This window comes from Ylistrum balloti, unplaced genomic scaffold (assembly GCF_031769215.1).
Source record: "Ylistrum balloti isolate Yb309-2 unplaced genomic scaffold, AGI_CSIRO_Ybal_v1 Utg369726, whole genome shotgun sequence".
NCBI classification, from domain to species: domain Eukaryota; kingdom Metazoa; phylum Mollusca; class Bivalvia; order Pectinida; family Pectinidae; genus Ylistrum; species Ylistrum balloti.
In genome coordinates, this window is record NW_026781943.1 from 371,300 (window position 1) to 490,008 (window position 118,709).

General features: G+C 34.8%; 1 protein-coding gene across 1 annotated transcript; it reads left to right on the plus strand.

Moving 5' to 3' along the window:
* The first annotated feature begins 19,745 nt into the window (after nucleotides 1-19,745).
* Nucleotides 19,746-75,818, plus strand: LOC132565600 (nuclear hormone receptor HR96-like). Its single transcript, XM_060230246.1, has 5 exons — nucleotides 19,746-19,799; nucleotides 61,075-61,233; nucleotides 67,955-68,072; nucleotides 74,476-75,129; nucleotides 75,403-75,818. The coding sequence occupies exons 1-5, from the start codon at nucleotides 19,785-19,787 to the stop codon at nucleotides 75,816-75,818; spliced, it is 1,362 nt and encodes a 453-aa protein (XP_060086229.1). The 5' UTR covers nucleotides 19,746-19,784.
* The last annotated feature ends 42,891 nt before the right edge of the window (nucleotides 75,819-118,709 follow it).

The window sequence follows — 118,709 nt, forward strand, 5'->3', positions numbered from 1 at the left end:
CGACAACATAAAATATAGCATCATATGATCTTAAGGGGAGTAAATCAAAGGAAATATTAAATAAAAGCAGTTATTTTGACAGCCACCAAATGTTTTTGTAGCAATCTGATTAAAATGCAGGTGCTGTAATTTTCGCATCGTTAAATGTTTGCAAAAAATTTGACACTTTATGAGAAATTAAATGGAATTTCTAAGCAAAATAAAAGCATGATATTTTTTTTATGAGAATGTATGCAGTTTTCGTTGCTGATTTGATATCTTGTCTTTTCCAGATCGAATTACGCAGTAAAATTATATGAAATATAAAACCGTATACATATGCTGTTTAACGATGAATTTGATGTAATTTTAGCTGGTAATTTTGGACAAGACAACATTTTCGCGATTTTCTTTTAAAACAATGAAATTATATATATATTCTTTTTGTATATACATTAAAAAAACAACTTTTTGAACATTTTCACACATATACATAGAGCATTGAAAAAAATATATACTGCATTCTTAGTATGATTCACACATACAGGTACACCTTCTCTCACACACACGTACATACATATACACACACGTACATACATATACACACACGTACATACATATACACACTCGTTCATACATATACACACACGTACATACATATACACACACGTACATACATATACACACACGTACATACATATTCACACACGCACATACATATACACACACGCACATACATATACACACACGTACATACATATACACACACGTACATACATATACACACACGTACATACATATACACACACGTACATACATATACACCATATACACACACGTACATACATATACACACACGCACATACATATACACACACGCCCATACATATACACACACGCACATACATATACACACACGTACATACATATACACACACGCACATACATATACACACACGTACATACATATACACACATAAAATGAAAAAGAAAGAACGTGATTGAAAGTGTTATTTATCATTCCTATCATGGCTAATTTGCCACCTAAGTTTAATATCATAAATTTCTTTTATATGGAGAATTACGAGGTAAGAATGACCTTGAGATGTGGCAATTACCTTTAAAGAGAGATGTGGAAAGTAATATAAAAAGTTGTTATTAGATACAAATTTGGCAAATTGCCAGGCTTTAATATTATTATCAAATATCAAGTTGAATGAGTAAATTTTTGCTTTTGCAAAAATCGTTTTCAGCTTTTGATAGATACTTCTGAATGTTGTAATGATCTTTCGTGCGTTTAAAAGATTTTCAAACGTTGGTAATAAATTTTGCACTTCCTGACATTTCCACATCAAATGATTTATCACACATATGATTAACTACTATACCAATTTGAATATCTGGGAGTTTGTGGTAAGGTTATGATGAAATATACTGAAGCCATTGAAGTTAATATCTTTCGTAACTACATGTGGAATTTTGTGTATTTTATACCATTCCTCTTCAGCGGAAAACATCTGTTCTTGCCATTTTAATTGACCAGTGACTACAGTATCTGTTTTGTTAAAAATGTTGGGATCATTGATACTGTGAAGGAAAGTCTGTATATACTGAAGTAGGAACGGGAGAATACCCGGAAGTAAATTCTGAGTTAAAGGGTCAGGTAGACATTTGCGAACTGCAGATATTTGTCCTTGGACCCGAAGAATATATGTACGCTGGTTGTATTTTTGAGAAAGTTTTTCAAATGTAAAGAAAGAAATATTGTCTGAATCCTTTAGGAGCAATCCTATGTATTCCTGATCTATTCCATAATTTGTCGAACATGGCATTATCTATGATAGTGATGTCTTTATTATATCAAACGCACTTTGTCAAGAATTATCTGTTAAGGAATTTGTTTGTTTCCCTAGACTTATTTGATTTGTACCAGGCAATGAAAACATCCTTCCATAAATTATTTGTACAAAAGCTACTACATTTTAATGTATATTCACCATCAATATTTAATAAAAGATCAATATCGATATTCTCTTTTAAAATATATTTCCATTTACTTTCAGTGCTGTACAATGTAATTACCCATCCTAATTTAAGAGAGTTTGTGAAAGCATTTGATTTAAAGTTCTAAAACACGAAGTCGATTTTTTTTCTAAATCTACCATCAAAATCATTTCGGGAATATAATTTTATTCGGTTAATTTCACAATATTATAGAGTAAACTTGTATTCTCGTTTATCTCCCGGATAAGAATCCTGTTTGACCGTGATTTATCAGGTTATTCAAAACGCCTTTTTAATATTGGACGCAAGTTTTTTTCATGAAATGCCTAGGTTTGTCACCTTTTGGTATGTATATCATTAACCTGGTCAGAAAAAAGATTAAGAAAAAAATGAGTATTGGTTCAACATGGCAACTGATCAGGACTTGAAGTATGAATTCACTGATATATCTCGTCGTTCATTAATCAGGAATGCATTCATTATACAATTCTACAGAACTAGCAAGAAAAAGGAAAATGGTACACATACAACTATAGAACGTTATCACTGCATGTGGATATGATGTAATCACACAATATTGGTGCCATTACTAGCTGCCAAGTGTACTTGAATGGTTGAAGAGTAAGTAACCAAATAAATATCAAGGGGAGTAACCATCAGGGGGAGTAACTATCGGGGGGAGTAACTATCAAGGGGAGTAACTATCGGGGGAGTAACCATCAAGGGGAGTACCTATCAGAGGGAGTAACTATCAAGGGGGAGTAACTATCAGGGGGAGTAACTATCAAGGGGAGTAACCATCAAGGGGAGTAACTATCAGGGTAGGTAACCATCAGTGGGAGTAACCATCAGTGGGAGTAACTATCGGTGGGAGTAACCATCAAGGGGAGTAACCATCAGTGGGAGTAACCATCAGTGGGAGTAACCATCAGTGGGAGTAACTATCGGTGGGAGTAACTATTGGGGAGAGTAACTTTCAAGGGGAGTAACCATCAAGGGGAGTACTTATCAGGGGAAGTAAACATCAGTGGGAGTAACCATCAGTGGGAGTAAATATCAGGAGGAGTAACTATTACGGGGACTATCTATCAGGAGGAGTAATTATCAGGGAGGGACTATCTATCAGTGGGAGAGGAGTAATTATCAGTGGGGAGAGTAACTATCAGTGGGGAGAGTAAACAATTTTGGGAGTAAACATCAGTGGGAGTAACTATCAGTGGGAGTAACCATCAGTGGGAGTAACTATCAGTGGGAGCAATTCGTGTGAAGTAAAGTATAACCAATATGAAATCATTGGTCATATACACTGATATACACCTGTGTGATTGAAGGGGAAATAATTCAATAAAAGAAGAAAACTCTTTTGGAAAAAGCACATAGGCGGAGTTCTATGAGAAATAGAATTTCTCTCTGCCCTCTCCATAATGCGTGAATAACGAGAGAGATGTTTGTAGAATACATTACTGGTGGGGGCTGCCATACTTGTTTGGAAATTTTTCCCTTCAGATCTAGAATTTCTCAGATTCTTCGGGGCTGTTAACTAGGCCTTGGTAGGTGTCTAGCCGGTGTACCGGTGTGCCGATGTGCCGGTTCCTGTGTCGAAGGATTGACCATGATATCCTTCGCCACCTGCTGATATTCAACAGCCTCAGAGAGGGTAACCTATAACGGATTCTCCATCGATCCACTAAGATCCAACTCATGATCCTTGTCTCTTAAAACTCTTCCCACAGCCTCTTGCTTGCATTCCAAGGTAGGATCGGTATCCAGCCGGATAACCCGCATCCCCAGTCTTCGCGTTGACTCGCTTAGAATGTTGTGCAGGTTTAGTAATGAAGCAGTGCCCACGCATTGCGTCAAATCAAACTCCGGTCGACCGCCTGGATAGTATCTCGCCAATGCCATCAGCCAGCTAAGTTAAGAATGTTCTTCTTTCGAATTCCCGCTGGCTTGGTTCATCTTCTCCCACAACAGCAGAACCTTCCTATAAGGTCCTCGTACTTCTCCTGCTCAATTGCCAGTGCCAGATAGAGTGGTTGGTTTGTTGGAAATAGTGTCCCCGAACTAGAATCCCATCCATTTCCACATCGAAGGTTCTTTACTCAGCCATATCTGAAAAATTCAGAAAAAGGAAACACCCGTTTGGTAAACAACCTAGTCTCACCCTCCACAGCAAGTTCTGCACTAGAACTTAACAATGTCCAATGCCCCAGTACCAATGACATTTACATATAATGCATGGGGCCACTCCGAACAAGTGTCACACTTGATCATAAAACAATCACTTCATGCAACTTGTAATGATGAGGTACCGACTTCTGTTGGTTTCTAAATACATTTCTAAGAAGAGACTTATAAATTTAGACTCATACATCAACTGGTTTATTCGGCATCAAAATTATCATCTGTAAAATGTACATTAAAGTAATGAGCATTTTGACACGATATTTGATTAAAATAGTAAAAAATGCGTTCGTAGATAAAATAAACCTGGGGAATGTCAGTGGAAGGGATATTCTAATGTAACATTTAATTACGAGATAGAAACCATTTTGTATAGAAATCATAAGCCACTGACTGCAGATCGTAATACTAACATCTTTATATACGTCAATAAAATCCAAAAGTGATTTAAATAATGTGCCAGATTTCGATCTTAAATGGGATGCATAATATCTTTCTTGTGTTGAAATATTGGCATCCATCAACGTAATCCTTTTGTATTTTATACCTGTCATAAACTATGATAGGCTTACCTGTCTGACGTTTGAATATTTAAGTTTAAATGTATTCTATTGGCATATCAAGTGTCAAAGGGGTTTGTCAATCATTTTTGACAAGACATCAATAATTTCCTCAAATGAATATATCGAACGAATATCAACAAGAATGATATGGAATACAACTAAATGAATGATGACGTTTTGTTTCTTTTTTGCAACAATTTTGCATTAGTTAATCAAAAAATGTTCCGATGGAATAAGACATCTTTATCACGCGTAATAAAAAGGAGTTGCGAGTTTGTTTTTACTAAAGCATGAAAGTGTCTATTCAATGATTGATTACAATTATAATTGAATAAATTGACATTGAACAAATAGTAATAAATTTAAATTACAGCCTAATACAATTAATGACATGAAAAAGCATGCACTTGTCACCTTTTCTGAAAATGTTCATATCAAAAGTGTTTGTCCTTAAATGATAATGGAGCAGTATTCTAACTCTTGGACGATATCTTTACTATCCAATGTTAGAAAGGACTTTGAAAGAGTGATGTTCAAAGATTTGTATGATTTTTCAACAGCGAATTTCCTTTTTATAAGCATCAATCTGATCACCCTATAGTTCAACAACTTATTTACACTATCTCATCTTTGCATTTGTACTGCACTCAAAGATAATTTCAAAGGGTTTTGATAGAGTTTTGCATCGTGGTTTAATGGTTTAAATTAAATCAGGCGAAATATATTTCTGGTTTGAAATTTATTTTATTCCGGAGACATAACTCTTTTATAAAATATTCCTATTTTAGTGTACATGTAATTGAAGTAGACGTTCCGCAAGGATCAATTCTTGGGCAGCTTTATTTTTAATGTATATTAATGATAATTTACATAACTTTCAATCAGCCTTTCGTCTACTTGCGAATGTTATATCCTTTTTGAAGTCATCGTCGTGAAATTAAAAAAAACTTTGAATAGAGATATAGATAGGTTAAACACACGGACTAAAACTTGGTTGGTTACATTTAAGCCTGATAAGACAGGCGTGTCATTACCAATTCTGTGAATATTAACGAAAGTTTTGAACTAGAATTTAATTAGAAAGTCTTGAATTTAACGAAGTTTATACTTCTGTTATGAGAAAAATAAATGTTGTATGGAGGCTTAAACAGTGGCTCAGTGGTGAGAATTGAGAATCTCTAAAACGCAATCTTATCTATCCTCAACTACGCTTGTAAGTTATGGGATGGGTGTTCCAGACTTGAATCTGCGAAGTTAGAGAAGGCGCAAAGAGAAACTGTCCGCATTCTTGCGGGTCTTCCATTATATGCCCGTATTGAAGGTTTTTGTTATGAATCAGGCCTATGAGCTTTTTGTAACTTTAGAAAACGACGAAATCTTCAACTGTTATATAAAGTGCGTAACAAATTAATTCTTGATGTTTTGTGCCATTTAGCACAATGATATCTGCAGTATTCCACGATCTAGACTCACCCGATTGTTTTTCTACCTTCTACTCTCCAGAAAAGGAATAATGATGTGGATAGTTCTCTACCTCCTCCGTTAAATTTACTTATGTACTACAGAAGTTGCTATCATGGAAGGTTTTCCATTTATCGTCCTTTAAGAGTGAAAAAAAAGTTTTAATGGATATTAATAGAAACAAAGATCGTAATATTTATTACCACTCCGCAACGAAGTTAGCTTCGTTGTCTGTCCGTCCTTCCATCGGTCCGATTGTCTTGAGAAAAAACATATTCACACATCTAAAATGCTTTAGAATGTTTGCCACCATGTGTAGATGTTATTTTTAAACAAATATTTTAGTTGTCATGGTAACCAGGTCACTACACACTTATGGAAAAGTGTTTTTTTTTTCGGACAACTTCTAAACCTGTTAACCGATTTCAAGGAAACTTAACATGAATCTTAAAAATATGTGGAGATGTGCTTGCAGATTTACTATAGAAAAATTTTCGGTTGTCATAGTAACCAAGTTTTTCATTTGATGTCTGAATATTATGTTACTGCAACCTGATCAGGCGGTGTAACTAATCAATGTCTGTAATTTGACACATCAATTGTTTCCAGAACCGTTACGATGGAAACATGATCGAGGCTTCTGATTGGTTAAGATTTAGTCCGATTGCCCTGAAAATTGATGTGTATGGGTTTTGAGGTAATGCCATTACAGTGGCACCATTTTCAAAAACATCCCATATCATTTGCTTGCTATGGTAACCACATAAAATCCGCGATTAGACTGATTTCCAAGCCTCTAATGTTGTAGACCGATTTCGATGGAACTACACAGGGACGTTAGAGACTATGTATAGATGTGCAAATGTGTATGCGCAACTTTTTTACATAAAGTTTGGTTGCCATGGTAACCAGGTCACCATACAGAGGTTTTTTTTTATATAAAGTACCATAACTCTTCGCGCTTTCATTGATTTGATTTAAACTTGATCAAAATGCTATAGCAACACATACAAACTATAGCCTATGATTTGACATATGTAATCTAAGACCGTTATAATTGAGGCACATAAGAGTATTCTGATTCTGATCGAATTTGAGATATCAACTGGTTAAGTTGAGAATTGGTGTACAAAGGTGTAGTGTTATCAGTCTTACAGTGAATTGGATTGATGTTGACCATAAGGTCACTGACTGACTGTCAATCTCAGATACTCTCGGTATTTATATCTGTTACCTTATAGCATGTATTGATTGTCAAAGCCATGCATTGTGGATATTCTAAATGCATTGTAATTAGGTTCGATGCTTTGATGTTGGTATAGGGAGTTTCCGCTTGTACATAAAGTACAGGGTGGAGTTTGTCATCATTCTAAAACGAGCAACACACAACAAGGGCACCGAAGGTGAAACTTGAGGAAACTCGAATGAAACATAGACAAGGATAAAACTGATCAAAGCTCAAATACTCTGACGAGTAATTACCCAAAGAATATTAATTCCAGGATTAACTCAGCAGTATATGCGTAGTGTATTATAAACTTGAAAAATAGCATCCGGTTTACCTACGTTCCAATCACTCTCGGTACTCTCTTCAAGATGACATCAATATGAAATATACTGGAACTCCGGGGGAACTTTCTTCATAGGTTGATGGCCTGCATCTTCGAAATAGCTGAAAATCAAGCCCACTAGATTGAAAACATAGAACATGACACAGTTAAATGAAAAGATACCAACGCTGTTAAATCAAAGACAAAAAAGTTAAGTCATGTCCCGCGAAATCAAAGGTAGGTAATTGTTTTGTAAAAAGAACAATCACTTTTCAAAAGTATGTCAATCAAAGAAGCTGGTGAAAAAAGTAGAAAGCAAACGAAATCTACACAGCACAGACATTTTGTCGGATGATGGACATCTCTATGACATACAAAAAGTTATGTTGTGAATAGCGAGAAACCATGCAAACACGACGTCACACTATCAGTTAATGGTTTCAAGACTAAACAAGACACAGGAGCAAGCGTTGGAAATATCAACCACAAAATGAATAAAGGCACTAAAGAAACCAAAAACAAAAATATTCGTTTATTGATCTTCAACACCAATACCACTCATAGGAACATTTAATGTGACTTACAAAATCCATTTTTCTATGTTGTGAAAGGGAAACATTGAAAGGTGAGATATCCAGCAATGCTAACTTCCCATAGAAGTCAGCCTAAAGATTTCGAGGCCACTCACCGATATATGGCCTTGTGCTGTCAAAGTTGGTTCCCTTAGCTTTACATTTAATCGACGACGCACCTAATTAACTAATTACGTGAATAGTTCCAAAACTAAAAACGCCGATTGTGACAAAACAGATCAAAATAATTAATATTTTAACAAATTAAGAAAATTTGAACCATAAACTAAATACCAAAATATTAAAACAGTATGTATACAGCGGATATAATGGATTTGTTAAGCATTTTATGAGAAAACCGTCAATTTGGTATGATTAAATGATATCTTAATGTCTTCTATATCCAAAGTGTTGAGTTTTGGCTTTGATATATATTATCTAATGACTTGATGAACGATAGTGGACGTAGGTGACCTCCCTGTTACACTTGGAACTTTCATGTAAACATATATCTTTTCTAATATATAACAACCCCAATTATACAAGTAATGCCGACATGTCCTTGAATGACTATATCTATCAATAATAACTGGGACATCAAATACAATATATTATATGACCGCTAGTTATTATCCATATCTAAAACAGTCTATTACTATCCCATATAAACCAATATCGTCAATTACTCCTTGCACATTACTTTCTACTAGGACGTAAATTTTAAAGACAGTACATTTCTCACAATTATGATGTAGATCTGTAGGTGCGGGTTGTAAAGTTGTCTTTAAGAGATACATTAAAACGGAGAAATCTGCCAGAAATATCAGATTTCCCCTGCACAGCTAGTTGTTTTAAAATCAGGTGGCAATAACTCTACTGATGATCAAGTGTTATAAGAACTATTAGGAAGGGAAGCCACAGCCTGAAGTTCACAACGTTGATGTTGATGATGATACGTGGCGAAACATCCCACTATTATCCATAGAGGATCTATTTTATGGCCATCCTTCCAACGCTTTGGTGTCCTTGGTCTTCACATGTTTGTTCACATCATCCCATAGGGAAAGACCTTAACCCTAACATTGAAATCCGCACTGATGAAAGAAAAATGTTGACTTTGCAGCTCAAAGGAAATCATCAATGATCTTCTAGAGATATCACACATACTATCATAGCAAGGATCTTCTATTACTCAGTGTTTCTCCTCTCTGGATGATGCAGATTGTAAAGCCTGGACTGGCTGGCCAAGAACACATTTTCCAAAATTTTTTTCTTAATGTTCATCCTCGATTGACATTGACCATAACGGCGAACTACTGTTTTGGGTAAACATAAAGACGGACATATCATGGAAACAGTGTTCAACTCTCTAGTTAAAACCTGTGAGACATAATCTGACGGCCTAAAAGCTAAAACCTTGATCAATAACTGAATCCAGAAGTGTAGTGGCGTCATATCGTGTGAAAAAGGAGTCAGATCTTACCGGTAGGGACAAATAACTATTTGGCAAGCAAGACGCAACTGCAGATAATTGTATCTCTCCAAAGTTGAACTTTGAATACCTTCGGACAATATCCTGTGGCACATACCAAATAGCATTGGCGACTGTCTACACAAAGTTGAAGTTTTCGTGTTTTAGTGATAACAAAGGGGAGTTTAAAGATATGATGCCAAATGGAATTACTTAGATTTGATAATTCATTCCATTTTTTCTATCCTATTGGTGCTATTTTGTTTTTGTTATTAGAACCTCTTGACTTTCTTAAAAATACTTCCAAGTTTATGGGTACAATAGGGTATGTAATCTTTTCATTAGGAAAAACTACATTAGGATTTGGTTTCTATACTGCAGAAAGAACACTACGCTATTGGTGAAAATTAGTCGCCATTTGATATGCTTCAGTAAATGCATTGAAAGTTTAGAGTATATTAGAATGGTAATATTTTATCAAGTCATCTATAATTATCAATACTTTTTTCATTCCTGTCCTTCATAATCATTAATGATTTTATCATCGTACCATATAGGGGTTTTCAAACAAACTCTGCTCCGTACTGGTTTCATTTACAAGAATTCTTACAAGCTTTGAAAACATCAACCCAGAACCTATTTTTACCTTAACTTTGACATTATATAATATAATGTAATATAATCACAATTAGCCAACAAATCTATGTTTACATATGATTATAAAATTCCTTGTACTTTGTTAAACTCTTCTAATCCAACTTTACTTATGTGAATATATAAAAGCCTCAATATTTATTTATTTATTCATTTTTATTCCACCATCAATTGTAGTCAAGATATTTTACCTAATATATGTCCTCTTTATCTTAATTCCTCTCTCTCTCTCTCTCTCTCTCTCTCTCTCTCTCTCTCTCTCTCTCTCTCTCTCTCTCTCTCTCTCTCTCTCTCTCTCTGTTTGTAATATATCTAACTAAGGGTCTATTTTCTGTTTGTTCTGTCTCTATGTAAAAGTGTGTGATGAGTATGTCTTACTAAATTAATCAAGTTAAGGTTGAAGTTTCATAGATATATAATATATATATATATATATCCCTTTATCTGGATCATATATATATATATATATTCTGCAGGCATATGATAATGATTCTATGTGGATATGATGATGATGATGATGATGATGATGATGATGGTGATGATGATAATGATGATGATGATGATGATGTGTCATGCACATCTCTTATGTGAGGGTGTATGTGAGTTACTGTCCTGTGTTATGTTCATGACTCATAAATCTTGAAAAATAAAAAAATAGATAAATAAAACAAACAAACAAAAAAAATACATATATAGATATATAACCAGTATCTTATCAGAGAACCATGGGGTATGTGCCCACGTAGCCAGAATCCTGTACTAATAAGGATACGTATACATGCATTAAGAAACCAGTAAGCCTTTGCATTCAAAAGTCAAAATGTCAACGACAAACCTCAATTAATGTAGATTTCGCTACAAACTGTCATCTTCAAGGCATTAGGTATGGTCGACTTGGACAATTAGAACTACATTACTGTAAGATGTAGACCAACACTGACATGGCCGATCAGATTCTAAGACGAAGAAGACGTATTGGATTCCTGATTGTGTGGTTTACTGTGTAAACAAACATAAATCTATCATTTAGCATTCTTGTTTGAATATTGATTCAGCAGTTATAAGAATGTTTAAATTTTGTGGTTACCAGGTAACATGACGGCCATTCTGAGAGTTGCAATTCCGCTTTAATGGGTTTTTAATGTAGGTGACAGTCCCTTTGTACTAATTAAACCAAGTGTAAACATCTTATTTCAGTTCACTTTACAACACTTCAATCTAATTCTCCACTTTGCTCATTCTAATTACTTTAAAGAAAACTCTTAATTGCTATATTGGGCAATGTTTCAACAAAATCGAAATATGGAGAAATGTGGAATCAGTATCCTTCCATTTTCAACGGAATCGGAAAGTTTAAGGATATCAAAATAAAATTACACCTCATATTAGAAATCTGAGATCTGACGCCTGGAAGACTTGGATATCATCGAAAGCGTGACTCTACACCTTGGGTATCTCTAATAGTCGTGGCACCAAAGTAAATCAACTCCCTGGGGAAATACGATATTTCATAGATTTGCGTCAAATGAACAATGCTACCCAAAGCCCGGGCGGATTAGGTGCAATAATGTCACGGGATAACAGATCAATACGTTAGCCAGTAAAGCGTTGACAGAGGTCGTACAAAGATACTAACTAATTGAAAGGAAGCACTAGCAATAGTATGGAGTTGTGATCATTTCCTTTTGTATTTGTTCGGATACTCATTCACCCTCGAAACTGATCAACAACTGCTTGAATAAATATTCAACAATTTTAAATACACCCCCATCCACCCCAGCAAGAATTGGACGTTGGTGATTACGCTAGCATTTTTACAATTTTAAAGTCCTTTACAAGCCAGAAAAGAACAAAGATACTGATTACATGTCGAGGCACTTCGTCCAAATGACCAACTTTCAAAACAAGCAGAAAAATATGTCACTTATATTGCTTTGAAATCTGTTTCAAAAGGCACGACACTTGCAGACTTATATGCCGCAGTAAAAGATGATAAAGCCATGCGGAAAGTCATTAAATGTGTCAAACATGAAAAGTAGAACAATATTAACAAGCAAAGAAATAGAAACACTCTCAAGAATAAAACATGAGTTAAGGATAGCATCATTGAATGAAGGTGAAATCTTACTTCGAGACAGAAGGATCGTAATACCTCATCCATTACAACAAAAAGCAATAAATTTAACACACGAGGCACACCAAGGAATAGCTAAAACAAACAACAGAGAAAATCAGATTTGCCGGTATCAATAAAAAATGGAGAAAATGTAAACCCTTTCTAGCGTCGGCAAAGAACCAAACAACGGAATCACTATGTATGCTAAATTCCCAAAGGCATCATGGACACAATTTAGCATGAATGTTTGTGGACCGTTTTCATCAGTATATTATCGAATGGTTCTCATTGATGACTACAGAAGATATCCTGTTGTTGAAACAGTAACTACCACCACTGTCCGTGTTGTTGTACTCTTATTGGCCAAAATATTCGCAGTTTTTGGAGTGATGGTGTACTTTTATCCCACCATTCACAGGCTTGTCACCCGTTTTGCTTGTTCAAGATTTCTCTGTCAACCCTAGGGTATGATTTCTCTGTCAACCCCTAGGGTATGATTTCGCTGTCAACCCCTAGGGTACCAGAACCAGTGAACCAGAACTACTTCTACGCACGTCGTCTGCTACATGTATGTAAACAAATGTACATGTACGAATTTACCAATAGCTAAGGCTCTCTGAGAAAAAAGTATGATGGGAGAAAAATAACCATCCCCTACCTTGAAGGTGTGACAGAGAAATCTCCAACCCGAGCGAGGAGTGATAGCCTTGGGTTAGACAACCAAGAATATCACCTCTCGGGTTGGAGATTTCTCTGTCACACCCTCAAGGAAGGGGAAGATTCCATCAATCAATCAGGAAAAACGTGACAAAAGTACATCTTCTTTCAACCCAAACCCGTACACGATCATAGTAAAGAAATAAGCATGATTACAGCGGGGAGACAAAAAATCACAGAAAAAAGCAGAAACACGTCATTATCCGAGAAGGTGTTAATGCCAAGTGATGCACAGATATTACCTTGCACTACACGTGATGGCAGGTCATCAGTCATGATCAACCAGGGAAGACCAAAAAGATGGAGACTACATAGAAATCCACTATGGATACATGTCTTAGTGAGTCGTGTAAAAGGCTTACTCAGCTCTTGGGTCACTGCTAATTAATGCAACTACTGTTTTGTATAGATCCATTATTTCTTTTTGCAGTATTTACCCAATATTGCAATTATTCTAGTGTAGAATTGTATTCATTCTCATATGTTCCCATATAAAAATGTGACTAAGGAAAAGGTTAAAGGTTAAACTCTGATTCTGTACCAGAACATTTTATACACATTATTCTATAGTCTACCGCTAGTGTGACAGAACTCTGAGCTGTGTAACCCAATGGTCAGAATTTCTCACTGTGCCATATGTAAAAGCATCCCAACGCACGTGAGGACGTTGATTAACTTCTGATTACTGATTAGCCACATCCAAAGAGGAGAGAGATGTATTGTAACCAGACTGACAGGTAATTGGATTGTTGTTGACCATCCCCATAAGTTCACTTGCTGTGTCAACCTCAGACAGTCTCCGTACTTTATGTGATACCTTACAGTCTGTATTAATTGGTTGGCCCTGCAGTCTTGACATTGTAAATGCATTGTAGTTAGAATAGATAATTTGTTGTTGGTATAGGGACTTCCAGCCTAGATGTAGATGAATACACTTGTACATACTGTAGTCTGGATTTTTGGTCATCATTCGAAAAAGATCAAGAAGCAAAAAAACGTTAAGGTGATGACGGATACAATGATACCATTTTCAATTTTTCTTTTCTGTTTTGTTTTTAAGTTTCCCATGGCGACAGTTCTGGTTTATATCTGTGTCAATGACGTTTGCATGAATGATAAATAAACCTGTTTAGTTATCATATTTTGGAACTTTTATTCAAAACTCCATTATATAGGAAATACAATACAAAATGATTATTATTCTGGGAAATGGTGACTTTCTGAGTTATGTAGCGTTTTTCTAGCATCCATTGCAGACCAATTAAAATGACACAATTTTTTATGAAAGCATTTTCTAGATAAATAGAAAATTGAAATTATGCATTGGTACTGTCGAGAGGATGTGCCCTTGAGCAATCTTAGTACACCTGTACTAACAGTGCAAGAACAAAATACCGTCACAGATGTAAAAACAGAAACGTTACATCGTCTTTGAAGAAAAATCTTGTTCTTTAGAAATGAATATCAGTTGAAAAATCTTTGTAGAAAAAAGCCAGGGTTTTTACATAATAAAGAAAGTGGAGCAGAAACTTGTAGCATAACATTATCTGCCCTTGAGTTAGGTAGATCAATGGAAAATTTTCAATAAAAACACATATTTTCGCAGCCTTTAACATTTGTTCGGCAATCTGATAAAATGCAGACACTTTCTCGCATCGTAGAATTTCCACAATAATCTGAACTTTTCATGAGATATCATATAACCATTCTAAGCACGATAAAAACATATACTTTTTTTGAGAATGGGTGCAGTTTTCTCTGCTGATTTGACATCACAGGCGAATGCGCTCCTTTTGAAGATTACAAAGGAGCGTTACCCAACTTTAAAACCATTACAACATGCCATTATTTAACCTCGAGATTCGTTTGATGTACATCAGAAGACCAAACTAGTCTTTAAGTCTTGTCCACAAGATATAGCGCACGGAACCTTCAATTTTGACATGACATGTTCCAGGGGTGCGGAAGTGAGGGCGAAATCTGTTTTGTAGGCTATGCTAATTTTGGGGCGATGTGGTTGGATCGTCCTATTAGGTTTGTTCACACTATCAACCTTTTTAAAAGTCAATTCGCCCATGTAAAATTTCTGCTTATTTATCCTTTATTGAAATATACCCTCAAACACTTTCCATTGGCTGTGACACTAAGAAATCGAGTGTGGTCTCGTAATAAGAACAATGACATACAAAATTGTATGTTATGAATTGAAAATGACACAACGAAATGGGTTTTATTTTATCCTCCATATTACTTACTTTAAATCCTGTCAAGATGTAAGTATTCTGAGTAACGTGATAAAAAGAATCTTAAATTTGTTTTCATTTCACATGAGAATTTATGACACCCGTCTTGGAAAGTATTTCTTTTTTACTCGCCTCGGTTCGCAAAATTTTAAAAGAAAATCTAACACTCTTTTCATGAAATCTATAATTAAATGAAAACTTATCTAAAAACATAAACAAAATCTGAACGGTTTATTCTCACTCATCAATTATGCAAGTTTAAATTAATATATATTATGAATATTGAGCATAAACAATATTCATCACCATATGCACATATAAACAAAATGTTTACCCTGAGTGGTAAAAGAAATTAATATGAAATTATTAACTTTGATCCAAAATCGATAAAGTTGAAAACCGCATCAAAATCGGCCGTGCAAAGTGAACGAGTTTCACCTGTCCTTCCACTGCTAATCAACCAAGTGTGACTTGCGCTGAGATGTACCTTATCGGTTGTGACGTCACAAGTTGAACGACCGATAGCAGCAGACATGCAAGAAATGGGCGAGATCAAGTACAACCTTGTCATTCATCATCAGATTACAGATGAATGTTTTATAGTTTTTTATCAGGAATTGGATCATTCTGATGACAACAAAATGTAGACGGTAAAAAAACATTAAAAAAATTGCCAGAATTTTCAGACATTTATTAACTTAAACATATTTATTTTCAGCCTTAGAACATGGGCTGGGACACACGATATTACAACATTACCCTCTCTCACAATAGAAAATGCACATTTGCAAATGAAACACAAAATTATCATAAAAAAATGCTTCTATCTACAATAGTTATTACTTCTAAAAGCTTAATATGTTACTAGGCATAATGAAGGACAACATCAATCTAAGATGATATATTCCTATCCAAATTGTATCCAAGCTGGCCTCAACATCCGAAGTTGTGAAATTCTATACCGAAATATTCTTTTAATTGTTACAAAGATGAAACTATAAAAAGAAGTGAAATTCAATCATCGTTTACTTAAAACCAAACAGACGACACATGGTAACGATGACTGGTAACACTGTATTTAACACATGTCGTGCCAGAATTTCTGAGTTGTATACCGTGGTACCACAATGGTCCAAAAATACACGCATGTATCCGTGAAAAATATTTACAAAATAACTTCATCGTTGGTGTCCGGTGTTTTTGATTATTGATAATATGTATATATAAATATATATGATAATTGAAGTAATAACGACAGTACAGACAAGTGAATTGTCAAATTTTCGAGGCAGTCGGTTCCTTTATCAAGACACAAATATCACATAAATTACGTCACATACATATAACTTAAAACAAATACAAAGTTATCAAGTTAAATCGAGAGAGGTGGTGTAAACTTTGGTGTCTCAATAATCCCTCCGGCTGATGGACGCCGAAGGCCCCTTTATAAGGGACAACAAACCATGCTAAGTTGCTGCATGAAAGATGGTGATTAAAATATCAAAAACGTTTTATACCAATCTCGGTATATTTTGCAGGTTGACACTGAGCGCACATATAAACATCATAAAGTCAAATTTACGTCATTTTGCCTTATTTATGTAAGGTTGGCAATTAAAATGTATTTTATGTGTAGCACTTAATTATGAGATGTTAATTTAACTCACGGACTTTGATAAAATTGTTCCGTAATTATAGAATTATTCTCGTTATTATAAATGAATCATGAGGTTCAATTTTTTCCTCCAAATACAAGAATAACACTTTCGTTATGATTAAGTATCCTGGTTCGTTAATTAAGTAATCTCGGTCCACTTCCTGATTCTACTTAGGTGTGAAATATATAAAGGTAAAAACATTAAACAAACTTGTGTGACGTGTTCATGGCAACAGGCCAATACGTGTGCCAAGCAAAATGCTATGCGTGAGGAATAGGGATCAATCTGAAGACATATATCAATTAATAAAATGCGTAAAATTCCTAAATTCTTTTAGCGCTTTTAACACGAGTTAATTTCCTAAAATCGCAGGATTGCATGAAGCTTGGAAATAACAAAGTGATCTCCCTATACCCCTAAATGCAACTTTTCAATAAACATCTGCCACAAACACTAAATACTTATTCACATCTCTTTCGACTTTTTATAACTGCATATTGCAATACACGTCACGCTTCTGTGGTTTTTTTTTGTACTTGCAAAATTGTTCCAATTATTATAATAAATCAAGGATTCATCATAATTTCTAGAGACCAAATGGACGATATCAAATATAATATCTACAGTCACGTGATTCATGAATTATGATAACAGATGAATTTCGATAGCATCCGCATGTGTGTTTAGACAAATGTTTACAGAACATAATTTGTCGACTCAAAAGGTGACAATTTCATAATTAAAATTGTTACGAATCCTTCCTACATCAATGCTATCTAAATACAACCTACAGAAGTAAGTATCAACGGAATATATCACATAAATAGCTAAAAAGATCTGATGTCGAACACACGATGGAAGATTCCCGGTATATTTCTTAAGGGCTGCTCTGACAGCGTTAAACTTGTGACGTCACAGATGTGAGCTACCCATATCGAGGCGGTCACCGCTGAGGCAAAGGAGTGTTTTTAAGATACGTCACAATATCGGGGAAGCGGAACTAACAAGGACTTTCGCACTTTGTTGACCCGATTTTATAATATCAGAGACGTATATATCACATACGTCTCTGATAATATGTAGTATTTTTAGCTAAATATTGTAAAACACTTAAGGTACACTTTAACACGATATAGAATTCACATTTATTCAACTTAGTAAGCGGACATTTTGGATTTGACCAGTGTTTCTGTATTCGTCTTCTCCTGCTGCAATCGAATTCATTTTCTATCTATTACTCTAAACCTAGAGATCTTTAATAAACAACTTGACTCATCAATGTCTCACACATGTCCAATACCAGGAAACGTGTTGAATAATATTTACATTGAATGATAAACTTATGAAAAATATTTACTGTTGTGCATGCATTTGGAAGCCACATGTAGAAAGATTTAATTTCATTTCGTGTTGCAAGGCCAGCTTAGGAGCAAAAAAATGAATAAATAAATAAGAAATATGTTCTTTAAGTGGGAAAAAAAATCATTTCGTGACTTAAAAAAGTCTAACTTCCCAGTTCCGACCGCTGGGGCGCACATACCTACATTTTTTATGTAAATGTGTTCTGTCATTTGGCTGGGGAGATGTAATATTTTTGTTTGGAGTTTCGACTTAAATATTGCGTTCATTTGTGACATAAGTGCTGAAACATAATTTTAAGGTCTGATTGTTTATTTAACGGGACTGGTTTCTTTGATGCTGCACTTTGTCGTTTACAAAATCTTATTGAAAGAAAAGAACTTTAAGGAGAGATGTTTTCATTTGATGTCTATCTTGGAGTGGAGTTGCCCACCTAAGTTAAAACGATGAGTTGTTTCGCGCCTGGGGTACCCAGGCCTACTCTGGTGTTACATCTACCAACACCCATCAGTGAGACCGACTGGACCCGCCCTTTGAGTCAGTCTTGTCTTGCTTAAAACCAATTACGTGCATTTTATGATAACGATTCTATCATGCTATATCTGCGTATATTTACACTGTACATTGCACTCTGATAGTGTTTTAAAGTCAAGTTCTTATAAAACTTGTGTAACACATAATCGTCCACTATCAAATTACAGCAGTAAGATTTCTAGTTTATTTAAGCAGATGTGATTCCCTGATAATGCATATTATCTGTTGATATTATTGTTTGTCGTGCGATTAGCCAGGGACTAAAAATGAAAATGATCATTTCATGTAAATGTAAATGTACCTATGTAGATCTATGTCACTCAAATCAGAATCGCCATTGTAATTAATCCGTTAACAGAACTCGTAGTCAGCTTCACGCGCAGCCCACCGTACGAACTACATTGTACACAGATACGACAGTGGATACATGATCAAATTGCGGAAGAAGAAAAAAGATGAAATGATCTACGCAATGCTAAATAGTTTGTTGTTTAACTACTTAACCAATACAGAGGAGAATTCGTCGCCGCCCAGTCGTGAAGAAAGTGACATTTATCCAATACGCACGGACACTGATACAGCCGAATGCACCCAGGTATAAATTATGTAGGTGAAGGTCATTTAAAATAAAATGGCCGACACGTAGGGCCCGTTGAGAAGAACACTGTTTAGCGAAATGTGTTTTGAAGAGGATTAGTATAGCTCAACGACACACTTATATGAAAGGAGGCATGGTAAGATTTTGAATTTATTTTTTTACTGACTACCTGAAAATATGTTCATAAATCGATATACAAATTGTATCGCTTGATATTGACAGTTGTTACGACAACAGATATATCACTATAACAGTGTAGTACCTCCCACAGTAGTTCGTTAAGTAATTTTAGCTTGAGTGCGCTTAAACGCGCACCTGACAGTTCATATAACAATTTGCAACACATATGCAATGTGACATATTCTATTTATGTGTAATTGTTGCCGAATTTGTGTTTTTTTATTCGATGTAAAAATTGATTGATTGTGTACATGTTGTTAAAGAGATAATTTTAGATATCATCATTTTTCAAGACGTATCACATGAACTATTGATTCCAGAAAGAATAAAAGAAAATGTTTCTTAAACCATTCACCATAAAATATTTTTAGTTTAAATTTCAATTGCAAATTTGTGTATTTTATTCTTAATACTCAATTTTACATGGCAAACTAAGAAACCTGCCAATCCAACCTTTAATGCCTATGATAGGCCATATGCGTTTCTTGCAATTATTCGGATACGGAAATTGAAACATGAGCATCTTATATTGAAAAAATGATGATTTTTAAATTATCACTTTTGAGGACTCCTTTTGGATTTTATTTTCAAACTAGCAAGTTGTGGAAAGAGAAATGAAAAATCAACTTTATTTATATAGTTTGTGTCATAAAAAAGAAATTTATCAGGAAATATGGCTTGAGGAAAGAAAGAATCAAACAATAAAAACTTGAATCTGACCCTTTAGAAAAGGTGCACACATATCCACCAATTTTTTACCATGAATGATTTTTTTTTTTATTTTAACAAAATGTCATTCCGTTCAAATGATGATTTTATGTAATACATGTGTACTTCTGGGTCACTGTAAGCTATCTCAGGCGTCTCTGTGATTTAGTGATGTCATTAGAAACAGAGATGCGGTCAAATGTCTGCTACACATGTTGATGATGGTATTTCACTAATTAGTTTTTTTTTAATAAATCTTATAGTATGAACACATTTGAATTCATTTATGTATTTTTTTTGGTGGTGATTTGTCAACACAGGGTAGCAAACAAGAATTGATTCTTAAAGGGTCTGAAACTAATGCACCAATAATATTAAACTGATGGAAACAAAAATTATTAGATATTAAAAAAATACTAATGCACAAAAGCATTATTGCAGTGTTTATAACCAACACAGGGGTCAAGTTTATGAAATAAATACTCTTTTGTTTTTAAATGAAAAATAATTGCACTGTGTTATAATGTTGTTCATAAATGTCACCAGTAAGGTTCAGTGGTCACTTTTGTGTGCATGTATTTCATTAGAAAAAGTATCATTTTTCGTCAGATTGGTAGCTCTGAAAGTAGCAATAAACAACGTGCCCAACCAGTCAAGCATGAAAAACACACAAATAAATCTATGTCATGTTTTACATGTGTTACACTTTCTGATAGGAACAGTGTATTCATTAAAACTCGCATTTATAAAGTAACATGACATAACTAACTAACGGCAGATGTTGCATTGTAATACCACTATAAATTCCTTACTCTAGAGGAAAGAAATAATTGAGATTCTTCCAGAAAAGGAAAACTGTTTAACAAAAATTTTGTTATGATAATTAGTGATAGAAAAAATACAATTTAATCTGAATTTGATTATTTTGCTGTTTCACATAGAGCCCAATCTGTCTTTAAAAATCGAAAAAAAGTCAGTAAATGTGGAGACTGATGTGTTTTCAGCAATCACAAGGGGTTTACAATATGATGGACATCATTAGTGAATAAAAGCTTATTTCTGTGTTGGTGACACTGAGTGTTCAATTTTCAAACAAGCTGATTCATTTTTTCCAAAACAGGACAAAATGTGGTAATTTGATTTTGAATACAGTCAATAAATAAAAATAATAAAAATAATAAAAATATGTCTGTTAAAAATTTGTTTGTGTTAGTAATTATTTGCTGATATTAATCGATATTCATTTCAGTTTAATTGAAGTCAAATGGTTTAATACATAAAAACACTGCATTGCAAATTGGTGCATATTTGATGTATGCACCCAATACTGCTAGATTGTTTTGGGGTCTTTATTAAATATATATGAGTACTGGGGGTACATCATGATATTCATTTTACAGACTACTTCAGCTCACAGTTCAAGACATACAACCTCCTTAAATATCCAAATCATTTACTTTTGGAATGCTTCCTCCATATTTTAGTCCTACAGGTGAGATAATGAAGGTGATTAATTGATTGATTGCCTTTCCTTGTCTGTTATATTGAGAAACTTTGGTCAACATAACTGTTACCACATCGTAAGAAAGGATGCGATTTCTATTTCGGTGCAGCTAATATGGAAATCAAATCGAAAAAACATTCAAGATTATCTCTGCAGCTTATATAGGGTGTGGTTTATAAGCCGGAAAATATGGTAAACAACTTCTGCATGATAATATATGTTTATCCTTTAATCCCCATACCTGGATCAACCTAATTCTCACTTTCAACAGAATGATCAAATGATTCCACATATACTTTACTATCCTCAATTACACCCCTCCCCCTCCCCTATACACACACTTTTTCTTCTTCAATTTAAAAGTGAATAATAGTTTAGGGAAAGCTCATTTATAAAATACATATAGCTTACTATTTTAAATTTGATGATTCAGCAATAATGAAGATTGGACTAATATGTGCAGGTGGGCAGGGGCTTGACAGATAAATAAGATAATGCTTGGTGGTGTGTATGTGTATGCAGAGAAATCATATATGGGCATGTTGGTATATATATGTATTGAAGAAATTGATATTTTTATGCATGCAAGTTTATTTGAGGAATTATATATATAAGCTTGGCAATGCATATTTAAGTGTACTTGAGAAAATTTGTGCTTGGCAGTGTTTAAGTGTGTTTTAGGGATGTGCTTAGTGGTAGTTAGGTAAACTGGAAAAATTATGCTTGGAAGTGTTTAAGTGTATTTTAGGGATGTGCTTGGTGGTAATTAGGTAAACAGGAGAAATTGTGCTTGGAAGTGTTTAAGTGTATTTTGGGGATGTGCTTGGTGGTAATTAGGTAAACAGGAGAAATTGTGCTTGGCAGTGTTTAAGTGTATTTTGGGGATGTGCTTGGTGGTAATTAGGTAAACAGGAGAAATTATGCTTGGCAGTGTTTAAGTGTATTTTGGGGATGTGCTTGGTGGTAATTAGGTAAACAGCAGAAATTGTTCTGGATGGTTTGTATTGATAAGATGTGTAAGTATATAGATGGCTTCTATGATACATAGGTGTACTGGAGAAATCTATTTGATAGCGCGTGGTGATGTGTAAGTGATTTAGAGAAAAAAAAATAACATAATGTGTTTACCTGTCCTTAGGTGTGTAAGAAAAAATGTTTAAGGTATTTTCCCTTTTATACACCACAGCTTTTTTCCTTGGTGGAAATATATGTATGTTTAGGTGTGTAAGAGAAATAAAATATGTAGGTATTATGTACTTAAGTATATGCTCTGTGATGCGTATGTTTATAAAAAAAATCATATATATTATGTGTATGCTTTGTGGTGCGTAGGTTTTTTTTATGCCCCCGCCATTTATGGCCGGGGGCATGTAGCGTTGCCCATGTCCGTCTGTCCCGTCGCGTCGCATCCTGTCCTGTCGTGTCCCGTCCCTAGCGTCGCATCCCAAATTAGTATATACCACCTAACAACTTCGTTCGGAAGGCAATTTTTATGAAACTTCATACAAATATCAAGTATGGAAAGACCTCATGCAGTTTTGAATTTCTCGGCATTCTAAAAAAAGATGGCCACCAGGGGGAGATAACTAAAAAAAGAGGAACATCATCTTATTTCTACATAATTTGGTACTTGTGGGTTTTAAGGCATAAGGAACTAATATACTCCCTCATTTTTTCCAGAGAACAAAATTCCAAATTCATGTACGTTAAATCAACTTGTCAATTTAAGTATGAAACTTAAGTTGTACATAGTTGCATACAAATTAACAAAATCATCTCTTTCGGACCTTTCACTATTATTTCACATGGAGGGGGCAGGGGCATTCATGTCTTACAGATATTTTCTAGTTTTTTATAAATAAAGGGTATAACAACTCAAAGAAATTGTCTATTACAAAATTCAGAACAAAAAACATTTTAATGTCGCAGGTTTTGTGGCGGTAAATCAACATACAATGTATGTTCGCAGTGATCCAATTCACAGTTTAGTCCTTCTGACACATTCAAGCATCATTCCAATTCTTTCATTACTTATTGATTAATATATGGTTGTCCTGTAAGGCTTTTGCCACAGGTTTTTCAAACTTGTTTTTTTTTCCTGTAAATAACAGTACAGGCATTTCCCTATAGACCAGCTAAGGATGGTTGGGTTTACCAGAAAGAATAAGGGACGTGATAAATTAATTAGGTGTACATAGAGTTGGGTAGAACGTAGTCACGCCATCAGGTATAGAACTATTTCAACATAACACATCATTAACTATTTGAGAAATCCTCCACAGAAAAGTACATTACAGGACCTGAACGAGGTGAACACACTGTTAGCTAAAGTGGAGTACTAACATTAGTGAACTTCCAATAATATTAAGGTTGAGTGGATCAGAATCTGATAAAGTACAACAGAGAGGTATTTAGAACTTGATGGATATGGGTACATGAATTTTCATTTCAGTAATAACTACCATAACTTTAGTATGTAACTACAGTACCTGCACCCATCTTTGTAGCCCAACAACAAAGGATGGAAAAATCCTGTCCTCCCTACAATCCTGTGAGCCATTACAACAGACACATAGAGTGATCTCCCTTCCTCTTTCCTTTATAGTGCTAACTGATGGCTGACTTTCTACAGATGATTCAAGTTTTTCCTTTGTTTTTTAGCCACTCAGAGATCTTTTCTGAGACTTCTTTTGTTCATTTGGCATTGTTATTGTCTATCTGCTGTTTGTTTTCAATTATTTTGATTGTTTTATTATTTTGTGCTAATTTTCAGCTGTTTTTTGCTCCACGTGTCTGAGAGGTATGTCGCATAGTCTGCCATTACATTTTCACCATCGGCTCTTTGTTGTCAACCTTTTTTTTCGTCTTTTTGATAATATAGTTTACGGTGTCTTTTTATCATTTTTGTTTGCTTTGTTTGTGATTTTGACTTAGGTTTATCAAAAACTTGATTTTTGTCTTTTTTACATGCTTGTCAACAAATTCCGATCTTTTGTTGGAAGTATGTCTCAGACGGGATTGTGACAGGGTCTGGCCCATAGGTTTTCCCATTTATTTAGGGAACGGGGCCCTCATGATGCTTGCCCCCTTTGTCGCCCTTGTAATAAATCTGCTCTTTGTTATCCTCCCACCCCTCTAGGCGATCTTCTTCTTGCTGTGAGAGAGATTTGTCTTCTTCGTCCAGCAGTTATGGGTCTGAGTTGGTAGCGTTGTTGCCATTTCTGTCTTAGGGGAAGGGATGTCTCTTTATGTGTTCTTTTCGTAATCCGGGGCGGGTCCCTCCTGCGGTAAACCTTCAGGTTTGTATTTGGGCAGGGATTACCAGCTGCTGGTCACAGATCCTTTTTTCTGCCTTGATTAGAGGCTTTGTCTTGGATAGACCCAGGGTATGGCATTTGGTCCAGGAATTTGGCACTTGTGCTGGATTCCCTGACACAGTCTCCTGACAAGTCTTTGGAGGCTGCTTCCTTGAAGTTTGTCACTCTCAAGACAGTTTTGTTTAATGCTCTTGCATCTTGTTGTAGAAGGAGTGAATTTCATACAGTGTCTTCTCTTGCTTGTCTACGCTGGTCCAGGTGTTATTCTGCTGTTCGTTGGTTCTTGTCAGACCCTATTAGGATCCCTGCCTTGATGGGTCCAGAGGAGGGTGATAGATTGCCTTGTTCCTTTTAGAAGTTTTATCTCGATAAGACCAAGGGGGGTAGTGTTCCCAATCTTGTCTGTTTTTGCCCTTTAAACAAAGTTGTCAGGATATTTCATCCCAGTCTGTGTCTAGGTGGGTTTGTCAGATCTTCAAATAAGTGTAATATAATTCTGGTGATCAGGCTTGGCGGGGTTGAAGGTGCAGGGGCACGAGGTTTGGGTCATCTTGGGCGCCCCTCGATGGGTCATGCTTCCAGGATGTCATGTCCGCTGCCTTGTGGTGCAGTTACAGATTTCTATCTGAGGTCCTCATCTTTTCAATCTGATGTTTTTTACTCCCTTGGACCTCTTGTGGTGGCTCAGTCTGGCTATGTCTCCTTAGTAATTAGGGTATCTTTTTATCTTTTCACAATTAGGTGCCATTTTGGGGCACATACTCCTTTACAACTCCTGGGTTATGCTGTTCTGTCATGGGCTGCCTGGCATCGAAGTCTCTGCTATGGGAAGACTAATTTTCATACTAAAATTATGTTAATTATAGCTGAAATGAAATTGAAATTTTTTTTAAGTGAAACCAATTTTCATGATATAATACTTACCATAACTTTATGGAATCCACCCTTTCCTCCCCTTTCCTATCTGCATGGTTGCCCGTTTTTGGCTCCATAAAGCTATAGTTATTAGGATTTTAGAAAAATGTTGATTGTGGATCAGAACTGCTGAAACTTGATTAGAAATTATACTTTTAGTAATTTCATTATCTAATGATGAAATATGTGAAAATAAATGATTAGTTGATTATTTCAGTTTCCAAATAATATATCAGTAATTTTCGAAAGATTTTCTGGTGAGTCAAGAGCACCATTTCCAGTTAGAAAGAGATGTAGTTGTTTTTCAAAATTTGATTGAATCCCTGCATGAGTTGACAGGACTCAAATGTCTGATGTATCTGTATACTTAATTTTATTTACAGATATTAAAACGATGTTCATTACAGGAACTGTTCTAGGAAACATTGTAGTCACATGTTGAATTATTTTTATTGACCAGAATTAAAAAAAGAGACTGTGACACAAGCCCTTTATAGTCTGTGAATTTTTATCATAATATGTTGACTTGCTGTTGAGAAAGTGTGCATTGACCTTTAACCAGGTCAGGTCAGGATGGGTTTTTTTGCCTGTATATTATGTAAATGCTAGGTGTATAGATAAAAACATCTACTGGTAGCATAACTTGCATGCAATATATATATATATATACACACACAGTCTAACCTACTGTTCTGCTCTACTTGCGACATGTGTCCTATGACTCGCCTGTACATCTTCATCTGACACCTGGCCTGTATTATCTAGCAGATAGTTAGCCGTGTTTCAGAAAATCGTCCCAGTTATATTCATACTCCCACTGATCAGAATATTTTTCAAAGGATCCTACATCTTTGAGTATGGATCAAATGTAATCATGGCTAAACTGCCAAGTTATTTTCCTGTAATTAAAAGAGGTGTGATAAAAATCTTTCTTAAAACCTCACTGTCAGATGCATTTTTTAAAATTAGGTTATGGTAAGCTAGGTTTAATAAAGTACTCGCGTACATCATACTGTGGAAATTTAAATCCACCTCAATCTAAATTAGAAACATTTAAATGTACATACTGTTATTGAATGATTTAATTATCATCAAATTCAAACATATTCAAACATGAAAAAACTTAACTGTTTGGTTTTAATTGATCCATGCCTTGTTGGTTAAGGTGTCTGACCATCTTGATTATTTGCCCTCTACCTCTGGGTCATGGGTTCGACGCCTTTGTGGTAGTGATTTTCCCCAGAAACAGTGGCTTTCCACCACCTAAAACAGTTCAACCTTCAGAAACCTTGCCTTTTAGTAGGATGTAAAGCACACAATAAATCTTGATATAATCCAGTTAATTAAAACTTTATTTTCAAGATCTAACATGAGTTTTCTTCCACAGGAGGTTTATCTTTATGGCTTGAATCCTACAAATTTTCATTTTAAATAGCCACTACTGGTGAGGTAAAATGAAAAAAAATATAAATGATGAGCTTCATATATCATTAAATTGGAAAGACATGTGAGATTCTTTTTATTATGTGCATGACTGAGCTAATTTTCAATTGAATTGTGAAAAAAAACCCAAATTTCTTAGACTGATAAATCTGAATTGGCAATATTCTCATTCTTTCTCTGGTGATTTAACATATATGTGACATGAAGTTTTGACCTTACAATGGAAATAATAGAACCTTGTAAAGTCCAGACTGAAATATTTCGACCGTAATAACAATATATGCACAAAGAGACAACAGAGCTGCAGAAGTAATGTGACGGTATTAACACAGGCTTCGAAATTTTGCTTTCTTTCAAAGCTCCCTCTTTGATGAATGTCAATGCACGCCCCCGAGTCTCTTGGATTACGTGATCAGCTCAAACGACATGGTACCGAGGTTATCGGCCTCGATGCTACCTCGGGTGAATATCTGAGGTCTGTGGTTTGACAGTCCCTATTTGTGGCTCTTTGTGTTTATCCGGAAGCAGTAAACTGGATGGCATTAGCTAACTGGGCTGTCTTTTTGCATGCATGGGTGACACTTTTACCCGAATTTCTCATAAATGGCATGTGATTTGGCCTAATGTGTAATTGTCTAGAGTGGTATAAAAAGCCACCACTTTGTATAAAAATTCTTCACTCTTCACCAAAATTACCCAGGCTGTTGACTGGGTAAATGAACTCAGCAGAAAACGAATTATTTAACAAGTATTATACATTTGCATTTTTCCATATTGCTCTTTGTCGCTCTGTATCCTCGTATTCATCTCTGTAAGATCATTGTTATTATGAACAATTAAGTGTGTTTCATGACGGTGGCAAGGAAATATGAATGTGTAATTTCTGTTGGGGTTAACACTCTTTGGATATAGAACATTACCTGAGTAACTCTGCACCTGTATTTTGCTCCCTAAGCTCAATGGAATGATCAACAACTGGTAAAGTGGGATTCTGGAGAAACTGAGATACTGTAACCGTAGATTTGAGGGAAGCAACAGATTGTCACTAGATGGTATGTAGTATACAGTCAATATAAACACATGGTGCATGTCAAGAGTGATTAATATTAATTTTTAATAAATATCACAATTGTTGTAAAGTATAAAAAAATTTAATTTTAAACAATATAAGGGTGGCAGATATATAGGAATTTATACTAACGATGATTGTAATGCAATGTTATTATCAAATTGTAATATTTATAGATAAATTTTGTGCTTGTAAATATTCATAGAGTGAATTATACATGCTATCCAATAGTTTGGCTCACACTCATATTATTCAATCAAACCAGGTGTGCATTTTAACTTAAATATTCGTATTACATGGTTTTTTGAAGGGTGTCACTTCCTCCTGTCATTCTGATTAAGAAATTTGTTTTCTGTTAAATTTATTTTAAATTCAAATTTTATCACTTTAATTCTATTTTTCATTAAATGTTTGAAAACATAATGAAGTTGGGTTTTTTCCGAAATTCTGACAATATCACAATTAAAGTTGCATTAAAGATCCAAATCTTATGAAGTGTTGATGTGAGAGGGAAAAAAGTTAATTAATATTATTTCATAAAAATGTCTTGTGACAATTAATATTGGCTGTTAAAGCACATCCCTCTTGATTCTGAACTGTTTAATAAATTTCACAAATTATAACATTTCTTCTAATAAACTGTCATGATTAATGTCACATTATTTGAAAATGACTTGCTTCAGTCTTTCAAGTCTTTTTCAGTTGTTATGAATAGCTTTACTGATATTTTGTAAGTGTAAAGTTAGATCATGCTAACCTTTCAGTATATATCTATAAGGCTATATAAAATCTTGTTTCCAAGGTTAGCTCGAACAAAAAAAGAAAAACAGATAAAAGAAATAAAGTATTCATTGAACCAAATGTATAATCATGAATTTATCCTGTTGATTAAATTTTATCAAAAATATACTTTGGGAAAGGGAACTGATTTTGTATAAATGGTGGATCTCCGACCCTGGGGCCTAAGGGCAAGGCCCATCTTCGGAAATTAAGTGAATTCTTTAAATTCCTTTAATCTTCATTGAATGACAGAATTTTGTTCACTTCATCCAAAGTATCATTGACAGAAACTCTGTTTGTGTAAACGGCAGTTCTCACCCTTCTGAGGTGTGAGGGGCTTAGTCCAGTAATGAGGCTAAATAGATGTAATCTTTCAGATTGGTTACACTTTGTTGTAATGGAAGTAATTTGATCAAATTTCTTTTGAAAAAGTCTTGGTTAAAGAAGACTCAATTTTATCTTAATTAAGGATCTACAGAAAGGCACTGATTCATTACAAAATATAATGTTACGAGTTAAAAAACACATTTTTTCCTGTTTGGATGAAGGTATTTTTTCTTAATTTGTTTGAACCTTTAAAATTTTTCACCTGTTTTAAACGCTGTAACATCACACTTTTGAGCAAAAGTGTTTTGCTATGAAAATTTCACTTATCACGAGTATGATAAATCCCCATAACAGGGAGGTATTAATTTGATGTAGAGCTATTGTTTTATTGGAGGTCTGCCAATCAGCAGATTTTCAATGATTAGCACTTAGCGATTTTCTTGTTATATTGTAAGTACTTAATTTACTTATCATCTTTAGGCTGTTGGATGTATGTACCCTGTAAACAAGACTTAATTGGACACAGTTTTCAAACTTGGTATACAAAGTCAAATGCCATTAGCAAAAACTGGAAACCTAATAGCTATGGATACTTTTCAAATGTTTACTCCTCCAGTTTTTGACAAATATTCAATACTTGCTTGTAAACATCTTCCAAATTCATGTTGATGATTTCAAAATACAATTTATCCATCAACGTGATGATTTAATTCATGAATATACATTTTCCACATGGTTAGCCTTTTAGTAATTTCAGTACTTGGATTGAAGAGTACTGTTTGAGAAATGAGGTTTATAAATATATGGGTCAATGAAGGGAACTAACAGCATTAATCTGTTGCCATGGATATTTCAGCAACAGTCTTTACTGTCTTTACATCATTACATATTTATCCACAATATTATTGCAAAGAATTTTTATCTTGTTGAAATTAAATCTTTCAAAACCTAGCTGAAAAAATTCTCGACCTGAATATTAAATCGAAATGTCTCCAAAATTGCATAGGGTTGAGAATCAGTGTATGGATCTCAAGATTTCTTTGTGAACTGAAGACACTATCATTTAAGGCGTAATTTGGTACAAAATTTCATTACATGAAAAGGAGATATCAGACAGATGACAATTTGGCGAGGGAATCATTAAGTAAGGCTAAAAGGATCAAGTATTAACTAAGTTTGAGTTGGATCAATGGGCCAACAATATAGAATACATATGCACCATTATCTTCAGGATGCCAATTACGGGGTCAGGGGCCCAAAAAGGGGGAATATTTAGGCAAATATTTAAACTGTTTTCCTTTTGTTATGGTAGAGAAATACATGCCCAGAACAAAATCTGCTTGGTTTCCTGATTAAGGCCTCTAAATGTATATATAAAAAATTGTGTGCTGTACTGGTGTTTTTCTCGTCAGTTTCAAATGAAACTTTGTCAGGGAGGTGATTTGGCATATGAAAGCTAAATCTTTTGCCAGGCAGTCATGTGATGGGTGATGAATACATGATGATGGCAGCATGGAGTGGTTGCCATCACCATTTCAAGAGAAGCTAATTTCAATTTGCACCTCTTGGTCCCCAGTTGTGAATCATCTTTTTGGGGACTGATAAAAAAAATATGGCCAGCAGGTGGCCATCTTGAATATTGACAGCACAATTTGTTATATTTCCATTTTCAAATTTATGTTACAAGGGTTGCCTTGTTCGCTAATTGTTGGTGGCCATCTTGGATTTTGATATAGTGTTATATCACTATTTATTGAGAAGTACTGGATGAGTCTTTCCCAAATTGCTTGTTGATTCACCCTTGGTTCCTAGTTGAGCCCTTTTGATTTTAGGACTGATCATAAAAAATGTCTGACAAGAGGCTATTTTGATTTTTTTTTTTTGAAAAATTGTTATCACTATTTCCTGAGTGGTACTCGATGGTCCCTAGATGCAATATTTTGATTTGGGACTGATCAGAATTGTTATAAACTGGCAGATTATTGGTGGTCATTTAAGATTTTTTACAATGAAAGTAAAAACATTATTTCTTGAGATCTTTCTCAAATCTAATATATATTTGATTTAGTTTTCCTTGCTCGTTTTGCCGTTTTCATTTTGGATCATTTATTTTAGGAAAAAACAAATGGCCAACAGGAAACCATGTTGATCTTGTCAGTGAATTAAGAGAGGAAAGAAGAGAAGGAATCAATCAAACTTATACAAAACAAATAATGATCACATAACGGTGGCCATAGATTCTTATACTAATTTGTATGTTATAGGTCTTAAAAAAAAGGCTGTCCACCATAATTTTGTCTGGAGCATATCTTAAAAACTGTAAGAGGTATCAACATAGAGCTTCATCTGTAGATCAATCTCAATAAGGAGAAGTGCAGTGTGCAAGAACAACTTTGTTTTTGTATAATTTAGGAGTTATTGCCCTTTGTTATTTTCCATACTTAAATTTTGTCAAAATTAGCCGTTTTGTAACTAGTGTTTATTCTGAGAGCATCCATCGGTCCTATCGATTCTCACGTTTATTTATTTATTGATTTTAATTCAAGAGATACACATGTCAGATAACAGAATTGAAAACAAGTTGTAAATCAAGCTGAAATATTGACATAAATTAAGAGACGCAATATATATTTTTATGTTAAACACAACAAAACATAAACACAATTGAAATGATGGCAAACATCCCTATATGATACAATTTGTTGGACATGTTTTAGATGGATTCATAGATACGTCTGATATGGGGAGCCTAAAAGTAGATCAATTGATAAAATATGATACGGAAGATATAAAATTGCAGTCTGAAAATGAAAATGAAGAGTAAAATATATGTCATGTGATGTGAATTGATAAACATGTTTACTTTTAATTATCATATCACGTAGACATGTTTTATATTTTTTTGTTTGGTGAGCTAATTATCATATCTGCTAGACATGTTTACTATTTGTTTGGTAACTTAATTATCATATCATGTATATATACATATGTATAAAGCTATAACAAGTTCAGCTATTGGCTTACAATCCAGCAACCAAATCAGTAAGTTGCTGATCCAGGTACTAGACAATTACACACAAATCGTTTTGTACATTCAGGTATTCAGATAATATTCCCAAAGTGATATATTTTTCCCTCTAAATATAAACAAATGCTACATCAAGAAAAGACACAGAAAACATTGGGAAACTTCCTCCAAAATTATGCAAATTTTCCTGAGTCGAGCTAATTAGTGCATGCATATCTAAATTAACATATTTTCAATTCAAGCAATCATGAAACAGATATATCGGTCTAACTTGAATGTTGTCATATTTTAATGGTATTAGAAACACAAAGAATGATATGTTATCAGACCAAAATTTAGTTGCTTTAACCACTAAAACACTAAGACTTTCTCTGCTTTATCAATTGACTGGAAGTCCAATTAGATGTACTATATGTGCGAAATAGTTGTATGCATTAGACAGGTCGTGCTGTTTTGTGCTATAGTTTTTTTTTATCAAGTGACTAAAGAGAAAACCAATTGGATGAACTCCATGTGCAAAGTAGTGGTATGCATTAGACAGGTGATACGTCAAATGTCACTGTATGTCATCCCTCATAAATACAGGAAAATTTAAAGCTCAGAACCATCAGCATAATAAATGGGTGGGATTTAGCAATAAATTTATCCAAAACCTGCATTGCATATATCATTTATGGTATTTTCATAATAGATAAAAAAAGAAATTTTCTAATTTTCAAACAATGCAATCAATTTTCTATGCTGTAATTTATCCTTAAGAACAGAAATTAAAATGATTTGTAGGCATGTTTCGTGTCCTTATTTGAATAAAATAGTCTTAATGATAAAGAAGAGAAGATAAATTGAAAACGTTTCTGTACATTGTGTTGTGCAAGGAAAGACGAGAAATGATACTTCAGTACTGTTATCACCATTACTTAAAGTAAACAGTATACAGTTATTGACTGGGGTTGAGGGTTACAGATGATCTGTTGGACCCAAAGGCAAACTGTTGCCCAAGGCGGAAGGCCGAGGACAACAGTTTGCTGAGGGTCCAACGGATCATCTGTTGCCCTCAACCGCAATCAATTAATGTTTTGTTATATCCTTCACAAAGATGACGTAAAAGTACTCCGAACACGAATCATGTTTCACGATCGTCTAAGATTCGCTGTATTTCCTCCTCCGATGCCAGACCAAATCTGTGTGCGTCACTAGGCCTACTGGTTGCCATTTTGTTGTGCAGACGATAAGAGAAGATAACTCTAATGTAAACAAAACATTGTTATTACTCGGGCGTACTAGTATGTTTCCATGAAGCGATCAACAGACAATTTTAACAGTCCATTTGGACCGGTGAACAAAACAATTAAACTTTTGACATCTCAAATCCATAGGAACTGAGTCTACAGGGTATAACAATACCTACTACTGTATTGTGCAATCAACAGCTTAGGTACTGGTGTCTTCTGTCCTATTACTACCATATCTGTGATAACAATTTCTCTGCTTTTCTAAGTAGGTCCTTAAATTCAGTCATGTAGAGAAAAAGACAACAGAACAAAACACAGATATATGTGTGGTTGCAAATGTTATCAGTATCATACTGAAATAAACTACCTCACAAATAGATACCTTAATTATTTCTAAAACTGTTATGTCTTAACTCCTGAAACTTTTAATTACGTAATTACTTTTTGTTGATTTGTTTAATTTATGTAGCAGTGAAAGTTATTTGATAATTATGATAACCTATATTATTATTTATTTTTTATTTATTGCAATGAATATCACTAATTATTGATTTATTTTTGGCTGGGGTGCACATAGTGCAAGTCCGGGTTATAGTATGGTGAATGTTGGATGGGCGGGTGGGCAGAGAAAAGAGGTACCAATTTTGTGGAATCAACTCCTTCTAGAGCTTTTGACGTAGAAGCTTGAAACTTTGTAGTATGTTTATATATATGTCAAAGATGTGCATCTATTATTATGGATTCATTCCGGACATTTTTCTGGATTTTCCAGGCTTTGGAACTTAGTTTTTTTGTGCAATTTGGCAGGGAAAAGGGGTACCAGTTTTGTAGAATCTACTCCTCCTAGAGTTTTTGATGTAGAAACTTGAAACTTTGTAGGATGTTTATATATATGTCGAAGATGTGCACCTTTTATTATGGATTCATTTCGGACATTTTTTCTGAATTTTCCGGGCTTTGGAACTTAGTCATTTTCAACAGTCTGTCATGGAAAATCTAAGATGACATCCTTAACTGTCTTATAAATACCATATAACATTGCACTCATCCCACAACCCAGCCAGTTGTGGCTTTGCCCCATTTTATCACTAAATTTTTTAACCTGTATTAATGTGTATTTAATGAATGTATTGATAGTTTAATGATAATGGTAACTAGATAGTCATTGTGATAGGAATTATGTATAGGGTGCTTAATGCGACTATAATGTTAAAAAACACTACGAGAAAACGATATAATGTGCTCTATTTTCCAATAGTATGTTACAAAACTAAGACTTTCTGTTAATTACTAAAATTAAAAGTCACTGCAACCATTTTTATTGATATCTAGAAAATAAAGAATGTAAACAGTGTGGTCTTGATCTAATTCATACATTACTGCTGGTAACCCTGATGCTGCGCATGTGTATAAGCCTAGAAAGAAGAATATGGCGGATGCAAATACGAAAAAGCAACGAGAACCTAAACATTTCGTTACAGAAAGTGCCAGAAAGCGTAAGAGGAAGGAGTCAGACCAGAAAAGAGGACAGGCAAGAATTTATGTTAGACAGGAGATCAGTAGATGGCGAAAGATGAAGGAGGATCTTGGACTGAATACGGATTCGGAATTTGCGAAGCTGCTGCTCAACTGGTTAGCTTAACGTTAGCACTATAATTATATCGTATCCGCCTGTCATTGATTATAATCTTATATCCAGTGTTTGACGCGTGAATATGTTATGAACAACACTACTAAAAGTGTTATCTGATAAATGTTGAATGAAAATAGTTGTGTTATTTGCTTGAATTTACTATCAACAACATGTGTTTGTTGTTGACTGCAATGTGGGGCCCAATTGGGGGTATTCGTTCTAAGTGTAAAAATATGACGGTACTGGTGTTACTGTAAGAATAACAACCGTGATGATAAACATAGCCTTCATAATAAACAGTGCAATATCTATTAATATGTACAGACAAAATATCAATTCCTGTGCATTTCTGCACAATGAGATTTCTTCTTTTCCGGTTGTATTTACCCCCTTTGGGGCCCCACTAGTTTACCGCCAGCGATTGACATAGATAATTCTCGCACGACAAAGCCAAAACAAAACGAATTACTAAGATTGATTGTTAAAATTATATATTATTACACTATAGAATCATTTACTGCAAACAAGAATTAGCAGAAGGCAAAAGCAAGTGTTATACATAAGACATGTGTGTTTGTTAGCCTCGTAATCCATTTTTTCTCTTCCGCGGATGTAAATGACTTGGTCATGTGACAAACCATATGACCCACTCCGCTTTCTTCGTAATAAACCGAGCGTGAACATGTATATCAACAATAGGCATGATAAACAATGTTCCGACGCTGAAAATATGTACGAAAACAACGAATTTGACGTTATAGGTGCATGCATCGCTTTATTATGGATATATTTTATTATTCGTAAGCCGAATTATCCATTTCGCGATGTTGAAATCTAAGGTAATAGTGGCTTTAATGAGAGCATTGTAATTGTTTAATGATTACTAGATAGTTGATGTGATAGGAATTACATCTATTCAAAAGACCCTCGTAACAACTTTCCATATAAATTGATATGCACTTCAGGTTGATTTATGTACTCGTTTTTATTGGATCAGATAAGATTCTGTCGACATCTTATCGTTTTCTTGTGTTCTTTATGGTATATTCATTCTATTCAAAAGACCCTTGTCACTTTCTGGCTTTTATCAAAAAAAAATAATAATAAAGGGACACTGCAAGTGAATAACATGTTTCTTCGAAAAAATCTTCCTACACTGATTCTTTTTAGTTCCGAAAGATCATCTGCGAACATATGCAGTAACGAATAATCTAATGTTTAGATCGGTAAATAAAATCTCGTAACTGAAAACAGGTTTACTGGATTTTTAGATGTCCTTCTGATGCAAATTTGAGTTATTATAACGAAGGTAACAGCCTCATTGTTGTTTTCAATCTGGAATACATCTTAACGGAAATACACAAGTGAAAATTTGAGAAAGGTCTGTCAATTATTTCACAAGAAATCGAGACAGCAAGAACATTTTAGAAATGAGCAGCAGGCTCCAACTACAAACCGTAGAAGAAGGGCGATTTGATGAGCCAAAAAAAGAAGAATTTAAAGCTCTTTTGAACTGTCTTATTGTTTGGGTAGCACTGATGTTACATTGTTTATATGATGGCTGATATGTGTCAAAACGAATTAATCACTTTTTGTCACTCAAAACGATGTCTTTTTGCAGCATCATATTAAAATGAAAGAAAACACTTGCGTAATGTAAAATTGCAAAAAACATGACAGGAAATTGTCGAAAGGAACAAGAAATTAATTGTTATTTTGTGCCAAGGAGCAATGGAATGACATTGCTTAGCGATACAAAATATTTTGAGTTGCTAAACTTTGACTGTATATGTTTAATATTTTAGGTTTCTTTTTTCGTAGTATGGCCTTTATACCAATACCTCACCAATCACCTTAGTGTGACTGTGCTTTAGAGCGATACTTATTGTTTCTGTGGTACAAATATAACATGCAATTAACCTATCACTGTGATACAAGGTCAGAAAATGACCAAACTTGGTGAAATATTAAAAAAATACTCCTTTATGTTTCAGTATATATATGTATATATCCTAGCAGCTTATTTTTAAGAACCCTTACGGAAAACAAGGATACCCTGTTTTGACAATTTAATTTTGTCGATATTTTTAAAGTGACATCTCAAAACGTAACAGAACAGTAAATATGATTATCTAGTAACAGTAGCTTTCAAGTTCTGAATACTAGGACTAGCATATTTCTCGTAAATCATTGATCTTTTAAAGTAGAGTCATATTTCAAAAGGTATTTCTTAGTGCATAGATTTCATTTAACATATATGTAAAACAAAGCAGAATGCTTGCGCTGGATCTATAATGTTTGATATTGATCTACTTGTACATATTTATGTAAATGGGTCACTGGGAGAGAGACAGACAAAGTGAGAAATGGTGATGTGTAAACCCTGGACTGTGCCCTTATGAAAAACAAATGTTTTTTTAATCTCTCCGTCAGGTTATGCTTTGACGTCATTGAGAATTCGATGTAAATGCATGGACACATGCTGTTAAATTGTAACATGGTGAGAAGATGTAGAAAACTTCTGTATTTTTCGTAACTTTTTAGTAAACATGTCAATGATATGTTTAGAGTTGTGTAACTCATTCATTTAACATTTGTGTGTAGAAGTTGGCAAATGAAATATATATTTAACCTGTAAGAATATCAAAAACAGATTATAATGTTTCTTTTAATTAAAACATTATAAGCATATAATTCATTTGCGAAAATAATGATAGGCATGTTTGTTTAGAAATTGACTGCTTGTTTAAACAATATCCATAGGACAAATTTGGATTGTGCAGTTTTAATTTCTGTGATAACTTTGGTAAAAAATGAGATACCAAATAAATATATCCTGATTTTTAAATCTGAGTTAAGTTCATCTTTATAGTAACAAAAACATGTATAAGGTGTGAAATGAAATTAGAAGAACGTATGATGTTCCACAGAATTAGCTGAAGGTATGGTGTTCCACAGAATTAGCTGAAGGTATGGTGTTCCACAGAATTAGCTGAAGGTATGGTGTTCCACAGAATTAGCTGAAGGTATGATGTTCCACAGAATTAGCTGAAGGTATGGTGTTCCACAGAATTAGCTGAAGGTATGGTGTTCCACAGAATTAGCTGAAGGTATGGTGTTCCACAGAATTAGCTGAAGGTATGGTGTTCCTCAGAATTAGCTGAAGGTATGGTGTTCCTCAGAATTAGCTGAAGGTATGGTGTTCCTCAGAATTAGCTGAAGGTATGGTGTTCCTCAGAATTAGCTGAATATATGGTGTTCCTCAGAATTAGCTGAAGGTATGGTGTTCCTCAGAATTAGCTGAAGGTATGGTGTTCCTCAGAATTAGCTGAAGGTATGGTGTTCCACAGAATTAGCTGAAGGTATGATGTTCCACAGAATTAGCTGAAGGTATGGTGTTCCTCAGAATTAGCTGAAGGTATGATGTTCCTCAGAATTAGCTGAAGGTATGATGTTCCTCAGAATTAGCTGAAGGTATGATGTTCCTCAGAATTAGCTGAATATATGGTGTTCCTCAGAATTAGCTGAAGGTATGATGTTCCTCAGAATTAGCTGAAGGTATGGTGTTCCTCAGAATTAGCTGAAGGTATGGTGTTCCTCAGAATTAGCTGAAGGTATGGTGTTCCTCAGAATTAGCTGAAGGTATGGTGTTCCTCAGAATTAGCTGAAAGTATGATGTTCCTCAAGAGTTATTTGATCATTGATCATGGTGATTTCCAGTCCATGTTTTAAAGTATGCCCTGTTTATGTCAAGTGCAGAAAGGTTATGAAAGAGTGCTTGCTGATACACAAGATTGTGTTGTCCTACAATATGTGTTGGTGCAATGCTGACATTATTTGGATAGATATATAACTCTCCAGTGTTTTGTGAACATATTGAAGAATACATGACAACAGACTGGCTTTTGGTTCATATGAATGCTCTTGTATTGTGAACAAGACATAGGAATGATCTTGTATATGATCAAGACATAGGAATGATGCACCTGTGATCTGCAGTGAAGTTTAACTCCTGGTTATTCAGTACCTAGCTGTCAGTGGTGTCGGTATTTTGATCAGTTTGGACTGAAGCATAATTATGAAGTGGACAAGTGATAATCAGAAAGGCTTGACCATTCCTCTGAAGTGGAGATGGTTTGAGGGTCAAACCTCCAGGCAGGTATGTTCATCATTTATCATCTGTATAACTAATTTTTATGTCAGATGTTTCCCGTTTCTAATGCTCGTACATTAATGGAAGATATTTTGATTTGTTGTTTAGGATCTTAATCTGCGTATCTACATCATGGGCCTTCTCTTCAATGAGATCATGTGCATATGTTAACAGTGATATATATACAGTGTAGCTTGAGCATACCGATCTTTCTCAAAACCAATCGCCTCGTGAATCCAAACCATATGGTGATTGATGTATGGACGGATGTTCTTTTTTATTCTGGTAATAAAAAGCTCATCTCTGTTTACTGGACTAATTTCTTGTCCAAAATGATGAAAAGACATTGAAATATGAATATGTAAATCTGCCTTATAATTGTACCTGAACAATGAAAATCAGATCAGTTTCCGCCAGTGGAACATGATATTAAGAAACATATTGTATTCTTTGTGCCACAGACACATGACCATACGGTCATGGATAGGCTTTGTATATCGTATTTACCCCGAACTGAAGGATTATGATTAAAACTATATATTTACCACTTACAAGATGGAGTCACACCATACAAATCCATCATCTCACTGAAGCCAGTAAAGACTGAAAATGAAAATTAGTTGTTTTGTAGAGGTAGAATGGTGCTGTTTCGTGGCTTATTTGCATGAAGTATAAAATATGTCATTTCAACTAGTGCGAAATGGAAGAACTGATTGAATGTTAGTTTAAAAGACAGTTTTGTTAGCCTGATCTACCAAAACACTCGTTAATCAAATGTATTGTTTGTAACACTTCCAAACAGACCTGCCGCTATCAACACAGGGATCTGCATATAGAAGTATGGGAGATCTCTTTTTCATACTATACGTGCACATTTTAAGCTGACCTCGCCAGAAGGGTCAGTGAACTTATGGCATTCCCTAGTAAAGAGGGAACAAACTTCGCTGTACCACTTTTGTATTTGATAAAATCTCTAGCTACCTTTGTTCCTTTACTTTGTATAGTGTAACGAAGTGTATTGTTATCATTACGTGATCAAGACAATACGTTATTACGTCACGGCTGAACCGTAATTTTTAAAGCTTAGCTATGCTGATATGTGTACCGCTGTTCTGATGACAGCTAGTCTAACTAGCCGAAACATGTAAACCCAATAAAACTACCGATCACGGAATCCTTGATGTTGATGCTCCATCCTTTATTTAGTGGTTAGTATCTATCGTCTATGGAGCTCTGCTAGAATCCTTCGGATCCACCTAAGATTCCTCTACCAATACATCTACCAACTAGTACCACTCACAGGACGTTGGACTCCTTCACATCTTTTTATTTTCCTGTTTTATATAAATGGTGAGACAAAGTTATCTCTGATTACTCTAAACAATAGGGGGAATAGAGCAAATTCTTTAAGGTCCATCTTCTTCTTTGGGAATGCCATGGTTTTGACCCAGTTTGGTCTGAAGCATCCTTGGGTAAATGGAACTAAAATTTGTAGGATTTTTGCACAACTTGATCTGAGGAATGTTTGGGTGAAGGGAATGTATTGATAAAAATGAAGAATAAGAATGATTAGATATTGTACAAATTTGATCTAAAGCATCCTTGGGTGAAGGGAACATAGTTTATCATAAACTGGGATATTTGAAGGGGAATAATTACATGTCTTCTTAGTGCTTTTCTTTTAGCGTAAATGAAGCAATTTCAGCAAATAGATTAAGAGGCCTTCAGGAAGAAAACATTGACATGGATGACATGTACGGTTTACAGGTAAAATATATGCAGAATAGAATATGAAGATTGACAATGATAAATCTAGACATTTTTCTGTCAATTATGATACATTTTACAAGTTTATAGGTTTTAAAGTACTTAGCTATGTTAACATATTCATTAGCTCAGCAACAGTTCAATAAAACTAGGGTTATAGGTCTTGTAGCTTTGTTAACATATTCATTAGCTCAGCAACAGTTCAATAAAACTAGGGTTATAGGTCTTGTAGCTTTGTTAACATATTCATTAGCTCAGCAACAGTTCAATAAAACTAGGGTTATAGGTCTTGTAGCTTTGTTAACATATTCATTAGCTCAGCAACAGTTCAATAAAACTAGGGTTATAGGTCTTGATCAATTTGTATATGATACTATTATTATCATGTCTGAATTATGAAGGTGTCATACATGTATCTGATCTGTCGCATGTAATTATCTATGTCATTTTATTTTCCAGAGCTTCTGAAATTTAACTTCATACATTAATATATTATTTGAAGTTGTTTTGAATCACCAAAACAATGATTTAAGAACAAAAGTCCTTTGAAAACTACTTTCAAGCTGTTCACATAATATTGGCATCATTTTAAGTTATGTATTTTATTTGGTCACCTGAGACAAAGTCTCAAGTTACCTTTCACAACTGCCTTTTGACCAGCATCCTCTGTTTTTGGTTGTGTGTTGTTAACAATTTACATTTTCAACTTCTTCTCAATCACCAAAAGGCCCAGAGTCATGGTATTGGTCAGTAGCATGCTTGGATGAAGGGCTACAAAGTTTGTCCAAATGATCAACTTTGACCAATTTTCAAAGTAAACAGGAATCAAATGTGTCAAAATCTTTAAACGACTTCTTTCCAATAATCAAATGGTCTGTGGTTATTATATTGGGCCAGCAGCATGCCTGGATGAAGGGCTACAAAGTTTGTCCAAATGATCAACTTTGACCAATTTTCAAAGTAAACAGGAATCAAATGTGTCAAAATCTTTAAACGACTTCTTTCCAATAACCAAATGGTCTGTGGTTATTATATTGGGCCAGCAGCATGCTGGGATGAAGGGCTGTCAAGTTTGTTCAAATGAACAGATTATTTGAAGTCATTGTGAATTACCAAAACAATGATCTAAGAATGAAAATCCTATGAAAACCACTTACAAGCTGTTCACATAATATTGGTGTAACAGAGGTCATTTTTCACCTCAATGCCTCCGCTAGGAATCGAACCCGGGACCCCTGGCTTACTAGTCTGACGCTCAACCAATCAAGCTGAAGAGAATTTCTCTCTAGCCGAATGGTATATTGTGGCTAAATGTAAACTTGGTAAGCTACTAGCTGCAATATACCACTCGGCTAGAGAGAACTTATCTTTAGCTCGATTGGTTGAGCGTCAGGCTAGTAAATGACCTCTGTTACATTGGCATCATATGAGATATTGTTAGGATAATAGCTGTACATTCAAAGTATCTTCAACTTGACTAAATGTATGTATCATAATGTTACTTGTACTCAGTACTATAGCACCTAGCTATTTGATATATTCATAAATTCAGAGACTGTTCAGTAAAACTTGAGTGACTTGTCTTACTCAATTTGTATATGATCACATCATGTCTGGGCTATTGGTGGGTAAATGTAACAGTTAATGTCTTTTAGAGTTTATTATGTATTGTGGTCAGCTGGAATCCTGCCCTGTGACCCAAATTGACCTGGTCAGGCTGCCGGTTGTTGTCCCTAAGGGTCAAACTAGGCTGGAGTTTCTGTGTATACATTTGTACATATCACCTGGTAAGGACAGTTTGTTATGTTCGATTAATCATGAGAATTTGAATTATTTTGTTTGTTATGTCTGGCTGATGACAATGGTCATCAGGTACCATGTTTGGATGCAGTGTAGGTCTCCTTTCAGTGTAAAATCCATACTTTAGGTCTACAGCTAGGATGGCCAATAAGTGTAGGTCTCCCTGAGAGGAGATCTAGATTCTATAAATAGGTCATCAGCTATAGGCTGGTTAGTTAGTGTAGGTCTCCCTGAGCGGAGATCTAGATTCTATAAATAGGTCATCAACTATAGGCTGGTTAGTTAGTGTAGGTCTCCCTGAGAGGAGATCTAGATTCTATAAATAGGTCAAATATAGGCTGGTTAGTTAGTGTAGGTCTCCCAGAGAGGAGATCTAGATTCTATATATAGGTCATCAACAGAGATGTGACCTTGATTCTATACATATAGGTCTCACAGAGATGAGATCCAGACTCTATATATGGGTCCACAGCTAGGTTGATCAGTTTATATATGTTTCTAAGGTCAAGATCAATACCGTTTCATATGCAAGTAAAGGTTACCAGCTATGTTAGTCTCTATGAGCTCAGATCCAGACTATATATACTCATTATAAGCCCACTTCTAGGTGTTAGAGTGTATGTTTCCTTGGTTACAGAGATCCAGACTGTATATACTCATTATAAGCCCACTTCTAGGTGTTAGAGTGTATGTTTCCTTGGTTACAGAGATCCAGACTGTATATACTCATTATAAGCCCACTTCTAGGTGTTAGAGTGTATGTTTCCTTGGTTACAGAGATCCAGACTGTATATACTCATTATAAGCCCACTTCTAGGTGTTAGAGTGTATGTTTCCTTGGTTACAGTGATCAAGACTATTTATACTTATTGTAAGCCCACTTCAAGGTGTTAGAGTGTATGTTTCCTTGGTTACAAAGATCCAGATTGTTTATATATATATATATATATACATTAGGTAATCAGGAAGGATGGGTCTCCTGAGGTGAGATCCAGACTATGATAGGTCATCAGCTAGGACAGTCAGTCTGTGAGGTGAGATATATATTATGTAAGTCTACAGCGAGGATGATCAGATGGTGTTTATTGTTTTCTAGCTAGGTGAGATCTAGACTATATATAGATATAATAGGTCATTATAGCTAGGAGGTGTCTACAGGACCGCCACCAGCTTTGATGTGAAAGTTCGACACGTGTGAACAAGACATGTTTTAAAGTTATGGTAATCAGTACATGTGTTCTTAATGAAGAGACATTTAGATTATTCATTGCTATTTCCAGCAATAAACTTAATGTTGCTATGTATATATGTAAACACACTCAGTCCAAATTTTTCATCAAGTAGTACTTGGTGTGATTTCTTAATGTATCAGCTGCCACACCTTGGCGGAAAAAAGATCTGCATTAAAAAGTTACATCTGGAATAATTTTAACCCTTTCACAGAGATGTTCTTTACAGTTTGATCAGAGGGCTTAAGGTCATAATATTAGACCTGCTTTATTGTATTTCATGTTCGGTAAGGAGCCATTGAGTTTGAGTTTTGACTGTTAAAGGTGGGCATTTCATTCCACTTAGTCTACAGATTATGGGGCACAAATGGGGACATGGATTCAGAGATTTGAGAATTTTGTTGTTGTTGTTGTTTAAGATTTTGTAACACTCATTTCCAGACTTCAAGCCATTAGTCCCATTATCAAAGTTGTGAAAAATAAAATCCTGAATAAATGTGATTCAAACTAAATTTGAATTTATTGATTGTCTATATAGCCTCCCCTCTCAATATTTACCTATACAAATTACCAGTTTACAAGACTGCACTGCCTCACAGAATGACTTTTTGTCAATAAAATACACCAAGGCAGTGATGCGTAATGTGTTTGTGACTAGAAGTTGTCCACGTTGATATGACCTAGTTTAAAGTAAGCTTGTTAAAAAAAAATTTGATCAAAAAACTGTGTTTCCCTTTATGATCAATGCTTCAAGAAAGAGTGTTATTTTCCTAAGATTAAGAAAATATCAGAAATATCTTCCAGATTTCTAAAAAAAACATTACTATATTTCCTAATTCCCACCTTAAAAGACACTGTGATAGAATTTTATAAACATATTTAGAAAAAAAATTTCTAATATAAACCCCTGAGGCCAGCTCATACACCTGTATTTCAAAGTTCTGTGATGAATGTTTAAACACCAGAGAGTTTGAAATCTTATTGAACAGCACAAGGAAAAAGGTTGTTATGATTTATAGTAGACTATATGTATGAGACAATTAGTATCACACTCCGATGGCCATTCAATCGTAAATAAATGTTTAAGCACCTGAGAAAGTTCAGAGGTCAAAGAACAATCGGTTCACTAGTGTAAGTGCAGCATGACATTGTCCCAACTAGATGACAAGGGCAAGTTTTTGAGCAGGGACAAGATTTCTGAAAACAACAAAGGAAACCCTTGTAAATCACTGTGTGTTATGCAAGTAGTCTGTGTGAATCAGAATATGGATCACTGCTTAGCAGTGTTTTGAAGTATGTCTTAGTAAATAAGAGATAACTATCCTAATAACTTAGATATCATAATGCCTTGCCAGTGAAATTCAATTAGTGATACATGTATATATTAAAATCATAATTATTTTTACCACTGTCAATAGCAAAACACATGAGGCTATCTTTAAAGCAGAGACAGAGCTACAGAAATTATGTACCTATTTGTATATTGATCAGTTACATGCTTACATGTTAAGATTCTTTTATTCTGATATTTTATATCCTGCTATTGATCTGAAACATATCTATATATTATTATAATATTGATCTGAACCACATCTATATATTATTATATTGATCTGAACCACATCTATATATTATTATATTGATCTGAGCCAGATCTATATATTATTATATTGATCTGAACCACATCTATATATTATTATATTGATCTGAGTCACATCTATATATTATTATATTGATCTGAGTCACATCTATATATTATTATATTGATCTGAACTATATCTATATATTATTATATTGATCTGAACTATATCTATATATTATTATATTGATGAACTATATCTATATATTGTTATATTGATCTGAACTATATCTATATATTATTATACATCTGAGTCACATCTATATATTATTATATTGATCTGAGTCACATCTATATATTATATATTATGAGCCACATATATTATATTGATCTGAACCACATCTATATATTATTATATTGATCTGAGCCACATCTTTATTTAATTATATTGATCTGAGCCACATCTTTATATTATTATATTGATCTGAGCCAGATCTATTTATTATTATATTGATCTGAATCATAGACCTGTTAGACCTTCCCATATGAAACATCTGATTTGTGGACATACACTTACAAAACAACATCTGATTGGTGAACATACTTGTATAAAACAACATCTGATTGGTGGACATGCTTGTATCAAACATCATCAGATTGGTAGACATTCACAAGTAAAACAACATCTGATTGGAGGACACATTTACATTCCTGGTATTTTGAACTGAAATCTGAGTAATATGTATCACTGATGCATGGTGATTCTTTTTATGAATATTTAAATATAATGAATGACAATGAAAATTCATTAATTCAAAACCATAAATTAGCCTTAAGGAATTGCACAACTTATTTTATTTCTTTAAACATAGATTAGCAAGTAAGGTTAATTATTGTGCCAGTTGATTTGGTTGACAATGTCTGTAACATTTAAAGCAAGGTTAAAATTGTATATTAACAGCGGATTTCATAAGTCATCTAATTGCATGATTTCAGAGAAATAGTGTATCTATCCGAGGTTCATTAACAGTAGTATTTTAGAAGGATTTAGTTAGTAGATAGAATGCCGTTTGTTATGTTTGATTTAGTTACTCTTCAGCTGTGTACCTGCGAGTATGAAGGGTGATTGAGCTGTAGAGAAAACAATTAAGCTCAAAACAACAAGGTGTCTCGATTATTCCATTACTGTGGACTGGTTTCACCCGTTAGCAGGTTTCTTCTTCCTGAAGAAGCCGCTCATGGGTGAAATAGGTCGATAGTAATTATATAATGGAATTAATTGAGAAACTGGCAAAACCAGTTGATGGTAATGGAATATATAAAGAAACTGTTGCAACTGTTCAACAGTATTGGGATAAATTGAGAAAGCTATCTGATGCTGTTATGATTAATATCCTTATCTGCATTTTGGTCCAAATGATATCTGGGGACCAGACATATAGTTTGTAATGGTGAAACTGACGATTTACATCATGATCAATCAATAACACTTGCGATATAATTGATTATTTATCAGTTGTTTTTATCATTTTTAGCTGACATGGCACATTGTGAGCTATTTTTGGTATGTCTGTCCATCAGCTTTTATCTTCTAGAAAACTTTAAGCAACTTGTAACTGACAATGTCTCCTCATATAAATGATCTTGACTTATTTTCAAAGTAAAAGATGTCAAATATGTTTAGATTTTTTAACTTTCTCCTTTTTTAGTTCAAGAAGTCTAAGAATTCTAATTTTTCCCTGCAAAATGTGTTTGCGGGGAATTTTAATTTGGGTTCTGTGCGTGCAGCAGTCTGTCTATCCATCCCTTTAAAGGACTTTTCCATGCTATAACTTCAAAACTGTTTAACTCAACTTATAACACATGCTGCATGTATTAAGTTAGTGCCCTAGTTGTGCCTTTTGCTATTGACAACTTTTCATTTTTTATATTTTTTTCTGTTACCATGGAAACATAGTCAAAAAACACAAAATTAGTGTTAACTTTCCTTTTCATTCTACAACTTCAAAACAATTGAACTCAACTTCACAAAACTTGCTGTATAAAAATAAGTTAGTGACCTTGTTGTGCCTTTTGTTAATGACAACTTTCCATTTTTTATATTTTTTCTGTTACCAAGGAAACATAGTCAAAAAACACAAAATTAGGTAGTATTAACTTCAGTTTTTCTGGACCAGTGTTCTAAAACCATTTAAGATAATTGCTTAAAACTTTTCGCACTTATTTAGCTAATAGTATCTTTTGCTATGGGGAAGTTCTTCATTTAAATACTTTATTCTGTTGCCATGGAAACAGATAGGCCAAATCACAAAACTCCGTTTTTTCTGACCAGTTTTCTGGAACCATTCTAGGTAATTACCCTAATCCCAAAACTGTACAGGCACCAAGCTAGTACTGTAGTAGAAGTTCTCCATTTCAATACTTTGTATGGAACAATTAAAGATAAGAAAGAGAAATAAAACTTGTAATATTAAACATAATATGATTGTGTGTCTCTGTTTTAAACAGTTGGGTGGGGAAGATACAGTCATACTTTGCATTATTTTGTTTTACCTTGGATATTGCGCTACCTATTAAAAGTTATTTTGACATATTTTGAAGGTCACAGAGGTCAAATATATTACGTTTCATTTTTAGGGTTTTATTTGAATAAATAATGAAAGGTTGGGAAAGGAAGGTAATTGTGCATAATGGTAATAAAATGAAAGAACCATCCACTGTTAGCTTATAATTTGCTGAGACGTTTAGGTTTAATGGTCAAGGTTCTAATGTTGTGACTGATCATACATTTATTTTCATTTGTACTCCTTTATAACGGAATCTTTGGTAGCATATATGTATATATTGTGTTCATCAGCAAAAATAATTCTTTACTAAATTTTTAATGGTTCAATCTAATACATGTATAATATTTTGGATACTATTGTGCTTAATCCTGATATATTAGGTACAGCTACAGGGTTGTGATAGCAGAGACATGCTGCAGTTGCTAAGACAACATGATATGTATATCGGGACAACAAATGCTAAAAGCAATCCTGTCTGATATTCAATAGTGACGCGGGTAGTATTGTGTTTTATGGCGAAGAAATTCTTTAAACGTTGTACTTCGGGCTACATCATTTTGTACCTATGGATTTATTGATAGGAATATTTTCCGTCTTTCATGCAATATAACCATATTCTTTATCTCTTTTTATTTATTCAATCTTTTTATGCAATCGAGCTTAAGATTGCAGGCATATGCATCGCCTACAGGCAATTGTCTAAGTCAACAGTCTTGTCAGGATAATTAATATCTGCAGCTAGATGAAAATTTGACTTCATTGTGTGACTAGCTGTCATCTGTTAAATTCAATGAACATTGCACAATCATGGCACAATTGATATTGAGTTATGTTTTTGTTACAGTTTCATTCATTAATTACCCACCATGTTCATGTCAATTCATAAATTTTGGGGAGAAATTATTTTTGTTGAATTTGTAGGTATTTTTATACTTTTAATATATTTATTGATATGTCAACTAACTGTTGAAGTGGTACGAATAGATTTATTGAACTATATTTATCCATGAAAACAAGTGTCCATGAAGCAGATATATTATAAAGACAAGAAAATTGAAGCCCACAAAAATGTATGATTTTACAGTATATTGAGTGATAATGTTAATTCCCCTTGAACAGATCACCATTTGTTAAGTGTGTTGTGGTGGATGAACCTAGAAGGGAATATATTCTGTTCTATCATATTCAAGCCAAAAAAGTTTTTCAGCAAATCATTATTGCTACTCTTCCTGTTAATGAATATAGAGACCAAGAGCTCCATTGGGGAGCATTAAGTCCCCTATAATGGCATTGATGCTAATTGAAATTCACTAAGATATGTTTACTTCATCATGTTGACACCTTGTGAATGATTCGTGCTGCTGTGGCTGAGTGATTAAGATGTCTGACTGTCTTTACCACTTGCCCTCCTCTGGGTAGCTGGTTTGAGGCCTAGAAGGACTGCATGGTTTTTCTTCGGGAAATCCAGCTCTCCTACTCCACTGAAACCTGGCACATCCTTAAATGACCCTGGCTGTTAACAGGAGCAGTAATAAATGAAATTAAGTTGTGAACGCTCCTCCTGAAGTCAACTTGTAATGGCTTAGCTAAACATGACTTTCCATAATGAGTTTGTGTGAGGTCCTCAATAGAATTCAAACAGGTTTTACAGCCTATGTCACATTAACAAAAACTATTTATTGAATGTCATCTTATTTTCCAGATAATTTATGATTTATTTTTATTGCAAATTATAGCCTTCAAAGTTAAAATAAAATTTGGCGTGGAAGGTAAATTTTGTGATTCATCAACATCATGGAATTTTGAGGAAGAATTCTCTTTGAAAGTGAAATTAATCTGTGATATAGTCACTGTAACACAAAAGTAAATTTTAAGAAATGCTATTTTGGTTGTTTACAATAATATAAGGATGTCAATACAATATTCATTTTCTAATGACATAATTATGGATTAAAAAAAAGAGAATGAATGTAAACAAATTAGACTGTCACATGGATTGTGTCAGGTTTAGTTATTGATGCTGTGTAATGCAATTTTTATCTGAGGACTTCCTATGTCTCATGCTATCAGTAAATAACATAGATATTTAGTTTCCATAGAAAATCATTTGTTCATCTGTTCATGGAATGTCCATGAACAACATTCATGAAATTTCCTGGAAAATATCCAGGAAAGGTCCATGGTAGCAGGAAACAGTTATTTTGCATTTTGTCCTGAAATTATCAATCATATTTGAGACCTACAGGTATAGCAGATTGGTTATTAAAAATACATCCTTACATGTATATATATTTATACACTACATAACACTTATATAAAGGGTAGAGAAATTAAAATTGCGTAAATAAAAAATTTCTTCTGATTTCTGAAATGTGGTTGCCATGGTTACCAACTCCAAAACTGCCAAGCTGTAAAAATACTGTTAATTCTAACCTAACACTACAACTTTATAGAAGAAATTTATTTCTGAACACCTGTCTTAAAATAAACAAGACCATTATGGTAACAAACTACTTGCATTCCTACAAATTCGAGGTTAGAATGCCTTCACATGAACATGTGTAAACACTTTGAAGTTCCACATCCTCTAAAGCTAGTTTTTGATGTAAAGACACAGATTCGAGACTCCCAAAGTAGCAATCTCCAACACAATGCAAACATGTTATTCTGAAAAATATGAAACACCACATTGTTGACTTCAACATGACAAGTTTAATTTTGGCAAGGATTTATTTTTTAGATTTTAATCGAAACCTTTATAATGGGGTAATCTATTGAACAAAAATATCACCCATGGCCACACAGAGAAATTGTGTACCCATTGACAACATCCATAAAATATCCAAGGAAAATGCCTGGAAGATTTGTCAAAATTATTCATGGAGTATCCAGGAAATTTCCATAGAAAATTTGTCTAAATTATCCGGAAATGTCCATAGAAAATTTGTCCAAATTATCCAGGAAATGTCCATAGAAAATTGTCCAAATTATTGATGGAATATCCAGGAAATGTCCATAGAAAGTTTGTCCAAATTATTCAGGAAATGTCCATAGAAAATTAGTCCAAATTATCCAGGAAATGTCCATAGAAAGTTTGTCCAAATTATCTATAAAATGTCAAGGGACATAGTCCATGAAATGTCCAAGAAATTTCCAAAGAAAATTTGTCCAAGTTATCCATGGAATGTCCTTGGACAATTTTCCATAGAATGTTAATGTATTCCCAGGGACCAGCTGAAAGTCAGTTAGGTTACAGGACAATGAAATAACATCAGGTTTATAAAATTAGTAAATGGCAATATTGATATTATATTGTTGACATAATGGGCTGATATTTGTCAGATAATAAAAAGGAAGACATTTTACAACTTTCACATGAATCAATACATCGATTTTGCCAACTTTTTAAAAAGGATAAGTGACCTTTAGCATTTTAACATCATTATGTTGCTATTCCTGTTGTCAATAAATTCAGTCTAAATGGACCAAAATAAGAACCACCAAGGATACTTTACTGAAACAAATATTAGATAATTATATGATTACAGTACACTTTCCCTATGATATTTAATCATCTGCTTCTTTCAAAACCCTGTGTTGTAAGTTTCTATTAGTTGACAACATTTTGTAAGAAAATCATAGTATAGGGAACAGGCTCTTGAATATTGAATCATCTGTGACATGTAAACACAGTAGGTTAGGAATGCAGGAAAGTTGATATGCAGAAATGGAAAATTCACAATAGGGAAATTGAAATCACCATGCTTATCATACAGGTTGGTGGGGAAAAAAATTATATGATCGAAAGGCAGATCTCGCTCAGGTGATTGATCGTTATGATTAGATTGATGTATTTTGCTAAATGTTTTTATTGTATACCTGAAAATATTTAATTTGCTGTATTCACTCTCATTATTGATAGAACATGACATTAGAATTAGCATATCTTTAGACATTTCATAAAGAAATGTATATGGTATATAGATATGTTATGTATTGTCTCAGATGAAAAGTTCCATGAAAATTAATCCTCTAAAAAATCCCTCAGGGCAATCAGGACACTGCTGTTAAATAAGTTCACCTATCTTTATCAAATCAACTGTACATTATAATAAATGAGCATAAATTTGATATGAATCCTTTCAAGTGGTGTCTTTTAAGATTCTGTGTTGACATTCAAATGCGAGGGATTTTTTAGGGGTTTTTAATTTGAGGCAGATATAATGGGAGACCTCATTCCCAGTTGAAACTTTTTTTATATTTACGCCATTAAATTGCCTAAGTGTTGTGATTTTTTACTCTTGAAAATTTCTTTCCAAATTTACCAATAATTCTTCCCAAAATGCGACAAAAATGACTATAACAAAAGTAGCCGTGATTTGATAGAGCCAAAATCCAATTCTTATAGTTCAATTTTTTTACTGGGGAGTATGTTTTTCTAGAATATTGTTAGTCACAGATAAAGAAGACCTCAGACAAAGCTGTTTACACGGACATCTTCAATACATCAGGCAATTCCTCCTTATCATTTCCACAGATAGGTCATATGACTAATTAAATAATTGCATATTGATAGTTCTGTTTAAGAATATTAAAATAAGTTGAAAGTAATTTGTAGGTCTATTTGGACTTGATGCTGGTGTTTTTTCTTCATCTTGATATGTATTTATATATATATATATATACATGTAGATGTTTAAAAGCATAATAGCTATATACTTTTATATGATATATATTGCTAAATGAAAGGTTTTGTTTCTGACCTTGAGTTAGACATTGTTTGTCAACCTTTGGGTTTATTGTCCTGTAATAAGCCCACCCCCTGACCTTGAGTTAGACATTGTTTGTTGACCTTTGGGTTTATTGTTCTGTTATAAGCCCACCCCCTGACCTTGAGTTACCTCTCTGTGACTCAAACAGTCTAGAATCTGATCTGTATACATTGACTTTTAAATCTGCAGACTGTACTTAAGTTATTTGAATACAATGATTTTAATTATTCTGAATATTTAAGCACTTAATTGACTTTAAGATCTGCATAACATACTTAAGTCATGTGGATTCAAAGATTTTAATCATCCTGAATTTTTAAGTTCTTAATGACATTTTATGTGTTGACAGGCCGTTAAGAATATAATAATAATAATTAGGTTCTTAATTTTCAGTCCATTGTTGTCAGTTTAATAACATTTACAAAAACGATTTGTTACAGATAAAATTCCTTTTTATAGACCGTTCTAAATATCAATGTTATTGACAATAGAATCTTTCTCTGAACCTGATTTGTCCAATACAGATCTTTGTGGTAGTCATATAATTTAGTCTTAGAAATTTCTTCTTCAGCTACTGTATATAAAAATTAAACTTAAAATTATTTGGGAATTATATGGTTCCTCTCTACACAAGTCCCTCTTTTCTGTGCTTGAATATTTGTGTTGGGTACATGCTGTGGTTTAGTGTGAAGATTTGGTTTTGTAGGTTATCAGTATGTGAATATGCATGTGTATCAGCATGTTCTTAAATAGCTCAATATATAAAGATATAAGTTATTATCTGACCATTTATGATAATCATAATTTGAAAATTAAAACATGATTATGTCAACATCAATGTGTTTCATCTATAATAGCAGTTGGATCGAAATGAAACTGCTTTATGTTGGCTGGGTATAATCACTCAAGAGTTCATTCATTGTACCTTCCTGCGATGAGGAAGTTGTCATGATGATGGTATTCTGTACATGATTATCTCTCAGCAGCTGCCGATATCTATTATACGAAGAAGATGAAGCTTAAATCATAAAGTATTTTTTTAAAAGGAAAACAAAATTTTCGATCGATCAGTATAGTGCATGATAGAATCACACAGATTAGGAATCTGACAATGAGAGCAGGATGCAAACGAAGTTGAACAAGGCTCGGCTGGTAGGAATTCTCAAAACCTGATCAATTCATGTTTTTTTAAAAAAAAACATCAAAAAGATCAAGGCAGACTGAGGAGATGTACAGTCGATCTGAAGACAAAGACAATTTTTTTGTCACAACAATACGTGAATTTTTCAGCTGCAGTTAATTGGTATGGTGTTGAATGTTACATTAGATCGTGACACTGAAACAAATAACAGCATAAATCAATAAGGCTTCTGAGCTGTTACTCACCCTGATAGGAAAGATAGGCAAAAACTGTTTCCCTTCATTCAAATTAATCTGTGTACAAGACTTTCTGCAGTATATACTTCTTTTGTGTCTGCCTCTTGAACAAAAATATCTGTTATCTTTGTTTTGATTTTATTTAACAATTATCTAAATGCATACATTGTGTATGATTCAACAGTCTTTACAAACCAGACCAATTTTCTGACCCCTTGATACAAGGTGTTGTCTGTTTTTGCCCGAGTCCACTACAATAGCATAGTCACCAATTTGTCTGGTGTTGTCAGGAATCTGTACAATATGAAAGTGGCGTATACATACAAGGTCACAGGAGTCAAATTTGTTGAAATCTTCCAACAACTTCTTCTTAACCAATGAACAGGACCGGAGTACTGATATTTAATGACTAAAGCATAGCACAAAATCACAGGGTTTAAATTTGAACAGGCAATAGATCCTGTGTTATAGGGTTTCTGTATTGAATATACCATTTTTCAATATCTGTTTGAATTAGCTGTGTTCGAATGATTAGCTATAGGTGTACCAGGGATTTTAAATTTACTAAATTTACGCAGTCTTAGAATATTCAAAGCCCAGCTCTTGATTTCAGATAAAAAAATATTGATAAAAAAATTATGCTTGCAGGGCAACTAACTGGCTTTTAATTTTGCAAAATTGATTTCATAGACAATTAAAGTTGTATGTGTTAACTTCAGAACAGCAATTTGCAGGTTTTTTGACCTCATGTACTCAAAGCGATTATGGTGGGTGAAACAGCTGGGAAATGTGATGACACCTTAGAGCTATACAACCGCCAGATGGATAAATGTAACAGACAATTCATTGGTTTTAGTAACAAAATCGAACTGGCAGAGAGATTAGATAGATTTGCATAGATATTGTTTTGCAGGTGACAAATGTGTGAAGTTACAGTTTAAATCAATACAGAAGTCGTATATATATATATCATGTACAAACACATGAAGATTGGCTCACAAGGGATTGAAGTGAAGGTTATCGAACTCTAGGACTTAGTGTGCTGCAAGCAAAAGGGATTGAAGTGAAGGTTATCGAACTCTAGGACTTAGTGTGCTGCAAGCAAAATTGTAATTGATGAAGTCTTAATCCAGCTTACTTATGGATTTGTCATCGTATGCCTTGCCTGATGAGGTATTTCTATTTGATAATACATGTAGTGCATTCTGGTTTAAGGGGAGAGGTATGTTCATGTTCACATCTAAATTTTACTGCTTGTGGCTGTCAATCCATTCTAATTTACCTGATATAAAGAAGAATATTACTGATGAACTACATGAATTGTTTAGGCTATTTGTAAAAACCAAATATAAGCTTGCTCATGCATTTTCCAAAACCAATTACTTGCTTGTTTTAGCTATTTCTGAAACCTTATATAAGCTTGCTCTTGCTATTTCTAAAATCCACTATAAGCTCGTTATTGCTAGCTCTAAAGCCAAATATGAGGTTAAGCTTGCTATTGCTATTGCTAAAATCCACTATAAACTCATTATTGCTAGCTCTAAAGCCAAATATAAGGTTAAGCTTGCTATTGCTATTGCTAAAATCCACTATAAGTTCATTATTGCTAGCTCTAAAGCCAAATATAAGGTTAAGCTGGCTATTGCTATTTATAACACAATTTAAGCTCATTCTATCAAATTCTTAAGTCAAATATGTGCTTAAGCTTGCAATTGCTGTTTCTAAATCCTTAAATTAATTAAAACCTAATATAAGGTTAAAGCTAGCTATATATTGCTATTTCTGAAATCCAATATAAGCTTAAGCTTGCTATTGCTATTTCTAAAATCCTAATATAAGCTTCTTTAAGACACATTCTGGTCACACTAACACATTCTGGTCACATTCTGGTCACACTAAAACATTCTGGTCACACTAACACATTCTGGTCAAACTAACACATTCTGGTCACACTAACACATTCTACACTAACACATTCTGGTCACATTCTGGTCACACTAACACATTCTGGTCACACTAACACATTCTGGTCACACTAACACATTCTGGTCACATTCTGGTCACACTAACACATTCTGGTCACACTAACACATTCTGGTCACACTAACACATTCTGGTCACACTAACACATTCTGGTCACATTCTGGTCACACTAACACATTCTGATCACATTCTGGTCACATTCTGGTCACACTAACACATTCTGGTCACACTAACACATTCTGGTCACATTCTGGTCACACTAACACATTCTGATCACACTAACACATTCTGATCACACTAACACATTCTGGTCACACTAACACATTCTGGTCACACTAACACATTCTGGTCACATTCTGGTCACACTAACACATTCTGGTCACACTAACACATTCTGGTCACATTCTGGTCACACTAACACATTCTGGTCACATTCTGGTCACACTAACACATTCTGATCACACTAACACATTCTGGTCACACTAACACATTCTGATCACACTAACACATTCTGGTCACACTAACACATTCTGGTCACACTAACACATTCTGGTCACACTAACACATTCTGGTCACATTCTGGTCACACTAACACATTCTGGTCACACTAACACATTCTGATCACACTAACACATTCTGGTCACACTAACACATTCTGGTCACACTAACACATTCTGGTCACACTAACACATTCTGGTCACACTAACACATTCTGATCACACCAACACATTTTTTTCATTGTGTCAGACTCTGCAATTTCAGTTGTAAGGTTAGACAATTCCTATACTTGGGATGGTATTTTTCAAAAAAGCAAAAAAAAAATCATTAAAAATTCTGTGTGTTGTCATGGTCACTGTGTCCTTATATTAGGTGAGACTCATTTTTTAGTCTATTTTTCTGGATGATATAAGATGAGCCTCCTAAATGATTTCCAGTTTACTTGCCACCAGCTATGATAAAGTAAAATTGAGACCACACCTCATGACCCCCATGACTGTTTATATCTGGGGAAATGAAATTGAGACCTTGACCCAAACTGACTCTCATGGCTGTTCTTATCAATGGAAATAGGATTGAGACCTTGACTCAAACTGACCTTCATGGCTGTTCTTATCTGGAGAAATAAGATTGAGATCTTGACTCAAACTGACCTTCATGGCTGTTCTTATCTGGGGAAATAAGATTGAGACCTTGACTCAAACTGACCCTCATGGCTGTTCTTATCTGGAGAAATAAGATTGAGATCTTGACTCAAACTGACCTTCATGGCTGTTCTTATCTGGGGAAATAAGATTGAGACCTTGACTCAAACTGACCCTCATGGCTGTTCTTATCTAGGAAAATAGGATCTAGACCTTGACTCACATTGACCCCAATGGCTGATCATAGGAGAATAAACCCTGCCAGCTACAAGGAAGTCTCTAACATTTTTTATCAATTCTAACATCAAACCACAAAAGTTACGATAACTTACATGAGCATTATTGTGAGATGTTAAAGAAAGAGGAGGTCTCTTTGGTGATAAACAAGTTTGATGCCAAAAATAGCAGTTATTTATTTGCTACCATGGACATAAATGTTTGTAACTTTTTTAGGACAGAATGACAACCTGTAGCAGATTTTAAAAACAGTAGTCTTGCTTTAGATATTAATGACAGGCTGCTGAAAAAATGCAAACAAGCAGTCTTCTGTTGGAAAATGTTTTTAAGAAATGAATAATGAACATGTTTTTATAGACCAATGTAGCTTGAATGTCAGCTCTTGCCTGAATAAACAAACTGATATGATCAAAGATTCTCTAATGACTATCATCATATTTTACTTTGTAGAAGAAAAGTGTTGAAATTGGATTTGAAAAAAACATATACCTGCAGGCTTGTTAAAAAAAGTATCATGTATTTTCTGAAATCATGTAATGCTCATTTCACCAAAGGGAGATACATTAGTGAAACGGAAGTGGAAATTTGCCTTAGCTTTCCCTACCAAGTCCTAGAAATGTCACTGAAGTAATGGTTTGTTTTCTGCTTGTTACATCAGGTGCACAACAAGTCAGTTATTCTAAACATACTTGATTTAGCGCAATCAAAATTTTCGTACATTGTCGCTTTTTGGCAAATGAAGCATACTTTTGAATTTACATGCATCAATTCTACTTGTTGCTATAAATAGAACAGTCATATTTAAGACCTGAAGCACAAAAAGTGTTTAATTAAGGTTGTCGTTAAAACATGTATATTTACCATACAGTATATCCAACATTCCCAACTATGTGTTCTATATGCTTCAGTAATTCTCAAATATCACGTCTTCAAGACTCCTCAGGTTACAGGGTTTATTCTATGGACACTACGGTTTTATTTGTCAGTAGTCTGGCGAAATTTTACTGCCAACATACTGCTGTTATACGTGTACATAAATCAAAAACCTGAATCATAAAAAATGTCATATTTTTCTCAATATTATTGCATCACTATTGGTATTGCTTATCAGAATCTCAATGTTGAAAAGACGACATCTTTTATTCCTGAATTTCATCATGTCTTACCCGTTGCAGGCTTCATATGTACTGATACTGTTGAAATGCCCTACGCCATAGTGACGTTTTCGGTTCATATGCTCTCATTGTTAAGTCATGTGACAAGAATTTTGGAACAAATGACAATTATACAATATTCCAAATTTTAATTGCCAGAAAGAAGTGTCTAAATCAGTTTCGAAAAGTACTGTCTATCAGAATAGTTTTAATGGTTATGTTTGTGAAGGATGATTACAACACCCATTATAACTGGTGAGAAGATGTATTCAATTATAGAAATGTTCAAAAATTTGTTTCAAAAAGGCATGGAATGCTATGTGATACCAGGAATGTAATCTAAATCAGAAATACTGCAATAAAACTGCTGTAATGATACATAAGATTACTCTGCGGATACTCACTACCATAAACAGAACTTTACTGCATCGTGTATCAACAGAGACGAGTCACTGAACTCTGGGGATACCATTGACAATGCTTGACGTGTTGTTGATGAGGAAAATAAAACACATTACAGATATATGGAATTATGCGAAAGTGTTGTTCAATATTAACTATCTGAATGTAAGACTTTAAGTATGATTTTATTATTTTCATCAACTTGTTCATTAACATTGTCGTAAATATGGTGACATCCCTGATTTAGGGACTTGTTGTAATGTATGCTATACATAAATACATTATTAAGTAAAATTTCAGGGAGAAACATTAGCATTCATATGTATATTCAGATTTCTTATTATTTTAAGGGAATTTTTGCCTCCAGTAAAGGAGACAAGTGACTATTTTTAGGAATTTTGCCCTCTTAGAAGGGAGATCAGTGACTTATTTAAGGGATTCTGGCCTCCAATAAAGGGAGGTTAGTGACTAATTTAAGGGATTTTGCCCTCTAAGAAGGGAGATCAGTGACTAATTTAGGGGATTTTGGACTCCAATAAAGGGAGGTTAGTGACTAATTTAAGGGATTTTGCCCTCTAAGAAGGGAGATCAGTGACTAATTTAAGGGATTTTGCCTCCAATAAAGGGAGGTCAGTGACTAATTTAAGGGATTTTGGCCTCCAGTAAAGGGAGGTAAGTGACTAATTTAAGGGATTTTGGCCTCCAGTAAAGGGAGGTAAATGACTAATTTAAGGAATTTTGCACTCTAAGAAGGGAGATCAGTAACTATTTTAAGGATTTTGACCTCCAAGAAAGTAATTTTATTTGAAGGAATTTTGGCCTCTAATTTTAGGGAGATAAGTGACTAACTTAAGCGATATTGATCTCCGAGAAGGGAGATGAGTCACTATTTTAAAGGATTTTGGCCTCCAATAAGGGAGCTCAATGAATACCTGTATGTAAGAACATCGAGGCTTTTTACCTGGATCAGTGTTATAGGTGTGACACTTTTGCTGTAGCTAAGCTATATCAAGAAGATCTACTGAGAAAGAGCCACAGAGAAATCTCTCTAGTCGGGTCAGTATGATGTGTATATTCATATCAATAACCTAGTTTGATACTATTATGTTTCAGGAGTGTGACAGTCAAACCTCGGACTGGACAGTTACATCCCTCAGTAACAGCAAGAAAGACAAACTCTGTCTAGTGTGTGGGGATAAAGCTCTTGGATACAATTTTAATGCTGTCTCCTGTGAATCCTGTAAGGCCTTTTTCAGGAGGAATGCCCACAAGGTAATGGAATCAAATACAACCTTCTATAACATAGTAAAACAAGCCCAAATAGTAATTACTGTAAACATGTTTCATTTGGTGAGATTAAAGTGACTGAATCAAAAACAACCCTCTATAACATAATACAAAACAAGCCCAAATTGTTATTACTGTAAACATGTTTCATTTGGTGAAGCTAAAGTGACTGAATCAAATACTACCCTTTACAACACAACTACAAAAAATTCAGAAAAGATGATATCTGTAAACATGTTTCATTTGATGAAACTCATTATAGCACTTTATCATGTTTTGACTTTACCAGTGCATTAATGAAGATATTATTGCTGTTTCAGCAATATATAGAAATTGCAATTAACAGTATCATTATTTCAGTGCAATTATGAAAAGCACAAAGATAAGATGGAATTAAATGATTACAAGATTGCAATTAGAAAAATAATTGTAGGCATGTTTAAAATACTGTACTCCAGTTATGTAAAGCCAATATCAGTATTCTAAAACATCTACCCATCTCTGTTTATTGAAAACTTTAAGTGTCTTTGCAGACAGATCTTGACGATACTTTAGAGACATGATTTTATTTTTGAACATAATTACATTCTTGGAGACGTTTGAACTTTTTTTTATAGTTTAATCCTAAAGAATTGTCCCAAGATCTCATACAAGCAGTCATTGCAGTGTCTTTATGACTGAGGTTAAGATCCCGCCCTCCCCCCCTAAAAAATAAAAACGCCATAGTTATTTGGGTAGGTTTTTTATGTTTTAAATAATATCAGCAGGCTATGGTAACATTTGGTATTTATATCTTGGACTTGTGTTTGAGCCAGAAGTGTGATGAGACTTGCAGCTATCATTTTAAACAAGAGATAGTTGTTGTGTGTCCTTTTATTATTTTGTATTTGAAAAGGAAGCCATTAATAAGTTGCCATATGTTTCTTCTTGACCTAAATCACCTAAGATGACAGGAACTTCGATTTCTGTCATCATATGACCACAGGATTTATATCTGGTGGGAATATCCTAACAATGTGAAATGGAATTAGATTTTGATGTAGGGTGATCTCTTCATTAATAATCTGTGACAACATCTCATAGGGCTTTAACTTTTTTCAGATCTGCGCACAAAACAAATTGTTTTCTTTGTACTGTGAGGGTTATTTGCAGGACGAGGTTGACATCTTTCTTATTTTTTTTCAAAGATGGAGTAAATATTATCAATTTGAATTCACAAAGAAAATTTGATTCATCAAATAAACCACTAACAAAATATTTTTAATTACTTGTTTTATCTGATCTGAATGCTCTGTGTATTTTTGAAATATTATCTTAAAATGTTTAAAATTGTGCTGTTTTGTATATCATTATCGTCAGAGAGATCCAAATCAATTATGTTTTCAACATGTTCACACACAATTATTATTCATACATTGATGATATGGAGAGTGTCACTCATGTGATATGACATGGGGATTTAAATGTTTAAACTCTACCATTTTATGTCAGAGTCAAAGTCAGTGACGTGGTTACGCACAATATTTATATGAAAGACTTTGTTACTCATAAGACATATTTACTTATAACACAAATACATACTGATATTCGGATGAAATATTCCTGAACATTTATATATCTATAACTTAATGATGACAAACGTTCTTCATCAATTGTACTAGTCATAGCCTTATAGTAAGCATGACGTCATGGCTTAGTATAACAGATGGTGGTACGTCATAACTAAGTATACTTATTCATTTTTCATTGATTAAGTGTAACACAGCACTATCAAAATATTTCTTGATTATTGAGATTTACCAAAGTCCAGCGATAATCTTCCTATCCAGCTGATTTTTGTTTTTAATCAAATTATACGTCTTTACCAATCACAAATAAGTTTCATGGTTATATCTAATTTCTTTTTACTACAAAGGGATGTAATAAACTAAATATATTTTCTTAGATGATGTCAAATTGTAACTAATTAGAAATCAATTTTATACAAAGGGATGAATGAATTTTTAAAAAGTTAATATATAAGTTAATTAAATTATTCAAAATTGTGCTAGACCTAAGTCAGATGTTTTATCATAATGTATCTACCTGTGTTAATTTATTACTGACATCTACTGTGAACAATTATGTATTGACCAGTGGCCAGAGGTATTCTGTCGTTACTGATCTACTACTTTTTTATGTTTTGTTTTGTTCCCTGGTTGTATAAGTCATTACCTGAGGGCTATCTAAGCAGTTTGTATGATGATCAGTATAACCTTATCTTGTTGTAAACAGCTGAATCTATTGCGCTTTATATGTGTAAGACCATGTCAGTAACTCATGTATTATTCAATCCTTGGTACTCTATCAGTTATCAATAGTTTTAGTATAAATACGACCACATTTCTAGCCAGTATGTATCGGTTCTTGAAGGCATGTGAGTGTTCCATCAGCCTACATCTCAATAAACTCCTGAACAGCATTTGGACTTCTTCATCTCCACTCATCACCACACAAAACAAACTTCATTTTAGATATGCAGTATACCAAATTCAGAGCATGCAACTTGTTAATAACAGAATTTTTACCCTTTGTTAAAATTTTGTGCATAAAGCCATTTACTTGTTAATTACAGTATTTTTAACATTTGTTAAATACTACTTGAATGATATTGATGTTGGTATGTTGAATAGATTGTTCTACAAATTATCTTGATTCGTTTTCATCAGATGTACAAAATGTCCATCAGTATAATATGAAATAAGTCATTAATGAAAAATGACATTAATTTCTTGTATGAACAAGACAACTTAAGATAGAAAATCATTGGAATTGATTTCTTTACAGCTTATACTCATTATAGAAGATAAAAAGAGAAAATTTCGGGTCCAACACAATATCCATTAATGTAATTGTAATTTTGTCTCTCTGTTAGAATATATTTTCAGCTTGGATTTGTTGTTGATTGTCTGCTGGAAGCTTAATAGCCTTAATTGTGGATTTCAAGCAAAAATGATTAAAGAAGTATATAAATAGATATACAAATAGATTTGCTGCTATATAATGTCTTTTCATAACAATATTGTTTCGTTTAAACTGTTCTTTGTTTAAAACATTTATTTTGAGGGGTTACACATTGATTATTCACCAATATTAAATACATTTTTTATACCTGGTATGCAGCTTATAGACAAGGAACTAATAATATGTTTATTGTTGGCATAAATGGAGAACTATGACTGAAAAAAAAACAGTATGATGAATCACCCAATAGCAATAATATTAAGTATTGAATTTCATAACTTATTTGATTAGTACATGTGACCTTTGACCTATATATTGACCTTTCACATGACTGAAAAGTATTCAATATTAATTGAAGTTGATAATTTGATTTACCAAATATTTTGGTGACCTATGTATTGACCTTTGGCATAGCCTTACATTGTCTTGAAATGTGAAAATGAGAAGTATACAATATTGATTGAAGTTGATAATTTAGTTTACCAATGATCTTTGGTAGCCTATACATTGTTTCTTTGGTAGCCTATACATTGTTTCTTTGGTAGCCTATACATTGTTTCTTTGGTAGCCTATACATTGTTTCTTGGGAGAGCTTTACATTGTAATACAATGTACAAATAAAAAATATACAATATTGATTGATAATTAGGACCTAATTGGCCTGTGGCCTATATACTGACCTTTAGCATATGACCAATAGGACTTTTGACCTGTTGGTATTTGTCATGCAATTGAATAGTGTGAAATTGTAGAAGTGTTGATGGCTTATAATGTTATTTCAAACCCACATGTACAAGTTGACAAATGACAAAATCCTGCTAGCTGTTATGTGCCAGTTTGTTTTTCTGTGGAGATGTATCAACATTATGGGTATCACCTCTGTTTAATTCATCATCCCTACAGTCAACTTCATTCTCTTCATGACTTCATGATAAATCTCACTGAAATTTAGAATGTGAAATTTTCTGACTAATATATCTATCAGACATACGCTGCAGTGCAGGAGGAAATCATATTTTGAACCTGATTTGACATGTGACCTTTAATAACATAGTTAGGTGTAGTGCTTGCAATAGCCAGGATCATACAGAATGGTATGTTAATTTACCATATAAGTATCTACATTACTCTGATAAAATACTGAAATTGTTTATAAAGTTTATTAAAAGAACTTAAAATACTGAATATATTTTCACCCCAGGTAATTTTCACCCAGGTACCATTATACAGGAATTCGTCTCATGTTCATTTTGCTCTCTGAGGACTATAAAAGGAATGAATAAGTGTAACAATTTTCACCCTCATTTTAAATTCACCCTCCCTGATTATGGATGAAAAGGCTGAAAATTTAACGAAGGCAAAAATTTTCTGGTAAACAGTATCTGCATACAATGTGACTCACTTCAGCAGAAGTTACCTAACCTGTCAGTCAAGAAAGCATGTGAACCCATTATACAAATATAGGCCATGTTTTTGAGGTATTTAAAATTCAGCTCACTCAGTCTGTTGTTAACACAAATTTAGAATAGTACCCATAATTACAGTAATCTCGGTATGATCTTTCCTTTGATGCTGGATAAATTTAGAATAGTACCTATATTTATTGTAAAAATGATCTCCGTATGATCTTTCCTTTGATGCTAGATAAATTTAGAATAGTACCTATATTTATTGTAAAAATGATCTCCGTATGATCTTTCCTTTGATGCTAGATAAATTTAAAATAGTACCTATATTTATTGTAAAAATGATCTCCGTATGATCTTTCCTTTGATGCTAGATAAATTTAGAATAGTACCTATATTTATTGTAAAAATGATCTCCGTATGATCTTTCCTTTGATGCCAGAGCTGTAGATTCTGAATTATTAGGAGTAAATATCATTATATTATTGTCTATATTATCAGAGACTGTGTACTTGATCTAATTGTCTACATTACATAACAAGGACTGGTGAACTTGACCAAACAATGCTAGTATATGTATAAGGTCGATATAAACTTCACAGCTACAATATGATTTTCATTTGAATGAAAACAAACTGCGTTCTGAGCTGTGAAGTTGTATAAGTTTTGTCCAAATTATTCCTGATTAATGACTTTATCATCAAAGAGTCCATACATTTCTATGGTGTCTATATGTATGCATTCAGTACCTTGATATTATTCCCAGGAAATTGCTTTATATAATTTCCTTTCCAAGATGAAAGTGAGGGATATTGATCTGAACATTAAAGGATCAAAGTCTTGGTGTCATAGCAACCAATCTGAATTTCAATACTACTTAAAGACCTTCACTGGTCAATTCAATAGAAGGGGAAGTAACTCCAACTTGATTTCTTAACATCAGATACCATATCTTTGGTATGTTAATTTTTATTGATCAGACCCTGGAAACTTATTTCTAACTGAGAAGTACATATAATTTATGTATAGATTTAAATAGAAAACTTCCTTTGAAGCTGATTCAGGGCTTACTGTATGCCTGAAAGGTGCATTTTAATAGACTTAAAAATCTGTGATGCTATAAGTCGACATTATACATGAAAAGAAGAATTTTTAGCCCGCCATCATCAATATTCCAATCGCCTTATATCTGTGATTCATTTTTCTATCCGCTCGTCCTTTTGTCCGTAAACAATTTTTGTTACCGCTCTTTCGTGAGAAGTACTGGATGGATCTCTCTTGCACTTCATATGTAGGTTTACCTAAATCTCTAGTTGTCCATCTAATTTTGGGACTGATCAGAAAAACAAAATGGCTGACAGGTGGTCATCTTGGCATTTGACTTTGCAAGTTTGTTTTTGTTTTTTTTTTAAGTAGGGCTAGATATATCTCTCTCCAATTTCCTATGTAGGTTCCCCAATGTCCCTAGGTGTGCAATTTAATTTTGGGACAGATCAAAAAAATAAAATGGCAGACAGGTGGCCATCTTGGATTTTCCCTTTTGCAGGCATGTTATCAATATTTCTTAAGAAGCAGTGTATGGATCTCTCAAATTTCCTATGTTGATTCCCCTTGGTCCCTACTTGTATCCATATAATTTTGAGACTGATTAAAAAATCAAAATGGCAAACAGGTGGCCATTTTGGATTTTTTTCAATGGAGTTTGTTATCGCTATTTCTCATGAAGTACTAGATGGATTGCTCTCAAATTTCATATGTATGTCCCTTTTGGTCTCTGTTTGTGCCCGTTTGATTTTGGGGCTATCAGAAGAAATCAAATGGCCTCCAGGCGACCATTTTGGATTTGACTGGTAAAGATTATCATTGCTTTTTCAGCAAAGGTATGTTCAAATTTCTTATCATTGAGAGCAAGTACAGAGAAGAGAAAAGAAGGGAAAAGAATAAATTAAAATCAAACAGTGGTGGACACCACGATTTCTCTGGGGCCTCTTGTTGAAAATTATCATCAGAAAGTAAAATTGTGAGCTTAAAATGAAGTTTGCAAAGTAAGATTTCTTCTTAAAATGTCAGTTTTACACCAACAAATGTTAAGTCTTCCCTTCCTCTCAATTAGAGCTCTGCACTTTTGAACCTCCCATCCCAAAGAGCTTTATAAGAATAGATTCACTATTGGAGTGAAAATCGATGTTGAATACTGGGAGTGATGGGTAAATGATTGTGACATCATTTAATAACATCGGTCGTCTAGCTTTGTCTATCAACTTAAGTATTACAGTTGTTCCATTTTCTCTTTGCAGACGATACGAGGGCGGTGTGAAGGGAAATGTGACGTAAATGTGGAATCTCGTTCCTTCTGTAAAAGATGCCGTCTCCAAAAGTGCTTTATTGTGGGCATGCGGAAGGATATGATACTGAGTAAGATTGAGATACAGTTGTTGTACAAGTTTATATATATATATATATATATATATATATATGTGTGTGTGTATATGATCACTGAAGTGATAACAACAGTACAGACAAATAAATTGTCAAATTTGCGAGACAATCTGACCATTTATCAAGACACAAAATATTGCAAAACTTACATCACACACACATAAAAGAAATCAAAGGCAAAGTTATCTATTTATCAAAGAGATATAGCCTAAAATGTACTGGTATCGAGAAATTACAAAAATGTGATACCATAAAAATATTCATTCTGTATTTGATAGCTGAATATTTCTAAAATAGACACAACATATATAACATAGAACAGACAGCAACAGTCTGTTTTACAGCAGTCGTAAAATTGATAAAGATTCTTATGGACATGTAACTTATTCACTATGTGGGTAAATAGGAATGATAACTAGCACAAAATAGTAATGTCACCACATTCATAAAAGGAGTGGGAGAAGAGCAGGCTGTGATTAAAGTATTTAACTCAACAAACACAGTCTGTGTCCTGACTAAACACACACAGTCTGTGTCCTGACTCAACACACACAGTCTGTGTCTGACACAACACACGCAGACTGTGTCCTGACTAAACACAGGCAGTCTGTGTCCTGACTAAACACACGCAGTCTGTGTCCTGACTAAACACACACAGTCTGTGTCCTGACTCAACACACAGAGTCTGTGTCCTGACTCAACACACACAGTGTGTGTCCTGACTTAACACACACAGTCTGTGTCCTGACTCAACACACACAATCTGTGTCCTGACTAAACACACAGTCTCTGTTCTGACTTAACACACACTCTCTGTGTCCTTACTCAACAGATACAGTCTTTATCCTGACTTAACACACACAGTATGTGTCCTGACTCAGCTCACAAATCTTTGTCCTAACTCAACACACACAATCTGGGACTGGACTTAACATACACACTCTGTGTCCTAACTCAACACACACAATCTGTGTCCTAACTCAACACCCAGTCTGTGTCCTGATTCAACTCACACAGTCTGTGTCCTGACTTAACACACACAGTCTGTGTCCTGACTCAACACACACAATCTGTTATCTGACTTAATATACACACTCTGTGTCCTGACCTAAAACACACAGTCTGTGTCCTGAATTAACACACACAGTCTGTGTCCTGACTCAACACACACAATCTGTTATCTGACCTAATATACACACTCTGTGTCCTGACTTAACACACACAGTCTGTGTCCTGACTCAACACACACAATCTGTAATCTGTCCTGACTAAACACACACAGTCTGTGTCCTGACTTAATACACAGTCTGTGTCCTTACTAAACACATTCTGTGTTCTGACTAAGCACACACACACTCAGTGTCCTTTTCTCAACACACACAGTCTTTGTCCTGACTTTACATGCACACTCTGTGTTCTAATTCACAACACAGTCTGTGTCCTGACTAAATACACACAGTCTGTGTACTAAATTAACACACACAGTCTGTGTCCTGACTAAACACACACAGTCTTTGTCCTAAATTAGCACACACAGTCTGTGTCCTAACTCAACACACACAGTCTGTGTCCTGACTCGACACATACAGTCTGTGTCCTGACTAAACACACACAGTCTTTGTCCTGAATTAACACACACAGTCTGTGTCCTGACTCAACACACACAGTCTGTGTCCTGACTCAACACACACAGTCTTTGTCCTGAATTAGCACACACAGTCTGTGTCCTAACTCAACACACACAGTGTGTGTCCTGACTCAACACACACTCTGTGTCCTGACTCAACACACACAGTGTGTGTCCTGACTTAACACACACAGTCTGTGTCCTGACTCAACACACACAATCTGTTATCTGACTTAATATACACACTCTGTGTCCTGACTTAACACACACAGTCTGTGTCCTGAATTAACACACACAGTGTGTGTCCTGACTCAACATACACAATCTGTAATCTGTCCTGACTAAACACACACAGTCTGTGTCCTGACTTAACACACAGTCTGTGTCCTTACTAAACACAGTCTGTGTTCTGACTAAGCATACACACACTCAGTGTCCTTTTCTCAACACACACAGTCTTTGTCCTGACTTTACATGCACACTCTGTGTTCTCATTCACAACACAGTCTGTGTCCTGACTAAATACACACAGTCTGTTTACTGAATTAACACACACAGTCTGTGTCCTGACTAAACACACACAGTCTTTGTCCTAAATTAGCACACACAGTCTGTGTCCTAACTCAACACACACAGTCTGTGTCCTGACGCAACACACACAATCTGTGTCTTGACTAAACACACAGTCTCTGTTCTGACTTAGCACACACTCTCTGTGTCCTTACTCAACACACACAGTCTGTGTCCTGAATTAACACACACAGTCTGTGTCCTGACTCAACACACACAGTCTGTGTCCTGACTAAACACACACAATCTGTGTCCTGACTAAATACACACAGTCTGTGTCCTGACTCAACACACACAGTCTGTGTCCTTACTCAACACACACAGTCTTTGTCCTGACTTTACACACACAGTCTGTGTCCTGACTAAATACACACAGTCTGTGTCCTGAATTAACACACACAGTCTGTGTCCTTACTCAACACACACAGTCTGTGTTCTGACTAAACACACAGTCTGTGTCCTGAATTAACACACACAGTCTGTGTCCTGACTCAACACACACAGTCTGTGTTCTGACTAAACACACAGTCTGTGTCCTGAATTAACACACACAGTCTGTGTCCTGACTCAACACACACAGTCTGTGTCCTGACTAAACACACACAGTCTGTGTCCTGACTAAACACACACAGTGTGTGTCCTGACTTAACACACACAGTCTGTGTCCTGACTCAACACACACAGTGTGTGTCCTGACTTAACACACACAGTCTGTGTCCTGACTCAACACACACAATCTGTGTCCTGACTAAACACACAGTCTCTGTTCTGACTTAACACACACTCTCTGTGTCCTTACTCAACAGATACAGTCTTTGTCCTGACTTAACACACACAGTATGTGTCCTGACTCAGCTCACAAATCTTTGTCCTAACTCAACACACACAATCTGGGACTGGACTTAACATACACACTCTGTGTCCTAACTCAACACACACAATCTGTGTCCTAACTCAACACCCAGTCTGTGTCCTGATTCAACTCACACAGTCTGTGTCCTGACTTAACACACACAGTCTGTGTCCTGACTCAACACACACAATCTGTGTCCTGACTAAACACACAGTGTGTGTCCTGACTTAACACACACTCTCTGTGTCCTTACTCAACAGATACAGTCTTTGTCCTGACTTAACACACACAGTATGTGTCCTGACTCAGCTCACAAATCTTTGTCCTAACTCAACATACACAATCTGGGACTGGACTTAACATACACAATCTGTGTCCTAACTCAACACCCAGTCTGTGTCCTGATTCAACTCACACAGTCTGTGTCCTGACTTAACACACACAGTCTGTGTCCTGACTTAACACACAAGTCTGTGTCCTGACTCAACACACACAATCTGTGTCCTGACTAAACACACAGTCTCTGTTCTGACTTAACACACACTCTCTGTGTCCTTACTCAACAGATACAGTCTTTGTCCTGACTTAACACACACAGTATGTGTCCTGACTCAGCTCACAAATCTTTGTCCTAACTCAACACACACAATCTGGGACTGGACTTAACATACACACTCTGTGTCCTAACTCAACACACACAATCTGTGTCCTAACTCAACACCCAGTCTGTGTCCTGATTCAACTCACACAGTCTGTGTCCTGACTTAACACACACAGTCTGTGTCCTGATTCAACTCACACAGTCTGTGTCCTGACTTAATATACGTACTCGTTGTCTGGACTCAACACACACAGTCTGTTTCCTGACTCAACACATACACTCTATGTCCTGACTAAACACACAAAGGTTATGCAGAGGGAATATCAGTTTGATCAAAGTAATAGTGGACCTTCGATGATCTGGATGCAGGTTGTCAAGAAAACAAACATTTTTAGGGATTGAAACCAGTCCATAAATTCAAATACTGACTCTGGAAGTTACTTTTCATGGTGACATTTGTGCAATAGTACACAGTTTTGTTAAACACATAAAGAACCAGAGATATGTACAGCATACTGTTGGACAGAGTTTGAAGTCATAGCACCTGCTGACAGATCAGCGCCTGAAGTATCCACCTGTGGAACTTGTGTTAGAGTTAACAGAATCTCTTTACATTTCAAGATGAATAAATTATATAGACAACATCAAAGAGAAAGTCTTGATCCCTCTTTGTTTTCAAATGTTTGATAATTAATTAACATTATTGTTGTTCCGTACTTGTTACAGTTTTAAACATTGATGAAATAACCAGGATATTTCAACATTAAACAGAAATTGTTCCTGAGAGATAATTATCTGTTAATAGATAAATGATGCAGTAAACAATTCATGCACATGTAAATCATGGCGACCGTCATACGTCAATACTTTTATGTATTTATCTTACATACGTAGAAAGACATGGCCCTGATTGCTGTGATATCAGTAATGCACATGACAGTGAATTGAGAGAAAATTATAAATTTTCAGTTTTTATAGTATCTTATCGCTTTTATTACGGATGTATAAACTTTTGTCACAAGTCACTCAATTCTAAAAATAGAATCGATTCAGACATGTCCCTGTTCCAGACGACAATAAAGTTGTCTTTTTCATATCAAAATCAGCATTTGAATAGTGTCAAATTACAATTATATTAAGAAATCATGAGTTATATCACTTTTTTTTAAAGGTGTTGTAGTTGATATCAAGCAGATCTTCAATAAATCAGCTGCAAATTGGCCTTCTCTTTCACTCTGGAAATTTAACATATGTACAATTATTAATGGAAATAAAACATGAATAGGACAATGACATTCATAGATACTGGCTTTTACAGTAAAATATATATACACATATTGAAAACAAGCAACAGCATCATAGTGACAACTTATTGTCATGTACTCAAAGGAGATAACTTCAGCTAACAGCAGTCCAGAAAATTTCTTATCTAGAAAACGCTTTGTAAATTACCGGTAGAAAACTTTATTGTAAATTTCAGCCTGATAATACTTGGTTGATTTACATTAAATACATCCGATTTGAAAGGCTAAGTATTTTATCATTCTTTTAGTTGTCATATGAGTGTTAAGTACCTGATAATTTATTCATAGAAAATACCCAAACAACTTATCTTCTTCCACATGTAGAATTATATATATTTCTAAAATTATTTTTTGTTATGTTCAATGCTGTCGTATAGTTAAATACATCTACAGGAATAAATGGTAAACATAGAAATATCAAACAAATTTACTTTTTTAACAGCCCACCATCATCAGATCGTGGACTTATCAAATCACCCACCTCTGTGGTCCGTCTTTTTTTACCGTCATTATTTCATATATAGATTCCTTTTGGTTCCTAGTTGTGCTCATTTGATATTGGGACTGATCAGAAAAACAAAAGGGCTTACAGGCAGCCATCTTGGATTTTTTCAATGTTATCCCCATTTCTTCTAAAGGATGGAACTGATCTCCTTGGTCTCTAGTTGTGCCCATCCAATTTTTCAGACTGATCAGAAAAACAAAATGGCTGACTAGTGGCCATCTTGGATTTTGCCAAGTAAAGTTTGTTATCCCTATTTGTTAAGAAGCACTGTATGGATCTCTCTCAAATTTAATATGTAAGTTCCCTTTCATCTCTATTTGTGCCTGTCTGATTTTGAGACTGATCAGAAAAACAAAATGGCTTCCAGATGAGCATCTTGAATTTGTCAGTTACAGATAATCATAGCTTTTTCTGCATAGGAATGTTCAAATTGCTTACCATTAAGAGCAAAAACAGAGAAGAAAAGTAAAAAGAAAGGAAAAGATCAAAGTTTCACAGAGCAAATAAAGATCAAGATCTGGAAGAGGAGGCAACTCAAATATGTGATGAGAACTGAATTGCTGTTTTATTTGGAGATGTTTACTTTTTGTACTATTATTGAAAGTTCACCTGTTAAGGTGGGCTGATTCTTCACAATTAAAGTCTCGCACTGTCAGTCACTAACAAGAAGCAAACCTCATATGACTCAATCATGGCTGAGCTAATGTCTGTAAATGGATGTAGCTAGATCTGTACCAAATTTCCACAAATTAAATAATGTATATTGTTGTTTATATGGTGAAATCAGGCATCATTTTCTCTTAGATTGTAAGGAAATCAATTCTGATTCTCTTTTATATAAAAACATGATAAGAAATCCTAACTGGTGCTAAATATCTCTAAAGCCATTGGTTTATAACATTTGTTCTTTTTTTACCAGATGAACAACAGAAAAAAATACGGAAGCAGAAGATCATTATAAATAAGTTAAAGAAACATGGACAAATACCTCAGGATGAATCATGTGCTGGTACATCTGAGGATCTCACTGAGGAAATTGAGGCAAAGATTTGCTCTCAAAGTCTCGATGAACTACGTTCCTCATTTCCAAATCTATCTGAAAAGGATTTAGGTATGCTGACAAAATTAAAGCAAGAAAATAAGGAGGATAAAAGCCTTAGTTCAAGCCCAGATGCTCAGAGTTGTCCTTCTTGGACAGATTCAAAAAAAGATACTGAAGACGTTATCAGTTTGATGTCAGAGATGAATCGCAGTTTAGTTAGGGAACTGGTTCGGGCAAATGAGGACAGTGCCTTTCTTGCCAACACTTCAACAGAGATTAGAAGTATACCAACGAATGCTACAGAGTTCATCAATGTGGCTGAAGGTTTTGTGCGTAGAGTAATTAAGTTAGCAAAAAGTGTTGAATTTTTTAAGATGGTAAAAAGAGAGGACCAAATTGCTTTGCTTAAAGGTTCAGTTACAGAAATCATGATGTTGCGGTCAGCTGTGAATTATGATGTTGCAACGGAATCGTGGAGTCTGAGTACGAAAAGCTGTTTGAACAAAGACATGACAACTAAAGTGCCCCTTGGTTCAATTCAACCAGACAGCTCATGTGGTAAATATACCAGTCAGTCTGCATGTCAAGACCTCACTAAGCCATCCAATGTGTTCCCTCCAAAAGACAAGTCCTTTAATGTTGTGCAAGACACATCTGGAATAAAAACGGAAGTAGAACATAATGCTTCATCTACCTCGTGCTCCATCAGTGGGGACTCCTGCAACAACGATAAATCGCCTGCCCAATTTTCATCTGGTGTCGATCTAAGCAAGTTACGTGCTCAGTGTGAACAGAGAGGAAAAGATGGTAGCTCAGGAAATCCATCCGTTTCAAAAATTGGCGCTGAATTGCTGAAAAAAGGCAGCAGTGAAATGCGTGCAATGTTTATGTCATATTCCACATTCATTAAAGCTCTTATGAGAACAATCAAAGGGGATGTTTTAATGCTCAAATTACTTATTATGTTATCATTATTCTCATCAGACCGCCAGGGCCTTGAAGAAAAACAAAAGATCGAGGAGATCCAGGAATACTATGCCCAGATACTGCAGTCGTACATTTCAATACGTTTCCCTCACAATAAGGTTCTCTTTGCCAAGATACTTATGAAGCTCACTGACCTGCGGGACATCAACGAATTACACACAAAGATGTTACTCCAAATGAAAGTGGAAAGCATTGAGCCGTTGCTAGTAGAAATATTTGATCTCCCTGTCTAATAAAGTTTATTTATGAAAAGATATGGTCTGTTTGTGAAAAGAAATTCTCGTATATTTAATATACATCTATTTGTTATTTCAAGACATTTAAAAGGTCCACGGGCATCTATAGTGCTTATCTGTGAAATCTTTTTAATATGTATATTTGTTGATTAAAATGCTGATGTGGTGAGGATGTCTGGAGAGACTGTGATTAACTCCTCTGTGATTAAAACATCTTGTTTGAGAATGATATTTAATGTTGATGAAAGGTTCAGTTATAGAAGTCATATATATTTAAGATGTATATATATGTATATAAAATTGCTGGGTTTATCTAGAGAGAAGAAGATATTTAAGGATTTTAACAGTTTTTAAGAAATATGTCCTATCTGTATGTATGATCAAATATATAACTCCCTAACAAAAATGAAAGGAAATTGCTTACTTTTAACATTAGGGATACTCATTGTTGACAAAGCTGAATAGCTCTGTAGTTAGGCAGTCAGTAAAGCTTGCAATTTGAAAACTAAATTTAGTTATAAAGGCATTAAATGGTTTGCAAACTTTTTCAAAATATCAAGTAAAATGTAAAGAGAAAACAAAGTTCAAAACTAGAAAAAATAGGAGAAGAGAAAGAAAAAATGATATTGTTTTTATAAGGTCATATGACCTGAAGGGTCAAGATGACCTATAGCCGTCATGTGGTGTCCTATGTTTAAACTTTTTCTTGAAAACCTTACTCCTTTTCCATACCTGGATTGATTTCAACCAAATTTGGTCTGGTGCATAACTAGATGAAGGTTATCATTTCTTAAGTTCAGAGTCGGCCCCTAGAGGTTGAGGGACAGGGCCCCAAAGGAGGAGGTGTTGAAATTAGATTTAAAACCCTACTCCTCCTTTCTGCCTGGGTGGATTTCAACAAGCTTTGGCCTGATTCATCAGTTAGGGTAGGCAACTACTTCCTCAAATTCAGAAATTTGATTTGACCCCTAGGGACTTGGGGCGGGCCCCAAAGTAACGAAAATAGGGCAATATTGTTTTGATTCAAAACACTACTCCTTTTTAATGCTTGAATGGGTTTCAATGAAATTTGGTTTGAAACATCATTGATAGTGGGGGGTCATTTCTGAACTTCAGAAAGTTGATTCGACACGTACAGACATGGGGGCAGGCCCCAAAGAGGTTATATCATATTTTGCTTCAAAATGCTCCTCTTTCTTAATGCTTAAATAAATTTTAACCAAATTTGGTTTGAAATATTCATTAACTTCAGAAACCTGAATTCACAACGAGGGATCTGGGGTAGGCAGGGTCAAAAATGCGAAAGTTAGCAAATAATTTTGCTTCAAAATGCTACTATTTCATACTGCATGATTGGATTTCAACCAAAATTGGTGTGGAACTTGATGGATAGTGGGGAATCATTTCTTAAATTCAGCAAGTTGATTAGACCCCCTCTTAATAGGAATGACATTGACCGCTTGAAAGGTCAAAGGGATCAAATATGTTAAAATCTTTGAATGACTTCATCTCAATAACCAAAAGGCCAAGGATGCTGATATTAGGCCTGTAGCATGCTTGGATGAAGGACTACTAATTTTGTTAATATGAATGACATTGACCCACTTACAAGGTCACAGGTATCAAATGTGTCAAAGTGTTTAAATGACTTCTTCTCAATAACTAACAGGCCCAGGGTGCTGATATTGGACCAATTTTCAAGGTCACAAGGGTCAAATGTGTTGAAATACTTGAGCAACTTCTCAATAATCGAATGGCCAAGATTCAGGATATTGGGCCTGTAGCTTTCTTTTTCAACAAGCAATATGTCTGTCGTAATGGCAATTGTATCTATGTCTTCTATGTAAGATGTAGAGTAGTTGAGCAATTTATTTTAGGCCTATTTTACCTCTTTCATATATAGGTCTTTTGACTGTTAAGATTTTAGGTCTCTTGTTGAATTTGAAGTGTAATCAGTTGCGAATGCTTTATTGACTGACTTTTTTGTATTAAATGATTTTTATTGTTTTGAATTGTCTAATTGTACTGGTCATCGATCTGTTCTCGCTAAATGCTTAGAAAAATTTTAATTATTTGAAAATACTTCCAAGAAACAAAGTTTTTGAAAAATCTCAATGTAGAAAAGTTATTATCTTTCAGAAGATATACAAATTGGTGTTCATTGGTGAATCTTGTTGAATTAGCTGGCGATAAAAGTTCGGTGATTATTAGTAATGGTTTTGGATTTTTTTTTTTTTTTTTTTTGAACGTAGAATTGATGGTTTGTATACTATTGACTTTGAAAGAATTTTAGGGAGATATCTGTTTGTAAATTCCAGAAGAAACCAAAATGAAATTATGTAATAGATGTCTACACTCCAACAAACGGAAAGGTTGTGGAGAAATAACTGTCAGTTTGTGCTGATTATCATCCTCCGTGAAATGTGTCAGTGGGGGATATTAAATTGGGTTCCAACCATCCGTCGGTCCGTCCATGGTGCTGGGGCGTTTTCTGGACCACAGCTCTGAAACCATTCAACATAATTACTAAACACTTTGTACAGTTATCATGCTGGTGCTCTTGTAGTGCCTTTTGCTATGGATAAGTTCTCCGTTTTCATCTTTTGAAATGTTACCATGGAAACAGATAGACCAAATTGCAAATTTCAGTTTTATGAATCATGACTGGAAAACTGTTCAAGATAACTGCCTAAGATTACTTGTAGCATTGTAGTAGTGCCTTTTGTTACGGAGAAGTTCTCAATCTTTATATACTTTTTGGGATAACATATAAATGGGCAAAATTTCTAGATTTTGCAGTTTTTGGAGTAAAATGCCAAAACCATTCAAGATGACTACCAGAAACTTTTCTCACTTATCATACTCTTACTGGTGCTTTTTTGTGGTAGCAGAGTTCTATTTTTTTTCTTGTTACCATGGAAACAGATTAGAAACAGATTAACAAACAAAATTATAAATTTCAAGGTTTCCAGAACGTGGCAATTGTTATAGAGCTACCTGAAGCAGTGTACACTTCTTACAATCTACTCTCTTGGTGCATTTTGCTACTGAAGGAGTTTTTGTTTGGGGAAATTTTTCTTTTTTTTTTTTTCTATTATCTGTCCAAATTAAGCTTTTTTTTTTCATTCCATAAACAAACCTGATACAATGTTTTGTATATATTCCATAATAAGTTACTGACAGTATATAAAAAAGGCTATAAATTATCATTTTATTTACAATTGATGCCAAATTATACTCCAAAACATCAGCAGTATAAAATGGTCTACATCAAAATATCAGTAACAATTGTAGAATGGAGTGAATACTTGTAATTATAATACTATATGTATATTTATCTTTTATTGTGCGTCTGTTTATTAAACATTGCTGCACGAGGGATAATGTCACACATTATGTTATTTTGTGTCTATTCTATTTTATCTTGAATTTCTTAAGGTCAGGTTATAATTATTTTTTACATCAATATTGGTTGTTCAAAACATTTCCGATTTAGTTTTTGTTGATATTTAGGATATATCAAAATCCATAAATTTGCCTGAAAATAAGTAATGTGTAGCACTCTGGCGTAGGTCAAATTTTAGCTCACCTGGCCCAAAAGTTCATCGTCAGTCACCCATCTGTTGTCTGTCAATTTTTTCTACAAAATGCTACAAGTCATTAACACCTAAGGGGATTTTGACCAAATTTGGTCAGAAGCATCCTTAGGGGAAAAAGGGGACATTTTTTGTATAAACAGTGTGTTCCAGCCTCCCAGGGTATGATGAGTGTGGCCCAAAAGGGGAGTCCTTTAAAATCCTATTACTCCTGTAGGAATGATTGGATTTTTCTCAACTTTGGCCTGAGGCATCTTTAGGTGATCAGGAATTAGTGTTGTATAAATAGTGGACCTCAGCCCCAAGTAAGGGGAATGAAACAAATTCTTTAAAATCTTACTCCATCAGAATGATTGGATTTTAACCAAATTTGGTGCGAGTCATATTGGATGAAAGGAACTCAATTTTGTATGAAAATGGTAGGTCTCGGCCCCCTGGGGCAGGAGGGATGGGGCCCATTAGGGGAAAAAGAGCAGATTCTTTAAAATTCTATTCCTCCTGTAGGAACCATTGAATTATGTCCCAATTTGGTGTGAATCATGTTTTGGTGAAGGGAATCAATTTTGTATAAATGGTGGATCTCGACCTTCTAGGACAGGAGTAGAGGGGCTCAATAGGGGAAATGTGTTTGAAAACTGTTTAGAACCACATCCCATAACCATGTACAGCATTGCTAGGCACAAAGGGATAAACACAATCGTGATGTAAGACTTGACCTTAGGGTCTGACCCCATTCCTAGGGACTGATTGGGTGTTGGGTGTGGCCCGACCCCTCTGAACTTTCTGAGTGATACCTTTATGACAGTTGAAATCCCCACCCTATAAACATATATACCTATATTTATATATATATAATTGCTTGACATCAAAAGAAAAACACATTTGTTATTTAGGAATGAATGTTTGGGTGTGTCTAAAAACAGTAATGATGTAAAAATATACCTATTAGTCTTGCTCCATCAAAGGGGATACGTGACTGAGCTTTAATTTGGAAATGTTTGAAGAAAGAAAAAAAAAAAAAAACAACTATAGGCATGTATATCATTGCTTGGCTTTAAGATCCAGGTGAGAGATCCAGGCCCTATGGGCCTGTTTTTCATATTTGATTTGCCTGCAGCAGTGGCGTCACAATTTCACATTAATTTCTACATTTAGATTTGTTGCTCAAAAACATCATTTTACCAAACATCTTTTATTTATGAAATAATATTATTTTCCAGACTTTATGGTCCAGTAGCTCTGAAAATTCAGGATACTAAGAAGCTGCAGATTGTCCAAGAATTTTCTTTTTCAGAAGATGAGTTTTAAACTGGTTAAGGTATTTAATTAAAGCTGCTGTGTACCTACTGTATCACCTACTTAAAAAGTGCAGTGCTTTATCATCAGGTCATTTCGACCTTCATTTTAATGTCAGAGGTAAAAAAAAAAAGTAATCTAAATTGTAAAAATAGATAGACCAGTGAAAATTCTATTCTTTCAACCCAACATACTACAAAAGAAGAGGCGTTTTTGTTAATACAGGGAGATATGTCTCTGTTCTCTAAATTAAATTGTTGAAATTCTTTTGTATTATGCATTTTGTTTAGGAAATACCATACTTACAAGACAGGACAAGCAAATGATATGATTAACTTTTGATTGTATTTTCTTTCAGAATTTATAATCTGACCTGTTCAATGCTCATTACGTGCCTATTCAGGTTATTTTTCAGGTACAAGTTAGCAAATTATTCCTTATGACGTTTTTTTAGAGGTACAGGTATATTGTTTTCATAGTTGTATTTCACTACTTTATATATTTAACGAATGTTCTAACGAATTTTTAATCTAATAACTGAAAAATTAGATTTGTATTTAATGTTAATGCTCAAATCATTTTTCGTTGTTAATCCCTACATTTGATGGTATTAATCACATTGATTTATATATATATTCCTAGTGACTGTGTTAATTGCTCACATGATGTTTTATCAGGTGTCCATCGTCAGTCATTTACCTGATGATTCTTGGTTGTCTGTAACGAAATTTACTATCACTCTTTTTCGAAAAGTACTCAAATTTTGCACATCAGCATATGATCATTTATTACAAATTCAGAAATGGATATTGTACTGCCAGATATTTGAAGTATATGGTATCATACAGGTTTTTAAACATTCTAGGACTCATCAGTGATGTAAAGGTGATAAAGTATAGAGATCATAGAGGTCATATTAGAAAAATAAAATTTGTCAGAATTTAGATGGGAGGTGCATTGACCCTGTAATTTTATAATTTCTGAATCCTACCGCTTTTTTTTAAGTGGACGGCAGGAAAAATCAAAATCAAATGAGTACAACCAAGATAACATAATACCATGGTGAGTGCCAGTGTCATTATTGGAACCAATTGTTTAATATATAGATTTTAGGAAGATATTTTTTATTTTAGAATGTCAGGACCCGGTTTATATCTCGAATCAAATGTTAATCTGCATATGATGCATCAATGTCATGGTGGCCTTGTTTGACAATTTGAAGAATTTCGAGAATTGTTATCATTTGTTATTAGACCTATATATATATATATATTGTTACTGTAAGTAAACAGTACAGGTTGTTATATTCAATTGTACAATTTGTTGCTGTTTCATACTGAAAGCTTTGAGGAAAAGTGATTTAGATCTTAAGATTTTTCACAGAATAGTTAAAACACATGTGTAGAATACCTTTCCGTTTAGTTGATTTAAGTTTTTGATGTGTTTGTTCTGTTCTTCATCAAATAGAAAGCCATGATGGCAACCTTTATGAAAATAATATGAATTATTCAAATAATGTGATTCTGAATTTAAAAAAATATAAAACATAATGTTATAATAGTAATTTAACATTGTAATCACTGACTAAAAATTTTCAAAAGTTTTTATTTTAGAAATAGTCAATGTATACAACAATAGCACAAGTGAAATTTTGTTTGTCACAAGATATTTCTAGACGGATGGTCCCTATAGGCAGGGGACCTGATAGATCACATTAAATGGTAGACTAATATTAAAAAACGGATTTATTGTGGATTGGTGTGAGGAAAGCAGCCATATAGTTATTTACAAGACTTTGTTGTAGATTGTCGTAAAAGTCACCAAGGTTATCTTCTAATATATATTATTCTTAATTAAAGTTGAATTTTGTTAAAGTTTCTTTATCATGTACTCCGGTGTTTGTTATTATAAATGGAATGATTTGGTAAAACCAAAGACTCTAATGAATCCATTAAGAATTTAATTTTCAAGAATTTTTTGTAAATATTTATATATCACAATGTAGCTTCATAAAAAAAATATCAATTAAAGGGAGATTACCACTGCTGTGGTAAAATATTACCACACTTAAGGGGATTATTGCTACTGTGGTAAAATATTACCACACTAAAGGGGATTATTGCTACTGTGGTAAAAGATTACCAAACTAAAAGGGATTATCGCTACTGTGGTAAAATATTATCACCGAAAAGATGGGGAATTAAAACAGATCTGACTGCTATACTAACAGCTTAAACAATGATATCATGTTAACATTGAAGTCGTGCAAATAATGACGTCTTGAAATCATTCATTGGGCATATAAATGAAGAATAAAACAGTGATGTAAGCCTAAACATTGGACAATATTCTGAGGAACAGTATGGTTAAGTAATATATAATGAAATAAAACATTTGGACCCAGATGTCCAAATGTTGGTCAGAACTAACCAGTGGTAAGAGAAAAATTTGGATTGATGCCACTGAAAAATGAAGGACTTCAAAGGAAAAAATTATATTCAAAAAGACCCAATTGATCTGTCACGACAAATCGACAGCTGTGAAATGATAAGAATGTTTCGGATTTTATTTCATTTATAGTGGAAAATTTCCACAAACCACTAGTTAACTCAGACCTAGCATTGAGCAGTCGCGGCCAGGTAATAATATTATTCGCTATAGAAGTATTCTGTTATTTAAATCTCAATAGGTCTCATGTAAAAACTCAACTTATCTTGAAATCCAGGTGAGCTGAGTTGATAAATCAAAATTTTAATGTGCCCTGAAATTCATGAGTGAAGAACATTTTGAATTTCTGGTGTGACGTTTCATCTTTGTGTGACATTTGCTGTTTTTATTTAAGAAATGAATTGTTCATTAAACATAGATTCACAAAAACTTGAATGACCGAATACACTATATTGACTTCAAGATATATAGTTGTCACGTTGGAGGCCTTCAAACACAGAGTTGAGTGCAAACTGCATTTGTATCTACATGATATTGACCAATTAAATAAATTTTCAAGGTGAGTCAATGTCGTTTTGGAGGCCTTTACACCTGGAGTTGAATGCAAACTACATTTGTGTTTGTATAACTTTCAGATAGTAACCATTTATTCTCAGTTAAAAGCTTAACTAACTAGTATACCTCTGACCATGCATGTAACATATACTAATTGGGTATTAATTGTACTGATGACTGTATGACGCACTAATTTATGTGATTTTATCATTTGTATCCACCCTTTTGTGTATTTGTTCGGTATTCTACTCATTAATATGAAGAAATGATATAAAATATTGGTATTTTTGTTGAATATACTTAAAATGTAATGTTTCATATCAGAACTGTGTTCATTTGATATGAATATTCTGTAGCTCATATTACTGTGTAGATGAATAGGCTGGAGGATTATATTTTTGAAGTGTTGATTAAATCATTGTGTGCACTAGTATCCCTGTTATTGATAAAATGCTCCTGCATGTCTTTGTGATTGTACAAGACACTAAGATGAATGGCATCTTTCATTGCAAATTCATTATTAGATATAAAAGTAGACCAAGCAATGAATTAAATTGTATCATATCGTTGTTTCGTCTTTATAGGTCTTGTCAGTAATGCTACCTCGGTGAAGTGTGTTGGTGAATTTTTTAAAGGTTGAAAATTAAACTCAGGATGAAGCAGTACATTCTATTTTTAAGAAATGTTTGCCTGTCATAATTTGAAGACAGCAATTTTATCAAGTCAATGGTGTATTTCAATAATTGTTTATCTAGGGCGTTGTCCTTTAGTGTTGAATAAAAACTTGATTGCTATGTATAATGAAAAATATCAAAATTCTATCGTATCGGGAAATAAACATTGATTGTCTCATTAGCATTTATTTATATAACATCCAACTATTATCAATAATGAAGATTTTTGGAATTAGATAAATATTCATTGTACCTTGAACATTTATTTCTATAAAATCCAGCTATTTATCAATAATGAAGATTTTTGGAATTAGATAAATATTCATTGTACCTTGAACATTTATTTCTATAAAATCCAACTATTTATCAATAATGAAAATTTTTGGAATTAGTTAAATATTCATTGTACCTTGAACATTTATTTCTATAAAATCCAGCTATTTATCAATAATGAAGATTTTTGGAATTAGATAAATATTCATCGTACCTTGAACTTTTATTTCTATAAAATCCAGCTATTTATCAATAATGAAAATTTTTGGAATTAGATAAATATTCATTGTAATTTGAACAGCTTTATCCTGGTCACTTTGTACATTACAAAGGTTATGTATTATTGTAACTCAAATGTAGTGTGAATAATTTGTTTTGTATTGTTTCTACATTGCTGATAGAGGTCAGTGACCAGTGACACTATTTACAATCATTCTCATATTCCTAAAATGTATTTGTCGTTTTTTTATCTATATATGAGGACACAGTACGCGCTGTTCTTACATTACAAGCTTTCTTGATGTTAGCAATGTTTTTTTATTTTTCATTTCAATTTTTTTGTGTACCTAGTATTGTTTATTCAAAATTGGAACTGATTTATGAGAAGACATATTTTTTGTTGGACATTTAAATCAATTCATAATGAAGATACAACTGTACAGTTATGATAAGATGGCTGACTCCTATGTAAGAAGAAATTTTTCAACTAAAACCACGTCCGTATAAGCACAATAAACAAATTGTTTGTCTTCTATATGGTCAGTTCCAATTAATTAATAGATGAAATATGATTTAAATGATTGTTATTAGGAAAAACATCGCACTGTTTATTGTTATTTTTGTTAAATATAATACCTCTAGATTTATATTCGGTGTAAAATTTGGTTGTGCTTTTTAATGGACCCTTTATTTGTATTACAATTGTATTCTATCCCGATATTGTGTCATTGTTTGTAGATTACAATTTTTCTATATAATTACATAATGGTACAATGACAACAATACATTGAATCTCTGGAAGCCCTGATATGGACTTTGATTAGAGGGAACGCTAGGACATTTCCTCTAAACAGAAATGATTATATAGGGTTTGTCAAAAGTTGCAATATATGTATTTGATATTTTGTTTGCATAGGAAAACATAGATTTCAAAACAATAATTTGCATTCAAAACATGTCAGCTGGTATTTAAAATCAAAGCAAGTCAAAACAAGATTGAAAGAATGTTATTTGAATGTTATACTCTTGGATAAAATAGGTTTGCATTCTATACAGACATTCTAGGACAGTTTAGAAAATACAGGATACTGTTTGTCCTGTGTGACATGTTTCTGAATGGAAAGTAGAAGCATTGAATATGGCAAAAATTGACTCACTATATTCAGGATATTGTGAATTATATATTGTATGGATACCATTCCCCAATTATTGCTCAAGTTATGTATTATCATTCATCTGTATAGACATGTATTGTGATTATCTTTGGACACTGGTATTGTAAATACTTGTCAGATTAATTTTGCTGAATTTTTCCTGTTCTAGGATATAACTAGATCCAGGTACTTGTCTGAGCAGTAGGTTACCGTAAGTAAAAAGCAGGGATATATTATCCAAGAAGCTTACTGTAAAATCAGTCATTTTCTTTCGGGATTTATTTTCATGGGTTTCAGGGATAATTTTAATTCATGAATTCATATGTCTATGAACTTTGAAAACAAGAATAAGAAGAAAAATAAAGCTATATTTATCTACAAAATAAAATGGCCACACTTGTCTTTTTTTTCTTTTTCCTTTTTTTTTTTTTTTTTTTTTTTTTTTGAAAAACCACTAAAATTTAGCTCCTTGAAAATGTGATTTTACAGTAAACATTGATTAACTTGATGGTGACCTTAAAATGATCGACAATTGAAGTCAGCCATGTGTTGGCTTAACCGTCTGTCCATTACAACACTGCTGTATTGTTACCGTCATGTGATAAATTTATCGTATTCAATACAGTGCGTACCTAGTTCTTCGTTATTTGTGACATTCGTCTTTGTAGTTACATGAACGTGTTGGCGAAGTTCAATAAAGTTATATAAATGTTTGAGTCTTCACGACTTCCTTACTTACCGTTTATAAACATGTTACTCCCCACTGAATTTCTCACAAACAGGACACCGCATGTGACAGCAAGCACACTATAAAGGTCAGAGATGTGGTTAGGACTCTACCCAAGAGAAAATGTGTTTCCTGGGCAAACGGGAAACAGAAATCATGGGCCGCCTTTTGCTGTCGAGGTTGTATCATTGGGAAAGACATTTCTTTTCCATTGGCCTGGATAGCAGGGTAGTTCTTAAAAGCCATAGTGTGATCGGGGAATTTGGTATAGTAACAAAAGAGGATAAACAAACGTGTCCAGAGTCCCTCTCTCTATTTCTTTTTATTTCCTTTTCGCAACTTTTCATACAAAAGAGTTCAAATATCAGTAACACTAAATGCTGAATCGTACCTAATCCAGTGAGCAAGGGAACGGTAAGGCCAAACAATCATCTCCCATCTCTTCAGCCATTACATTACACAACAATAGCGCGTCAGTCAGCAGACAATCCAGGAATTTCACGGATTAATAGGTTTGGTCGACACATTTACAATAAAAACAAAGAAAAACCGACCTGTCAGCTGAATACCAAACTCAAATTCCATGAAAAGAGGGAGGAATATGAATGAAAGAAAGATTTTTTCGGAGTCGTCCAAAAAAGGTACAAGGATAATATGACCATATGTTCCGGAAGGGTAAGTCCCTTTTACTTATCGAGGATGCCCGCCATCTACATATTGGTCAAGTAAGAAGTGTCGCCTCCCCAAATGAGAATAAAGATAACAACAGTTAAACTTACGAACATCAAACCTGTCCTACGTCATATTCTACAACGATATAGAATTACCCCCATCAAGTATGACTAAAAAAGTGTTAAACACTTACATCATTTTACAAGAAACATTCCATGATTAATTTCAAACTTAATTGTGTTTTAAGGAACCCCACAGATTCATCCCAGGTCGGAAGTTTTAACATGCATGAACAATCCTGTATCGTACAGTACAAAGTTGGGACTTCTGACCTCCTTTCTGTTTCATATAATTTTATTGCAGTCGGTTTTCTTAAGACCTAGATACTTTAGAGCAAAACCGTTTAATGTACGGTGAATCTATTTCAGTGGTGTGTATCTGACTCGTCGAGCATTTGTTTCTATAATTCATACTTTTTAAATTCGAAACCCGAGATATGAACACGCAATGTGGTTTAATGGTGTGTGTATGAAAAATTGAATCTGCCCGTTTCCCACGTATGATATGTAGATAGTCTCCTCTCGTGTGTATATATATATATATATATATTAGCAGAGCTTGTCCAACTGTATCGACCTCACAAAAGGCATTCATGATAAAATATCAAAAACAACATTATCATACATTGTTGATAAATTATCAACAACGCTTTCGTTTACTCAGTACCGTAGATATGTAAATATATCATTGATATATTGCTTACGTCAAACTCATCACTTATTTACGGGTGTCCATCTGTTCCATCTTGACCACTAAAGTCCAGTTTCATGCACGTGATAGTAATATATATTCGTTCTCAGACGAATCTGTGGTTCATACTAGGAAGTCATACCTATCATTGCGTTAACATGCTGTTTTGTAGACTAACCTTCAACAGTGCGTGGAGTTAGAACATGTGAACATGGAAACTGCTGACGTAAATAACAGGTATATACTATAACAATATTTGTTTATCAATAGGTCTTTAGGATAGAGGACACATACTGTTAAATCATGTAATTTCCGAATAATTATTTTAAATGGTACATCAGAACTGATATCTCGTAAACACCGCACATAATTCTAATTGAAAATTGATAAACCTAATGCGAAACGAAACAAAGAAAACGCTTGGGTTTCCCTTAAAATGTAAGAATATGTTTATGTAAATCTAGGTTAATTCAAGTATTTGTTGTGGTTCTCAGAAAACCGCGTTAAAATCAAACTACCTACATAGCAGCAGACATACTGCAACTCATATCACAAGAAAATAGGATGTGTATGCTCTTGATAAATGCATAGATTTAAATCGCCTTCGTAAACAATTTAGTTTTGTTAATATTTTGTCTTTTGGTTTCATTTCGATTTTTTTTCATAAGTAAATTATTTTTCTTGTTGCTGTGGTGCGTCTTCCGCCGACGTGCGCGTCCGTAAACTTTTTCTTTAAACACTACTCCTGCTTAACGCTTAGGCGAATTTCAACCAAATTTTGGTCTGAAACACCATATGAAGTAGGGATCATTTCTTAAATTCATATTCGTTCGTTAGAGGGATTTGGCGATGGGGCTCTTAAAGGGTCGTTAGCCTATATTTAACATTCACTTGCTTGTCGCAACAACTTATATCACATAAAATGACGATATCTTAGAATGACGACGTGTCCACTGACAGACGATTTTATAGTGCTATCACACCGAAATGTCATACCCTGGACGCGGTACAGAACGACTACTTATCCAAATTATACTGATCCAGCCCTTGTGCATTATAATATATCTTGAGCGACATTACGTTGGTACGACTCGCGTTTTGGGGACATCATTTGCCTTACTTGTTCGAATGCTTAGGACAAAGACAATTGTCAAGGAGGAAGAAAATGCATCCTCGACACTCCGAAGGATACGCTCGTTTTGGCTCTCCGCGCACCTGCAGAATTCTGAGGCAAAACTAAAGGTCCCATATGCGACACCTTGTGGATAAGACAAAAAGACTAGTTTGATTCTTTGATATACATTAAACGAATCTCGAGGTCGCATTACGGTATATTGTACTGGTTTGAAGTTGGACATGGTTCCTTTGTAGTATGTAAAGTAGCGTATCAGGCTTTGATCTGTCTGTTTTGTTTCTCCTGAAAGCTCTGTTTTGCTTGGGCCGTCAATCTTGGATGGAAATGTTCAAGGGGTTGCTGAGATCGGAAGTGATCGTAAACCCTTGAGTAACGAGAGTAAAAAAATTATGAAAATGGAAAAAGAAAGAAAATGTTCCTCCGTAGATTCGCCTTTTACGATAGGTAATTAAAAAATAAAAACTGACATAAAAGATTGTTGTTTTGGTGATGACGTCATCAAATTTGATGCGTTCTTCATGAAGCTTTGATGATGGCACAAAGAAAAGTTCTCACTGGAATGCGAGACAATAATCAAACATGGGATGAACCATGGACTGGGAAATCTCAATCTTTGGGTTGAGACTCGCAATCACCCTCTGGGCTAGCTTCCCATCAACAATACAAAACACTGGAAAACAATGTTATATATATAATGATGAGGTTCCATAGAGAGATCGCAACCCTAGGGGAAAGACTAAGATGCAAACATGCGGCAAGCCTCGTTTTTGTTAACTTATCTTCCCCTTCGAGTTGTTTGCAGTGCACTTTTGATGTGAACGACGTGTCCTGATCCAATGAAATAAAACAAGGGTTTGTTTTTTCAGGCTTTCGGTGACGCCATTATATTCATCTTCAGCCTGGGTTATAATTTTAGCAAATTTATTCGAATTCAAATATAAATTAATGAAACAAAGAAAACAAACAAATATCCGGAATGGATTTACTTCCCATTAGGCCCTACGTGATACAATTAAACATCTCGGTGACCAGTATAGCACTTATAATACACGGGATCTGCCTGTCTTTTCCATGAGGGTGGCAAAACCAATCAGTATTGTTTGTCCCAGTTTTGCTTCTCTGACGTCATGTAGTATCTGGCCCGTACGTAGTGTACTTTGTGTAAACACAATATACAATTTTATACTGCGCGAGGTGAAACTCTTATAAATAAACATTTTCGTAGAGTTGGTAAATATACATGTATTTGTGAATAATTTGATCGCAAGCTGTTTGAGATAAAAATCTAAGCGTTGGTTAATATGTATATCTACTCCCAGTGACAAAAGGAAATCGACCTGGTTGTGTTTGTAAATATATTCACAGTTATCACATCTAGATGTAACGTAACCATATTATAGGTATGGTACTCTCTGTAGATTTGGTCAAGGCAGTTGAAAAATCTTCCCACGTGGTTTTTTCCTGATTTTTCAGTACTTTGATTCATTATTCGGTAATTTTTATAGAAAAGAGCTTTATAGGCATGAAACTTATAAACTTTTTACAACAAATATTACATTTCAACTGTCCGAAAACGTCAGAAATAAAATATAAAAACCGTGGTTTTACAGCGGATTAATTTCACATTCGAAGTCACCATGTTAAACCCCTCAGTTGGGGATTCCGCGAGTGGAAGTTGTTCGCGCGCCTACTGTGTGAGAAGAAAACTTGTAAAACGATTACGCCATCCTGACGTTCAAAGTTCAAGTGTTCATTTCAACAAGAAGGTTGGAGGGACCACAATACCGTCACGTGTCAAAGAAATTGTCCGCTTTTAGAGTTTTGTGGTCTATGGTTCGAGTCTCGAACTTGCTATTGTTTTTAGCTATTGTGTTACATACCTAAGGACAGTTCTTCACAAAAACATACTGATACATACGTTGATATATCAGAGAGTACTGACCGCGTGCCTGACTTAACACTGCTAACGGTACATCCAGCAACATTATAGATATACATTAATGAATTGGAAGTATTCAAAACTCAAAAACATAATTTTAATACTTTTATTTTAGAACGAAGTATTCAAAACTCAAAAAACATAATTTTAATGCTTTGATTTCAGCACAACAAATGCTGGTAGAATAGTGCCCGATTTCGGCTGTGTCGGTGCTGTCGGGAGGAGATTTCTTCTGTCGATGAATGTCATCTTCATCGTATGTGTTGTTAAGTTGTTTACAGATTCTGTTGTACTAGTAGTCCACACAGTTTTTGATTTTCTGTCTGAAAATTACCATATTTTATACCTTCGGAACATTTGATAATATAAAAAAATCATACCATTATTTATATCTGAATATTTAAACCCATTAAGACGCTATACTGCAGACATAAGATAAATTAATCTATTTCAAATCTTTGTCGTTTACGCTTAGTTGGTGGGTGTGTCTGTGACAACAGCCGGAATTCTACTGAAAACACACGAAACGGCTTTACTTCATGATACATTGCTAAAGGAGGTCAAAGCCGCAACTACCTCTTCCGGTTTAACAGGAACTGACCTTTCGACTTTTGACCTGGCTGGTATAATAGATGGCGCAGCAGTCGGGTGTATTTCCATTGGTTTGGTAGTCTGTTTGATAGCAGTGTTTGGAGTCCACGGAATCAGATTAAAAAATGAAACCATACTTATTGCTGTAAGCGAAAGTTTTTACTTTCCATATATCAATCATCGCACTACTTGATAGCTGAATTTGATACAAACCTTAAACGTTCTATCTAAACACATTTTTGAAAGAATATCGAAGGTCATGTGACATTTTATTTTTTTTTAGTATCTACATATGTGTAAGTATTTGTTTGTATTATTAAAATTGATCTCCATTTGTTTTCCAGTATGCATCAGTTATTGGGATACTAGTTGTAGCTGAACTGGTGTTTCTTATCGTTGTCTTCAAACTCAGAAACAAGGTAAATTGAATTTTATCACGAAAACCTAAAGAATAAACAAATTAACTTTCTCCTCATTGTTTTAAATAGTAACAACAGTATTGAAATCAAGTTTGGTACGGTAGATTTTGTCCTAAAAGAACATCTGTCAAAACGATCATATCATATCGTTTATATATAATTCAAATGTTAAATCATAGAATTAAAGTATATGGAAAATATTATATGAATTAATTGGTTTTTATTGACCTACATTTATACATCCTATTCTAACACGTCATCAGATAGCCTCCTCATATTGAGATCCAGGTTTCAACAAATTACAAACAAAATATAGTCAGCTAAGCTTATTGCACAGTACTTAAATTTTGTATGTACGTTTTTTTCTTATACGGGTAAAGTGACGTCATACCTTTTCTTATCCTCCCAAGGTGGACGAATCCTTAAAGGCCCCACTGCGAGATCTTATCCACACACAGTACATGGGGTTTAACGGAAGTGACGTAGTTTCCGTCACTTACAACTACATCATGATAAAGGTATACCACAGAGTTCATTTCTGACTCGCTTTTGTCTATCCCGTCTAACTATTGTTTTCTTTCTGTTATAATCCATGACTGTTTTGAGTAGGGAGTTGAATATAGAGGGGAAAGGCTTGAAAAATCCCTTTTGCTACCCTAAAGCAATCAGTTCGATAATCAGAAGGGACGTAACTCTGTACATTGTATCTTTCTCTCCTATGGACGACCATTTCAATCGCCCAGATAACGATAAAAAAGTTACAATGCATTTCAATATATCGCACATCCTTTCAACTATGTTTAAGAAAATTTGTCTTAATATGATTTTGCATTCGAAGAAGAACATGTAAATCTCGCTGAAATTACTCTGAAACTGTTCCCTCCATGTATCCGATGTATTGGGTTTTCGGGAAAGTAGGGATGCACAGCAGATAGAGGAACTATGTCGAAAAGATTTCAAATTATTGATAATTTATACTTTAGTCTTTTCCCCGCTAATATGAATATTTCTGTTTTATGTTTCCAGCTTTCCTGTTGTGGCGTGGATGGATTCAACGATTTTTATAAAGCCAGGAAATGGTCAAAGTCTGTCCGAATCGACGCTAATACGTCCATCCCTTTATTCACCCCAGTAGCTTGCTGCAAGTCGGAATTCAGAGCAATTAACAACTACGCATGCGCAACTAACCCAACAAACCTTAACTCTAACTACCGTCAGGTAGGTTTAGGTTAATAGCTCCCGAGTTGTTTCGATGAATATGTATGTTGGAAATCATCCACAGAGAGTTTTATCAGTGTAATGGATGACAAGGCGGAAGTCATCATCTATTTGGTTTTTTTAGATAATTGTATTCATTTCATAATACTTCTCAATAATAAAAAGACCTTCAAATCTGTAATGTAAAAGTTGTATGCTTTCTATTTTTTTTTATAATTACCGGGGTTAATAGAACTATGAGTTGACCTCAATACAGGTGAATGACTGTTTTTATTTTGTATGACAGGGATGTTATGATACGCTGTGGGATGAAGTATACAAACACAACCCCCTCATTATCATATGTGCCACAGGGATTGTACTATTCGAGGTAGGTCACGTGACGAGGACATAGAAGTTACGTAAAAATGTAACAGGATGCTTAGAGATGAAAGGAGAACATAAAATCCTACATATACATAGGTTTACGTTTGCCTTTTCCCTCAACATTAGATCTAACGGATAAAATACATTCTTAAACTGGTTTTATTGAAAAATGAACGTAATATCAGGAGATTAGACAGAGTCGTAATCAGTTTTTGTAATTAGATTAAGGTTTCGTTTACAGATTTAATTTTACTTCCTGACAAGTTTAACCAAAAAAAGTTTCCGCCCGATATTAATGTCCGCGTTAGTTATGTCAGATGCAAGGGGAATAACTCTTGTGACATTTACAGCATTTACGCGGATTTTGATATTTTGGGAATTACTTGTACTAAGAAATAATGTACAAGAACAGGAAATGACTGTCAGAAGTGTGTGTTTTATATTAATAAACTTAAAATGTGCTTGAAATTATATTTTTACAATAATAGTTTCCTAAAGATGTGGGCTAGCAGAGATGCTAAGTTAATACTTCTAAAAACAATCACATGGTGTGGTTTTATTCCCTCAGTTAGGTTTTGGCATTTTAAAAATATTATACTAAAATGATCTAATGTTATTAAACGGATTTATGTCCACTATTACGGCCTTTCGGCCTTTCAGTGGACGGGACAATAGAGGTCCTTCTAGTTTATTACATAAAGGGGGCTTGTTAGAAGTAGAAGTATTATAAGAAATAAAAGGTATGAACAGCCGGGTTTGATACACAACACAAATACATTTTGTATATCCATGATATCAAGCAACATTTGATTAATTAATAACAACCTTGTTTATAATTTTTTTATGAAATGTCAGATTTAAACTCGTACTTACGGTTTTTTCAGCTCCTCCTTATCTTTTTCGCATGCTGGGTTGCGCATAAAACCATTATCATACGAAAAAGGAAGCTTTGTCAACAAGTTCCAGTGGATATTCAAGATGATCCTAACTTTGCTGCGGAAAGTGGGAGAGATCGATCAGCATCCGCTTTAACTGCTAATCGCGCATCCACTACCGGAAGTATTGTTTCGATTAGGAGAGACTCCGAAGGAAGTCCAGTAAATCCAGGAAATACCCCGTCTTTCATAGAACCTCCCCCTTACACATCATCGCCTGTGCTGTCTCAACTTGCAACTCCTTGTATGAACTTCCCTTATATGCAGCCCGTCATTTCTGCAGGTCCGTTTACGTCATTTCCTTTCGGAACCTATGGTGGTCAGAGTCAGGACCTCATAAATAGATGTTCTTGCATGTTCCAAGGCCATTCGGAGTATTTCTGTCATCGACGTCGTAGTAGTGGGTGTTGTACTCATGAGCAAACTAACATTACTTGTTGTCACCATAACAACCAACTGCGAGATTCATCAACATGCGCACGTGAACAAAATGGAATGAGTTGTCAAGAACAAAGGCATAATACTGGGAAGTCGCTCCTTTTCAACGATCAGCTTCCACCACCCTACAGCGGAAACCAGTCTGTTGATTATTCGTGTTCTATTTCCGCTTCCGGTTCTGCAACAGCTCAAACAAAACCTATAGATGAAAAGATGAGCAGCAAAACTGTTGCCAACGCTCTCCAGAACCATCAGTTTGAACTCGTTGTAAGTGCTCCAAGTCCTTAAAAATAATTTTCATGCATTTCCATGAAGAAATACAACCGTCAAATTCCAATATACCTCGCACGAATACGTTCATAGTTCAGAGTTCCAAGGTCATTGTAATTGCAAAAATTTGTCAAAGATATTAATTAAGTTTTGACTTCCTGAACACACCTGTTCTTTACTTTTGACCTTGACCGTAGATACTAAACAAGGGCAACACACATCTTTTCTGATCAAATCTCATTTATTGTTCGTCAAGTGTACCAAATAAGGCAACTTTAACCTCTACTTGACCTTTGACCTTTACCTTAAACACTTGAATACTGCACTAAACATCCTGTTATAGAACATCAAACCTAATGGTCGTTTAGGAAAAAGATTCCATGAAACCCGTGCTGCCTTTTGAACCAGTAAAAGTCAAGATCACAGTTTTTTTCTTTCTTTGATTAAATGGTACTAACGTTGTTATTTTTCAAATATATTTTGACACAATCACAAATTTTCATTTTATTTTATCTTAAACAGAATGTACCCGTAAATAACGACATCGATCAAAACGTCACCTCTGGTTATGAAGAGGCAGTGGGAATGGACCAGAATACGGTCAATGGAACTCGGTTATCTCCTCCTGACGGCACAAGTACACACCAGGATGTGTTCGCATCGTCACAGACATGCGCAGTTGTAAACGACTTCGATACGAGTACCAATGTAACACGAGGGATGCAGAGTAAGCGAGCTTTGTTCAACCGACGATCGGTATCCGGACCTTGTACAAAGTTAAAGGAATATACGTCACGACCGCGTAATTCGTTCATGCGAAACCGGAGTTTTGAAGACGAATATCAGTCATAATTATGATTTACCAATGTGAAAACAACATCTCATCTGGCCTTGCCATTTTCAAAACGACGGGCATGAAAATGTATCATACAATGTGTTTCTTCATAAACTACTTGTTGCGCTTGTCCAATGAATTTGTAGCTATCATGATTTATCCTATACGTCGTTGGACATACAAATGTAAATAACAGCCCGTATATACAATAACAAAATTTGGACAAAAGTAGTGGAACTTTTGTGACATTGCGATGTCAATAATTGTGTCGCTTGTGCTTCGTTTAAATGAACATCTTGTCAGTTTGCATCTCCACAAAACAAAATAGATTATACCACAGTATAGAAGAATATCGTAGCTATATTAGATGATAGATTAAAATGCAAGGTTATATAATTTACCCTATGTTTTGTATCCGCCAGCCATTTTGCATCCGATATCCTTTTTTGAATAGACCGGTTTAGGATAGTTTGAACCTCAAAACTGGTCTAAATGGAAAATATTTCTAGATAATGTTGCTTGGCAGATTCTATGCTGTCAACTTACTGTTCAGTTGTCCCTTTAATTACATGTATTAACCATAAATTTTTCAATGATGTTTAAGTCGGGATTCTGAGCCGGTAATGCCTTTATGTTTATTTGGTTTATTGCAATAAATGCCTTGGTGAAACGAGAGTGCTGAACAGGAGTATTATCGTACTGAAATACATAATTATCATCCGGAAAATGCCATTCAATCATTTACCGTAAATTTTGGTCTATAATTTCAGCCATGGTATTTTTCCGGATCTATGTTGCCATCAACACGAGTGTGTGTCCCTTTTGCCATCCTTTGTGATGCATGCCCAGTTAATTCTATCAGTAACTCACCGTCTCTCCACACAATGATCTTGGAGAGATAAGCCTTTCTTATCGTATATACCACACTTTGTTTCTGGTCCTTGACTTTGGCACCGTTTCGCTTCGTTTGTTTGTCAACAAATCCTTGTGAACAGACGGCAAATATAGAGACATTTTCAATGACGTAAGCGGTGTCTGACTGATATATATATATATATATATATCGTGTATACAGTTCCGAGTTAAACAACGCGGAAATCAACATACAATCATCAAAGTTTATAAATCCACGGATATCAATTCATAAAAACAAGTTACAATTATCTTTGAAAGTGCAGCGAGTTCGAATTAACAGTCATATTGTTCAAAACGTTCATGTGACGGATGTGAGTTATTTAGCCGACTGAGCATCATTTACCAAGTTCAAAACAACAGTTCCTGTAGCAAATTATGAAATAGAAACTTTAATTGACTTTTTGTAAGTAAATATCCTATAGTATTACAACCAGATCATGTGCATGCCCTTCACAATTAAACCATGTTGATAAAGATTTTTTATCTAATAATGTTTGCATGCAATTGACACTGTCTTCTCAGGTACCGCATATTGGTTACGAAATGCTTGATATTCATGGTGTTGTGCATTTTGCAGATATACCGACAAAGGTATAGAAATATGGACGAGATAAGGTCTGTGTATGTATTTTGCAGTTTAGATAAACCGACAAAGGTATATAGATATGGACGAGATAAGGTCTGTGTATGTATTTTGCAGTTTAGATATACCGACAAAGGTATAGAAATATGGACGAGGTAAGGTCTGTATATGTATTTTGTTACAAGTGACGACATAGTACAGAAACGTATTCCGGCCACGTTGTGTTTTATTTCCACTCGAAATTTCAAGATAGCAACTCGAAATTTCGAGTTGTTAATCCGAAATTTTGAGTTAGTAAGTCGAAATTTCGGGTTGTTATCTCGAAATGTCGGGTTCGACTTACTAACGTAAGATTTCGGATAACTAACTCGAAATTTCGAGTTAATAACTAAAAATTTCGAGTTGCTATCTTGAAATTTCGAGTTGCTATCTCGAAATTTCGAGATAAAATAAAACACAACGTGACCGGAATACGCTTCCGTAACATAGAGAATTGTCAAGGGTTTTTAAAAAATACTTTTGATATTGTGGTCAGGCAAGGACTGGTTGTTTGTCTCCTGATATAGTAGACCTTCTGTCCGTATGGTAGATTTAAGTATCTATTCACGTTGTACATATTTTATTTTCACTTGTAACTTGTAAAAGAATATGAATGATGTAAACATGTTTTGAAATCCTATTCCTATAATGTAATTGATAGGTTATTTATCAACCAGGAAGCGTGTATATATATATGTATTGTCTTTCCCGGAAAACCTGTGTAAAATAGATCGATGAATTATATATGGTGACTGCGTTCTTTGCTCTATGGTATTGTGTCGTGTACACAAATTCAACATTGATCAATGTTGCCTTTGTGATACCGTGTAACTTTACTTCATTCTCTGTGAAACACATCGACAAACGTCAAAATGGAATCTATCACAGATTCATATATTTTTAAAGCTTCACGGCTTCCTGACACGTATTACCTGCAGTGGCTCCAACAGAACCCATGGTTTCTTCATGAGAACATCAAAAGAACATCCACGTATACTAACTAAACACAAAGAAATGGAATTTTTTTCAATGAGATCGCTATGACAACCGTACACCCTGCATTCACACAAACTCCTTGTTCTGAGTTTGTCAATAGTTGCTAATTGCTGACTTCATACGCACAACTTGTGATACTGGGATGTGTCCTTGAATATCGAATTGACTGCGACACGTTAACACCATAGGTTTGGTTTTCAGGAATGTTGCTATTTAGAAATGAAGGCACCCTAACAGGAAAATTGAAACCACCACGCTGATACAGGTGGGAAACTGCCCTTGCTGATTTCGTTATTTGAAAGAATCGAAGTAAGCGACTGATATAGAAGAGTCTGTCGTCTCCTTGATTTCTGATTTAGGTGGGTGTATATGGTGAACAGGGTCAATAGAGCTCTTATTCTTGAAAGGCAAGACGTCGTCAGTATATATGAAATTGAAATGGAAAGACTTCACAACGTGTTTGTGACTTGTTTTGATATAATATATTGATAGTATTCGTATCGTTCATAGATATGATACACCCTTATCTCAAACTGTTGATTGCTTATTATTCTTCCATAACCTAACATACCCCCTTAAGTGAATTATAAACTATACCATGCGCCCTTGAGCGATTTTTCGTTTCTTTTTATTAATGACTTGTATTTGTAAGGGTGAATTCAATGTTACTATACACAGGTAAAGTTTGTTATAAAATCACAGGTCTAGGGTTTCCTGAAAGAACCAGAATAACTGTTAAGGTAAGAATTGTTAGGACAATAGCCTTTGTGTGTTTAAAGATATTCTTTTACAAATATCGACCTTTATTCAGTAAATTACGTTTCGTAAAGTATTGTTAGGGTCCGGTCTTAAACAACAATAAATATGATACCTTATTTTACAATTTTGCTATATGTAACATTTATGACTGTAACATATTAATAAATATACATATTGTTCAAATTTGATTTCGCCATCTGTTCATTTGTAGATACGTGATTGTAGGAATGTGAGAGAGGATTTTATATAAGTTCAATAACCCAAGCCTAATATTGCAATAAACTATGTTTAAACTAAACAACAATAAGAATTTTCTGTAGAGACTTTTTACTTAAAGTTATGTACAATTATCAAACAAATACGTGTGGGGAATGATCGGTATATGAAATAAAGTTAATGAAACACGATGGTCGCTCAGCAGAGGTAAAAACACGGATATCGGTATTGATAAACAATGTATCACGGTGTATTCAATGGTCATGATTATCAGTGATTATACAATCACATGATTTACATGATCTTCGGTCTGTATAATCTATAAGCTTCTAAACCAACTGGATTCTTATTTCTTGTTTTTGTCGTTGGTTGTGCATGGCGATATCACAGAACTATTCTAATTTTTAAAAATCACATCCACGTATTTAAAAATAAAACTGCGTGGGCATCAATGTTTACTTTTAAAACTTTTAAAATCTGTTATTATATATATATATATATATATATATATATATATAATTTAAAAAGATAAAAACTTTGTGTATCGTATATACATAGAAAATTAATCACTTAACATGACAAACAAACATATCACTAACGTTTTCAGGCCTCGCGGCCATCTTCAGTTGATGACATTACATGTACACTGCACATTACTTAGTAACCTACATTGTGACGTAATGTTATTGTTATAATAAAAGGTTACTACCTACATTGTGACGTAATGTTATTGTTATAATAAAAGGTTACTAAGTAATCTACAGTGTACATGTAATGTAATCACCTCAAGATGGCCGCAAGGCCTGAAAACGTTAGTGATATATTTGTTTGTCATGTGAAGTAATTAATTTTCTCTATATATATATAATTCCTAAATTCACATTCCTCTAATATAAAGCTCCTTAATAGTAACAATCTGGATTGAACTCTATTTTTAGTCTTTTCCAATGATTTTATCCTTCATTTGAATGCATTCAGCGTTTTTGCACGAATCACTTCATTCGGTCAACGGTTTCGGTTTCTTACAGCCCTCAATCCGAAGGAGTGCCTCCTTCAGTCAAGTCTTGAATGTTTCTGTTTTTGAAGTTGTTCCTGACTACAAACATCCGTTTGTCCCGTTTCTTCACTTCCATTAAGAGTTCTATAGGCTTGAATGGCATCATCCTCTTTCTCCTATATTGCGAGGTTGGAAGTTGAAAATAGCCTGTCGGGATATGATCAGTCCTTGAAAGATTTGACATTCTTAGTGAATCTTTGCACGTTTTCAATAGCTCTGTTTTTTTCTTTAACAACGAATTCCATACAGTTACAGCATCCTCCAAATGTGATCTTACGAGTTGCATTGTCCATGTCCATGAATGATCTTTTTTAATTGCCCAACAGATACGTTTGCCTTTCTCAAAATAGTTGCTTCATGTATGCTTAACTTCAAATCGGTGTCAAACGTGACTTCTAGATCTTTCCCCTGATCTCCGTATTGTATTTCCTAATCATCCATAGTGTATTTGTGCCCTCATTATTATGTCTAAAGTGCAAAGATTTCCATTTCCCAGAACTGGATTTCAGCTGTTACTCTCTCGACCTAGGTTGTCTGTCAGTCTGGAGTTGGCCGGTATCGTTTCTGTCGTTGTTGTTGTTGCTTTCCATACACCTTTGTGTCATCTACGAACAATGTTGCGGTGGAATCATGAAGTTTTGGTAGGTCATTTATGTATATTGAAAACCGCTGGTTAAACACAGTACTCGTTGTTTCCGTCACTTAGGAAAGATGCTATCCAATCTTACACTTTATTTTTTGTACCAATTACTTTGATTTTGCTGTCAGTCTTTGCTGGGTAATTGTGTTGAAAGCTTTCTGAAAGTCTAAATAAATGATGTCCATTTCCGTCGTCTGTTTTTTTGGTAAATAATAAAGAACCTCTAAGGGCTGCAGTGTGGTTGGTCTCCCCTTGCGAAATCAGTATTGACCATAATTCAGCAGGTTGTTCTGCTCCAAATATTCCATGATGCTGTCTCTCAGAATTGATTCCACAATCTGGCACATTACACAATCAACCTCGATACTGCAGAAATAACGACCACTTTAGCTCTCGGCACCCCTGGTGACTAAACGTAAATGTTGTTTCACTACCTTGTCTCCCTTCTCCATCCCCGATGTTTCCGCTGATGAGTGTGTCACTGGAAATGTGGAATTGTTGTTGGCAGGCAAAGTGATATCTTCATTCTCTTCTTGTCGATATACCAGTTCCTGATCAGAGCTGGAGCAATCTCGACTCGACAGATTTCTGATTTCACATAATATCGATCTATCCGGCTCCACATTTTAGTGACATTGTCCCTCCTACCTGGCTCAGCATTTCCTTACATTTACCTCGACTTTGAATCTTTTTTGTGTCACTATCACTTTCCCTCTGATTTTCACATTTTCATCCTTCTTAATAGTTCATTTCCTGAGTTTTGTGTTCTCTTCCCTCTGTTGCGGTATAACGTCTTGTGACAATTATATCTCTTTAATGTTCATTATGCAACTTCCGAATACAAAACATCAAACAATTATAATTTGAAAGAAAAGCGAAACTATGTCCTTTTTGTTTCCTGTTAGTTACGTGTTTATTTCAGATTCTAAACAGAACTTGTGAAACGGATTGAAGAACATGTAAAGAATAGTTGAAGAAACCAGTGAGGTAAGGTCATGTTTCACTGTTTTAATCCAACATTAATTGTACTTTCTTACATTCCAGCGGTGTAAATGAATGATAAGGTTTTTTTTATTATATTACAATACTTTCAGACTCGTCAATGGGTAGACACGTCGATATTGCTCTTAAGTCGCATGACAATTGGTGAACACGTGTAATGGAGAGGTACAAAGCCTGCCGGATGTACCCATTTCCATGTAATTATGTCAAAGCCTTAATAGAAATTGACTTAATTCACAATTATCCCATACAAGCTGAAAAATAAATACAAATCATGGGGTTTGAAGATAATTTTGCTAATAAATGAGACCATCTTTTACAAAAAAATGATTTGTTTTTTTTTTAAATACCAAAACATATTTTTATGAGACAGTTATGAACAATATGTATTTCAATGATTCTGTGCGGTATGTATATATATTTGATATGTTTGATAAAAACTGTTGTTAAAAATTGTTAAAAACTATAAGTAGTACATACATATGTATCTATATGTGACCCTGGTAGTAAACGTGATATGGTGAAATTGTGTTTGATGTCTTTAATGTGGTGTAAGTATGTCTACCATTAAAATAAAAGCAATTAAATCGAGATTTATCCCATAAATGTTTGGACTACCTTACGAAAATGTACTCAATGTATATTGGTGTATAATGTATACTTTCAGTATATAAAACACACACATTTTTACATGACACAACTAACATAGGAATTACATTTTCAAATGAAAAAAAAATCTTATACATTATATATGCTCGATTGAGTAGCATGTCAATTCGGCCTAACCAATCTTAGCTCTGATTGGCTGATAATGGCGAAAGTTCCTCACGTTTCGTGTATCGTATGACAAAATCCATTCGCCTGTATATTGACAACGTCAAACTGTTTAAATACCAAGCGACACTCCCGCATTATTCTTTCTCTTGAAATAGAAATAGCACACCTACAGTCACATATTTACCGGGTTTGGGGACAGAAATATCGTGTAGAAGCGGAGAACGAAGTATAATTATAAAGCACCTATATAGTATATTGTACAGGTGGGGATTTTTACCTGCCGTGGATGTTTTTACCTGTATACAACAACAGGTAAGTGATTGCTTTCTATTTGTCACTGTTAACGGACCGGGCATTGTCAATTGTGTGGATAATAATAACACGTCTTATATGAATTAAATTTTACTTGTAGAAATATAAGGACGAATTCGTGAAGTTTTCACACGGTTTCTTGTCGCCCCACCCAATCGACCACGAATACATGCATACACAACTTTCCAATCCCTCAGTGTTCTTTGTTGTAACAATGTCTTTCTGTATCGGGTATTCATAAGCTTTCCTCAATCTGTTTCGATGGAATTCAGATTATTCTGAGGAGGCATCAAACATTTCCACCTGTCCATAGCGGCCAAAAGGTTCATAATAACTAAACCATTCTGTAATGTCAACAATATGTTACCTTCTAATACGACCACACAGTCTACCTGTTAATGGCGGTCAACCATCCCTACTTGTTCAGCGAATACATAAGTAAATCTGTCTATGACGGCAATAAAAAAAACAAGTTGTCAATTCCCGAACACATCTGTCTAGGACGACCTACCCGAACACACCTATCTAGAGCGATCTACCCGAACACGCCTGTCTTGAGCTACCAGATGTAGGTCTTCAAATACTTAAATGATTCTAGTATGACTTAGCGTGCATTTGATTTATTAATCAAAATACTATGGAACTTCGTCAACGTCGCACTTACATTTCCTCTTCGCGTAATTAAACCGACGTAACTGATTTCCATGTCCCGGAAATGACGTCATGAGCAACAGCGAGATTCCAAATGATCCAGATCCCTCTCCGATTTGAACATTTTTGTTTGCACCGATCCAAACACTGGCACAAAGAAAACACTTAAGATTCATTTGAAATGCTAAATGGTTGCAATGTTTATATATACTCCTGATAAATGCAAATACGTGCATTGGAATGTCTTACTTTACAACATGGCGAATTGACTGGCTCCGCCGACACAATTTTAAAATATGTAGTGTACTCCCTTAACTAATTCTGTGCAAATGTAAGATTTATGTGTGTTTATGGACCTATTACCGTGTCTAATTTCGAACGCGATGTGGTATATTAACGTAGGACCACAAAGAATATATATCTGGACCGGGAAACCGTCACACATTTAATCAAAGAACACGTTAAGGATATCTCTCTATATATAATTATTGTCTTGTTTTTGTTTCCTCTAAAGTTATTTTTTGGTCATTCACAACCGAATTATTTCGTATAAAATCCATATTTATATTTAGTGCATTTGAAACTGAAATTTGAACTCATCGTCTTGGTGTTCTCAGCTTGGTGTCGTTTTCAAACTTCTTAAATTCGTTTAGTAGGACAACAGATCTACTATAGTCACCGATTGAATAAAATTCTGAGAACTTTAAACAGGATAATAGTGAAGAGTTTATACAGGTGCGCCAAACAAATCCGACATGTATGATCAAACAGATCACAAATATCCTGGTTCCTTTTTACGGGGTTTTACATAATATACATACTGAATCGCGCTTTTAATTAAGGACATTCTGCCTGGACAAGTTTCTGCAGATGTCGGCCAAGTATACCAGCCTTTGTTTCCTCGTACTTAATAAGGTAGCACTACTCCCATATATTATTGTAGAGTAATCACCGTTATAACGTACTACAGATTATACATTATATGTTTCGTATTCAATCTATATCTACATTAAAAAAAAGTTGGTCGATATAAAAGTATCCCAAGGTTTCGGTGATTCTACAATATATACTGCACGAGACAATTAATCAAAGATACATACCCTTTTCTGCTTTAATGTAACGCTTATATAATTTTTAGTAAAATAAATACTGTAGAAAAAATTCTTGAATGATCAAGTCATTTAGAGAAGAGAATGTCTTTGAAAATCAATCTATACGTGTATATATATTTATATATATGTAGATCTACTCAACATTCTACTTATTGAAGACCGTTTTGATCCACAGATTGGATCCGTTCTTATATTACAATATTTGCGCGACATCAAAGTGTCGTTTTGAATAAACATAGGATTTTTTACTCTTTCTTAATATTCTTTAAAAATGGTCTTGCTCGTACAGAATAGAATACAATTAACATAACTTTTCTATAAATAACATTTTAAGATATTCAAATTTTGAAATCGCTGAACCTCGAAAAGGTCTTGACTGATTGCATCACGAGCTTAAGTTTTTCGTTCTTAATTGGTTATATAACATTCAAATTTTTAAATGATTTACATATACGACTTAAAAAGTAACGATTTTTATACCTTATATTAACACAAGAACACATTAGCAACGTTCCGTATGGTGAAATCCACTGATTAAAAGTGCAATATTGAATTCGTCGAAATGAAAACGATATCATTTAAACGTGCCTTAACATGTCCTCATATTCAAATTAAAAGAAGATAAATTACAGTTTAAACAGATCTTAACCGCAGTCATCATATCAAGATGAAAAGTGCATAGAAAGTGTAGTATTTGGGGAGGGAGGGGGAGGCAGTAAGTCTTCAAATCAAGTGTAACCAAAATCAGTCAAAAAATTACTTGGTTGCTTGGACGCAATGCTTTAAACCACCACTACCACCCCTCCCCCCATCCCCCCCCCCACCCCTCTCTCTCTCTCTCTCTCTCTCTCTCTCTCTCTCTCTCTCTCTCTCTCTCTCTCTCTCTCTCTCTCTCTCCCCTCCCCCTCTCTATCGACAGAAGAGACAGGTTCTGCAGCAAGGTCCTACACTACCTATTATAATCAATTATCTTGTAAAGTATCGCTGGTTCTTCCTGGAAAGATGTAATTTCCCCAAGCCTGCCGAGGTTGACAGAATATCAATATTTATTATATGAATACCAAATTACACCGTAACTAAAGCATTCAGAAAGTTAGTTATTTTGTGATTTAAATATCATTAAGCTGCATTGCATTTCAACAGCGATATCACATTCATCAGAGAAATCTATTTTTTAAACAGTCTGATTAGATTTGTATGCATAATATGACGAGAACGAGCATCGAGTCTGTCGCAATCAGTGAACACATAACTTTAATATCTGTATTTACATATTTTGATAAAGTTTTTTTCACGGCAACGATTTAAATGTAAAAACATGTATTATTGGCTGAAATGTATCTTATTCCACGGTACAGTAGAACGTCGCATATCCAAACGGATATATGTAGATATATATAAATACATGTTTATCACAAGGGGACAAACAGTTTGGTTACAGTAACAGATTGTGCGTCGTGATATTCATCAAAATGTTTAACTATTCTGAATATGTAGTTGTAAAGAGTTGAATTTACGATAAAATTCAGATGTGTCATAAACAAGACACTATCGATATCGCCAATTTAAACATTATGATGTCGGTTAATTCAAAAATCAAAACCTGTTGTAAGGTCGTGTGACGTGTATACATGTGTTTTTATCGGGAATCATATTTAGTTAAAAGATTCAGCAATTTTTGACAGATTACGAGCGTCATTTTTATAAAGTAGTGTCGACAGAAACTAATATTCTTATAAAACTTATGAAATAATAAACTTTCGAGTGTTATTTTGGATCAGGATTTCTTCCTCGAATGTCCTTCAGTCACAAATATATAGCAATAAGCGGTAATGTCTACATTAATGGGTTATATATAGACATCCCGTAGTTATTGTCACGCCAAATAGTTAAACGGCGTGTGAAGGGGTTTGGAGTATATTTGACTAAGATATTGTTTGACAATTTATCGTATGAGATTTAAGAAAGTTCTTTAAATAGATTTACTGGTTAAAGTCTGTAGGAAAATATTGTCACTAGTCAGTACTATCTATTAAAGAGATTTTCATTGTAGTGTTGTCACTCCATTTAAATTGATCAGAACACAGGGCATTGCGAACCGGATTTCTTTTACTGCAATAGTAGACGAAATATGACTATACAACGGACGACGTCAATATTTTGTCCAGCTTATCATCCCTTTTTATGTTTTTGTAATTTAATAATTGAAATCGTATATAAAGTATGACTTAAAATGATTTAGTTTACAACAATTATGAAATAAGTTTAACTCTCAGTCTACGTTAATCACTATAAATGACCCGGATGGAAGCACGTGTTGGGTCTGAGTGTGAAAGGAAACCGGAGTTAGCTGAGTGACTGGCCAGGTGATCCCGTGCTTTTCACGCCCGCTCGGAGAATCGAACCCTGAACGTCTAAATGAAAAGCGTTATCATTAGTCACGTGACCATCCACTTTAATGAATGGCTTAATGTAAAAATTTGTAACTACACACGCGCGGAAGGGATTTTTTCTTTACCCATCATTAGTAAGATAAAGCGACGTCATTTCAAAGGTCATATGACGTCATCACCATATTTTCCTATATTCTATAGACACAGACGTCAGTCGAAATCTGTTCTTTTCTTGATGTTTTTATTTTAAGTCGCCTGTTATAGATATAAACATCGTCCAATATACAGGGAAATTGAAACTTGTACACTTACTCAGTTCAGTTTAACAAATGCCGAAGATATTCTGTCTCACAAATTCTTATGTCCAAATGTTTACGTTAAACAGCCAGTTTATGACAAGGTTGTCCCTTTTCAGATCTTCAGAGTAAAATGGATATCATGTTCGGTATGCCCCTGTGCCAAATATATTTAGTATATATCCTTTTAAATCTGTTTGAAATATATCCCTGAAGGAGAAGAATGGTCTTTTTATCAGTGTCATTCACGACTCCTTTTGATTAGTGTAGACCTTTAAAACCCACTCTCTTTCACGCATAATTGGCTTGTGACGCACTCGTAATATTAGTAGATTGAAAGAACGTAAATGCATAAGTAATATACTAAGTACAAACCAAACGAAACGCACCAACGGATTGCCTGACCACAGAAGCAATATATCTATGATAAACAACATCGACAGTGTAGCTCATGTATCGCTTTATCCGTCCCAGTTTTCGATCTTATAGACACACGAATTGAAATATAAGAATTTTTGTTTAATTCTATGTGAAGTCTTAGGAAAGGAAATTCCCCTTTCCCATGTTCCCCACGAAAGCTTCCACGTATCAATCATATGGTACATAAATTGGCGGTCACGGTTTTATATAAACATGTACAATTAATGCAAGTATTTCACAACGCCTGGTTACAGTACAATCGTGTATTACTGGCCACTAACATTACAAAATAATGTCACTTTATTGTATGGCAATAAGATCATGTCATAATGATTAAATTATTTAAAGGAGAAGTGGAGGATACTGAAGATGGTACTCGCCTTTCAAATATACAACCTAGGTTCGATCCGCGATCGAACATACTAATATATAACTATGATTTTTCACCAATGGAGATGAGAAACGAACCAGTCAGTCCTGGTGTGATTTGGTGTCATTGAGCAAGTCACTCTAGTTGCTCTGGGCGGCATGTGGCGGGCCTCCCGCATAGTGTACAGTAAGGTAATCACGAAATACTACAAGGAGACCCAAGCTCTCAATGACACTGGCTGTCCACAAGATGTCATCTCAACAAACCAACAAACATACAAACACTCCCATTCAGGTCAATGATGGGTAAAGTGTGTAGTTTAACATGAGATTATTTGGCGGTCATGTGACTATCGTTAGAACAGATAAGACAGACCAAATATGTAAGCTACTGCTAGAGATTGTATCCCGATACAAGATACCAGCGAAGAATCTCAAAGTTATTAAATCGGATTTATAATCTTGTCTGTGTAATGGAAATCATACTTTCAAGCTGTTTTCCCGGAGTTTATGGTATTCTTGAAATCCAGTCTATCTTTATCATGATTTCAACAATGTCAATGGGCCATATTCCGGGTCTTTAAGGAATGCTTATTTTGTTTTCTTGTGAAAACAAATGGTTCATACTATGACCACTAAAAGCATACATACCTGTACTACTAGAAGGGTAATGTAGGTCGATATACCTACATACATGTTTATCTGACCGGCTGATTCGTTGTTTACCACCACGTAGGACGATGTGATATTGACAGTAACGTGGATTTTAATTTAAGAAAGAAAACAATATTGATTAATTTACTCTTTCGCATACTCGTCTTAATGGTTCTGAGTGTTTATTTACTATTTTCTTTAAAGAAGATTAATTCAATTTTTGACGAACTCATCAGAGGTTGCAAAGCATCAAATGTCCTTCTTTTATGTGAAAGTTTCATATCTCCAAGCCATTACGGTTGGGTTTTCATCAACATACTGAAAAGTGATTAAAAAATATGCATTATGCCGTCTTGTTTTCATCTCGTTATCGTTATAATCCGAGACTTTCCGAGGGCTTTGTTAAGAATAGCCTATGTCAACGATGGTCTGTTTCGGATTTTATCGGTATGGTGTTTTTGTCATAGGCTGTTTTTTCATATTTCAATCGCTGGCGTTTTTGAGAATGTGGTGGTGGGTTGATCTTCTCAGATTTTAACGGTAGATTTAGCGGTACATTTTTGAATTCGATTATTTTACAGATTTTGGAAGTGGGCAAGTTGATTTTTTCAGATTTTGGCTTCGGCTTGCCTTTCCGATTTTCATAAACTGATTTTCATATTTTGTCGGTGAACCGTTTTCTAGATTTATGAGGTTGACTGGTTTCAGATTTTGGTCGTTTAGTTTTTCCCTTAGGTTTTGGCGTTAATCTGTTATACCTCAGTATTTGTGACGCTATACCTATGTCAGATCACTTATGGACTATCCCAAGTATGTTTGTTTTCTAATCAAGAGTCATCCGTGTGTTATAGATTGTTCCAGACAGAAATCAAACACTTACATCAATGCTAAACCGGTAGGTAATGGTCTCGTGACGGGGATACCTGACATAGTATGCTGTGTAGGTAATGAGACAAACAGAGATCGGACACTTCAATATTTTATCTACCGGTCCGTCCTCTCATCGCCAAACAGTTAAACAAATAAACGACGGATGGCATTCTGGCGTATTTGTTTAAATGATTATAATGTAATTCAGACAACATAACGTAGTTAAAATTAGTTAAATCAAATACAGTGATAAATTTTAGTTAATTAAGATCAATTGTTTATATATCATGTGATTTTTTGGGGAAAAAACAGAGAACCTACAGAGGGTGAACTCTGAACTCAGAAGCTACTATCGTTGGACAAGGGAAGTAACTCTGTGAATAAATCAAGAAAAACTGTTCTTAAGTAGAGCTATATTTCTCGGTAACTGCCAATATTATTTTTTTACATAAATATATGTAAAAGTACCAATATTTTTATCATAAACGTTATCAGTTATTAAATAGACTGATATAATAATGAGAGCAAAAAGATGGAAGATAAGGAGACAGAGACAAACATTACACAAACAAGTATGTAGACATTGAGTTTCTACGGAAATGTAGTGTGCATTTCAATTCCGTTCAAGTTAAATGTGCTGTTGTCAATCTGCAATTGAATACCCACCACCCCATCCTCCAATATAATCAAGCCATCGGCCGCCCACCTCAGCCTTCGTCCGCCCACCCTAACGTTTGTTCTCCCACCCCATCCTTCGTCCGCCCACACTAACCGTTGTCCTCCCACCCCAACCTTCGTCCGCCCACACTAACCTTTGTCCTCCCATCCCAGCCTTCGTCTGTCCACCCTAACCTTTATCCTTCCACCCCAGCCTTCGTCTGTCCACCCTAACCTTTATCCTCCCATCCCAGCCTTCGTCTGTCCACCCTAACCTTTATCCTCCCATCCCAGCCTTCGTCTGTCCACCCTAACCTTTATCCTTCCACCCAGCCTTCGGCCGCCCATCCCAACTTTCGGCCGCCCGTCATGACCTTCGACCGCCTAATTCAACCTTCGGTTGCCCACTCCAACCTTCGGCCGCCCACCCTACCCTTTGGCCTCCCACCCCAGCCTTCGACCGCCCACCCTAACCTTTGGCCTCCCACACCAGTCTTCGGCCGCCCACTCTAACCTTTGTCCTCCCACTCCAACCTACGGCCGCCCACTCTAACCTTTGTCCTCCCACTCCAACCTACGGCCGCCCACTCTAACCTTTGTCCTCCCACTCCAACCTACGACCGCCCACTCTAACCTTTGTCCTCCCACTCCAACCTACGGTCGCCCACTCTAACCTTTGTCCTCCCACTCCAACCTACGGCCGCCCACTCTAACCTTTGTCCTCCCACTCCAACCTACGGCCGCCCACTCTAACCTTTGTCCTCCCACTCCAACCTACTGCCGCCCACTCTAACCTTTGTCCTCCCACTCCAACCTACGACCGCCTACTCTAACCTTTGTCCTCCAACTCCAACCTACGGCCGCCTACTCTAACCTTTGTCCTCCCACTCCAACCTACGGCCGCCTACCCTAACCTTTGTCCTCCCACTCCAACCTACGGCCGCCTACCCTAACCTTTGTCCTCCCACCCCAGCCTTCGGCCGCCCACTCTAACCTTTGTCCTCCCACTCCAACCTACGACCGCCTACCCTAACCTTTGGCCTCCCACTCCAACCTACGGCCGCCCACTCTAACCTTTGTCCTCCCACTCCAACCTACGACCGCCCACTCTAACCTTTGTCCTCCCACTCCAACCTACGACCGCCTACCCTAACCTTTGGCCTCCCACTCCAACCTACGACCGCCTACCCAAGCATACAGGCTTCATTCAGAGGTTCTTTCTTATCTATCACATCAGCGATGATCGAGTGAGAGACAGATTTGCCAACATGAAATGAAAAATAGTTCATTTACAACACAAATATTTTGTCCACACTGTCACCTTACCATTCCAGGTTCATTGTCACGTATCTTTGATGATGTATCGACGTTTTGTTCACGTTTGTTTATTTTTCCAGGGGTGGCCTGTTATATAAACATATATCTGTAATAGGGTTTTGACGTCATCAAAAGCAATCGTCGTATATCCTGTTGTAGAACCAGCCTGTGTTGTGTACAAATCGCAAACGATACGTGTATCATAAAACGGCTTTTACAGAAATCACTTTTATGAAAATATGAAACATTTTCTTGAAATTTGAATGAATCGAGGCTATAAAACATTTTGGCGAAATTCTTAACAAATAATTGTTCTTTTTTTCCAAACTGGAAAACAAACACATTCCTATGTTGTTTTCAACTGTCACGCGTGTTTGTTTTGGGATCTAACCATATTTACTCATTCCAGAGTTGGTTGCTCACTTTATGTATAGAATTGCTTTACTTTGAAATTTCATGTCAATCAAATACAGTGGTTGACCTTTAATCAATGTGTCCGTCCTATAAAACTTAAGGGGTTATGCTACATAGCTAGGTTAATGGTATCCTTATCTAGCCAGCTATACACACATATATAATGTAGATCAGCCTTGATTCGCTGATTATTACCCCAGCTCTCATGTTGAGAACATGACATTACTCTGAGTTGCCGAGATGTAAATAATCCGGATGCCATCGATGAAGCAAATCAAATTACAAGTCAGGGATTGGCAATGTTAAATGCAGTACATCGAAAGGTACCTAGCTTCTGTATGTCGTGTTTATTCTTGCACGATTAAATCATTCAAGTGACATGTGAAATGAGGAAGTGTTTTTTTTTTTTATTATTTTTAAGAAATATTACTTAACATTAATACCACGTCGAAGGACATTCGTGACGAATATACAAACATCTACAGGCACGAGTAATGGATATATGAAACGCCTAGCTCATTGTTCTCTTTTAAATTCTTTTGGGTGACGAGAGTGCGTTTAAAATACAAACACCGTTGGTACCAGGGGGTGAATAGCATGGAGCTATGTCATTTAAAAATTTTTTGCACGGTTGCATGGAATTAACCCTATCGAGCAGGTTTTCTGATCTTTTGTCATTTTAAATCTACAAAATCTCTTGCTAGCTCGTAACCGTGCAAAAAATTATGTAACGTAGAAGCTTGTGATATTATCGTGGTTAACATTCTCAAAATGATTGTATGTGTAATCAATAGCGTAGTACACAAATTCAACATCATACTTAAATTATAGGCCTAGAAATAGATATTAAAGGGACAGAAATCAATATTATTACACGAAATGTTATACGTCTAAGTTACAATTGCCACAATAAAGCGACCAATAGACAGTTTGACACAGTGAAGAATTATTGCCTTTGTATATAAGTGAAGTAACTCTGCACGATTTTTGTTTTCAAGCATAGTGGCGACATTGTACCGGAAACGTGACAGTTAAGATTTATTTTCAATGATAATAACAATCTTTGAAGAATGAAAATAGTTTAATTGTTTTACTTGAAAAGCAATAGTTTCTCCATTCACTTAAAACTATTGTAAAAAAGTTAAACAGGTTTAAAACCTGTCACTTTTATTGGCTCAGATTAAAGCGAGCAAGCGGCCTTGTTGTCAGGAGAAACCTAAGTATGTTATCCCAATATCCCTTTTCTCGTTCGATTGGGAAATCTGACTATCACATCTAGATGCACTTTCTGACATCCGTCCTACAAATGCACCCATGAGAATATACCATACTGATCACATTATATCTGATATGACGACGCAAATTTTTCCTCATCTGACCTACAAGCTGTTTTCACCTATCATCTGACTTGTACTGCTGGTGGATAAACAAATCAGTTCAAATTTCGGTCCTACCTGGCTGCGGTAAAACCGATCGATGTCTAATTAACGCTCCGGTTTGTATGACAGGTATAGACAGCGTCTGCCCTAAATGTACCAGGAACATACGCTGTATATTAGATCGAAATCGTAATCAAATATTGACTTTTTCTCCTGAGGAAAACCTAGGGTTTATAGCTAAATCACTCCAGTCTTTGAAAACACTGTCTATCTTTTAACGTTACAATAGATCTAAAGCATGATACGACCCCGGACTTAGTTATAACAGGAAAGTATAATTCATTTGTTAAAAATTTTAAAAGATTAGAAATTTGAAGACTGTAATTGATTTCCATTCTTCATGGGAGTTTCGGGGAAAAAGGACAGAAAATAAATAAATCAATTAATGAAAAAATGATTATACAAACCGTGATATTGCACATGGTAACAATGCATGCTGTATGAAATATTTTACTTTGTACATCAGGTACATGTGCAATATATAGACCGAAACTGTTTTATTTCGAAGATGGGCTGCCGTAGATTTTTCTAGATCTATTTTTTAAATAAACTTCATGTTGATCGATTTCTTAAGTGAAACTCACCGTACAAAAGAGACTTCAAAACAACATCGACAACATATGTGTCTATTTCAAAATGTCAGCAACATTCGAGTTAGGACCAGGCCTAGGGGTCAACCAATAATAACATACAACTATATCAGTTGGACCAAGCGTGTTAACACAAATGTTTGCTCTAATATTAAATACTTTGACCTAGGTCCACATTTTATTTATAACCGATAATTAGAAAATCGATCGGATCCTTAAACCGGAAACTAATATCGATCCAGTTCGATAATTGCACAATACTAAGCACGCGATTACAGACGAGGTATATAATGTTTTAGAATATTTCAGCGTTCTGTATAAAAATATTCTATTTTCTTTTAAAGTACCGTTTATTTTTTATCTCTAAAGGGGAAATAAAATACATTTTAAAAAATTGATACTTCTACATGTAAGCCTATGTCGATGCAAGTAGAATTCAATATACACCTGAATGGTTATGACACCTTTGTTAGTTACAATAATCGATGACTAAGGGTAATTTTCTTTGGCCCAGATCCAGGTATAATTATGTCTATGTGCTAATTGAGAAATGACTCCATATTTGATGATTTTTGAGAGAAATAAATGATTAAATTCACATTGAGATTTTATTTGCCTAGTTTCATTACTGAAATATTAGAAGTGAAAAGGAAACCGAGCCAATATATCTCTTTGAAATATATCTACTGGATTACTGCGCTCCGAAGATATGTTTGTGAACTGGACGAACGGGGAAAGTCGATCGTGACAACTTAGCGGGGCGTGACCAAATATATTGATTATCGCAAAAAGCCGGTTTCATTACTGGATAGAGAAAGGGAACCAGATCCAGCCATGGAGTTTATAATCGGATGTCCAGACACCAGGAATGCATGATCTATCAACGTCATGCCTTTGAATAGAGTATTATAATTGAAATAAGGATCTTGAGTGATACAATATTCTTTCAAATATAGTAATATTGCTTATTCTTGCGTGGAGGATCTACAGGAGAGCCTTCCTGTTTGTCCTCATGTAGGGAGATATCGGCTGACTGACCCGTTTTATGTCTAAGGAGTACTTCGTGTTTGAGAGACTACCACAAACGACAGACGCCACTAGACTATTGTTGTGGACAAACACATATATTGCCATACAACTGTGGAAGATTTTGAAAAACATGTGCAAATAAATACGCCTGTGTATATCCTGACTAAAATCATAGCACAGTACCTGTTTTATCGATTCGAGCGTGCGGGATTTAAATTTTTACTCGGTCTGTAGGGACTACATTGTACATATACAAGGTAGGTTTATCGTAAATATGTCAACATTTCAAGGATTTTCATAAACTTTCTGAATATATTTATTGTCTGGTGTAAGTTAAGATGTGATGTTTTATATACCAATATTTCAAACGGTATTAATTTTTTTTTCACTGGATTTACAGTAGATAATAAGATTTACTCCATTGTACACTTACATCAGCTTGTATGATATAGGGAGGTTACTGTGAAGTCTTGTATCCAAACCTAAACTTTACAGCCATGGTGATATTTTGCACTAGACATGCACATTTAATAAAATTAGTCTATAACATCGACGGATAAAAATAACTCACGATAGGAATCACTACCATGAATTTTAATGTAATGTAAGAATTGCACAAAATGTTACCATATTGGTACATTTTTTCTATATTCTATTTACCATTTCGTCACACTATTTCGACCTCAGTGTATATAGGTTTATTGTACAGCCGAAATAGTTGGTCGATTCAATACCATCTCGTACACTACGTATACTTCATTCACACTAGTCGTTAGTCTGATGAAGGTGACCGTGTAGTCATCGAAACGTCACACTCTAATCTTCTACTGGTTATATTATAAGATGAAGGTGACGGTGTAGTCATCGAAACGTCACACTCTAATCTTCTACTGGTTGTGTTATAAGATGAAGGTGACGGTGTAGTCATCGAAATGTCACACTCTGATCTTCTACTGGTTGTGTTATAAGATGAAGGTGACGGTGTAGTCATCGAAACGTCACACTCTAATCAATAGTCATCGAAACGTCACACTCTAATCTTCTACTAGTTATGTTATAAGATGAAGGTGACGGTGTAGTCATCGAAACGTCACACTCTAATCTTCTACTGGTTATGTTATAAGATGAAGGTGACGGTGTAGTCATCGAAACGTCACAGTAGTCTTCGAAACGTCACACTCTAATCTTCTACTAGTTATGTTATAAGATGAAGGTGACCGTGTAGTCATCGTCACACTCTAATCTTCTACTGGTTATGTTATAAGATGAAGGTGACGGTGTAGTCATCGAAACGTCACACTCTAATCTTCTACTGGTTGTGTTATAAGATGAAGGTGACCGTGTAGTCATCGAAACGTCACACTCTAATCTTCTACTGGTTGTGTTATAAGATGAAGGTGGCCGTGTAGTCATCGAAACGTCACACTCTAATCTTCTACTGGTTGTGTTATAAGATAAAGATGACCGTGTAGTCATCGAAACGTCACACTCTAATCTTCTACTGGTTGTGTTATAAGATGAAGGTGTAGTCATCGAAATGTCAAACTCTAATCTTCTACTGGTTGTGTTATAAGATGAAGGTGACGGTGTAGTCATCGAAACGTCACACTCTAATCTTCTACTGGTTGTGTTATAAGATAAAGGTGACCGTGTAGTCATCGAAACGTCACACTCTAATCTTCTACTGGTTGTGTTATAAGATAAAGATGACCGTGTAGTCATCGAAACGTCACACTCTAATCTTCTACTGGTTGTGTTATTAGAACTTATATCATTTTGACATTACCAGTCAGAAGATTTTTTTTCTGAAATAAGTGCCCGGTGCTGCAGCTTTATATAGGTTTCGAATTAAAAAAAAATCTTGTAGTGAAAATACGATTTACCTTTGTTACTTTTTATATCAATTTTCAAATCAAGAAATTTTATTTATTTAAATAATACATGAAAAATGAGGTTTTAAATCCTAAATCATTTTCAGAATTTCTTCTTTCCCGTTTCAAGAAAGAATGGTGTTTCGGAAGTTCCGCCATTTTTTGTTCTCTTTGTTAACTGTTGTGACGGACATAAAACCAATCTTTCTACAGTAGTTTGCTGTGAATAACATCAACAAAAACGTTTTCTTAATTTTTTCTCTCTTGCTGCAATCATTCTTTGCTCTTAAACAAGCTAATAAGCCCAATATTTTGGTACTGAGACTGAAATATTTATCGTTTAAAGTAAGTAATAACGTATTTCGTTTCTATTTTGACGTGTAGAAGTGAAAAAGCTTTATGACTAAATGCAATTTCTTTTTTTTTTTTTTATTCCCTATTTCAATAATTTTTGCAGTTCACAATGAAACAATAAAAATGCTTTTCAAGCTGAAACTAAACACATGTTCTTAAGAATTATCCTCGTGTCAATATTCTGTATATTTTCGCTGGGCGTCCAGTATTGAAAATCGATTTCACTACCAATAGATAACCTGTGGTTACGTAACTCTCTATTGTCAATTGTGAAATTTCAAGACGACATATTTTTTTCGCACTAATTCCCAATAATAGTATGGACCACAATAGTCCTATTGATTCAAATCTGGTGAATACCTTGTTCGGATATTTGTCAATAGTAATTACAACTCTCCCGCTGTGGCTTACACGAGATCATATCCTTCTAAAGTTATTGAGAATTATGTGCATACAGCTGCATAACAAATAAGAAAAATAAAAAAAAGACTTTTAATCATTACTGTGGATAGGTTTGGTATTAAATTTATGTAATAGATCGTCTTGGCTATTTTAGCAGTATGAAGGGGGTTGGAATGGGGTGGAGAGGGTGACGGGGGGGAGGGGGGGGTAAATGTTCTTCCAACTCTACCTTATTTCAAACACT

Bases quoted from the DNA above. Each gene is read 5' to 3' on its own strand.
- LOC132565600 (XM_060230246.1), top strand. The intron at 61,234-67,954 runs GTAATGGAATCA...TTCTCTTTGCAG, and splicing joins TCAGGAGGAATGCCCACAAG to ACGATACGAGGGCGGTGTGA. The intron at 75,130-75,402 runs GTTCAATTCAAC...AGAGAGGAAAAG, and splicing joins GACAACTAAAGTGCCCCTTG to ATGGTAGCTCAGGAAATCCA.